At 45.4% G+C, this 144,179-nt stretch overlaps 1 protein-coding gene across 2 annotated transcripts; it reads right to left on the minus strand.

The window, feature by feature from the left end:
• Positions 1–6,747: 6,747 nt before the first annotated feature.
• Positions 6,748–113,092, minus strand: SLC9A3 (solute carrier family 9 member A3). 2 transcript variants are annotated; one of them, XM_077298740.1, is made up of 17 exons: positions 112,691–113,092; positions 59,275–59,577; positions 42,579–42,739; positions 41,859–41,937; positions 41,231–41,408; positions 39,900–40,120; positions 34,178–34,380; positions 32,732–32,821; positions 30,629–30,699; positions 28,808–28,937; positions 27,605–27,720; positions 21,527–21,656; positions 21,017–21,190; positions 18,255–18,315; positions 14,999–15,106; positions 11,088–11,331; positions 6,748–7,269 (listed from the first exon to the last, which is right to left on the minus strand). In XM_077298740.1, the coding sequence occupies exons 1-17, from the start codon at positions 112,896–112,898 to the stop codon at positions 7,266–7,268; spliced, it is 2,481 nt and encodes an 826-aa protein (XP_077154855.1). In that variant the 5' UTR covers positions 112,899–113,092; the 3' UTR covers positions 6,748–7,265. The 2 variants fall into 2 exon arrangements, with proteins under 2 accessions (XP_077154855.1, XP_077154856.1); XM_077298741.1 differs by lacking the exon at positions 6,748–7,269 and having other exon boundaries at positions 11,084–11,331.
• Between the last annotated feature and the right edge of the window lie 31,087 nt (positions 113,093–144,179).

The following is a 144,179-nucleotide window of genomic DNA, read 5'->3' on the forward strand; positions in this document are numbered from 1 at the left end:
AGGTACGTCCCCATGCGTCCCCTTACATCCCCAGCTTAACACAGACATAGCTTTCCAGTCAAGGACTGGGTTATGAGATTGCAGCCATGGCAATCCAAGCACCAACACATCATGTAGGTTATACAGCACAAGAAAGCGAATAATCTCCTGGTGATCCGGATTAATCCGCATAGTTACTTGTGTCCAGTATTGTGGTTTATTGCTAGCCAATGGAGTGGAGTCAATCCCCTTCAGGGGTATAGGAGTTTCAAGAGGCTCCAAATCATACCCACAGCGTTTGGCAAAGGACCAATCCATAAGACTCAAAGCGGCGCCAGAGTCGACATAGGCATCCGCGGTAATAGATGATAAAGAACAAATCAGGGTCACAGATAGAATAAACTTAGACTGTAAAGTGCCAATTGAAACAGACTTATCAAGCTTCTTAGTACGCTTAGAGCATGCTGATATAACATGAGTTGAATCACCGCAATAGAAGCACAACCCATTTTTTCGTCTAAAATTCTGCCGTTCACTTCTGGACAGAATTCTATCACATTGCATATTCTCTGGCGTCTTCTCAGTAGACACCGCCAAATGGTGCACAGGTTTGCGCTCCCGCAGACGCCTATCGATCTGGATAGCCATTGTCATGGACTCATTCAGAGCCGCAGGCACAGGGAACCCCACCATAACATCCTTAATGGCATCAGAGAGACCCTCTCTGAAATTCGCCGCCAGGGCGCACTCATTCCACTGAGTAAGCACAGCCCATTTACGGAATTTCTGGCAGTATATTTCAGCTTCGTCTTGCCCCTGAGATAGGGACATCAAGGCCTTTTCCGCATTAAGTTCTAACTGAGGTTCCTCATAAAGCAACCCCAAGGCCAGAAAAAACGCATCCACATTGAGCAACGCAGGATCCCCTGGAGCCAATGCAAAAGCCCAATCCTGAGGGTCGCCCCGGAGCAAAGAAATCACAATCCTGACCTGCTGAGCAGGATCTCCAGCAGAGCGAGATTTCAGGGACAAAAACAACTTGCAATTATTTTTGAAATTTTGAAAGCAAGATCTATTCCCCGAGAAAAATTCAGGCAAAGGAATTCTAGGTTCAGATATAGGAACATGAACAACAAAATCTTGTAAGTTTTGAACTTTCGTGGTGAGATTATTCAAATCTGCAGCTAAACTCTGAATATCCATTTTAAACAGGTGAACACAGAGCCATTCCAGGATTAGAAGGAGAGAGAGAGAGAAAGGCTGCAATATAGGCAGACTTGCAAGAGATTCAATTACAAGCACACTCAGGACTGAGAAAAAAAAAAAAAAAAAAAAAAATCTTCAGCAGACTTCTCTTTTCTCTCCTTTCTCTGTCAATTAATTTAACCCTTTTAGGCCGGTCAAACTGTTATGGTTCTCAATGGCAAGAGAACATAGCCCAGCAAACATACGAACTAGCTCTTGGAAGGATGGAAACTAAACTGACCATGAACTAAACCTGCCGCATAACTAACAGTAGCCGGGTAGCGTAGCCTGCGTTTTATCCCTAGACGCCCAGCGCCGGCCGGAGGACTAACTAATCCTGGCAGAGGAAAATATAGTCCTGGCTCACCTCTAGAGAAATTTCCCCGAAAGGCAGACAGAGGCCCCCACAAATATTGGCGGTGATTTTAGATGAAATGACAAACGTAGTATGAAAATAGGTTTAGCAAAATTGAGGTCCGCTTACTAGATAGCAGGAAGACAGAAAGGGCACTTTCATGGTCAGCTGAAAACCCTATCAAAATACCATCCTGAAATTACTTTAAGACTCTAGTATTAACTCATAACATCAGAGTGGCAATTTCAGATCACAAGAGCTTTCCAGACACAGAAACGAAACTACAGCTGTGAACTGGAACAAAATGCAAAAACAAACAAGGACTAAGTCCAACTTAGCTGGGAGTTGTCTAGCAGCAGGAACATGCACAGAAAGGCTTCTGATTACAATGTTGACCGGCATGGAAGTGACAGAGGAGCAAGGCTAAATAGCGACTCCCACATCCTGATGGAAACAGGTGAACAGAGAGGATGATGCACACCAGTTCAATTCCACCAGTGGCCACCGGGGGAGCCCAAAATCCAATTTCACAACATTCCTGTGTCTTTGTAGCTCACACATCCCCAATACATCAGCGATCCACCTCCATGCTTTACAGTAGGAATGGTGTTCCTTTCATCATAGGCTTTATTGACGTCTCTCCAAATGTAATGTTGTGGCCAAAAAGTTCAATTTTGGTCTCATCACTCCAAATTACCTTGTTCCAGAAGTTTTGAGGCTTGTCTCTGTGCTGTTTTGCGTATTGTAGGCGAGATACTTTGTGGCATTTGCACAGTAATGGTTTTCTTCTGGCGACTCGACCATGCAGCGCATTTTTTTTCAAGTGCCTCCTTATTGTGCATCTTGAAACATCCACACCACTAGTTTTCAGAGAGTCCTGTATTTCAGCTGATGCTATTTGTGGGCTTTTCTTTTCATCCCGAACAATTTTCCTGGCAGTTGTGGACGACATTTTTGTTGGTCTACCTGGCCGTGGTTTTGTTTTTACAGAGCCCCTGATATTCTATTTGTTAATCACAGTTTGGACGATGCTCACTAAAGGTAACATCCTCACCTGTGACCTGTTTGCTTGTAATCAGTGTGTGTGCATAAAAGCTGAGTGAGTTTCTGGGATCCAGACAGACTCTTGTATCTTTCATCCAGCCACTGATGTTTCTGGATTGTGAGTCATGGGGAAAGCAAAAGAATTGTCAACGGATCTACGGGAAAAGGTAGTTGAACTGTATAAAACAGGAAAGGGATACAAAAAGATATCCAAGGAATTGATAATGCCAGTCAGCAGCATTTACACTGTGATTAACAAATGGAAAATCAGGGGCTCTGTAAAAACAAAACTCTCTGAAAACTAGAGGTGTGGCTGTTTCAAGATGCACAATAAGGAGGCATTTGAAGAAAAATAGGCTGCATGGTTGAGTCGCCAGAAGAAAGCCATTACTGCACAAATGCCACAAAGTATCTTGCCTACAATTCGCCAAACAGCACAGAGACAAGCCTCAAAACTTCTGTAACAAGGTAATTTGGAGTGATGAGACCAAAATTGAACTTTTTGGCCACAACCATAAATGTTACATTGGAAAGAGGTCAACAAAGCCTATGATGAAAGAAACACCATTCCTACTGTAAAGCATGGAGGTGGATTGCTGATGTTTTGGGGATGTGTGAGCTACAAAGGCACAGGAAATTTAGTTAAAATTGAAGGAAAGATGAATGCAGCACGTTATCAGCAAATACTGGAATGAAATTTGCAATCATCAGCCTGGGAGCTGCGCATGTGATGTACTTGGATGTTCCAACATGACAATGATCCAAAACACAAGGTCAAGTCGACCTGCCATTGGCTACAGCAGAACAAAGTGAAGGTTCTGGAGTGGCCATCTCAGTCTCCTGACCTCAATATCATTGAGCCACTCTGGGGAGATCTCAAGCGCGCAGCTCATGCTAGACAGCCCAGGAATTTACAGGAACTGGAGGCTTTTTGCCAAGAAGAGAGGGCAGCTTTACCATCTGCGAAAACAAAGAACCTCATCCACAACTACCACAAAAGACTTCAAGCTGTCATTGATGTTAGAGGGGACAATACACGGTATTAAGAAATGGGGTATGTGAACTTTGGATCAGGGTCATTTGAATGTTTTGGGTTGTCATTATGATTTAAAAAAAGAAAACACAGTAGTCTGACAATAAATGGCTTCACCCAACCACTAACCATGAGTGGATCGTCAGGTCTCTAAAGGGTGGGGTTTGGTTTGGGGCTAAAATGTTTCCTAAAAAGTTATAATATATATGTTTACTGTTTACAGTAATGCAATTTCCATGTATTATCCTTATTGATCAATAAAAATTATCCGATTAAAAAAAAAAAAAAAACATGAGTGGAGAAAAAGATTTGGTATTAACATTCATATTCTCTGAAAAAAAGGCCAAGAAAGCAAAAATTCCACCGGGGTATGTAAACTTTTGAGCACAGCTGTATATATCCATCCAGCTGCTCCACATATATTGCAACCTAAACTCATAGTGTGGAGTCTGCACAAGGGTCTCTGCAGAATCTGTCAGTAACCTGAACAGAGCCACCTAGGAGACAAGGACATATCAGAGGCTGCGTCACTTTTGGATCTTGTCTGAGGTCTGATTTATTTTTGGGTCTCATTCATTTTGAGCCGTAATCCTTTAAAGAATTCATGCTAATTACATGTTATAGCCGGTATAGCCTTGCATGCAGCCTCTAAGTGTTCCAACTCTAAGCTCCTTCTAAAAGTTCTCCTTCCTAGCCTGATTGACAGCTCCTCAATGTCCCTCCTCTTTGCTGCTGCAAAATCTCTGCCCACCTAACCTTGGTGACTGCTCCTCAATGTCCCTCCTCCTTGCTGCTGCTGAATCTCCACCTATCTAACCTTGCTGACTGCTCCTCTGAGTCTGTCCTCCCTGCTGCTACTGAATCTTTACTAAACTAACCTTACTGACTGCTCCTCTGAGTCTGTCCTCCATGCTGCTGAATATCTACCCATCTAACCTTAATGACTGCTCCTCAATGTCCCTCCTCTTTGCTACTGATGAATTTCCATCCATCTAACCTCGATGAGAGCTCCTCAGAGTCCTTCCTCCTTGCTGCTGAGTCTCCACCTATCTAACCTTACTGACAGCTCATCAACATCCTTCCTCTCTGCTGCTGCTAAAACTCCACTCATCTAATCTTACTGACAGCTCCTCACTGTCTCTCTTCCCTGCTCCTGAATCTCAATACATCCAACCTTACTGACTGCTCCTCAGTGTCCTTCCTCTCTGCTGCTGAATTTCCACCCATCAAACCTTACTGGATGCTCCTCAGTGTCCCTCCTCCCTGCTGCTGCTTAATCTCCACCCATCTAACTTTACTGACTGCTCTTCAGTTTCTTACCTCCCTGTTACTGTTGAATCTCCACCCATCTAAACTTACTGTCAGATCCTCAATGTCCCTCCTCCCTTCTGCTGAATCTCCACTCATCTAGCCTTACTATCAGATCCTCGATGTGCCTCCTCCCTGCTGCTGAATCTCCACCCATCTAACCTTACTGACTGCTCCTCAGTGTACCTCCTCTCCGCTGCTGAATCTCCACTCATCTAACCTTACTGACTGATCTTCAGTGTCCCTCCTCCCTGCTGCTGAATCTCTACCCAGCTAACCTTACTGACTGCTCCTCAGTGTCCCTCCTCCCTGCTACTTTTGACACTCCACCCATCTAAACTTATTGTCAGATCCTCAATGTCCCTCCTCCCTTCTGCTGAATCTCCACTCATCTAGCCTTACTATCAGATCCTCAATGTGCCTCCTCTCTGCTGCTGAATCTCCAGCCATCTAACCTTAATGACTGCTCCTCAGTGTACCTCCTCTCTGCTGCTGATTCTCCACCATCTAACCTTACCGACTGCTCCTCAGTGTCCCTCCTCCCTGCTGCTGAATCTCCACCCATCTAACCTTACTGACTGCTCCTCAATGTCCTTCCTCTCTGCTGCTGAATCTCCACTCATCTAACCTTACTGACTGCTCCTCAGTGTACCTCCTCTCTGCTGCTGAATCTCCACTCATCTAACCTTACTGACTACTCCTCAGTGTACCTCCTCTCTGCTGCTGAATCTCCACCCATCTAACCTTACTGACTGCTCCTCAGTGTACCTCCTCCCTGCTGCTGAATCTCCACCCATCTAACCTTACTGACTGCTCCTCAGTGTACCTCCTCTCTGCTGCTGAATCTCCACTCATCTAACCTTACTGACTGCTCCTCAGTGTACCTCCTCCCTGCTGCTGAATCTCCACTCATCTAACCTTACTGACTGCTCCTCAGTGTACCTCCTCCCTGCTGCTGAATCTCCACTCATCTAACCTTACTGACTGCTCCTCAGTGTACCTCCTCTCTGCTGCTGAATCTCCACCCATCTAACCTTACTGACTGCTCCTCAGTGTACCTCCTCCCTGCTGCTGAATCTCCACCCATCTAACCTTACTGACTGCTCCTCAGTGTACCTCCTCTCTGCTGCTGAATCTCCACTCATCTAACCTTACTGACTGCTCCTCAGTGTACCTCCTCTCTGCTGCTGAATCTCCACTCATCTAACCTTACTGACTGATCCTCAGTGTACCTCCTCTCTGCTGCTGAATCTCCACTCATCTAACCTTACTTACTGATCTTCAGCGTCCCTCCTCTCTGCTGTTGTTGAAGCGCAATAAAAAGAATAATGTTTAGTGTTTACATTCTACAGTTTACTATTTCTGGATGTATTTAAAAACAGCCGATCAACATATTTTTACCTGTTTAATAAAAATAGAGAAGTAGAACCTTCCTCTGGATACAAAAGCTCAACCCACATGATCAGTTGTCCTCCAGCACTAACGGCGAGAAACCTCAGATCCTGGATGTTTAATCCTTTAATAATGGCAATGCTTGCAGATCAAGGAGGGGTGCTCCCTCTCACCTCACTGCCAGCCGCAACATTGTGACCTACAGTTTTACAATGTCACTAACACCAGTCCCTAAAGCTGTCGAGTATTAGTCCCTGTTATCCTACTGAAGCCTGCGCTTTTTACAAATAGAGATACAACATCCTAGTACAGTTGAAGAAGTTTTGGTAGAAAAATACTGATAGAAAAAAATGTTAAAAATAATAAAACAAAACAAAGCTACAATAGACATATAAATAAATGATTTTTATTGACTAAACGTTATCTTATATTAAAAACATAGACATATTAGGTGTCTCCAAACCCGGGGAGACATTTACAATAAAGTTATTTTGTCTATTATGATGAGGATGACATGGTAGAGGGAGGAAGAAGCTGCACGGAGCATTGCAGAACTGGACTAACTGGGCAGCAAATATATACAGGGGAGGGGAACTGGGAAGCAGCAGTGCTGTGCGCCCCTTTCCCTCCAGTCCTACCTCTGTGCCCCGGGTGCAATTTCTAGGGCACATTATATAAATACACCAGATAAACATTATTTATTGAGGTCAGGGGCAGAAAACGTTCCTATAGGGTGAAATATTATAACAGTCTTTTATCAGGAGTCTTAGGAACTTGGAGTTTATGGACAAATAAAATCCGATTTCACATTATTTTACAACTTTGGAGCAAGAATCCAGTCCCTTTTTTCTAGACAGTCCTCTTTCCTCTTTTATTCCAGTGTGATCACTTTGGATATTGGAGGTGAATTCACCTGTATGTAGAAAAAAATCATGTAAAAAAAAGATAAAAAATACATATATAATACAGAGACTGTAAAAAGAAAACTCTGGTACAATTGTTAAAGTTTCCATGGCACTGAAATCTCCGGAATGCTCATAGGAATGAATGGAGAGCGGCACATGTGCAGCCACCTTTCCGTTCTGCGTGGCCGGAATTTTCTGTTGCTTTATGAGGGTATGTGCACACGTCCGGAATGCATGCAGAATTTTCCTGAGATAAACCTGAGGTTTTCCGCAGGAATTCTGAATGCGTTTTTTTTTTGTGTTTTTTACACTTTTTTGCGCAGATTTGGCGCTTTTTTTTGCGTTTTTAACCCGGACACTCCAAAACAATGGGAAATCCGCAAAAAATCCGCAAAAAAAATGAACATGATGCTTCTTTTCCCGCAATGTGTTTTTTTTGTGGAAAAAAACGCATCATGTGCACAAAAAATGCGGAATGCATTCTAAATGATAGGATGCATATCTATGCGTTTTTATTGCGAAAAAGCGTGCAAAAAACGTGAAAATTCCTGAACGTGTGCACATACCCTGAGCGATCACTTTTGCACAAGGACTTGTAGTTTTTGTTGTTACCGCTCTGAAGTACATGAAACTTTTTGAATATTTTTAATTCCCTTTTTTTTTTAACATATCAACTTTGCCAGTTTTTGTCTACTTGGGATTTTTTTTTTGTTTTCCATAAACCTTATTTGATTTTCTTTTCCTTTTTATTTTTTGTTTGAACTAGGGAATTGATATTGTGATTGGTTCATTTGGATAAAACACTATAATGCTTGTACTGTATATCGCAGTGTATTATGCCTGTCACTGCTTTACTAGTTTACAAAAGACTAATGCGTCCTCTAATATGACCGATCTCTCGCTCTGGTGATTCCCCTGGTATCCCCCCTGTACTGCTCTGGTGTCTCACCAGGTATCCTCCCATACCACTCCAATGTCTCCCCCCAGTATATCCCCTGTACAGCTCCACTGTTTCCCTCGCAACCTCCCCGTACAGCTCCAGTGTATCCCCCTGTATTCCCTTGTATATCTACAGTGTGTCCTCCTGTACCCTCCCTGCACAGTTCCAGTATCTCCCCCAGTATCCTCCCAGTACCGCTCCAGTGTCCCTTGGTATTTCCCCCGAAGCGCTCCGGTGTCCCTCAGTACTTCCCCCCAGTACTGCTCTGGTGTCTCTCCCGGTATCTTCCCGTACCTCTCCATTGTCTCCCCTGGTATCCTCTCATACTGCTCCAGTGGTGAAACACCCGGTATATACCCAGCGCAGATCCAGTGTCTCCCCCTGTATATACCCAGCACAGATCCAGTGTCTCCCCCGTATCCTGCCTGTTCAGCTCCAGTGTCTCCCTCGTATCCTACCTGTACAGCTCTAGTACGTCCCCCAGTATAACTCCTGTAATGCTCCAGCGTCCCCTGGTACTCCACCCCTCTATGTCTCTGGAGTCTCACTTGGTATCCTCCTGCACGATCTCCCTCGGTGTTCCCCTTTTACATGCCTGGTGTCCCCGGTACTTCCCCCTGTATTACTTCAGTGTCTCACGCAGTATCCTCCCACATTGTCTTCTCCAGTGTTCCCCCTGTATCGCTCCGGTGTCCCCTTGCACTTCCCCTCTGTATCGCCCCGGTATCCTTCCACACTGTCTCCCCCAGTGTTCCCCCTGTACTGCTCCAGTATCCCCTTGCACTTCCCCTCTGTATCGCCCCAGTATCCTCCCACACTGTCTCCCCCGGTGTCCCCCCTGTATCGCTCCGGTGTCCCCTTGCACTTCCCCTCTGTATCGCCCCGGTATCCTTCCACACTGTCTCCCCCAGTGTTCCCCCTGTACTGCTCTAGTGTTCCCTTGTACTTCCCCTCTGTATCGCCCCGGTATGTTCCCGCACTGTCTCCCCCAGTGTTCTCCCTGTACTGCTTCGGTGTCCCCTTGTACTTCCCCTCTGTATCGCCCCGGTATCCTCCCACACTGTCTCCCCCGGTGTCCCCCCTGTACTGCTCCAGAGTCCCCTTGTACTTTCCCTCTGTATCGCCCCGGTATCCTCCCACACTGTCTCCCCCGGTGTCCTCCCTATATCGCTCCAGAGTCCCCTTGTACTTCCCCTCTGTATCGCCCCGGTATCCTCCCACACTGTCTCCCCCGGTGTCCTCCCTATATCGCTCCAGAGTCCCCTTGTACTTCCCCTCTGTATCGCCCTGGTATCCTCCAACACTGTCTCCCCCCGGTGTCCCCCCTATATCGCTCCGGTGTCCCCTTGTACTAACCCCTCTGTATCGCCCCGGTATCCTCCCACACTGTCTCCCCCGGTGTCCCCCCTGTCTCCCCCGGTGTCCTCTTGTACTACGCCCCAGTATCTCTCCGGTGTCTCACCCGGTATCCTCTCATACTGTTCCTATGTCTCCTCCGGTGTCCCTCATATACCACTCCAGTGTATCTCCCAATATCCACCTGTACCTCTCCGGTGTCTCGCCCAATAGCTAGTCCCCTGTAGGACATGGCAACGATTGGCATCCTGCACTTGTGTGTCAGGGGCACCAATAGTCTTAAGGTACCTTCACACGAAGCGACGCTGCGGCGATAGTGACAACGATGCCGATCGCTGCAGTGTCGCTGTTTGATCGCTGGAGAGCTGTCACACAGACCGCTCTCCAGCGACCAACGATGCCGAGGTCCCTGGGTAACCAGGGTAAACATCGGGTTACTAAGGGCAGGGCCGCGCTTAGTAACCCGATGTTTACCCTGGTTACAGCGTAAAATGTAAAAAAAACAAACAGTACATACTCACCTTCGCGTCCCCCGGCGTCCGCTTCCTGCACTGTGTGAGCGCCGGCCCTAACAGCAGAGCGGTGACGTCACCGCTGTGCTGTGCTTTCACTTTCACTTTACGGCGCTCAGTCAGTGTGGGAAGCGGACGCCGGGGGACGCGAAGGTGAGTATGTAGTGTTTGTTTTTTTTACATTTTACGCTGGTAACCAGGGTAAACATCGAGTTACTAAGCGCGGCCCTGCGCTTAGCAACCCGATGTTTACCCTGGTTACCAGTGTAAAACATCGCTGGTATTGTTGCTTTTGGTGTCAAACACGACGATACACGGCGATCTGACGACCAAATAAAGTTCTGAACTTTAATCAACGACCAGCGATATCACAGCAGGATCCTGATCGCTGCTGCGTGTCAAACTAAACGATATCGCTAGCCAGGACGCTGCAACGTCACGGATCGCTAGCAATATCGTTTAGTGTGAAGGTACCTTTACAGAGGGAGCTTCCTTTATCTGATAAACCACTAAAGCCCCACAGTCAGGATGAACTGTGGCATCTAAGGGGGTAAGTAGTATTATCAGCCCTGTGTATTAGGCAGACACAGCTCAGGACGCTTTCCCGTCCCCAGGCCGCACATCTACGACGCTATAAGAGAACTACATCCCTCAGTGCCGCCTGATATATGGGTGGTGTACTGCTGCAAATTCAGTTATCTTCTGCTTCCAAAAAGAAATGTAAAGATATATTAACAATACACTGGCCAGGGAATAGATTCATCAGTGACATTTGGCCCTTTTGGGGGTGAGTCCCGGCCTTTATTGAGGAGACCCAGGTGGTAAATGGAGACTTATTTACAGGAAATGCTTCATAGGAAAAAAAAGGATAAAGAGAAGAACTCATATCCATTATGTAATAATCCGTTTCAATTTTCGAGCATTTTTTGGCTTGATTTTTTTGTTTTCTTCTGAAGGAGGGTGAACGTGCACCTGCTCCTCATGGATTACAGACGTTTTATATAACAAACCTTCTTACATGTTTGTTGTTTCCGGCAGGAAGGCCCGAGGCCGCTCCTCTGAGCCATCATTTACCAGAAAGGAATCCACCGATCGGTTACTGATACGGAAAGAACTCAGCCTCTTAAAATTATCTGGAGAATAAGGGATCTGTATTCGAGCCCGTTGGGATGGGACAACAGCGTCTTCATTGCTCAGCCAGGGCGTACGATTTAACCCCACGTGCTTCTCCTCTTCATTTGAAAACACCGGGTTATCAATTCCTAAATTTACAAGTGATACAGGTGTTAGTTTTGCAAAAAGTTTCCGTAATTTGTCCGATCAGTGACAATGCATTTGTACTAAGATTAATAGAGGGGGAAGAGGTGAGCTGTGACATCACCTATTGAGAATGGTGGATCCTGTGTTATCTACTGTATATAGAGGTGTTATCAGTCACTGTACAGGAGGAGGAGGTGAGCTGTGGCATCACCTATTGTGAATGGTGGATCCTGTGTTATCTACTGTATATAGAGGTGTTATCAGTCATTGTACAGGAGGAGGAGGTGAGCTGTGACATCACCTATTGTGAATGGTGGATCCTGTGTTATCTACCGTATATAGAGGTGTTATCAGTCATTGTACAGGAGGAGGAGGTGAGCTGTGACATCATCTATTGTGAATGGTGGATCCTTTGTTATCTACTGTATATAGAGGTGTTATCAGTCATTGTACAGGAGGAGGAGGAGGTGAGCTGTGATATCACCTATTGTGAATGGTGGATCCTTTGTTATCTACTGTATATAGAGGTGTTATCAGTCATTGTACAGGAGGAGGAGGAGGTGAGCTGTGATATCACCTTTTGTGAATGGTGGATCCTTTGTTATCTACTGTATATAGAGGTGTTATCAGTCATTGTACAGGAGGAGGAGGTGAGCTGTGACATCACCTATTGTGAATGGTGGATCCTGTGTTATCTACTGTATATAGAGGTGATATCAGTCATTGTACAGGAGGAGGAGGAGGTAAGCTGTGACATCACCTATTGTGAATGGTGGATCCTGTGTTATCTCCTGTATATAGAGGTGTTATCAGTCATTGTACAGGAGGAGGAGGTGAGCTGTGACATCACCTATTGTGAATGGTGGATCCTGTGTTATCTCCTGTATATAGAGGTGTTATCAGTCATTGTACAGGAGGAGGAGGTGAGCTGTGACATCACCTATTGTGAATGGTGGATCCTGTGTTATCTCCTGTATATAGAGGTGTTATCAGTCATTGTACAGGAGGAGGAGGTGAGCTGTGACATCACCTATTGTGAATGGTGGATCCTGTGTTATCTACTGTATATAGAGGTGTTATCGGTCATTGTACAGGAGGAGGAGGTGAGCTGTGACATCATCTATTGTGAATGGTGGATCCAGTGTTATCTACTGTCTATAGAGGTTATTAGGTTCGTGAGCTAGAGGGGCCTAGTATGAAGTTACACCTTCTCCTTAACCCCCTTCCACACAGCATGGAAGTGATAAGTAGGCATGATAACACCACTAGATCGCACCTGCTGTCCATAACCTCAGCTCACACGCTGCACTGACAAATGCAGCGCAACAGGGGAATGGGGAGAGGTGAGTATTTTTTTATATTTTGGCAGTCATTATTTGTAGAGGCTGTCATACTGCATGGACAAAGGAGAAAGACCTGTGGGACCATCATACTGTAAGAAGGACTGTGGGGGAATCATACTGTCTGGAGGTCTGTGGAACCATCCTACTGTGTGGGTAACTGTGGGGGCATCATACTGTGTGATGGGGGTTCAGTGGGGATAAATTGTGTGGAAGAATTCACTGTGGAGTATTATATTGTGTGTGGGTGGTTATGGAGGGTTATGCAGGCCATCATACTGTTTGGAGGGCTGTGGGAGTCATCATACTGTATAGTTCCCGGATCCGTGCATTCCTTGACCATGAAACCACAAAAACACTAGTGCACGCCCTGATCATCTCCCGCCTTGACTACTGCAACCTTTTACTCTCTGAACTCCCCTCTAGCGCTCTGGAACCACTCCAATCCATCCTACACTCTGCTGCCCGACTAATCTACCTGTCTCCCAGCTATTACCCAGCCTCTCCTCTCTGCCAGGCCCTTCACTGGCTTCCTATCGTCCAGAGACCAGTTCAAAACCCTTACAATGACATACAAAGCCATCCACAACTTATCTCCTCCATACATCTGTGACATGGTCACCCGGTACTTACCTACATGCAACCTTCAATCCTCTCAAGACCTCCTTCTCTACTCCCCTCTTATCTCTTCTTCCCACAACTGCATCCAAGACTTCTCCCGTGCTTCCGCCATACTCTGGAACTCTCTACTCCAACACATCAGACTCTCGCCTACCATAGAAACCTTCAAAAAGAACCTGAAGACTCACCTCTTCCGACAAGCCTACAGCTTGCAGTGATCCTCAACCTACTGAACCACCGCACAACCAGCTCTACCCTCTCCTAGTATATCCTCACCCATCCCCTGCAGACTGTGAGCCCTCGTGGGCAGAGTCTTCTCTCTCCTTCTGTACCTGTTATGTATCTTACTGTATAATGGGCTATGGGATTATCATACTGTATGGAGGACTGTGAGGGCTATCATACTGTATAGGGTCCATCACACTTTATGGAGGGCTGTTGGGGCTATCATGCTGTAAAGGGGCCTGTAGGGGCCAACATACTGTATGGCAGTCCATTATACTGTGCGGGGGAATGTTGGAGCATCATACTGTATGGTGGGCTATGGAACCATTATACTGTATGGAGGGCTGTAGGGGCTATTATACTATATAGGGTCCTGTAGGGGCCATCATACCGTATGGAAGGCTATGGGACCATTATACTGTGTGGGGGACTGTGGGGGCATCATACTATGTGTGGGGGGAGTTCTGCAGGGATATACTGTGTGGAGGTTTTCACTCTGGGGTATCATATTGTGTGTAGGCATTTAGACTAACAAAAAGTAGTTGGAAAGTAAAGAGTATATGCAAAATCTAACATGAAAAAAAACTTGATAAAAAATATACATATACTTAATTGTACAACACAAATAAACGTTTCACTTAATACCCCAAAAACAACTGGCACACAGATCACAAGTGTCAATACACTATAAGATGTACATAACCAAGGAAATGAGGGCACACCAGGAGACGAGCACAACTCAAAATATAATATGGTGTGATATCCTTTCCCTGTGAGGATAGACCCTGCAAAATGCCCTACCTAGCTGCGGAGGTTGGCTCCCTAAAGAAAACAAGCAAGACAGGCGCTTCCGCTCCCAGATGACTATACCTGGGAAACCCTAGTGTACCCTAGTAGTCAAAAAATGTGAAAAGATAGACCTCATATGTGGGTACACATTCCATCAATCATAGGTATATATCTGCCACAAGCACCACTGGGGTCATCACCCCCAAGCCAGTTGTATAAAACCCATATAGCTACCAATCCGTAGTCTGACGCGTTTCGCCATACATGGTTCATCAGGAGGCTTTACTGATAGTCCATAAGTCCGGGTTCAGTTCAGTGATGCATTGATACCAGCGTGTGGGGGCATTTATCATACAATATGGGGGCTATGAAAGGGAGGGTGTTTGTGGGGGAAGGGGGTGTCCAATACATACTCTTGCTATGGGGCCCTATGAATTCTATGTACGCCTCTGCATAGCAGCTGTGTGAAAATAATATAACTTTTCACGGAATTTTTTTTAATATCTACAGTTCAAGAGTTGCATAGGAAAGTGAAAAAAATATTTAGTACATTAATATAAGCATTAAAAATAGGTCATTCACTGATGACAAATTCCCTTTAAATAGTTCTCTGCATGTTTTTTCCACTTTGGATGATCCCTACTTATTTGAGCTGGCCTCCAATAATAATGCATAGAAATAAAGAATATATTACCAAGTGCTGGTTCTGTTTTTCCTCTTTCTGTTATTTTTGCTAAAAATGTGATAGTGCCGTCAAGCTGGTTATCATACTCCGCAGTATCCTCCGGCCCTAGGTCCATTTCTGTAAAAGAAGAAATTTACAATAAACTTCAATTCCAGGGTTGTACAGTGTCACCCAGTGCTAGAATACATGAAGGATAGCTGCGGAGACACCATTACGTGTTTCTCAACGCAAGCAGTGAATAGCCAGGCCTTTCCCCGGGAAGGAACAACCACGGGAAGGGCAGCATCCAATAAAGGAAATCATCCAATACAGGAAAACCACCTATGCCAAGCATGGTATCCATCCACAGACAGCTGTTTCGGGGTGTTTGCCCCTCATCAGTGTGGAGTAGGAATCTGGCTATTAGGAGCAGTGCCAAGTAAAAGGCTGTAAGGGCACAGATGATTGGCCTCGGGGAGACCAAAACATCCAACACCGCGGAGACACCATCACGTGTTTCTCAACGCAGTGATCCAGAACACTGCCCCCATCCCTTATGGGAAATATGCAAATGCATGAAGGATAGCTGCGGAGACACCATCACGTGTTTCTCAACGCAAGCAGTGAATAGCCAGGCCTTTCCCCGGGAAGGAACAACCACGGGAAGGGCAGCATCCAATAAAGGAAAGCATCCAATACAGGAAAACCACCTATGCCAAGCATGGTATCCATCCACAGACAGCTGTTTCGGGGTGTTTGCCCCTCATCAGTGTGGAGTAGGAATCTGGCTATTAGGAGCAGTGCCTAGTAAAAGGCTGTAAGGGCACAGATGATTGGCCTCGGGGAGACCAAAACATCCAACACCGCGGAGACACCATCACGTGTTTCTCAACGCAGTGATCCAGAACACTGCCCCCATCCCTTATGGGAAATATGCAAATGCATGAAGGATAGCTGCGGAGACACCATCACGTGTTTCTCAACGCAAGCAGTGAATAGCCAGGCCTTTCCCCGGGAAGGAACAACCACGGGAAGGGCAGCATCCAATAAAGGAAATCATCCAATACAGGAAAACCACCTATGCCAAGCATGGTATCCATCCACAGACAGCTGTTTCGGGGTGTTTGCCCCTCATCAGTGTGGAGTAGGAATCTGGCTATTAGGAGCAGTGCCTAGTAAAAGGCTGTAAGGGCACAGATGATTGGCCTCGGGGAGACCAAAACATCCAACACCGCGGAGACACCATCACGTGTTTCTCAACGCAGTGATCCAGAACACTGGAAAACACGGGGAAAGGCCTGGCTATTCACTGCTTGCGTTGAGAAACACGTGATGGTGTCTCCGCAGCTATCCTTCATGCATTTGCATATTTCCCATAAGGGATGGGGGCAGTGTTCTGGTGTGTACTGATGAGGGGCAAACACCCCGAAACAGCTGTCTGTGGATGGATACCATGCTTGGCATAGGTGGTTTTCCTGTATTGGATGATTTCCTTTATTGGATGCTGCCCTTCCCGTGGTTGTTCCTTCCCGGGGAAAGGCCTGGCTATTCACTGCTTGCGTTGAGAAACACGTGATGGTGTCTCCGCAGCTATCCTTCATGCATTTGCATATTTCCCATAAGGGATGGGGGCAGTGTTCTGGATCACTGCGTTGAGAAACACGTGATGGTGTCTCCGCGGTGTTGGATGTTTTGGTCTCCCCGAGGCCAATCATCTGTGCCCTTACAGCCTTTTACTAGGCACTGCTCCTAATAGCCAGATTCCTACTCCACACTGATGAGGGGCAAACACCCCGAAACAGCTGTCTGTGGATGGATACCATGCTTGGCATAGGTGGTTTTCCTGTATTGGATTATTTCCTTTATTGGATGCTGCCCTTCCCGTGGTTGTTCCTTCCCGGGGAAAGGCCTGGCTATTCACTGCTTGCGTTGAGAAACACGTGATGGTGTCTCCGCAGCTATCCTTCGTGCATTTGCATATTTCCCATAAGGGATGGGGGCAGTGTTCTGGATCACTGCGTTGAGAAACACGTGATGGTGTCTCCGCGGTGTTGGATGTTTTGGTCTCCCCGAGGCCAATCATCTGTGCCCTTACAGCCTTTTACTAGGCACTGCTCCTAATAGCCAGATTCCTACTCCACACTGATGAGGGGCAAACACCCCGAAACAGCTGTCTGTGGATGGATACCATGCTTGGCATAGGTGGTTTTCCTGTATTGGATGATTTCCTTTATTGGATGCTGCCCTTTCCGTGGTTGTTCCTTCCCGGGGAAAGGCCTGGCTATTCACTGCTTGCGTTGAGAAACACGTGATGGTGTCTCCGCAGCTATCCTACGTGCATTTGCATATTTCCCATAAGGGATGGGGGCAGTGTTCTGGATCACTGCGTTGAGAAACACGTGATGGTGTCTCCGCGGTGTTGGATGTTTTGGTCTCCCCGAGGCCAATCATCTGTGCCCAGTGCTAGAATAGTCATATATGTTCTCACATCATACACTTGCAGGATAATAAATAGGAAATATTAAGGAAAAATGTTTTTCATACATTTATAGAAACTGCTGTTTTCTCTTTGCATAGGAGGAGGCTTAATTACTATGGTATCTGCGGGAAGGCAAAAGGTGGCACTTGTGAACGGAAGCAATTACCAGGCTGTATATGTGACTATAGCCCAGCGTTCATGGGGAGAACGCTCTGGGCAGAACTATGAATTGTGGCCAGTTCAGCTCTGCAAGAGATGCCCAGATGGGGCAGGCTGAGGTGGGAGTAGTCTCCAAGAGACCTACAGTGGTGATGTACTGTAGGACTAGCGAAAGATGTCAGCTACTTCAGATGTCATTTGTATAAGCATTACATTCAGCAATCATTATTAAAGGGGAATCCCGTTAACTACCCCTTACATACTATTAGTCTTTAACCCTGTCCTCACATAATGGAACATTTCCACATGAATTAAAATCTTTCACATATAAGTAGCATACGGAAAAGCTGTAGATCTGTTGCAGTTCAAGTTGCACATCATTATCAGGAATACATGGCTTTTAATTTTTGCCATAGATCTTGTAGTATAATACGTATCAAAATTGCAAAATGTAAATCTGACACGTGTGGACAAACTCTTAGCTGCAAATCCAAATAAACGCCATATTATGTGACCCTAGCCTCGGGAATTAAGAAAAGGAACCAATATTATTAAGTTACAGTATAATAATTAAATAAACTGTAGTAAAATAATTACTATCATGCAATATAACTGGAAAAATATGAAACAACATTTATCCATATTTACCATGTATGTGGTTTTCATGAGGAATACTCCCATTCTGTAGCATTGCCGTACTGCTGCTTCTCTAGAAAATGAATAAAGGTATAAAGTGTCTGTTGAATATGCTTAGAAGTTACAGATGGAAAATATGACGGTCATGCTAAATTGTGCTTTTATAATAAATAAATACTGTATAATAGATCATTCAATAAATATAATAGATGCTGTAGATGTAAAGCCTGTGTAACTCTATCACATAGCTGGCTGTCCTGCTGCTCCTGGCATGGATATGACATGACACTGTTCCTGGCTCTGTCTGCTTTCCACCCTACTTTCTCTTAGTGTTAGAGATAGCAGCAAGCAGGAAAGTAAGGTTGTGCAAAGCTGATCGAGTGTGTAGAGAGGGAGAAAGCCATCCAAGCCTTCAGGAAGGGAAGATTATATAGGCTCAAATATATCAGATTGTAGATAAAGAGGAAAATACATGAGGAAGAGGGAATAACACAGATTATGTCACTGCATCGGAAGTGAGGGGGAAACCAGACAATCATCTGTGTCCTCTGCATCTGTGTCTGACAGCACAAGAGAGAAGAGATCATTCCTGTACTGTGGAACAGAAAATCACTCCAGGAATGAAGCTGTGCATTTACATGAGAGCTAGTAAAAGTATCCTAGAGACACATAATCAGCCCCATGGGCGGACGATGACTGGAGATGCACAAATCAATTTGATGCACATCAAATGTGTCAAATTTTTAGAAATTCTCAGGAAGCGGCGAATTGAAACAATTTCCGATTTGATTTATATGAATCGCCAAATATATCCCCCAGCATTCTACTCAATGTGCAAAGAAGGATCATATGATCATGGTACAGCCAGGCAAGCTCCCCATAATGCCTTTCAGCTATCACATCATATTATATGGTATACACTATCATAGCTTGTATAAAAGCCAAGGCAAGGAATGCAGCAGCCAATTTGGGGAGAATACGGATAGTAAGAAGATGTCAAAGCTCACAGCTTAGCCAAAGCGATCACTGGCACCATCCATCTGGTCAGTCGCTCTTTTGTGGAATCCTACAACTAGTTCTAGCTTAACCTTTGGTCAGAAGTCAGGCCTTTTCCGGGGCCACTATTAGCACTTTTGACATTAATGCATGGCACATATCCGATATATAATCATGCAACCTCATGCACATCAGCTAACAGAGATCATCCAGCTGAACCGCTAAGTTCAGTCGTACCTAGTCTGTGTCCTTTCTCCGGCAGATACCGTGAGCCCCGATCCCATGTACTTTTTGGCTCAGCAGGCTGGACCAGTGGTGACAATTGGCCCAGTTTGCATATTGTTGTGTCCAGTCTCCAGTACAATGTTAGAGAGGGTCACCAATGCAGCCGGTGGCTTTGTCACACTAAGCAAACCAGATGGTCCTTTGAAAGTGTGGAGAACCTTATATTTGTCTAAATGATTCAGGCATGGATCAGTGCCAACTTTAACTCCCGTAATTCCTTTAATTCCTGACGCCAATGATTAGATCGTCCTCAGCATCTCCAGGGCGGCCATCGTTGGTCCTATTCAGAAAGACATGTCCATCTATATTCTGTGCAGTTTATTCTGCTGTCAGAGCGGGCCCTACACAGCCGGACAGCTCCTTTACTGTACATCTACCCCAGCTACACACATCTCCTGCCTCTCCATTGTGTTCAATATATATACTGTACTTCTGCTAGGAACTGTACCCTGTGTAGGTAAATAGACTCAAAACTTCTCCTTAAAAATCCATTGCTTTTTCATTTTCCAAACAGAAAATCTCTTGCTGTTCACAAAAAGGGATAATTTTTGGACAGTTTGTTAAAGAACTATTGATTCTACACTCAACGAACATCAAACCTATTGCTAATTCACAGACAGGGATAATTTTTGGACCACCACATGCCAAAAAGCTACAGCTTCTTCCATGTTCACCAGCTGTGTATCTATTATTTCAGGATTCACCTGATTTCCACAATTTGTTCCACTGACTTTTACAGTAACATAAGAGTTTCCGCATTAATATATATATGATTTTAAGAACCCCTTTATCCATAACCCCTTTTTGTTCCCTTTTTTTCCCTTTTTCTTCCCTTGTCTTTCTTTCCCTCTCTTTCTTATCCAATGTGTTTCTTCTACACAATATACGTGATACTTCCTTTCTTGAATACCTTGTTGGCGTTCGCCATATGGTTATAGTTATTGTCTACCATGGTATGTTTGACTTACTGTTAAAAGTGGTATTCTCATTTTGAATACTAGATATTTTCTATGATTCTATATATTATCATTTTTCATATAATATATATTTTTTTGTTTATAAAATGTTTAATAAAATAGATTATAAAGCTTTGTATCTGCCTCCAAAATTGGATAATTTTTGGACAATTTTTACATTTTAAATAGTCTGCTGGTGCAGCGTGGTATTAAGCAGGTTTTTGGCTACCATGAAATGCCAGCCATATACCCATATTTTGAGGTCACTTTGACATTACTAAGACTTTGTGTTACAGTTGTGTTACACACATCTTTTCAGGGCAATTGGAGGATTATGCAGTACTAATGCAGTGAATCAAATTTTGGAGAAAAATTTGACGACATTTTCAAATTTCCAATTTCAAAATATTTGCTCATCTCTAACAATCATTAAAGCTGGAATGTATCAGGCTGTAGATAGGGAGGAAAGCACTTGGGGAGAAAGGAGGGCTGTGGATCAGTGTAGAGAGGAGCGATCCTGTACTCAGCTCTACTTACCCTCTGTCCACGATCTCTTTTGTAGTTCTTATTTATATGTTTTGTTTGCTTGCGACCAAATTTCGTTGTCTTGAAGGATTCCAGACGCTTCTTCATTGTTCTCTGGAATATCTCCTTTGATTGGGCCTCGTCGTCATCTATTGTGACTTCATGACGGCTGTAGAGGTGCTTTTGCTGCCAAATACATAAGTATACATATATATCATACACACATGTGCACCTGTAAGGATGCGTCACGTAAAAGTTTTACTCTTTTCTGGACATTTTAAAGTAGATAAAGAAAATTATTGAGACAAGCAAAGTTAGAAAGATAAAGGTGCTAGAACTAAAACTTTTCGTTAAAAAAATCACTATGCTCTTAAAGGGGTTTTCCATCTAGTAAGGTGACTTTACAACCTGTCTCTAGAATATGGCATCACTGGGTACCTAAAACAAGGCTGCGAATGAAGTCCCCATAAGCCAAGCCGACGGTCACAACAAGGAGAAGCTTTGTGCTTCTCGTCCCCGTACCTGTTTCCTTGGTTTGTACAGATACTGCTGCAGAGTATGATGGCTCATCATGTCTTCCAGATCTCTGACGCTTTTCCGCCGTTGCTCCAGAGCCTGCATGTCCAGGCAGACGGCGCTAACGTTCTCTCTTCTGAAACACAAAAAAGAAGCCCTCGTAATCTTTCCCCAAACACCCGACCCCCGTCATGTTCATTTAAAAGCGACGCATTGCAGAACTTTTTATTTTGGGGGGGGGGGTTTGTTTTTGCAGGACAGGTTTTATTTTTATGTTTAACCATTTGGGTATAGATCAAAATATATGATTGACCCTTATTATTTTGGGGGAAAAAGTCATTCCACTCTTGTTTTGTGCATTCCTTTCCGGTTTTTCAGAATGTGCTCTTATTTTTTAACTTTTTTTTTTTTTTTAATTCGTTTATTAACAACAAAATAAGTTGAGTTACAAACAATATACATTGAGCACGTTGAACATGGCTTATAGTACATATCAAGTGTACAGTGTTAAACATGAAATAAAAGGTACTTTCTACTCTCGACCAGCGTTATGTTGTATTTGTTAGCCATCTGTAACATATGTATTACATAGGTAAGAAAAGAGAAAACCTGTAAAACTAAAACTCTCAAATTAAGACTGCTTCTACTCTAATTACTAACTAATTCGCCACATATCCTTGTGCCCATCCCCCCACGCTTATATTTTAATTTTCTCATAAATCCACAACAAAATTCACAGAATTTGGGGTCATGAAGCTTAAGGCTATGTGCACACGTTCAGGATTTCTTGCAGAAATTTCCTGAGAAAAAAACGGAAATTTTCTGCAAGAAATCTGCATGCGTTTTTTGCGCGTTTTTGGTGCGGTTTTTTTTGCTGATTTTTCCGGACATTTCCCAATGCATTATATAGTGGGAAATCGGCAAAAAATCAGCAAAATTAATGAACATGCTGCGTTTTTTTACCGCGATCATGTGCACAAAAATTGCGGAATGCATTCTAAATGATGGGATGCATGTGCAGCGCCCCAGAGTCCTGGTCGTTGCAGTGCTGTGGCTTCGCCGCTAAGGGGAGCCATGGTACGTTCGATGGCACTGAAGGAGTTCCTCCAATCAGGTATCACAGACACCAATATGTTTCACAGCTGGGCCTCCGGGGGGAGCTAAGGGTGCTATTCATTAGGCCACTCCCCACCATAGTGGGTAAACTGGGGGTCAGGCAGGAAGTTAGAGAGAACGCTGACGGGATTGAACGGAGCAACACCCTGTGGCAGAGGGTGTTGTGAAGGGAGAGACTGTAGGGTCTCTGCCAGGGGTGGGATCCTGGCAGAGGCTTGGCATTGAAAGAACGTAACGGGTCCGCGCAGGCTCCTGGAAGCGGCGGGACTCAAGAAAGGACTAGAAGCGAGATAGATTGTGCTGAGTGAGAAACGAGATCAAGCAGAAGGAGAATACCAGCAGGGGTTGTGCTGAAAGAGGCAGCACCTTGCTGAGGCGCAATACCGGTGGCCGGAATGCCGAGGGAGTGGATTAGAATACAGCTTTAAGCCATACTCCAAACAGCGGCAGGACAGTCGGTCTCAGGCGGGCTGTCTACCACATATCACCTATGAAGTCTTGGGGGGCAATTGCGGGAGAGGGGCGTCTCTAGGGTCCCGGAAGAACTCCAGGCCTACCTGACAAACGGGTGCCATTCCAACCTGAATACAGGGAAGGGGTGGATTACAGAGGAACATCAAATCGAGTTGTGAGGGAACTTAAGAAACAGACACAACCGTTGTGGGGTCACTTTCCGTGAGCACAGCAGGGAAGGACTACAACACATAGCGCTAAGAAGGAAGGCACAGATTTCCACCTGAGAGGAGAACTCTGGAGGTGCCATTGGACCGGCCGGACTTGCGTAGCCTGGTGAACCGTATTCTGGACTGAGGACTCAGAGATCTCCAGTAAAGAGGTAAAGAGACTGCAACCTGGTGTCCTCATTATTTACCGCGACTTACACCCCACAACCGCACCGCTACATCGCTACCATTACTACCACCTATTACACCGGACGTCCCCCACTGACGGACAGGGCCACGGACCGGGTCTAGCCACCGTGACAACCCCGAGACTGAGACCCAGAGGCCCGGCTCCGGGTACCCCTCGGCCCTGCGGCGGTGTGGGGGCGCTCCAACTTGGCGTCACGAACAGGATCTACTTAAGCCTGAAGAATCAGGTCATGTGTGCCTAGAGACTGTGATTTGTTGTGCTTGGACTGTACTTTATTGTAAGACTGTGCTGCGCCATTAGCCGCCAAAAGTTCCCGCCAAAAGGCGCCGCCATTGCTACACCCAAGGAGAAGGAGGGCGTGTTATGGGCGGAGACTCCCAGTGTGGCGCGATAAATGGCTACCGCCCCCTGCACTTCTGGCTGCAGAGGAATGACCTGCCCCAAAGCAGAAGAGAAACACCCCTTGATATGCAACGGCGAGAGGCTGGTGACGGAGAAGCCCGACCTCAGAGAAATGGCGGAGTTAGGTGCATGCACTGCCAGCGACTATCAGGCAGCGATGATGAACGGCGAGTGCCTGAGCGAGGAAGAAGTGGTTCCGGCCTGTCCTTCTTCACCGGAGACGGACCGGAAGCCTGCGGATCCGATAGCAGAGCTATGTCCACCAATCCCGACCTTGGAGTTAGAGGAGGAGGAACCACTGCAAGCGGAGCGGAATCCGAGCATCCTATTGGCGGGGCCCCGGTCCGGGCTGCAGCCGATTCCAGCGTCCTTGTTAACGGACCGGAGCGACACCGATGGAACCACATTAGGCGCAGGTATGGCCGACGCCCCTGCTCCCCTTCACGAGCCCGCTTCCATGGCCCACCTCCATCGCAGTAGGGAGCGACTTATCTCGGCAGGGCTGATGGTGCTATCCCCCGACGACCTGGGGAGGATGGTGCCACCGCTGTCGACTGGAGTGGGGGAGCCTGTAGATGTGAGCTTAGATGGAGTGGTTCTTCGGTGGGATACCCCTTGGTTTAGAGCAGATGGATCCCGGGAGAACGGGTCCACTCTTGCGGTGCTTACATGGGAACAATATAGACAGTGCTTGATTCTGCAGTGGAAAGGACGGAGAGGAGCTGAGTCGATGGGCCCACCGAAAGCACAACAACCCCCCCTGGCATGGGATGACAGAGACGCGGTAAGGCGAGGCACTGTGTTGGCCTACCATGTAAAAAGGGGGTGGGGCCTCATACACGAGCCGGGACTGGATACTGATGTTTTCGTTGCGCATTGTAACGTGAGGGCTCCTTGTTGTGGCCGAAGCAGAGAACCGTTACAAAAGGGGGATCCAGTGACCTACAGCCGCCACTTGAACCCGCTGGGGTGGTATGCACGGAATGTTCGGCGGTGTATGTCTGGGCCTGCGGCACCTGCAGCCCCAGACCTGGTCCCGGGAGCGCCTGAACTTGTCACCATCGCAACGGTACGCCTAGTGGCAGCCCCGGAGTTGGCTAGTCGAGTCCATCTGCATGTTCGAACTGAGGACACTGGTGCTGCAGTGGCCGGGGGCCGGGAGCCCCAGCCACCGGAAGAAGAATAAACCTCGATACCATGAAAATGTAAATAGTTTTCCTTTAACTGTTCCTGTTGCTGCTAAACCCGCCCAGGGTTAATGGATCCCTCTGTTGACCCGGGATCCCCCTTTGTTTGTTTTCCTTTTTCTGAAGTTTTTGCACAAAGTTATACAAACTGCAGAAATCATGGACTGTGCATGATTCGAACTTCCTTTGTAAATAGTTTGCACCTTCTTAAAGGTGCTCCCTACTGGTTTTAGCCAAAGACACTTTGCGAAGATATTTGCCCTATTGGTTTGAGACAAAGACACTTTGTGAAGATACCTTTCCTACCGGTTCTAGTTAAAGACACTTTGCGAAGATACCATACCGGAACCTTTGCATGGACTGGTAGGCTGAGAGAACGAGCTACCTCAGAGAGACTTGGTCCCCTCTTAAAGGGGATGTGAGAAACTGAACTTGAGAGAGATACTATTGCAGAACAGTAATGCCATAATGATGCCTTGAAAAGAAATGTAATTGTTTTACATGCTAAGTTAAATGTGTTCAATTTGTTTGAAATGTGAAATCTGAATAATGTTTTGCAGAAAGAAAAGATGCAGAGAGCCCGTAGGGGTAGATATAGAGATCTGCATAGTTGAAAGTAAAAGAAGTAATGATGAAGGTGAGGATAGAAGGTAAACCCTGCGTCCCCATAGAAAGTTACTTTGTTGCTAAGGACAGAAAGCGAACCCGTAGGGGTTAGAGAGTGAGTCCTTAAAGGAGCCGAGTAGAGCTGGCTCAGAGTTCTTTAAATGAAAGGAATGTTATGTCTATACTATGTATAGTAGCGAAAGGCAGTAGGCCCTGGCTGAACGGGGCGGTCCTGTAAAAGAAAGGAGAGGCAGTAGGTCTGGTGCCATAGGGACAGGCGGTCCTGCAGGTTCAAAGTAGGAGAATGTGAAGTTACCTTACCCTGTAATGTGATTATAGGAAGGCCTTTGGTAAACTAAGAGTGTATGTTTCTTAAAGGCAATGTTAATTTATTGTTCCAGTATTTGCACTAAGTAGAATACCCGGTTGGGTAACAGGAGTTATGTATAGCCTGTAATTTATAAAGTTGACTATGTTTGTAACGTTAAAAGTGTCCTCACCTCCCATAAAGGGAAGCCTGTTCAAGTATGCTTATTGTTTTGCACTCAACAAAATTGTATGTCTTTTTGCTAATCTGTATTGTTGTTTTTCTTCCCAGTCCCGGAGTACTGTGTTTAACCAGGGGGGAGTGCAGCGCCCCAGAGTCCTGGTCGTTGCAGTGCTGTGGCTTCGCCGCTAAGGGGAGCCATGGTACGTTCGATGGCACCGAAGGAGTTCCTCCAATCAGGTATCACAGACACCAATATGTTTCACAGCTGGGCCTCCGGGGGGAGCTAAGGGTGCTATTCATTAGGCCACTCCCCACCATAGTGGGTAAACTGGGGGTCAGGCAGGAAGTTAGAGAGAACGCTGACGGGATTGAACGGAGCAACACCCTGTGGCAGGGGGTGTTGTGAAGGGAGAGACTGTAGGGTCTCTGCCAGGGGTGGGATCCTGGCAGAGGCTTGGCATTGAAAGAACGTAACGGGTCCGCGCAGGCTCCTGGAAGCGGCGGGACTCAAGGAAAGGACTAGAAGCGAGACAGATTGTGCTGAGTGAGAAACGAGATCAAGCAGAAGGAGAATACCAGCAGGGGTTGTGCTGAAAGAGGCAGCACCTTGCTGAGGCGCAATACCGGTGGCCGGAACGCCGAGGGAGTGGATTAGAATACAGCTTTAAGCCATACTCCAAACAGCGGCAGGACAGTCGGTCTCAGGCGGGCTGTCTACCACATATCACCTATGAAGTCTTGGGGGGCAATTGCGGGAGAGGGGCGTCTCTAGGGTCCCGGAAGAACTCCAGGCCTACCTGACAAACGGGTGCCATTCCAACCTGAATACAGGGAAGGGGTGGATTACAGAGGAACATCAAATCGAGTTGTGAGGGAACTTAAGAAACAGACACAACCGTTGTGGGGTCACTTTCCGTGAGCACAGCAGGGAAGGACTACAACACATAGCGCTAAGAAGGAAGGCACAGATTTCCACCTGAGAGGAGAACTCTGGAGGTGCCATTGGACCGGCCGGACTTGCGTAGCCTGGTGAACCGTATTCTGGACTGAGGACTCAGAGATCTCCAGTAAAGAGGTAAAGAGACTGCAACCTGGTGTCCTCATTATTTACCGCGACTTACACCCCACAACCGCACCGCTCCATCGCTACCATTACTACCACCTATTACACCGGACGTCCCCCACTGACGGACAGGGCCACGGACCGGGTCTAGCCACCGTGACAACCCCGAGACTGAGACCCAGAGGCCCGGCTCCGGGTACCCCTCGGCCCTGCGGCGGTGTGGGGGCGCTCCACATGTGTATGCAGTTTTTATAGCGTTTTTATAGCGAAAAAACGCAAAAAAAAAACCTAAAAATCTGCAACATGTGCCCACAGCCTAAAAGTGGAAAATCAAGGAGGCAACTTACAAGAAGAAGGAAACGGAGGGTTCGGACACAGAGGGACGAGGGCTGCTAAAATCAACATTCGCCATGTTCTCCATGCTCGGTGAGCGGATAAAAGCCAATGAGCCTCTTCGTTCTCCCTGCGGAATAAAATCAGGATTAAACCCTTATTTTTTTTTTTACTTAAAGCACTATCCCCCCCCCAAATAAAATCAAGTTGTTATAGTCATAGCATAAGGAATTATTTGATGATCGCTGGGGGTCTCGAGATCTAAGGCTCTGAAACCCTGAGAATTTGGCTCCGCGGCTCTGTCCTGAATGGAGCAGAAGGGCACCTGCTCCACCTCCGATCTATTCATTATCTATGGGACTGCGGGAAATACTCGCGCGCTGTACTCAGCAGACCCATAGATGATGAATGGAGCAGACGCTGAGCATGCGCACCCCCACTCCAATCAGGACAGGGCTGCAGAGCCCCATTCTCCGGCTCCCAGAGCCTCAATATCATGCCATTATAGGGGACGACTGCTCTTCTTCCCCTTCACAAAATAAAGGGGTGTCAATTTGTGCCATAGCGGGATTAAATAATAGCGTAAAAATATAATTCAATAAAAAAAATTCTAAAACTTTGAATTAACCCTTTAATCTCAGTTCAGAAATAAAATAAAGGGATATTATAAAAATAAGCATAGTTGGTATTGCCATGTTTGTAAAAGTCCAACTTATAAAAATATAAAACAGCCGTAAAGAGAAAAAAAATCGTAAGGACAAAATTGCTGTTTTTTGATGCAAAGCGTTCAAGGCCCCAAAATGGTCGCTCGTCACCCCCCAAAAATATAAATATATATATATATATTCATGTGGCTAAAGAATTCTGAACTTTGAAAACCATTTTTTCCCTATTTTTCGAGATCCATAACTTTTTTTATTTTGATGGAGGTGTGTAAGAACTTGTTTTTTGGGTGACGAGTATAGAATTTTGGGACCTTGAACACTTTCTATTGAGGCTATCAAAAATATATATATACATTAATCTATACAAGTTTGCTATCGCCGGCTGTGAGTGGAGAGATGATGGTGCACCCGCAGGATGCGTCACACCAAACAGACGGTATCATGCGCAATGGGGAATCCAAGGACCTGATTTTCTGAGATTTTGCTGTGGGTAGTCAGGTTCTTGATCAGAAAAGAAGCCAAAAACGGCAGTGATGGCGAGCGGTCCTGTACCTCGGCCACGTAACTTATAGCATCCTTGATGTTCAGCTCATGGAAGACGTTGAGGATTCGGTCCTGGGTTTTTTGGGCTGATTTTCTCATAAATATTTTGCTCATAAATTTTGCATCAAACTTTGCAATCCTAGAAGAAAGCAGATGACAAGGAGTTAGAGGTCGCTGATCGTTTACTGCGCGGGTATCATACATTCATAGGGATAAAGATCCGGTGTAATTTATTCTGCATCCTATAGAAATGCCAGAAATATCTCATAGATGAATATCCCTTTACGCCATGTTCTGACTTGTAAAAACGCTGCTTTTTCCCCACTGCGTTTTTTTCTGCACCAAAACGCGTCACCTGCTCTGGTTATTGTGGATTTTTTGCTGCATTTTTGGTTCAGATTTGAAGCCGCATTTTTCCATACAGCTGGAATTCTGCACTGATAACCGCAATTGTTTTCGCATGCCCATAGAAGTCTGTAGGGAAAATCACGCACCAAAAACTCCGCGTCTCATCAGCGCCTGTGACTGGAGGTTGGGCAGAAGTTTATGAACGGTAAAAGACAGCGGCAAAAATGCAGCATTTACGCAGCGTGGGAACACGGCCTTCGAGGGGCGCTCTTCATTACACTAATTCTTTGTTTTCCGCTTTTTTTATTTCTTTATTGTTTGGGATACATAAGAAGTAATTTTTTTGGCTGCAATTAATTTTTTTTTTAATAGTATTGTTATATTAACTTTATTCCGTTATTTAATCTGTGGGTTTTTGCCATTATAACACTACCAAACTGATATCATTTTCTTTTTTTTTTTACTCTTTATGACTTTCCTAAACTTCTTCATTAACCCCTTCACGACTTTTGACATACACGTATGACAAAAGTCATGTCCCTGACTTCAATGCAAGCTCACACGCTGAGCCTGCATCTTTCCCCACACATGATGGTTGATTTAATCAGCCATCATGTGCCTTTATCAGCAGAGCTCCGTCCACGGCTGTTAACCTGTTAAATGGTATCAGTAAAAACATCAGCTCGGGGTGCAAAAAATAAGCCCCCACCCAGCCCCAGATCCGGAAAATAACAATATTACGGGCCTTGGAAAATGGTGGCAAAAGCAAAATATTTTTTATTTTCAAATTTCCGTGGTTTTTTTTCGCCATTAATTAAAAAAAAAAAAAAAAACTATGCATGCTTGGTATCTGCGTACTCGTACTGACCTGGGGAATCATATTACCAGGTTAGTTTTACCATATAGTGAACCTGGTGAATAAAAAAATTACAAAACTTTTGTGGAATTGCACTTTTTTTTTTTGCAATTTCAACGCACTTGGAATTTTTTCCCGCTTTCCAATGCATCAGATTATAAAATGAATGATGTCATTTAAAAAATTCAACTAATCTTGCAAAAAAAAAAACAAGCCCTCGGATGGCTATGGGGATGGAAAAATTAAAAAAGTTATTGCTGTTGGAAAAAGGGGAGGAAAAAAAACAAATTTAAAAAAAAAACAAGGAAAATTGCCCCAGGGGTGGAAGGGGTTAAATGACAAACTTCTCCAAAAACAGGAGGAACAGTTCCTGAATTTCTCTGCCTAAAAAAATTTGCCGCAAATTTGTTTCACTGGGTACGAAGTGTATAGCTGCAGCACCATAAATGTACAGCAGGTGGCGCCAAAGTGGTAACATTGTGTCAATCAATATCCATTACTGGGAATGAAGAACAGTCTCCAGCTGCTGAGAAACTACAACTCCCAGCATGCCTTGACAGATGATTGCTGATCCCTCTAGGCAAACAATATTAATAGATTAGAAATATTGTGGATATTTTTCTTACTTATCTCTCATGTAATTGTGTCCAATCTGCCCAGAAACGTCTTCGATGGCCGAGCAAATGTGATCGAATGCCTTCCGGAAACACAGAAAATCACTTTTTATTGCATTTTTTAGAAAACGATTTGATCTATCAGAGATATGTCAGAAATTTTGATCAGTGGGGATGAGGATGCGTTCACGCTGAGCCTTTATGCTAAGTTTTTGGAGCAGAAACTCTCCAAAATCCACGGAGAGTTAAGAAACCACACGCTATGATTGAAGAGTTTCTGCTCTGAAATCTCGGAGTGCACGCACCGCACCCTTTGGCTTTGTTCACAGTTTTTTTCAAGAGTGGGTTTTTTTTAGCTGAAACTCTCCAAAATCCTCCTCAAAAACGGCATAAAATGACTTCCTTCATTTCTAGGACAAACCTATGACGCGCTTTTTGAAGCTTTTTTTTCCTAAAAAGGTTTTGGGAATAATCCTCGTGGATAAAAAGAAAGTGCAGTCACTTCTATGAAGTGGATCCTGAAGGAAACCTCTCCAAACTGAGCAGCGCCCAATCAAAAGGCTGCAAAAACTAAGCCAAAAACTCAGCCAAAAACTCCCCCCAAGACGGAGCGTTCCCTGAGGCAGGTTCTGCTTGAAATCTTGTAGTTTCTGATCTCTTTTGTGAACCTGTACGGATGGATTCTTTTTGTTTTGGCGAAATTGGACAGTTCCATCCTCATTTGCATACATTTTCCCATGGAGCATTGCTTGTACACAAGTGGCCATGTACCCGCTAGGCAGGAGCGTACCACCCATAGCGGCAGCGCAGGCTCGGGGACCCTCATACTGACTGGGGGGAATTGTAGGGACCTCCATACAGAGGGGAGGCTGACACTGAAGACCCTCATACTGAGTGGGGTCCTCATACTGAGTGGGGTCCTCATACTGAGTGGGGTCCTCATACTGAGTGGGGGTCCTTATGCTTAGTGGGTTGCTGGCATTGGCGGCCCTCATACTCCGTGGGGGTCCTCATACTGAGTGGGGGTCCTCATGCTTAGTGGGTTGCTGGCATTGGGGACCCTCACATTGAGTGGGGGTCCTCATACTGAGTGGGGGTCCTCATGCTTAGTGGGTTGCTGGCATTGGTGGCCCTCATACTGAGTGGGGGTCCTCATACTGAGTGGGGGTCCTCATGCTTAGTGGGTTGCTGGCATTGGGGACCCTCATACTGAGAGGGGGTCCTCATACTGAGAGGTGGTCCTCATGCTTAGTGGGTTGCTGGCACTGGGGACCCTCATACTGAGTGGGGGGCTGTTGTACCATCATAATGAGGGGCCATCATATTATGTAGGGGGCTGTGAGGACCATGATACTGTGTGTAATGGGGGTGCTGTGAGGTATCATACTGAGGGGGTAATCATATGGAGTGTGGGTTATGGGGACCCTCATACTGAGGGGGCTGGCATTGGGGGCCATCATACTAAGTGGTGGGCTGTGGGGCCCCTCACACTGACTGATGGCTGTAGGGGCGTCATACTGGCAGGTGTTGGAGCATTTTTGGGAGCATCATACTCTGTAATGTCCATGAAGAGGAATGGTGGGTGAGGACACTGAGGGGCTTCAGTAGGGGCATCATTACTGTGTTCTGTGTCCTTCTCCCTGTTTATAAAAGCGAAGGGGACAATCACAAGTTTAGCTATGGGGCCCCATGGATTTTATGTTCTCATTTATGAGAAGGTTGAATAATATTTTTTTTTTGCAGTCCTCCTTGCTATAGATGATCCTCTCCTGAGATCCAGACTCGGTCACAAACTGGGAAACATTAATGATAGCCGCCCCCGCAGCCGCCCTGTCCTGGGAACAGGGATTCATTCATGTCTATGAGAACTCCAATAATTGTGAAGTAACGCCGGTCAGGACACGGCGCCGGTCCAGAATCTGATTATGGGTGCTGATTATTTTGTCTGGGACTCTTTAGGAGTTCAGAAGGCTCGTCCAGCAGTCGACCTCCCCTTTAACAATAAAGGATACTTAGGGCTTTTCCAATACTGTGGTTCACTTGTGGCTCCTCAGGAAATCATCCTGCAAGCTCAGCAAAAAATAAAAAATAAAAATTGCCAAAAAAATCCCTTACCCTTCCGTGCAATTTTTCGTTCAGCTTCCGTTCGTGATGCTCGCTCCTCTTCACTTTTAGCCACTGAACCAGCGGTTTAATCGTTAATCCCTGTGTGATAAAGAGACCATTATATTAAGGTTTCTCATATTGAGGGCTACAAAACATGCAAAAATGAAGGGCGACAATCCAAACAAAAGGCGGGAAAATTGAGAAAATGACAAAAATGCTCAGGGCCCGGGTCCTTCTCACATTTGCACCTACTTGTGTTTATTTTTTCCTGTTTTTTTTTTTTTGCTTTGCTTTGGTTTCGAGTCTTTTACGTTTTGCCTATTTTGAAGTCTATTTTCTCCTTTATGTTTTTTTCTTAATTCGCCATTGTTCGAGTGGTTTTTACAATCCAAATGTTTGTGGCCGATTCGTTTTTTGCAACTTTTTAAAAAGTTTTGTAAAATGTTTTGCGTAAGTGCAAATCATGAATCGAGACCAGAAAAATATGTATCAATATAATATTATTAGGAGAAGTGACCTGAGGCTGGATTTGTCCATGTGTTAGGGTATGTTTCCACTGTCAGGATGGCCGGCGGTATCGCCGCAGCGGCGAAGCCGCTCGGCGCTAAGCCCCGCCCCTTTCTGGGACGCGATCATGCCGGATGTGTTAACTTTTCACATCCGGGATGATCGCTCTCTCCCATAGCGCCCTGTGATATGCCTTGCGGGGACGCTGCGTCCCCGCAAGGTGTACAGACATGCTGCGATCTGAAAAGACGCGCAGCATGTCCGTAGTCGCAGGGCCGCCGCGTGCGTGTTTCCACGCATAGTGGAGACGGGATTTCATCAAATCCCCTCCACTATGCTGGAACATCTGGACGCTGCTTGTTTGACGCTGCAGCTCTGCGCAGCGTCAAACAAGCAGCGTTTCCTTACCGTGGAAACATACCCTTAATGTAGCGTAAAATATGTTCCACAAGTCTGTGGCCAAAATTTTCAAGGTAAAAAAAAAGAGCTTCATTGATCCATTAAAAAGATACAAAAAACGCACAGGTTCAAAAAGAGGACATCCTGCCGAAAAATCCTACGCGCTTCGAATCATACATATTTCTAGGATTTTTTGTTGCAGGATGTCCTGTTTTTAACTTTGTCTGTTTTTTCAATTTTTTTTAAATGGATCATTAAAGCTTTTTTTTTACATTAAAAATTTGGAGATTGAGTGTTGTACCGTTTTGTTCCCATGATTTTACACGATTCATTGAAAAAGGTGAAATCGGCAGGAAAAGTCCTCTCCATAGTTTGATATGATGCAGACATCATGGATCAATATCAGATTCCGGGTGAATCGTGGGGATAAGATTTGATAACTTCTCATCCACTTTGCAGGCATTTCTGCGCCTGGAAATCAGCCTCGTCTCAGCCGTGTTCTATTCGTACGGGGAAACAACTCAATTGTCGCCCAGAAATCTTACGCACCTGAAATATGACTGTGAAATATACGACTACGATGGTTGTGCTGACAAACAAGTTCTTCTCTTTCACTTTATTAGCATCTAGTAGAGCAACCAAAGCGAAGGCGACGGCACCTCTCAATCCTCCATACGACATCACCACCTGATCTATGATTTCCAGTTGCACCATCCTGTAGCGGTTCAGAATCCACGTTTGCACGACCACACCTGAGAACGGAAGAAAGGTGAGATAATTCTGTATATATAGGGGCTGGAAGACAAGGGGCAGCCAGGACACGTCCACTTTTAGCCAAAAATTCCCTTTAGGGATCCTGAACCTCCAGTCATTTGTTGTAGAAGAGCTTAATGCAAATTGTAGAACTGGGGGTCTTCCTTAGGCCCCCTGATTGTAATGATAATCCATCTACATCCCGCGGCTTGTTAACGAACCACTCTTCTCTCGGTATCGGTATACACTGGTTGTGACCTGGCTACCTGACTATTCCTGCCAGTTAGCTCAACCGGCCATCAGATAATCCAAGGACTCAACCAAAGTTCACTGTATCAAACAAATTCCTGCATAGGGGGTAAAGGGTGGAGAACAGGGCCTCCCTGGGATCTGAGAGCTAGAGTAGCCAGTCAAGCTGGCCAGCAGCTACTCCATGGACTCAACCCAGGTTCACTTTATAAGTCCAAATCCATGTACAGAAGTTTAAGGGTGAATGCAAGGGCTCCCCTGGGATCTGATAGAGTAGCCAGTCAAATTGGCCAGCAGCTACTCCGTGGACTCAACCCAGGCTCACGGGTATAAGTCCAAATCCATGTACAGAAGTTTAAGGGTGAAGGCCAATGCTCCCATCACGCTGCAGCACTGCAGGTAAATGCAAACTCCACTAGAAGGCAGCAGAGTGGAGATAGCAAGCGGAACTCCAGCTCAGAGCAGACCAGCAGAACTGCAGCGAGACTACCACCAGGTGGCAGCAGAATAGTTAGACAAGCCAGGTTGATACCAGAGAGTAGCGTAGGACCAAGGGGAATCCTAAAGACAGAGTCAGAGGAGCGCCAAAAGGTCAGTAACAATTCATAGCAGAAGAACCAGAAGGAAGAGGCAGAATCAGGTCAGAGCCAAAGCAGAGTCAAGTACTGGGGATCCAAACACACAGGGACACACAGAGCCAGGGTGGGAGGAGAGGGATGAACAGACATTGGCACAAACAGCTAAATGCAGCAGGACAAATCGAGGTTTCACCAGAGCCAGCTACACACGCCGTAGGCAGGAAATATAACTGGCACTGCCTGCAGGATGCAGCACAGAGAAATAGCAGACCCGACACCGGAACGAGGCACAAAAAGTTAACCCTTGACATGAGCAGACTGGGAAAGGACAAGACCCAAAACCCGGTCTGGATCATGACAGCTCCCCTGTGATATGATAGTTAAAGTAACCAGCTCAACCACCCAACAGCTGCTCCATGGACTCAACCAGGTTCACTATATAAGTCCACATCCCTGTACAGGAGTTAAAGGGTGAAGGCTAAGGCTCCCCTGGGACCTGATAGAGTAGCCAACTCCACCGGCCAGCAGCTACTCCATGGACAAAACCCAGGTTCACTGCATATATCCAAATTCCTGTACAGGAGTTAAATGGTGAAGAGTAGACCAGGGATTCCCTGGGATCTGATATTTAGAGTACCCAGCCAGCAGATACTCCATGGACCGAATCCAGGTCCACTATATAAATCCAAATGCCTGTACAGGAGTTAGAGGGTGAAGGCCAGGGCTCTCCTGGAACCTGATAGATTAGCCATCTCAATCAGCCAGTAGCTACTCCATGGACTCAACCCAATATCACAGTATAAGTCTAAATCCCTGTACAGGGGTTAAAGCGAAAAGACTAGGACTCCCCTGGGATCTAATAGAGTAGCAAGCTCAACTGACTAGCAGCTACTCTATGGACAAAACCCACATTCACTGTGTACTTGCAAATCCCTGAAAGGGATTAAAGGGAGAAGGCCAGGGCTAGCTTAACCAGCCAGCAGCTACTCCAAGGACTGAACCCAGGTATACTGTATACATACAAATCCATGAAAGGGGTTAAAGAGAGAAGGCCAGGGCTCCTCTGGGATCTAATAGAGTAGAGAGCTCAACCAGCCAGCAGCTACTCCATGGACTCAACCCAGGTTCTCTGTATATGTCCAAATCACTATACAGGTGTTAAAGGGAGAAGGCCAGGGCTAGCTTAACCAGCCAGCAGCTACTCCAAGGACTGAACCCAGGTATACTGTATACATACAAATCCATGAAAGGGGTTAAAGAGAGAAGGCCAGGGCTCCTCTGGGATCTAATAGAGTAGAGAGCTCAACCAGCCAGCAGCTACTCCATGGACTCAACCCAGGTTCTCTGTTTACGTCCAAATCACTATACAGGTGTTAAAGGGAGAAGGTCAGGGCTAGCACAAAATCCTGTAGCTAGCACAAAACCTATCTACAAAACCCCATTTAAAGCTGCCAGGCAACCACGGAAAGAGTCACTTTACCGATGGGCATCTACAGTAAAATATTGGAGTAACACAACCCAAGGGTCCGCATAGGTATCCATGCAGTAAACTAAGATTGAAGAGCAGCAAAATGGATAAAAGGAGCATTCACAAACACATGTAAAGTAGAGGCCAATAACATATAGACCGTATGACGTAGTTATTCAACTTTAGACTCAAGAAGAAAACTATAACCATGGCCATGACTTTACAAAATACAGGAAAAAGAAATCAATAAAAGTACAATGCTCCGCTAACTGCCATTCATTGTACCATCTCGTGTTGACTCTGTGCAGATATGCGCCGCTCATAATGGAATAACCAGACGCCACATATTTGTGTTGGCAGGACACAATACAGATTGTCGGACCGTCGTCATACTTTGACCTCGGCCTTGTGCAAGGTTGCTCTGGGAGTTCGCAGTAACTTCCACCTTCCTGTAATGTTTCCTAGCGTGGCATCGTAAATGGCTGGCAGCCGGGACAGGGAATTGTTTAGATTTTTCTCCCGCAGGAGCGTAAATTTGGGGAAGAAGATATCAAATCCTTGTGTTCCGGGATTTGCTCTGAAATATCGTGTTGGCGGAGACCAATGACTCAAATTTTCCTGGCACCGCGTGCAGGAGCCGGCGCTACACTAACACTAATTACTATGTGCAAGTTCAATGACCATTAAAGCCATCAGTTACATTAATCTGACAAAAATGCTGTAAATGTGTCATCGGATTATTATTACGTATTATTAAGAGGTCTCCGTCGTTTCAACAAACTTTTCATAAATCAACAGTACAAGTGACTACAGTAGAAGAAACTTTTTAATATATCATATCAGAAAAAAAAAAAGCCTTTTCTCCACTTATGAGTCATTTCCCCCCCACCTACCTTATTCGTATACTGAAATCATCATTCACTCTGAAAAACTGCTAAAATCCATCCTGCTTGCAAAAGGATCAGATTACAGCTGCCTACTGAAGTCTATGGAAATGGTGAGAGTGAGAAAGACATGCACAGAGCTGTACTGTTGCTTTCTAGTGTTTTATGTCACCTCAATGCTGCATTCAAAGCTACACTGCCAACTACTGCTATATAATGTCTTTACTGGTCCTTCTTTCTAGTAAGTGTTTTATATTCTGGATTCACAGAGACAATGCTCACTAATGTTAGAAAACCTCCTCCCTGCTCATGCTTTATAGTAAGTATATTTTCTCATCCCAGTGCTGGATTCACATCTACACGGCTCATTACTGCTGTATATTGTCCTCATATTCTCAGCTTGTTAGCAAGTGTCTTATTTCATCACAGTGCTGAGATATATTGCTCACTACTGATGTATAATGACCTAATTTTTTCATGCTTTCTATTAAGTGTTTTATCTCACCCCTGTGCTGGATTCATAGCTACACTGATCACTTCTGCTATATCATTTCCTCCCTTCTCCTGCTTTCTAGCAAATATTTTATCTCATCCCAGTGCTGGATTCCTATCTTCATTGCTCACAGCTGATCTACAATGTCCCACCTTTTCGTGTTTTCTAATAAAGTGTCTTACCTAACCCCAATGCTGCATTCAAAGGTTCATTGCTAACTACTACTAACTATATAATGTCTTCAGTGGTCTCACTTTCTAGTAAGTGTTTTATGTCACCCAATCCTGCTCACTACTGCTGTATAATGTCATACCTGCTCCTGCAATCTAGTATTTTGTCTCATTCCAGAGCTGGATTCACACCTACACTGCTCACTACTGCTATATAATGCCAACCCCCCTCTTCCTGCCTTCTAGTAAGTGTCTAATGGTGGTTAAAGGAAATCTGTTAGCAGGTTTTTGCTATATCATCTTAGACCACCATGATGAAGGGGAAGAGAGCCTGATTCCACTTACGTGTCACTTACTGGGTTGTGTGTTGCTGTTTCAATACAATCAGTCTTTTATCATCAGGAGATTATCACTACAGGACTTGGTGTCTCTTGCCTTGTAGTCGATTTTTGCCTCACCACTGGTTAGCAGTTCTTTCTCACAATACAATGCATACAGAAAGCTGCCAATCAGTGATGTGGACGGGATTATACACAGCTCAGCATTCTGAGCTCTGCTGGATCTGCAGCAGAGAAAACTGTGACTTTATCATATCTGATACACAAAGTAAACTACGTGATACATTGCTGGAATCAGGGAATTCAGCCATTACATCACGCTGCTGTCAGATGACGTGACAAAAACCTGCTGACAGATTCCCTTTAAAGTGTATAGAATTGTACAGGCCCACCTATTAATTCTGAGCCAATATTGTCTGCTCTGCAGCGCTCAGTTGATCGCTATAGCTGTAAAGCGATAACTGAGCGTTTGCGACCAGCAAAAAGTGACTGCAGACTTGAACTCCAAGCCTGGCAAACTCCAAGCCTGGCAAACCCAGATCAAACCTCCATCCAGATTTTTAACTAAACTCAGACCTCAAAAGAAATCCAAACCCCGGAATAAACCACAAAAATTAACTAAGGTCCCAAAGCACTAAATAACTACAGACAACAGACCAGACCCCCAAATAAATCCAGACACCAGAATAGACCCCACAAATATCTATGACCCCAGGGACACAAGCCTAAAATTAATTAAAAAAAAACACAAAACAAACTTTAGAATCAATTCAGACCCCCAAATGCTGCACATTAACACCTCTAATAAGACCCCACAATTAATTCAGATCTCAGACCCCTAAATAACTTTCCAGAACCCACAGGCCCCAAAACTAAAGCAAACCCCAGAACACACCCTAAAATGACATAAGGCTCCAGAGCTCTAAATAAAATCAGGCTAAAAAATAGACCACCCAATTAATGAAGACCCCAGACACAGTACAAAACATTAACTCTGACCCTAAAATTAAATAAGACCCTCCATATATATATATACAGACCCCAGAACAGATTCTAACTTTAATCTAGATTCTAAATTAGACCCCCAAATTTATTGAGACCCTCAGAAATAATCCAGATCCTAGACCAGACCACCAAATGAATTGAGACCCCTAAATTTTGAGAACATTGAATGTATGCCAATAGTCATTTTGCTATATGTTCAGCAGGATATGCTTCGGCGTCACTTTCCACTGTGCTGTGCTTTACGCGTCACCTTCCATTATAGAAGATCAAATAAAAAGTGTATAAAACAATCCTCTATATAAAAGCATGCAAAAGAAACACAAAACCTCTCACCAATAATCCTATACACAGAAATGAAGAGCACGGTCAGGAGTATGAATGCCGTGTTCCACACCCAGATATGGGGATCCACAGCTGAGATTCCCAAAAACATGAAGACGATCGTTTCAGCCCCACTCGCCAACATTTTCATTGTGTATCTCACTGTAGTTGCAGACTGTTCGGAAATATTTGCCTTTACGTATTTTTGGCAGAATATTCCACAAAATGTGATGCTAGGAAAGTAAAAGTAAATAATTAATTTAAAAAAAAAAAAGGTTCATTTGTCAATCACAAAAACTTGAAAAAAAAACCAAAAAATGCAAAAATAAAAATATAATATTGGATTTTTATTCTATAATTCTTGAAAATTAATGTATGCATTCTAAAATGAAATAATATTAAAAAACACTACACTGATGTCCCATCTTAGCGGGATACCAACTATCCGCAGGAGAGATGTGATAACTTGCTGATAGCTGGGGATCGGGCTGGACCATATACAATGGAGCGGTGGCCACTCATGCGCACCCATGCTTTAGTCATTGGCCATGGGACTGCAGGAGATAGCCACACAAGGACATGGCTATCTCTGCCAGGACCGTAGACATCAAATCAGCGGTGTGCATCCAAGCATGGCCACTGTTCTATCCTAATCGGGCTTTTCACAGTCACATTCTTGAGAACTGTTGGGGTCCCAGCGAACAGACCCCCGCAATCAGTAAGTGATCACCTATCTACCTGCTAAGATTCAACTAACCCTGGTATGGAATCCCACCCTAGTGGGAGATTTCAAAGCCCAATTCTCAGGATCGGGCCCCTAGTGATCAGTACATCACATTTCTTGGCCACAAAAAAGAAATTTAAGAGGGTAGCTAGAGTACTGATTAAACATATTCTACAGTTCTCTATGCGCTTCTATAGTAACAGACTAAAAACCCAGAGATAATACTACCTCTTCGACCCTTCTGGATAACTTGCCAATTTAGCAAGAAGAAAAGGAAGAAAGGAAAGGAGTGTCAGACTACATACAGTTTGTTTGTAGTCTGTTACCATGGAGACATATAGAGCTGTAGGCACAAAGTGGAAATTTTTAAGCAATGGTATTTGCAATGTTGCTTTATTTTTCATTTGCACATGAAGAATTTGAAGGTTAGTAGCCTTTAATAATAGTAGAACCAGAATTTTGATATAGAGCGTGAAAATATTTGTCAACATTGTCATTTTTAAGTTTTTCATCTATGGAAATGTTGCATTTTCTATCATTACAGATATTAAATTGCAGACAATTAGACGTGCATTATGTTTTTGGGACTTTTTTGTTTACTTTAGTGCAGAATACTTACGCCAGAATGGCCGATAAAGAAAGCATCTCGGATGTAAGGTAGGACAGGTAGGAAATAATAAAAATAAATCCCGGCTCAATTATGCTCACATGTTTGGTAAACCGAGTAACCAAGCTAAGGAGGTATGCAAACGCTATGCCAACCAACGTTCCTCCGATGCTCACCACGAAAAAAGACACTGAAAGGAGGGGAAAGAAAACTGTAAGTAATATCCAAATCCATGGGTGGAAAAAGTTGTAACAAATACTTGAGAGGCGCACAAGAACTTCTACTATCGGCTAGGGAAGGGAGTGGCTTCCAGCCTGGGCAATGGTCTCTGGGAAAAGAGTATGCAAATTAGTTCAAAAGAAAGGCAAACCTTTTACTAATAAATCAACTCCCCTTTATACATCATAACAGGGAGGAAAACAAAGCAGCAAGGTGGGCTTTTAGTGGACCTCCCGGTGAAGAATTGGGCAAGTTGTCAGATCCTACTGTTCCCCCCGGGAGATAAGCTGCCACCAAAGGGGCACGGAGAGGGCAGAGGTGTCTGGCATTTCTGAGGCTTTGTGAGTAGTGTAAAACCTGCAAAATTTTGTTGTTTCTTTTTAGACATTTTAAAGTTAAAAATTAATTTCAGCATACGTACCAACACCTTTGACACAATCCACACCAGTTACATTTTCGCCACCAATGGAAACGAAAGAATCAAACACATTATATAATACCTGAAATAAAACATGCAGATACAATTAGTTATAAAAAAAAGTTCATATTAATTTGAAAAGTCAAAGGAGCGGAGATAGTGGGGAGAAGAGTCAGGCGGTCCATGCCCAAAACGCACCCAAAATGGCTTAAATGAAAGGTACGACCTTTCAAGCCCATCCATAATCCGGCACTTGCTGAGTTGTCTTCAATTTCCAGTTCTTGTGCAAAGAGAAGATGTGGGCCTTTTAATTGGGTGCTACTTTTTATGGGCTTTGCAATGGGGTGTGACTCACAGCCTAAATACACGCCCCAGAGGATCCAATTAGCCACGCCCCCTTGTAAAGACCATAAAAATTAGCACTAAATAAAAAGGTCTGTATCTGTGAAACTGTATGGTGGAATTTAACAAAATAAAAAATGGATTACTTTGGGTATTACCGGGAATAAAATAATAGTGAAAACTGGCCACTTTTGAACTGGTGACAGGTCCCTTTAAATACTTTTGTAATGTTTTTCATTGTGCAGATAGTGTGTGCGGCAAATATTCCAGCAGTGCTCCTCATACATAAATCATTTCCCCACAGCTGGAGAGCAGAGCTATAAAGAGTGGCCACGACCCATGTCTATAAGCAGTGCATATATAGCAGTAAAATGTATTTACCACTGTGACGGCGTCGTTCAGGAGAGACTCGCCAAAAACTATGATAAATAAGACGTCGTTCACATGGACTTCTTCAAAAACCGCAAGAACAGCAACGGGGTCAACGGCAGCAATGAGGCTTCCAAAAAGAAGAAACTCCAACACGTTGATCTGCAGATCTCCTGGAGAAGAAGCAAGAAAATAAGAGTAGAATCCCACATCTATAAATCCATACAAGACGCGTAAAATACAGGGGCCACGTGAATCATTTCTTACCTAGGTTTCCTTGCTCCCAGTTATTTTGGCTGGTGGTTCGGTTACACAATTGTTTGGACTTTCCACGATATGATTGATTTTTTTTTTTAGTAAAAAACATTTGCATCATTGATGTCAGGACTGGTTAAAAAATCTAACCCCTTTACAACCAGCCTGTTTGGGCCATTAAGGATCCAGTAGAGATGAGCGTATTGATTCGCGGGACTCCGGTCCAGTGTCCAGGTCAGTGGTACCACCGGGGACGCCGGAAGGTAAGAGATTCACAGACCTCCCAGCTAGATGCCAAGACTCCGGTCCAGTGTCCAGGTCAGTGGTACCAGCGGGGACGCCGGAAGGTAAGAGATTCACAGACCTCCCATCTAGACGCCAAGACTCCGGTCCAGTGTCCAGGTCAGTGGTACCACCGGGGACGCCGGAAGGTAAGAGATTCACTGACCTCCCAGCTGGATGCCAAGACTCCGATCCAGTGTCCAGGTCCGTGGTACCACCGGGGACGCCGGAAGGTAAGAGATTCACGGACCTCCCATCTAGACGCCAAGAATCCAGTCCAGTGTCCAGGTCAGTGGTACCACCGGGGACGCCGGAAGGTAAGAGATTCACAGACCTCCCATCTAGATGCCAAGACTCCGATCCAGTGTCCAGGTCAGTGGTACCACCGGGGACGCCGGAAGGTAAGAGATTCACTGACCTCCAAGCTAGATGCCAAGACTCCGATCCAGTGTCCAGGTCAGTGGTACCACCGGGGACGCCGGAAGGTAAGAGATTCACGGACCTCCCATCTAGACGCCAAGACTCCGGTCCAGTGTCCAGGTCAGTGGTATCGCCGGGGATGCCGGAAAGTAAGAGATTCATGGACCTCCCATCTAGATGCCAAGACTCCGGTCCAGTGTCCAGGTCAGTGGTACCACCGGGGACGCCGGAAGGTAAGAGATTCACCGACCTCCCATCTAGACGCCAAGACTCCGGTCCAGTGTCCAGGTCAGTGGTACCACCGGGGACGCTGGAAGGTAAGAGATTCACCGACCTCCCGTCTAGCCGCTGATACCACTGACCCGGACACTGCACCAGAATCCCGTGAATCGTTCCACTCATCTCTAGGATCCAGCAATTCTTTTTGCTTTTTCCTTTTCATACTCCAAGTGCCATAACATTTTTTTTCTTTCCATTGGCACAGTCTTATTAAGTTTTTTTTATTTTACAGTATGAGTATTTTACACCGTCACCTGTCAATTCTTGTTTTCATTTGAATCTACTTGAATAAAAGTATGTTAATACTGCGCTTTTTCCCACAGTCAAAAACGTTTGTTGTATAAGTAGAAGTATCTTTTTTAGCATTTTTGCTCATTTCCTGGGGATTTTTTAACGTTATGTTTTTCAGTCTGAGTTTTTGCGTGTGTGTGTGTGGGGGGGGGGAAGTAGCGTTCTGTGGGGCATCGTTTCACTGTTGTCTTCTTTCCTTTTTTTCATTTAATCCAAAACTGAAAACTGACAAAATGATCAAAAAGACATGTTATATAGCCTTCACATTGACTTATAATGTGAAGTATTGAGTGCCTTCCTAGACTAAAATGCCTGAAGAACGGACATGTTACTTCTTCGAAATGCTTGGAATTTTGGAAAATCTGAACACATGAGCAGAAAGTTGTTTTCGCACACAAATTAATAAGATGGTTCTAGACACAGTGTGAACAGACCTTTATACTGTTCTCCACAACACTCTACCAGAGAATGTTCAAACATAGCATCTAGATACATTCTTTGAGTGGTCTCGTTTCCAATATGGGGTCACTTGTGGGGGGTTTCCACTGTTTAGGTACATCAGGGGCAGGGCCAGTTTTAGGCAAAGTGGGGCCCTAGGCAAAGTTTAAAATGGGGCCCCAAATGCTAACATATTGCACATCATAGAGAAGCATTTCTGCTGTATTTACATGCGCTGATCTCAGGCCGCTAAACGAGTGTGATCGACAATACTGAAGTTGTTGGACGCTTGTTTCCCGGCCTCTTTCCACCATTTGAGAAAGAATGAAGGGGACAGAACGATCACTAATAGATCACTAACAGATCACCATACAGTATCATGTTATCAGCAGCACATCTACAGTTTACACCGGCGATGTGCTGCTGAGAACAAGGATTTTTATTCCGGCATAAACAATCCAATCACCCAATGAATATGCAGCATTTTGCTTGTTTAGTATAATACACCCCATAGTCAGTCCTCCATATATTATAATGTGCACCACAGTCCTCCATATTGTAAAATGCACACCCCATAGTCCTCCATATAATATAATGTGCCCCATAGTCCATACTATATGGAGGACTATGAGGAGTGTATTATTCTATATGTATAATACACTCCTCATAGTCCTCCATATAGTATTATACACTTCTCATAGTCCTCCATATAGTATAATACACTCCTCATAGTCCTCCATATATTAAAATATACTCCTCAGTCCTCCATATAGCATAATACACTCCTCACAGTGCTCCATATAGTATAATGCACCGCCATAGTCATCCATGTAGTACAATTCACTTCCCATAGTATAATGCACCCCATAGTCCTTCATATAGTATAATGTATTCCCCATAGTCCTCGATACAGTATAATTCAGCCCACATATAGTATAATTCAGCCACCACCCCACAGAGTATAATGCAGCCACCCCACAGTGTATAATGCAGCCACCCCAGAGTATAATGTAACCCCCCCACAGAGTATAATGTAACCTCCCCATAGAATATAATGCAGCCCCCATATAGTATAATGTAGCCCCCCTCATAGAGTATGATGCAATCACCCCTCATAGAATATAAATATAATACAGCCCCACCTAGAATATAATGTAGCCCCAAACAAGATATAATACAGCCCACCTCCGCATAGAATATAATGTAGCCCCATCAAAGGGTATGATGCAATCATCCCTCATAAAATCTAATAAAGCCCCCCACAGAATATAATACAGCCCCCTCCATAGAATATAATGTATAGTGTACCCCCCAAATATATAACACAGCCACATAGTATATAACACAGCCTCCCCCATAGAATATAATATACCCCCATAGTATATAGCACAGCCCACATAGTAGTATATAGCACAGCCACGTAGTATATAGCACAGCCCACACAGTAGTATACAGCACAGCACACACAGTAGCATACAACACTGCCCACAGTAGTATACAGCACTGCCCACAGTAGTATACAGCACTGCCCACAGTAGTATACAGCACTGCCCACAGTAGTATACAACACTGCCCACAGTAGTATACAGCACAGCCCACAGTATTATACAGCACTGCACACAGTAGTATACAGCACAGCCCCCAGTAGTATACAGCACTGCACACAGTAATATACAGCACTTCCCACAGTAGTATACAGCACTGCCCACAGTAGTATAAAGCACTGCCCACAGTAGTATACAGCACAGTCCACAGTAGTATACAACACAGCCCACAGTAGTATACAGCACTGCTGCCCATACAGTAGCATACAGCACAGCCCACAGTAGTATACAGCACTGCCCACAGTAGTATACAGCACTGCCCACAGTAGTATACAGCACAGCCCACAGTAGTATACAGCACTGCCCACAGTAGTATACAGCACAGCCCACAGTAGTATACAGCACAGCCCACAGTAGTATACAGCACAGCCCACAGTAGTATACAGCACAGCCCACAGTAGTATACAGCACAGCCCACAGTAGTATACAGCACAGCCCACAGTAGTATACAGCACAGTCCACAGTAGTATACAGCACTGCCCACGGTAGTATACAGCACAGCCCACAGTAGTATACAGCACAGCCCACAGTAGTATACAGCACTGCCCACAGTAGTATACAGCACTGCCCACAGTAGTATACAGCATAGCCCACAGTAGTATACAACACAGCCCACAGTAGTATACAGCACAGCCCACAGTAGTATACAGCACTGCCCACAGTAGTATACAGCACTGCCCACAGTAGTATACAGCATAGCCCACAGTAGTATACAGCACAGCCCACAGTAGTATACAGCGCAGCTCACATCCCCCCTTCCCTCCCTGCCTCTCTCCTCCAGAGAATGGCCGCACAGTCCAGTAATAAAAATAAACACAAGCTCCTCACCTCTCCCCGAGCCCGCGCTGCTCCCTGCTCCTGTCTCTGCTGCTGCCGCTGCACTGCCTGGGACACAGTGAGTACACGATGACACGCACCTGCTGTCTCAGAGGCAGAACGGGGAAAGATGGGAGAGGGAGCGTCAGGTGATGCTCTCTCCTCCATCATTGCATTGAACTGTACCGGCAGACGCCGGTACAGTTCAATGCGGTTGGAGAGTCGGTGTTGGCGGCAGGCGGGCCCCCCTGCCTCACAGGGGCCCCATAGCGGCTGCGTGACTTGCGGGAGTGGGGGCCCCAGGCAGCTGCCTGGTCTGCCTGCCCCTAACGCCGGCCCTGATCAGGGGTTCTCCAAACGCGACATGGTGTCCGCTAATGATTCCAGCTAGTTTTGTGCTCCAAAGATCAAATGGCGCTCCTTCCCTTCCAAGTTGTACCGTGCGCCCAAACAGTGGTGACCCCCCACATACAAAAGGGGTATCAGCGTACTCAGGAGAAATTACACAACAAATTTAATGGTGCATTTTATCCTGTTACCCTTGTAAAAATGCAAAGTTAAAGTAATATTGTTTGTTGGAAATACTAACATTTTATTTTTTCCTTCCATATCGTTTTAATTCCTGTGAAACACCTGAAGGGTTAATAAACTTCTTGAATGTGGTTTTGAGCAGCTTGAGGGATGCAGTTTTTAGAATGGTGTCACACTTGGTTATTTTCTATCATATAGACCCCTCAAAATGACTTCAAATGAGATGTGGTCCCTAAAAAAAAATCGTGTTGTAAAAATGAGGGTATGTGCACACGTTGCGGATTCTGCTGCGGATTTTTCCGCAGCGGATTTGGAAAATCCGCAGTGCAAAACCACTGCGGTTTTCACTGAGGATTTCATCGCGGTTTCTTCTGCGGATTCCTCTGCGGGTTTTCAACTGCACTTTCCTATTGGTGCTTGTTGAAAACCGCTGCGGAATCCGCAGAAAGAATTGACATGCTGCGGAAAATAATCCGCTACGTTTCTGCGCGGATTTTTCCGCAGCATGTGCACAGCGTTTTTTTTTCCCATAGGTTTACATGGTACTGTAAACTTTGGGAAAACTGCTGCGGATCCGCAGCGTCAAATCCTCTGCGGATCCGCAGCAAAATCCGCAGCGTGTGCACATACCCTCATTTTTACAACACGATTTTTTTTTAGGGACCACATCTCATTTGAAGTCATTTTGAGGGGTCTATATGATAGAAAATAACCCTGAGAAATTGCTGGTCAACTTTTAACCCTTATAACTCCCTAACAAAAATAAAATTGGTTCCAAAATTGTGCTGATGTAAAGTAGACATGTGGGAAATGTTACTTATTACCGTAAGTATTTTGTGTGACATATCTCTGTGATTTAAGGGCATGAAAATTCAAAGTTCGAAAATTGCGAAATTTAAATTTTTTCACCAAATTTCCGTTTTTTTCACAAAGAAAACGCAAATCATATCACAGAAATTTTACCACTATCATGAAGTACAATATGTCACGAGAAGTGTTCCAGAGTTATAACCTCATAAAGGGACAGTGGTCAGAATTGTAAAAATTGGCCTGGTCATTAACATGCAAACCAGCCTTGGGGGTAAGGGGGTTAAATGCTAAAACTGACCAGCTATTAAGATTCCACAGGTCATTACGAGTTCATAGACACCACACATGTCTAGGTTCTTTTTTATTTTAAGTGGTGAAAAAAAATCCAAAGTTTGTAAAAAATAAAAAAAAGTCTCCATTTTCCAAGACCCACAGCGTCTCCATTTTTCAGGATCTGGGGCTGGGTGAGGGCTTATTTGTTACGCTTAGAGCTGACATTTTTATTTATACCATTTTTGGTAAATACGAAGTTTTGAGTGTGACTTATTGCACTTTATTGCAAATCTGGCTTTTTAATATTTTTTTTTCATTATGCCATTTACCGAACTACAAATTTCCTTAATATTTTGATAGATCGGACATTTCTGAACTCAGAAATTATTATTTTATTATTACTATTATACATATTTATAGTGCCATTTATTCCATGGCGCTTTACATGTGAATACGGGGCAAATATAGACAAATACATTAAACATGAGCAAAAAACAAGGTACATAGGTACATAAGGAGGGAGGACCCTGCCCACGAGGGCTCACAGTCTACAAGTGATGGGTGTGGATACACTAGGAGAGGGTAAAGCTGGTTGTGTGGCGGTTCAGTAGGTTGAGGATCACTGCAGGTTGTAGGCTTGTCGGAAGAGGTGAGCCTTCAGGTTCTTTTTGAAGGTTTCCACGGTAGGCGAGAGTCTGATGTGTTGGGGTAGAGAGTTCCAGAGTATGGGGGAAGCACGGGAGAAGTCTTGGATGCGGTTGTGGGAAGAAGAGATGAGAGGGGAGTAGAGAAGGAGGTCTTGAGAGGATCGAAGGTTGCGTGTAGGTAAGTACCAGGAGACCATGTCACAGATGTATGGAGGAGATAGGTTGTGGATGGCTTTGTAGGTCATTGTGAGGGTTTTGAACTGGAGTCTCTGGGCGATAGGAAGCCAGTGAAGGGCTTGGCATAGGGGAGAGGCCGGGGAATAGCGGGGAGACAGGTAGATTAGTCGGGCAGCAGAGTGTAGGATGGATTAGAGTGGTGCCAGAGTGCTAGAGGGGAGGCCAGAGAGTAGGAGGTTGCAGTAGTCAAGCAGGAGATGATAAGGGCATGCACTAGTGTTTTTGTGGTGTCGCGGTCAAGGAATTAGCAGATCCGGGAAATATTTTTGAGTTTGAGGTGGCAGGAGGAGGCAAGGGCTTGAATATTTGCCTTGAAAGAGAGGGCAGAGTCGAGGATCACCCAGAGGTGCAGGCATGTGGGACTGGGGAAAGGGAGCAGCCATTGACATTTTTGGATAGGTCTGGTGGAGGGGTAGAGTGAGATGGGGGAAAGATGATGAATTCTGTTTTGTCCATGTTCAGTTTTAGAAAGCGAGCAGAAAAGAAGGCCGAGATAGCAGGCAGACAGTGTGGGATTTTGTTAAGTAAGGAGGTGAGGTCAGGTCTGGATAGGTAGATCTGCGTGTCATCGGCGTAGAGATGATACTGCATACCGTGGGATACTATGAGCTGTCTCAAGCCGAAGGTGTAGCTGGAGAAGAGTAGGGGTCCTAGAACAGAGCCTTGAGGAACACCGACTGACAAGGGGCGAAGTGAGGAGGTGGTGTGGGGGAGGGAGACACTGAATGTTCGGTCTGTCAGATATGACGAGATCCAGGAAAGGGCCAAGTCTGTGATGCCAAGAGATGAGAGAATCTGTAGCAGAAGGGAGTGGTCCACAGTGTCAAAGGCAGAAGACAGGTCCAGTAGAAGGAGGACAGAGTAGTGTCGCTTGCTCTTGGGAGTTAGTAGGTCATTGGTGACTTTAGTTAGGGCAGTTTCAGTTGAGTGATGGGGTCGGAAGCCAGATTGTAACAAAGGGAGCAGGAGGAGAGGTGGGAGGACAGTTCAAGATGGACGTGTTGTTCAAGTAATTTTGAGGAATAAGGGAGAAGAAATATTGGGCAATAGCTAGACAAAGAGGATGGGTCGAGGGAGGGCTTTTTGAGAATGGGTGTGATCTCGGCATGTTTGAAGGCTGAGGGGAAGACACCTGTTGTGAGTGAGAGGTTGAAGAGGTGTGTTAGGGTTGGGATGAAGACCGTGGCAAGGTTAGGGATGAGGTGGGACGGGAGCGGGTCAAGCGTGCAGGTGGTGAGGTGTGATATTGACTGGAGGGTGAAGAGCTGATCTTCTATCATGGTGGAGAAGCTGATTTTGGAGGAACAGGGTTGAGCAGCTAAGAGGGGCGTTGGGCGCTGTGGGACAAAGCTTTCTCTGATCGTATCGATCTTCTGTTTAAAGGAGGCAAAGTCTTCAGCAGAAATGAGAGGGGAGGGAGAGGGTGCAGGGGGACGGCGTAGAGAATTGAAAGGGTTGAAAAGCTGTTTAGTGTTGTTTTGCAGGAAGGATATGAGAGATGAGAAGTAAGTTTGTTTTGTGGCAGTGCTTCCATCTCCGCTCAGCAACCCTGGAAGCCTGTCTCAGTTCTTTGGTCAGGCTGCTCAGCCAGGGCTACCTGTTGAGTGTACGAGTTTTGCTATGCATGAGCGGGGTGGCCGAATTGAGTATTGCTGTTATTGTGGTGTTATAAAAACTGGCAGCAGCATCTGTGTCACGAAGGGAGGCTATGTCTGTAAGAGGGAGAAGGGACTCAGAGAGTGATTGTAAGTTGAGGTGTTTGAAATGTCTGCGAGGGTGAGTGAGTTTGTGGAGTGGGGGTTGCACACTAGGAGAGGAGAGGGAAGAAAATGTCAGTAGGTTGTGGTCAGACAGGGGGAGGGGTGAGTTAGTGAGATTAGTAAGGGAGCAGAGGCGGGTGAAGATGAGGTCCAGCGTGTGGCCACCTTTGTGAGTGGCCTCAGAGGACAATTGAGTGAGGCCGAAGGAGGCAGTGAGTGATAAAAGTTTAGAGGCAGCTGAGGTGGAAGTGTCAATAGGGATGTTGAAGTCACCCATGATCATAGTGGGGTTGTCAGCAGAAAGGAAATTAAGTAGCCAGGTGGTGAAGTGGTCGAGAAAGGTGGAGATGGCTAGTTCTGGGGGGCGGCAGATGACAGCCAGCTGGAGGTTGGAGGGGGAATAGATGCGGACGGAGTGCACCTCAAACGAGGGAAGAGTAGCAGAGGGTAGTAGCGGGATTGGAGTAAAGGAGCAGGTTTTCAGACCGGAGCAAGCCAACCCCTCCACCACATTTGTTGCTGGGTCGAGGGCAGTGGCGTAGGAAGGGTGGGGCGGGGGGGGGGGGCGGTCCGCCCCGGGCGGCACAATGCGGGGGGCGGCGCTGCAGCTGTTTTAAGGCTTGTTTCCATTTGCGAGAAACACGTCCGTGTCTCGCATGTGGAAACCAAGCTGTGGCGCCGGCACTGTGGAGCGGAGCGTGCGGCCGCATAGGAACACATGGAGCTGCACAGCTCCGCTCCAAAGTGCCGGCACCACAGCTTGGTTTCCACATGCGAGATACGGACGTGTTTCTCGCAAGTGGAAAGGGGCCCTCGCTATTGACGTGCGGGCCCGAGCCCGCACGTCAATAGTTAACAGCCGCCAGCCAATCTGAGGCTGGCAGCTGACGTCAGTCCCAGCGTGCATGTCGCCGGCGTTTGACGTCATTGTCAGTCGCTGGCGAGTGCACGCTTCAGCTGCATGAAGATCAGGAACGCGGCAGGTAAACAGAACTTGTTTTTTTTTTTTTAATTGAGAGCGGCAATAGGGGGGACCCAGGGCAGAAAGCTGGACACTGGGGGGCAGAAAGCTGGACACTGGGGGGCAGAAAGCTGGACACTGGGGGGCAGAAAGCTGGACACAGAGGGGCAGAAAGCTGGACACAGAGGGGGCAGTATGCTGGACACAGAGGGGGCAGTATGCTGGACACAGAGGGGGCAATATGCTGGACACAGAGGGGGCAGTATGCTGGACACGGGGGCAGAAAGCTGGACACAGAGGGGGCAGTATGCTGGACACAGAGGGGGCAGTATGCTGGACACAGAGGTGGCAGTATGCTGGACACAGAGGGGGCAGTATGCTGGACACAGAGGGGGCAGAAAGCTGGACACAGAGGGGCAGAAAGCTGGACACAGAGGGGCAGAAAGCTGGACACAGAGGGGGCAGTATGCTGGACACAGGGGGCAGTATGCTGGACACTGGGGGGGGCAGTATGCTGGACACTGGGGGGGGCAGTATGCTGGACACTGGGGGGGCAGTATGCTGGATACTGGGGGGGCAGTATGCTGGACACTGGGGGGCAGTATGCTGGACACAGAGGGGGCAGAAAGCTGGACACAGAGGGGGCAGAAAGCTGGACACTGGGGGCAGAAAGCTGGACACAGAGGGGGCATTATGCTGGACACAGAGGGGGCAGTATGCTGGACACAGAGGGGGCAGTATGCTGGACACAGAGGGGGCAGTATGCTGGACACAGAGGGGGCAGTATGCTGGACACAGAGGGGGCAGTATGCTGGACACAGAGGGGGCAATATGCTGGACACAGAGGGGGCAGTATGCTGGACACGGGGGCAGAAAGCTGGACACAGAGGGGGCAGTATGCTGGACACAGAGGGGGCAGTATACTGGACACAGAGGGGGCAGTATGCTGGACACAGAGGGGGCAGTATGCTGGACACAGAGGGGGCAGTATGCTGGACACAGAGGGGGCAGTATGCTGGACACGGGGGCAGAAAGCTGGACACAGAGGGGGCAGTATGCTGGACACAGAGGGGGCAGTATACTGGACACAGAGGGGGAAGTATGCTGGACACAGAGGGGGCAGTATGCTGGACACAGAGGGGGCAGTATGCTGGACACAGAGGGGGGAAGTATGCTGGACACAGAGGGGGCAATATGCTGGACACAGAGGGGGCAGTATGCTGGACACGGGGGCAGAAAGCTGGACACAGAGGGGGCAGTATGCTGGACACAGAGGGGGCAGTATGCTGGACACAGAGGTGGCAGTATGCTGGACACAGAGGTGGCAGTATGCTGGACACAGAGGGGGCAGTATGCTGGACACAGAGGGGGCAGAAAGCTGGACACAGAGGGGCAGAAAGCTGGACACTGGGGGGCAGAAAGCTGGACACAGAGGGGGCAGTATGCTGGACACAGGGGGCAGTATGCTGGACACTGGGGGGGCAGTATGCTGGACACTGGGGGGGGAGTATGCTGGACACTGGGAGGGCAGTATGCTGGACACTGGGGGGGCAGTATGCTGGACACTGGGGGGGCAGTATGCTGGACACTGGGGGGGAGTATGCTGGACACTGGGGGGGCAGTATGCTGGACACTGGGGCGGCAGTATGCTGGACACTGGGGGGCAGTATGCTGGACACTGGGGCAGGATGACAGACATGGCAGCATGACTGGAGACAGATGGGGCAGGATTGGAAACAGATGGGGCAGGATTGAGACACAGGGGGCATGATTGGAGACGGGGCAGAATGGTGATACAGGCATGATTGGAGACACTGGAGGCAGGATTGGAGACAGATGGGGCAGGCTCATGGGGCAGGATGGATACGATGGAGACAGATGGGGCAGGATGGGGAGATCATATGGGGCAGGATGGATACTCATGAGGGCAGGATGGGAGAATATATGGCTGACGCCAGGAATGAGACACACGGGGCCAGGGTGGGGAATATTATTACCATAGGGGCTAATTAAGGGATATTATTACTGCAGTGATGTATTTATTTTATTTTTTGAGTATACTGTTTTAAATGGATGGGTGGTCCTATTACTGTGTACTGTAGAGTGACACTATGTCGCCTTCTTCATGTGGTGTAATGTAGAAGTTGGGAAAATTATGTAATGTGTTATGCAAGTGGAACTCGAGATAACTGTGTTATTTCCTGCAGAGACGAGTCCTGGCTGGATGAAGTGATGGCGGTCTGTGCGGGATGAAAGATGAAGGGCTTCACCTAGAGACGTCACTGGTGAGTCAGTGTGTTACCTATACACTGACACTATACACTGTATACTGTATACAGAGCTCCTGTGTATAATTTCACTAGTGATCACTGTATTACCTATACACTATATACAGAGCTCCTGTGTATAATGTCACTGGTGATCACTGTATTACCCGTACAGACACCGCATACTAAGTACAGATCTCCTGTGTATAATGGCACTTATGGTGATAGTATTGTGGTTTTTTTTTATTATCAGTATTGTAGTATTCAGTCACTATGTGGTGGTAATATGTGGTCTGGTCATGATGTTGTGGTATTTGTTCCTTGTATTTGATATTATTTGATCACTGTGGTGGTAATATGTCATCTGGTTATGGTGTGGCGGTATTTGTGCCTTGTAGATAGTATTATAGGTCACTGTGGTGATATGATGTCTGGTCATGGTGCTGTGGTATTTGTTCCTTGTATGTGGTATTATAGGTCATTTTAAAAATTGAAAAATAAATAAAAATATACCTAAATTGTACTGCATATTTTAACAAATATTTAATAGGTTACAGTAGAGTAGGGCCCGGCCAAAAGAGTCTACCTTGTCATTTTGGTGGCTTAAAAAAATCTTTTGAGCCGGGGGGGGGGCGCCAAACTCGGGAACAGCCCCGGGCGGCAAAAGCTCTAGCTACGCCTCTGGTCGAGGGGTGTGAGAGGTGGAATCCACCATAGGAAAGCGCAGCTGGAGAGGCTGAGTCAGAGGGAGTAAGCCAGGTTTCAGTGATGCAGAGGAAGGAGAGTTTGTTGGTGATGAAGAGGTCACGGAGCATGCGTTCCATAATGCACCAGGTAGGGGGGCCGGGGGAGAGGGGGCTGGATGGATGGGTATGAGGTTATCATAGTTGGGAAAACGTGTAGAGGGTCGTGGCAGTGGGTTAGAAAGGAGTGTGGGGATGTGTTGAGGAGGGCCAGGATTTGAGGATACGTCACCAGAGATGAGGAGTAGCAGACAGAGCGTTAGAAGATGGGAGCAGGATAGGACATGATGCGGCCGTGTGTGTCTGGAGAAAAAGGAATGTATGTGGAGGAACAGTTCTGAGGAGAAGGTGAGATGGCTGGGGAGGATGGAGGGAGAAATGACTAGTTCTTTACTAGGTGGAGGGATTGCAGGAGATTGTAAGAAGGAAAGTAGTATGGGGGTGAAAGAGAAAAGAAACCGAAACATTGTAGTGGTTTGGTATTCTGTTACCTTCCAGTCCAATTCAGTCTAATTCAAAGTAATTAAAAATCTGTAATTTAAAAGATGGAAGTGAAAGATGCATGGATCAGACTACGTCTGGGTCAGACTCCTGGATCTGAATATATCCCCAGCTAAGGGCAATCAGGTGTGAAGGAGGAGGTGGCTGGGTATGGGAGACCAGATGTAGAGAGTTAAGCAAAGGTCATAAAGAGAGGGAGTTGTTGGACTGACCACTCAAAGATATGCCAGAATAACATAATGAGAGACATGAAACACATGAGATACCAAATGTGTAATTTTTATTGTTTTATTTTTAATGAGGAAAAAGAGCTTGATCAGATCAGCTGTCATGTGCCGGGAAAGATGCGGGCTCAGCACCGGAGCCCGCATCAAAGTGGGAGACGTGACCGATCAGTATAATACTATTTGATACATTTACAAAAGTATTGGTGGCTGCGACACGTTTTAGAATCTAGCCTTAGCCTGTTCTTTACTGTTTATTATAATACCGGATAAGCAGCTCTCTTACAGTGACACTATATGTTTATCAATATTAGAGAAAACTTTATTTTTCTAATAATAATATTTCTTTTTAATATATATATATATATATATATATATATATATATATATATATATATATATATATATATATATACACACTCACCGGCCACTTTATTAGGTACACCATGCTAGTAACGGGTTGGACCCCCTTTTGCCTTCAGAACTGCCTCAATTCTTCGTGGCATAGATTCAACAAGGTGCTGGAAGCATTCCTCAGAGATTTTGGTCCATATTGACATGATGGCATCACACAGTTGCCGCAGATTTGTCGGCTGCACATCCCAAAGATGCTCCATACAAGGCAGGATGGATCCATGCTTTCATGTTGTTTACGCCAAATTCTGACCCTACCATCCGAATGTCGCAGCAGAAATCGAGACTCATCAGACCAAGCAACGTTTTTCCAATCTTCTACTGTCCAATTTCGATGAGCTTGTACAAATTGTAGCCTCAGTTTCCTGTTCTTAGCTGAAAGGAGTGGTACCCGGTGTGGTCTTCTGCTGCTGTAGCCCATCTGCCTCAAAGTTCGACGCACTGTGCGTTCAGAGATGCTCTTAGGCCTACCTTGGTTGTAACGGGTGGCGATTTGAGTCACTGTTGCCTTTCTATCAGCTCGAACCAGTCTGCCCATTCTCCTCTGACCTCTGGCATCAACAAGGCATTTCCGCCCACAGAACTGCCGCTCACTGGATTTTTTTCTTTTTCGGACCATTCTCTGTAAACCCTAGAGATGGTTGTGCGTGAAAATCCCAGTAGATCAGCAGTTTCTGAAATACTCAGACCAGCCCTTCTGGCACCAACAACCATGCCACGTTCAAAGGCACTCAAATCACCTTTCTTCCCCATACTGATGCTCGGTTTGAACTGCAGGAGATTGTCTTGACCATGTCTACATGCCTAAATGCACTGAGTTGCCGCCATGTGATTGGCTGATTAGAAATTAAGTGTTAACAAGAAGTTGGACAGGTGTACCTAATAAAGTGGCCGGTGAGTGTATATATATATATATATATATATACATATATTTTCTAATAATAATATTTAATTTTATTTATATCTTTTTCTAATAATATTTATTTTTATAGATTTATAGATTTTTTCTAATATTTAGTTTCATATAGATTTCTAACAATATTTATTTGTATATATTTATATCTTTTTCTAATAATAATATTTATTTTTATATATTTTTCTGATAATAGTATTTATTTTTATACTGTTTTCTAATAATATTTATTTTTATATATTTTTCTGATAATAGTATTTATTTTTATAATGTTTTCTAATAATATTTATTTTTATATATTTAAATATTTTTATAACAACGATTTTTATTGTTAGATATTTTCCTAACAATAATATTTGTTTTTATTTATATATATATATATATATATATATATATATATATATATATATATATATATATATATATCTCTTTTTTCAGATAATATTTATTTTTGTATAGTATACTAACAATAATATTTATTTCTATATATTTATGTTTTTATGTCTAATAATATTTATTTTTATAATTTTTTTCAATAATATGTATTTTTAGATGTTTATTAGTGATGAGCGAGTGTACTCGTTGCTTGGGTTTTCTCGAGCACGCTCGGGTGGTCTCCGAGTATTTGTTAGTGTTTGGAGATTTAGTTTTCATCACGGCAACTGAATGATTTACATCTGTTAGCCAGGCTGAGTGTGGGGGTTGCTTGGTTGCTAGGAAATCCCCACATGTAATCAAGCTGGCTAATAGCTGTAAATCATTCAGCTCAGCTGCCCCGATGAAAACTAAATCTCCGAGCAGTCATAAATACTCGGAGGACACCCGAGCAACGAGTATACTCTCTCATCACTAATGTTTATATTTTTACTAAAAATATTTATTTTTATATATTTACAGCTTTTTTCTGATAATATTTATTTATATTTATAGCTTTTTCTAATAACAATATATACAGTATTTGTATATATTTTTCTAATAATAATATTTATTTTTATATGTTTATGTATTTACTAATATAATTTATTTTTATATATTTATTTATGTTTTAAATAATATATATATATATATATATATATATATATATATATATATATATGTATATATACAAGTGTATGTGTGTATGTGTATGTGTATCGACGATAATGTCATAATGGATGCCATGGCGATGATGATGTCATAATAGGTTGCAATGGTGACGGTGATGTCAAAATAGGATGTAATGGTGACGGTTGTGTCATAATGGTTGCCATGGTGACGATGATGTCATAATAAGTTTCCATGGCGACGGTGATGTCAGAATAGTTGCCATGGCGAAGATAAAGTCATAATGGGTATATGGACATGGAACTATGGGATGAGGATGTGTGATAGGTATATGGGCACGGGACTATGGTATGGAGTAAATGTATGATGGGTATATGGGCACGGGACTATGGAATGGAGGTTTTGTGATGGTATATGGGCACGGGACTATGGGATGGCAGATATGTATTATGGGTTTATGGGCACGGGACTATGGGATGGAGTAAATGTATGATGGGTATATGGACACGGGACTATGGAATGGAGGTTGTGTGATGGTATATGGGCACGGGACTATGGGATGGCAGATATGTATGATGGGTATATGGGCACGGGACTATGGGATGGAGTAAATGTCTGATGGGCATATGGGCACGGGACTATGGGATGGAAGTTATGTGTGATGGATATATGGGCACGGGACTATGGGATGGAGGATAATCATTATAATTTGTTATAACTAACCACAGTTAATTACTATGCCCGGGCAATGCCGGGCTCTTCAGCTAGTATTTTTAAATTAATTTTAAATGTAAAATATTTCTGCAACCGTTTTGGATTATTGTAGGAGAGCAATTTTGTATGCTGTATTTTTCACCTACATCATGGATCCATAAACTGCGCCTTTTTTATAAGAATAGTCCCCCAAATTATCTAGAGGTTGTTTTAAGCGACAGTAAACTTAGATTATTTCAACGAGCATTTTGTTTTAGTAAGTTCGTACATATAATAGGACTCACCCATGACTCCGGTTAGGTAAACTCCATAAAGGGATAGACCAGTCGTGGCCGCGTTCCATACTGTCCCGATAACGGCGTACAGGAGAATGGTACCCAGATTTCCAAAAAACAGCCGGTTCGGCATAAAATAGCCGGCATCAAGGACAATAGGCGGCAATAGGTAAAAGAAGAATACCGTCGGCGTTAAGGTGAAGGAAGCGATGTGATCGGCCGCCCATACGATGCCACCCAGAAGAAGGCCGAGCACAATGAGAAGGCAGCTCTCCGGCACCACCGTCGTCACTTTGTGCGATATATGGAATACTGAAAAAAGGAAAAGAAGGAGGCTTAGTCAAAGGTGGAAATTTACAGATACATTGTGCAAGGTACAATTTACTATTTGGTATGATTCAATTTTAAGGTACAAATTTTGAACTGGGGGAAGAATACTGATCACTAAACAAACTCACCCCATCATTAGCTGGATGATAGCCCCATAGACATGCACTCTCAGGTCTGCTATGCATGCTTGTGTTTTCAATGGGAAATGGTTGCAGAATTCAAAAAATGCCCAATTAGTCTTTCAGTAGCCTTAGATGAATACTGTAGCCAATTAGTGACTGAGTCAGAAGAAAGAGTGTCCAATTATTTTTTTTTCAGCTCTGATGGAATGTAACCTGCTGCAACTGATCAGTGACTGACAGTAGTGGTCACCTGCCAGGAGACCAGCGGCTGACACCAGCTGCAGTATAGAGGATCATTGGGGACTGATTGTTGAGTATGTGTGTGATGACACAGCATTTATTTTTAATTAGTCCAGACGTATTTTTCTTCAGTGGGTCAAGAGACATTGTTTATGTGAACCTTAACGTTGATGCTTAAATTGATGTGCTTTTCTTCTGTGGGTCAAGAAACATAGCCATTGTTCATATGAGCCTAAATGTTGACTCCTGCATTGACTATTGTGTTGCTATCCTTGGAGGACAAGGACGCAGGGTCATTGAACAATCGATATTTGCTAATATGTTGATTACCCATTGTATAAGTCCATGTAACTTGTTGATCTGTAAACAGTAAAGGAAAAACTATACAGATTGATTAAACACTCAAACAATGAGAGTTGACCCACTTTCCCTGTGACCTATGGCCAGAAGGGCAGATGTGGGTATAAAAAGGGACCTTTATCCTTCTGAAAAGAGACTCTACAGAACAGCAGCCAGGACACCACAGTTCCAACCGGAGGGATACAGATTTGAGACACTCTACATGAAGTCATCTTAAGGCACCCTGGCCTCAGCTGGAGGATACAGATCTATCTATTGACCATCACTGAGCCCATGGAGACATTGGGCGAAGCTAGGTTGGGACAATCAGGTCACCGGCCATGTATCTCAATAGACTGTCAGCTTCCTAAACTTGTCGTAACCTCCTCTCTGTGCCAACCAAAAGCGGGGTGCCACTGATGGGGGTAGTTGGCCCTGGAAGCTCCAAAGTCGTAGATGCTCCAATCCCAGCTAGCCAGCTGAAAGGTGAGACTCTGTAATTTGCGCCATCTTGGGTATTTTTCTAAAACTGTTCTATGTGTTATTGTCTGTTAGGGGTTCAATAAATTATTGCCACCCTGTTTTACCCCCACCCTGTGTTGTCTGATTAGTATTATGCACACGGGGAACGTGATTGGGCGCTCAGTGGAATGAGCCCTGGTCCGTGCAATCTTCCTAAAGACAGCTTGGCCAGTGGACGAGAGCAATCAAGTCTCCACAATGTGGATTTTCTAATTTTAGGACCATGAGATGCCCATATTTGAAGGGAAGATATAATCTGAAAAGAACATATTGGTTAATTCAGTTTTTTTATGTTACATATAATTTTTTTAAAACTTTTTGCCAATTTTTTTTAAATCACGATCTTTATTAACCCCCATCCAACATGGCCAATTTCCATTTTGACATTTTCGTTTTTCCTTCCCCCTTCTTCCAAAAGACATAATTTTTAAATTTTTCCGCCCATATAAACGTATGGGAGCTTGTTTTTTGTGGGACGAGTTGTACTTTTTGAATGACACCATTAATTTTATCACATAGTGTTCTAAAAAACAGGAAAAAAAAATCCAATTTTTTTGTCAAATTGTGGGGAAAAAAGCAATTCTGACATTGTTTTTTGCAAGCTGTTTTTACTGCTTTCATTGTGTGGAAAAAATGAATTGGTAATAAGATTCTCCTGGCCAGTACGATTACGGCGATACCAAACTTGTCCCATTTTTTTATTATTTTAATTGTGAAAAAAACAAACAAAATTTATTATACCAGTTTGGGATAGATATGACATTTTAAATCGCTTCTTACTGCATTTTTTTTTTAGTTACCAAAAACTGCATTTTACACATTTACATTCTTTTTAACAGTGTTTCCCAATCAGGTTGATTAATTTTATATTTTAATAGATCAAAATTCTATGTCATACCACATATGTATATATTTTTTCATATATTTATTTTTAATGGGAGAATAGGAGTGATTAAAATGTTTGCTTTTTTTTTTCAGATTTTTTAAACTCTCTTTTTTTACTTTTAACTTTATTAGTCCCCTAAGGGGACTTGAAGCTACAATCATCTCTTTGCTTATACTTTATACTGCAATACCACAGTATTGCTGTATATAGTAAAAATTATGGAGTCCCTTGAAGCCCACTCATTGACTGGATTTTAATGGAGCTTCACGATGGCAGTAAATAATTATGGTAGTAAACTAATAAAATGTAGCGAAAAACTCCAAAAAAGTGAAATCTATGATGAAAATCCACTGTAGTTTCAGTAGTGAAATTATCCTGCTTGTTTCCCTTGAAAGAGGACCCGTCACTAGGTCAGAAGTGTCCAGTTTTTGCTCTAATATTATTTCCGCTGCTCCCCTGAGTATTCTGGTTTTTGTTTTAAATCCAGTATATCAGACCTGGGCAAACTGTGGCCTGCAGGTCACATCTGGCCCTCTGGCTGTTCCAGTTTGGCCTGTGGACTGAGACATCCGAAGGGCTGAAACAGTGGCCGACGGTCCGCATCTTGCATTTCCCCACCCGCCATCCATCCGCAGCCCCTGCCCACTGTCACCGCTATCTGCATTCTAGGGATGTAGACAGCGGTGAATAAGTAGATGGAGGACATGGTCACCGGCTCCATCTTCCACCAATCAGCGTGTGACACAGCAGACGCGATAGTGTCATTTCATTGCTCTTCTGCTGACACTTATATATATGTATACAGGAGCAGAGTGCCATGAGAATGGGAGCGAGGTGAGTATGTGTTGCTGTTTTTTTCATGTGTATGGGATATTTGTATATAGGAGGCTATGTGAGGGCTCACGCTGTATATATGGAGGCTATGTAGGGGCTCATACTGTATATATGAAGGTTTTTTGGGTATATATATATATATATATCTCTATATATATAATTGTCTAAGGGTTTTTCTGTCTGTCTGTCCTGGAAATCCCGCGTCTCTGATTGGTCGAGGCCGCCAGGCCTCGACCAATCAGCGACGGGCACAGCATGGCGACGATGATGTCATAAAGGTTGCCTCGACCAATCAGCAACGGGCACAGTCTGCTGCTAATTCGCCTCGACCAATCAGCGACGGGCACAGTATCGACGTAGATGTCATAATGGTTGCCATGGCGACGATGATGTCATAAAGGTTGCCTCGACCAATCAGCGACAGGCACAGTCTGCCGCGAATTCTGGAATCATCATTGTCCATATACTACGGGGACATGCATATTCTAGAATACCCGATGCATTAGAATTAGGCCACAATCTAGTATATATATAAAGGTTATGTGGGGTTCACACTGTATATATGAAGGCTATGTGGGTCTCACAGTGTATATATATGGAGGCTATGTGGAGCTCACACAATATATAATGGGGCTATGTGGGGATCACATTGTATATGGAGGCTATATGGAGCTAACACTATATATAACGGGGCTATGTGGGGATCACATTGTATATGGAGGCTATGTGGAGCTCACACTATATATAATGGGGCTATGTGGGGTTCACACTGTATATATGAAGGCTATGTGGGTCTCACAGTGTATATATGGAGGCTATGTGGAGCTCACACTATATATAATGGGGCTATGTGGGGATCACACTGTATATGGAGGCTATGTGGGGCTCTCACTGTATATGGAGGCTATGTGGAGCTCACACTATATATAATGGGGCTATGTGGGGATCACACTGTATATGGAGGCTATGTGGGGCTCTCACAGTATATGTGGAGGCGATGAGGGGATCATACTGTATATATGGAGGCTATGTGGGGCTCACACTGTATATGGAGGCTATGTGGGGCTCACAGTGTATATATGGATGCTATGTGATGCTCACAGTATATGTATGGAGGCTATCTGGGGCTCACAATATATATATGCAGGTTATGTGGGGCTCACAGTGTATATGTATATGGAGGCTATGTGGGAGCTCACAGTATTACCGCATATGAAGGCTATGTGGAGCTCACACTACATATATGGCGGCTATGTGGAGGGTTCATACTGTTTGTAGTTGTCTATGTGGGGGCTCATACTGTATATAGGAAGCTATGTAGGGGCTCATGCTGAAAGTAGGAGGCTATGTGGGGGTTGATACTGTATCTATGAGGCTAGGTGGTGCCTCATATTGCATATAGGAGGCGATGTGGGGTCTCATTCTGTATATAGGGGCTGTGTGTGGGCTCTTATGGTATATATGGGGGCTGTGTGGGCTCATACGGTATATAGGCAGGCTGTGTACGAGCTCATACGATATATAGGAGGCTGCCATTATACTTAATTATGCTCAATATTAAATGATACAATTTATATTAATATAGAGAATTGTAATGAATGTTAATATTAATATTTAGTAGAATTAATGTCAGCCCTCCAAAACTGTCACTTGTATCTCATGTGGCCCCTTGGGGAAATAAATTGCCCACCCTTGCACTATACAATTCCAGAAACATGGACTTTTTTTAGTCTTGAAAAAGAGGGTGGTGCTCACAGGATAATTATGCAGAGCAGCCTAAAGACACACCCCAGAGGATCCTGCAAGTCACGTTTCCTAGGTAAAGACCTTAAAATTAGCACTAAATATAAAATATCTCTGGACCCTTATGGCAGAATTTACAAAAAACTAAAAAAACGGAATACTCAGGGAAGCGGATGGAACAAAATAAGAGCTAAAACTGCCAACTTTTGGCCTGGTAACATGTCCTCTTTAAGGTTCACATTGCTCAAAGTTGGCTCAAGTGCCAGTTTTGTTGGCTGGTCACAGCCAGTGAATGAGATGCTTGCCACTGTTTTCTGCTGTGGATTTTCCACATGTAAATCCAGACTACAATCCACAGCATTTCTATTTTGGGAGGCCTTCTTTCCCATCACCGACAGTTCAGATCATGTTCCCACACATCGCTGTGGATTTCATTGTGGAAGCACAGCGGTTATGCCATGCCACCCTTTGCCAAGGATGAAACCAGTGACATCTGCAGCTTCAACACTGAGCAGTTTACACTCAGGATTTTCTCTGCTGTGTGCACATGAGATTCCCTGGTATGCTTTCATACACAGTGGATTTTCTGCATGCACAGCCACAATGAATTTTCTGCATGCACAGCCACAGTGGATTTTCTGCATGCACAGCCACAGTGGATTTTCTGCATGCACAGCCACAGTGGATTTTCTGCATGCACAGCCACAGTGGATTTTCTGCATGCGCAGCCACAGTGGATTTTCTGCATGCGCAGCCACAGTGGATTTTCTGCATGCGCAGCCACAGTGGATTTTCTGCATGCGCAGCCACAGTGGATTTTCTGCATGCACAGCCACAGTGGATTTTCTGCATGCACAGCCACAGTAGATTTTCTGCATGCACAGCCACAGTGGATTTTCTGCATGAACAGCCACAATGGAAATTCCACTGCTTCTTCTCTACACTTATTAGTTGTAAATCTAATGATGCCTGCACATCTTTGATATTCTTCATCCGATGCTCAGAGAGTATTTTCTCCCAAACCGTGCCCCCCATATACATGTATGTTTGAATTAGCTGAGCATGCATGTGTTCTCAGGGTCTCCCCTCAGAATAAAAAGATTGAACAGTAAATTTCAACATGCCTGATCCTTAGCTTCCATGAGATCATATGTTAGGGTAAAATCAGGAGACCCTTAAACACATAAGATAGTTGTCCAGTCCCACGAAAATTGGTAGGGTTGGCCCACGTTTCTCAATAAGGGCTCTTAAAGGATCCTCTCAGGTCCACTTTACTACTGAATCTAGCACTGTGGCTGTATAGCTCGCAGCATAACAAGAAAAATGATACCAGTCTTGTATTAATCTGATGTGGCACGGCTGAGAAATCGAGCTTTGAAGCCACAAGAAAATTAGCCAGGAAGTGCACTAGGGGGCGTGTCCCTGTCCACAGGTGTATAGACACGCCCATAATGATTTTGCATGTAGCTTCAAAGCTCAGTTTCTCAGCGCTCGCACTTCGGATTACTACAAGACAAGTATCATTTTTATTGTTGCACTAGGAGCTATACAGCCGTACCACTAGTTTCAGCAGAAAAATCCTCCTGATAAGGCCCCTTTAAGCCTTATTGTTTTCCAGCAGAATGAGTTTACTATATATTGTGTTGGAAGTTTGTGATCGTCTGTGTTTTTTTTCCAAGTTCACTGTGTTACTATGTATTCATGAGTCGTTTTGAGACGTGATGGCCATTGTTTTGCTAGTAATTGCTGTACTTTTCTTTATTGTGACTATTGCTGATTGCAGAAAATCCTCACCTAAAACTCCATCCTAATAAAAGGGCTCAGAATCTGATCGCCGTCATTGTGTTTCCTCTTTGTCTGACAAACAAGGGAGAGTGGTTTCTGTGTGAAGAGTTTATTGGCTCGTGTGCTCCCTTTGTCTGGGCGCCTGATAGCACTTCTGATGAATGCCCCTTGTTTGAGTTTGCGTCTCCGTTACCCTAATTGCACTATTCCTGTATATTGCATGGGTTTAATGCAAGGTTAAGCCATTTACCAACAGACGAGATTGCATTGCAAACATGAACCCATGTAGGGGAGCAGATCCGCAGCGCTCAGTGCCGGTGGGCGGCCGGGTTATAGATTTAGTGGATTTGTTTCATGCACACAGACAGCTGATACTAGATATATGATACAAGACATGTCCCAACTTGGTATTATGCTTCTTAATGTGCCCAAACTCCTTTATTAGCTGTCAATCGCAGACAAATTCACTTTCTCCCAATCGCTAACTATACACATAAAAACTCAGTAAGGCCCCTTCCAAAAGTCAGGGTTTCCAGTATGTGTGGTTAGTTTTCACCCATCCTGGAGACACTAACAGATGCACACCTATTATAATCTATGGGGCTGTGCACATGTCCGATTTTTTCAGGGAGTACAGATATCAATATGTCCCGCACACATGAAGTGTGAAATACGTGCACAACATCCGTGTGACACCTACTGGTAAAGAATGCAGAATAGAAATGACAGATGTTAAGGTGTTAGATATCAAAAGACAGATCGATATGGTGTAGATAGATAGGAATAAAGATGTCTGTGAGATTTAGAATTAATGCTGTGCGTGTGTAGTTTACTGTACACGTATTTAGCTAAAACAATAATAGCTAATACATTATTTAGCTAATAAATGAAAAAAAACAACAACGTGGGGTCCCCCCCTATTTTTGATAACCAGTAAAGGTAAAGCAGAGAAGTACTCCAGCTGTCTGCTTTACCTTTACTGGTTATCAAAAATAGGGGGGACCCCACGTTGTTGTTTTTTTTTTGTTATTGGTCCCTTCCTAGCCTAAAATTACCAGCCCACAGCCACCCCGGAAGTCGCACATTACATTAGATGCACCAGCTTTACCTTCGTTCTTCACCGGGTAGTGAAGACAATGCTCATCAGAGCTGCTGGGGCTTGCTGAGCACAGCGTGAGCCAGCGACATAGATGAGCCTTGTCGTCCTTACCTGGCGCCTGTGAATAGCAGGAACTTTACGGCTATTCACAGACGCCGGAGCCGGATTCAGGGAACGTGGACTACATCGTTTACAAATTTACAAATAAATTGGTGAATGAGGGACAGTCTCTAGCTTTTATTTCTCTCATTTTATGTTTTTCCAGTTTCCATTTGTAGGCTACATCGGATTTGGTGGATTACGGCGGACCTACATGGGATTTTTTTCTTTAATAAATTGGTGAATTAGGGAAAGTGTGGGGGAGACTTTATTCAAGTAAAGTTTTTTGTGTGTGGTTGTTTTGATTACTGGGTTAGTAATGGGGGTGAGTGATTGTTACCTTTTTATGCACTGCACTTTATATTGCTAAATTGTTTTTTTCATATTTCACTTTCTATTTCCCGATATATAATTACTGATAGGGGTGTTTAATCTTATCTGACTATGCACTATATGCTGTATTTATCCAACAACTCTTGTGCTGTAATTTTGCTGTATATGTTGTCTCAATTCCTCCTTTTAATTAATTGTTATTTATTTTATCATGTTTTGTAATTTTTGTGTTTTTTAATCAGTTTTGTCAACTCTGGCGTCTCTAATAAAATTTCATTATATGAATTTATTTTGATTGCTTATATTATTGTTCAAGTAGTTTTCCTTTTCATGTTTTGTGCTGTCTGTTTGAACGGTGCTTAGTACAACACATACTTGTATATAATATTTGGGGATTTATTTCATTCTTATTCAGGTCTAAACTTCTCCATTATTAACCCCAGAGATTGATGGCAACTGTGATTTTTGACAAATCGCAGCTGACATGAACCCCATATTTTATCCCGATTGCCACCAGGGCAATCAGGAAGAGCCATTCAAAGAGCCAGAATTGCCGCATCTAATGTGATGCTCCACTTCTGGGGTGACTGCGTGCTTGTATTTTTAGACTGGGAAGGGGACAATAACCAGGGACCTTCTCAATCGGATAATATCAGCCCCCAGCTGTCTGCTTTACCTTCGCTGGTTATGAAAAATAGGGGTGAACCCATGTAGTTTTTTTTAAATAATTTAATTATTTATTAGGTTAATACATGTACAGTAAACTACACACACAGCACTTATATATATATATATATATATATATATATATATATATATATATATATATATATACAGTACAGACCAAAAGTTTGGACACATCTTCTCATTTAAAGATTTTTCTGTATTTTCATGACTATGAAAATTGTACATTCACACTGAAGGCATCAAAACTATGAATTAACACATGTTGAATTATGTACTTAACAAAAAAGTGTGAAACAACTGAAGAAATGTCTTATATTCTAGGTTCTTCAAAGTAGTCACCTTTTGCTTTGATGACTGATTTGCACACTCTTGGCATTCTCTTGATGAGCTTCAAGAGGTAGTCACCGGGAATGGTTTTCACTTCACGGGTGTGCCCTGTCAGGTTTAGTAAGTGGGATTTCTTGCCTTATAAATGGGGTTGGGACCATCAGTTGTGTTGTGCAGAAGTCTGGTGGATACACAGCTGATAGTCCTACTGAATAGACTGTTAGAATTTGTATTATGGCGAGAAAAAAGCAGCTAAGTAAAGAAAAACGAGTGGCTATTTCCACTTTAAGAAATGAAGGTCAGTCAGTCCGAAAAATTGGGAAAACTTTGAAAGCGTCCCCAAGTGCAGTGGCAAAAACCATCAAGTGCTACAAAGAAACTGGCTCACATGAGGACCGCCCCAGGAAAGGAAGACCAAGAGTCATCTCTGCTTCTGAGTAGAGTTGAGCGACTTTTACAGGAAAACACCTACAGTGCCTATTTTAATGCCAAAAACATCAATTCTTATTACTTAAGCTTGTCAATCTTAATTTACCTTATAATAATAGTTAGGCATTGAAAACTGGGGGTCATTTGGCTAAAGTTGTGGGGGGTAGGGCTGGCTCAAGATTTTCGTGGGCCCAGGAAACGCGGAATACGTCACGGCGGTGGAGCAGGGATAGGTAAGTATTTCAACTTTGCAAGTGCTGTGATCCTGAGCAAGCAGGGGGGGCCCACTCATTGGCACTGGCACAGGGCCCCTCTGTTATGAACTGGTGGCCTAGGAGCAGCATGGACGAGCTCTGGAGTAGGTGGCCTCTATACTGACCGCAGACCCTGAACTTAACACATCAACTAGAAGTAGCCGTGGGATGTTCCTGTCACTCCCTAGACACCTCGTCACGGCCGGAGGACTAATTACACCTAAAGAAAGAAACAGGAATAATATCTTGCCTCAGAGAAAATTCCCAAAGGAAAGGCAGCCCCCCACAAATATTGACTGTGAGAGGAGAGGGAAATTACAAACGCAGACTGAAAACAGAATTTAGCAAAGGAGGCCACGCTACCTAGAAAGAAAAGACAGGAAAGAGTACTGTGCGGTCAGTATAAAAAATACTACAAAATCCACCACAGAGAATACAAAAAATCTCCACACCTAACTAAAGGCATGGAGGGTAACTCTGTGACTCAAGATTTATTCAGCCAAGTTGGAAGCTCTGAACACAGACAAAGCTGGACAAGAAAAAACATAGCAATTCATAGAACTATTAAGTCCACCGCATGTGGACTGCAAAAACAGAGCCAGGACTTATCTTTGATGATTTGGACAATCCAGAAGGAGAAACCAAGCAGAAATGTGGATCCCTAGAAAACAATGGACAACTGGCACTCACTAAAGGAAGGAGCCAGACTAAATAGCCCCGTCCAAAGTGGAAGCAGCTGATGACTGTTGTGAAGGACAGACAGCAGCACTACCACTTATAACCACCGGAGGGAGCCTAAGAGCAGAACCCACAACAGAATTCACAACAGTACCCCCCCCTTGAGGAGGGGTCACCGAACCCTCACCAGAGCCCCCAGGCCGATCCGGACGAGCCAAATGGAAAAATGGAAGGCACGAACCAAATCGTCAGCATGAACATCGGAGGCAACAACCCAAGAATTATCCTCCTGGCCATAACCCTTCCACTTGACAAGATACTGAAGCCTCCGTCTAGAAAAACGAGAATCTAAGATCTTCTCCACAACATACTCCAACTCCCCATCAATCAACACCGGGGCAGGAGGATCAACAGAGGGAACCACGGGCACCACATATTTCCGCAACAAAGATCTATGAAAAACATTATGGATGGAAAAAGAGGCTGGAAGGGCCAAACGAAAAGACACTGGATTGATAATCTCAGAAATCCTATAAGGACCAATAAACCGAGGCTTGAACTTCGGGGAAGAAACCTTCATAGGAACATGACGAGAAGACAACCAGACCAAATCCCCAACCCGAAGCCGGGAACCCACACGCCGACGACGGCTGGCAAAACGCTGAGCCTCCTCCTGAGACAACACCAAATTGTCCACAACATGAGCCCAAATCTGCTGCAACCTATCAACCACAGAGTCCACCCCAGGACAATCAGAAGACTCAACCTGCCCTGAAGAAAAACGAGGATGAAACCCAGAATTACAAAAGAATGGTGACACCAAGGTAGCAGAACTAGCCCGATTATTAAGGGCAAACTCGGCCAATGGCAAGAAAGCCACCCAATCATCCTGATCGGCAGACACAAAGCATCTCAAATAAGTTTCCAAAGTCTGGTTAGTTCGCTCGGTTTGGCCGTTTGTCTGAGGATGAAATGCGGAAGAAAAAGACAAATCAATGCCCAGCTTAGCACAAAAGGACTGCCAAAACCTATAAACAAACTGGGAACCTCTATCGGTCACAATATTCTCCGGAAAGCCATGCAAACGAACCACATGCTGAAAAAACAACGGAACCAACTCAGAAGAGGAAGGCAACTTAGGCAAAGGTACCAAATGAACCATCTTAGAAAACCGGTCACAGACCACCCAGATAACAGACATCCTCTGGGAAACAGGAAGATCCGAAATAAAATCCATAGAAATATGCGTCCAAGGCCTCTCAGGGACCGGCAAAGGCAAAAGCAACCCACTGGCGCGGGAGCAGCAAGGTTTGGCCCGCGCACAAGTCCCACAGGACTGCACAAAAGAACGCACATCCCGTGACAAAGAAGGCCACCAAAAGGACCTACTAACCAAATCTCTGGTACCAAAAATCCCAGGATGGCCAGCCAACACAGAACAGTGAACCTCAGAAATCACTTTACTAGTCCATCTGTCAGGAACAAACAGTTTCCCCGCTGGACAGCGATCAGGTTTATCAGCCTGAAACTCCTGAAGAGCCCGTCGCAAATCAGGGGAGATGGCAGAAAGAATCACCCCCTCCTTAAGAATACCAACCGGCTCAAGAATCCCAGGGGAATCAGGCAAGAAACTCCTAGAGAGGGCATCAGCCTTAACATTCTTAGAACCTGGAAGATACGAGACAACAAAATCAAAACGGGAGAAAAACAGGGACCATCGGGCCTGTCTAGGATTCAGCCGTTTGGCAGACTCGAGGTAAATCAGATTCTTATGATCGGTCAAGACCACAATACGGTGCTTGGCCCCCTCAAGCCAATGTCGCCACTCCTCAAATGCCCACTTCATAGCCAACAACTCACGATTGCCGACATCATAAATGCGTTCCGCAGGCGAAAACTTTCGAGAAAAGAAGGCACACGGTTTCATCAAGGAACCATCAGAATTCCTCTGAGACAAAACGGCCCCTGCCCCAATCTCAGAAGCGTCAACCTCAACCTGAAAAGGAAGAGAAACATCCGGCTGACGCAACACAGGGGCAGAAGTAAATCGGCGCTTAAGCTCCTGAAAGGCAGAAACGGCCTCAGAGGACCAATTAGCTACATCAGCGCCCTTCCTCGTCAAATCAGTCAGAGGATTAACCACACTGGAGAAGTTGGCAATGAAACGGCGATAAAAATTAGCAAAGCCCAAAAATTTCTGAAGGCTCTTCACGGATGTGGGCTGGATCCAATCATGAATGGCCTGAACCTTAGCCGGATCCATTTCTATAGATGATGGAGAAAAAATGAAGCCCAAAAAAGAAACCTTCTGTACTCTAAAGAGGCACTTAGACCCCTTCACAAACAAGGCATTGTCACGAAGGACCTGAAATACCATCCTAACTTGTTTCACATGAGACTCCCAATCATCTGAAAAAATCTAAATATCATCCAAATATACAATCATGAATTTATCAAGATAATTCCGAAAAATATCATACATGAAGGACTGAAACACAGATGGGGCATTAGAGAGTCCGAATGGCATCACAAGATACTCAAAATGGCCCTCGGGCGTATTAAACGCAGTTTTCCATTCGTCACCCTGCTTAATACGAACCAGATTATATGCCCCTCGAAGGTCAATCTTAGTAAACCAACTAGCCCCCTTAATTCTGGCAAACAAATCAGAAAGCAAAGGCAAAGGGTATTGGAATTTGACCGTGATCTTATTCAAGAGGCGATAATCAATACAGGGTCTCAAGGAGCCATCCTTCTTGGCAACAAAAAAACCCCCTGCTCCTAATGGAGAAGAAGATGGCCGAATATGCCCCTTCTCCAAAGACACCTTTACATAGCTCCGCATGGCGGCATGTGCAGGCACAGACAGGTTGAAAAGTCGGCCCTTAGGAAACTTACAGCCTGGAATCAAATCAATAGCACAATCACAGTCCCTATGCGGTGGAAGGGAACTGGACTTGGGCTCATCAAAAACATCCTGGAAATCTGACAGAAAGTCAGGAATTTCAGAAGAGGGGGAGGAGGAAATTGACATCAGAGGAACGTCATCGTGAACCCCCTGACAACCCCAACTAGTCACAGACATAGATTTCCAATCCAACACCGGATTATGTACCTGTAACCATGGAAACCCCAGCACAACAGCATCATGCAAATTATGTAACACCAGGAAGCGACAATCTTCCTGATGGGCTGGCGCCATGCACATGGTTAACTGTGTCCAAAACTGAGGTTTATTTTTAGCCAATGGTGTAGCATCAATACCCCTCAAAGGGATAGGACTCCGCAAAGGCTGTAAGGAAAAACCACAACGTCTGGCAAATTCTAAGTCCATTAAATTTAAAGCGGCGCCTGAATCCACAAATGCCATGACAGAAAATGACAATAATGAGCAGATCAGGGTCACAGATAACAGAAATTTACGTTGTACAGTACTGATGGTAACGGAATTAGCGATTCTCTTGGCACGCTTAGGGCAATCAGAAATAACATGAGCAGAATCGCCGCAGTAAAAACACAACCTATTCTGACGTCTGAATCCTTGGCGTTCCGCTCTAGACACAATCCTATCACACTGCATAGGCTCAGGACTCCGCTCGGAAGACAACGCCATAGTGTGCACAACTCTGCGCTCACGCAAGCGCCGATCAATTTGAATGGCCAGAGACATAGAATCACTCAGACCTGCAGGCGTGGGGAACCCCACCATAACATCTTTAACAGATTCAGAAAGACCCTTTCTGAAAATTGCCGCCAAAGCATCCTCATTCCACTTAGTAAGCACAGACCATTTTCTGAATTTCTGGCAATATGACTCTGCCGCTTCTTGACCCTGACACAGGGCCAAAAGTGTTTTCTGTTGTGAATTTGCTTTTTGCTCCCTCTAGTGGTTACTAGTTTTTTGACTCTGGTTTTTCTGTCATTCCTTTTATCCGCACCTGGGTCGTTAGTTAGGGGTGTTGCTATATAAGCTCCCTGGACCTTCAGTTCAATGCCTGGCAACGTAGTTATCAGAGCTAGTCTGCTGTGCTCTTGTCTACTTATCCTGGTTCCAGTTATATCAGCTAAGTCTGCCTTTTGCTTTTTGCTATTTGTTTTGGTTTTGTATTTTTGTCCAGCTTGTTCCAAATCTATATCCTGACCTTTGCTGGAAGCTCTAGGGGGCTGGTGTTCTCCCCCCGGACCGTTAGACGGTTCGGGGGTTCTTGAATTTCCAGTGTGGATTTTGATAGGGTTTTTGTTGACCATATAAGTTACCTTTCTTTATTCTGCTATCAGTAAGCGGGCCTCTCTGTGCTAAACCTGGTTCATTTCTGTGTTTGTCATTTCCTCTTACCTCACCGTCATTATTTGTGGGGGGCTTCTATCCAGCTTTGGGGTCCCCTTCTCTGGAGGCAAGAAAGGTCTTTGTTTTCCTCTACTAGGGGTAGCTAGATTCTCCGGCTGGCGCGTGTCATCTAGAATCAACGTAGGAATGATCCCCGGCTACTTCTAGTGTTGGCGTTAGGAGTAGATATATGGTCAACCCAGTTACCACTGCCCTATGAGCTGGATTTTTGTATTCTGCAGACTTCCACGTTCCTCTGAGACCCTCGCCATTGGGGTCATAACAGTGCAACCAGGGCCTCTCTGCGACAAAACGGCCCCTGCCCCAATCTCTGAAGCATCTACCTCAACCTGAAAGGGAAGTGAGACGTCAGGCTGGCACAAAACAGGCGCCGAAGTAAACCGGCGTTTCAACTCCTGGAAAGCCTCCACGGCAGCAGGAGCCCAGTTAGCTACATCGGAGCCCTTCTTGGTCATATCCGTCAAAGGTTTCACAATGCTAGAAAAATTAGCGATAAAACGACGGTAGAAGTTAGCGAAGCCCAAGAACTTCTGAAGACTCTTAACTGACGAGGGCTGAGTCCAATCAAGAATAGCTCGGACCTTGACTGGGTCCATCTCCACAGCAGAAGGGGAAAAAATGAACCCCAAAAAGGGAACCTTCTGTACACCAAAGAGACACTTTGAGCCCTTGACAAACAAAGAATTTTCACGCAAAATTTTAAAGACCAACCTGACCTGCTCCACATGCGAATCCCAATTATCAGAAAAAAACAAAATATCATCCAGATAAACAATCAAAAATTTATCCAGATACTTCCGGAAAATGTCATGCATAAAGGACTGAAAAACTGAAGGCGCATTGGAGAGCCCAAAAGGCATCACCAAGTACTCAAAATGACCTTCGGGCGTATTGAATGCGGTTTTCCATTCATCACCTTGCTTAATGCGCACAAGGTTGTACGCACCACGAAGGTCTATCTTGGTGAACCACTTGGCACCCTTAATCCGGGCAAACAAGTCAGACAACAGCGGTAAAGGATACTGAAATTTGACAGTGATCTTATTTAAAAGCCGATAATCAATACAAGGTCTCAAAGATCCGTCCTTTTTTGCCACAAAAAAGAATCCCGCACCAAGAGGGGAAGAAGACGGACGAATATGTCCTTTTTCCAGAGACTCCTTGATATATGAACGCATAGCGGTATGTTCAGGTACCGACAGATTAAACAGTCTTCCCTTAGGAAATTTACTGCCTGGGATCAAATCTATAGCACAGTCACAGTCCCTATGAGGAGGCAGTGCACTGGACTCAGACTCACTGAAGACATCCTGATAATCAGACAAATACTCCGGAACTTCCGAAGGCGTAGAAGAAGCAATAGACACAGGCAGGGAATCCTCATGAATACCACGACAGCCCCAACTTGAGACTGACATAGCCTTCCAGTCCAGGACTGGATTATGGGTCTGTAACCATGGCAGCCCTAAAACGACCAAATCATGCATTTTATGTAAAACCAGGAAACGTATCACCTCGCGGTGTTCAGGAGTCATGCACATGGTAACCTGAGTCCAATACTGCGGTTTATTTGCTGCCAGTGGTGTAGCATCAATACCCCTAAGAGGAATAGGATTTTCTAATGGTTCAAGAGTAAATCCACAGCGCTTAGCAAATGAGAGATCCATGAGACTCAGGGCAGCACCTGAATCTACAAACGCCATGACAGGATAAGATGACAGTGAGCAAATCAAAGTTACAGACAGAATAAATTTAGGTTGCAAATTACCAACGGTGACAGGACTAACAACCTTAGCTATACGTTTAGAGCATGCTGAGATAACATGTGTAGAATCACCACAGTAGTAGCACAAGCCATTCCGGCGTCTATGAATTTTCCGCTCATTTCTAGTCAGGATTCTATCACATTGCATTAAATCAGGTGTCTGTTCAGACAACACCATGAGGGAATTTGCGGTTTTTCTATCACATTGCACCGAATTAGGTGTCTGTTCAGACAACACCATGAGGGAATTTGCGGTTTTGCGCTCCCGCAACCGCCGGTCAATTTGAATAGCCAGTGCCATAGTATCATTCAGACCTGTGGGAATGGGAAAACCCACCATAACATTCTTAATGGCTTCAGAAAGGCCATTTCTAAAATTAGCGGCCAGTGCACACTCGTTCCAATGTGTCAGCACAGACCATTTCCGAAATTTTGGGCAATACACTTCAGCCTCGTCCTGCCCCTGAGACATAGACAGCAAGGCCTTTTCTGCCTGAATCTCAAGATTGGGTTCCTCATAAAGTAAACCGAGCGCCAGAAAAAACGCATCAAGATCAGCCAATGCCGGATCTCCTGGCGCCAGCGAAAAAGCCCAATCCTGAGGGTCGTCCCGTAAGAATGACATAACAATTTTTACTTGCTGAGCAGAATCTCGAGATGAACAGGGTCTCAGGGACAAAAACAATTTACAATTATTCACGAAATTCCTAAACTTAAACCTGTCTCCGGAAAACAGTTCAGGAATCGGTATTTTAGGTTCTGACCTAGGATTTCTGATAACATAGTCTTGTATGCCCTGCACACGAGTAGCCAGCTGGTCCACACTTGTAATCAAGGTCTGGACATTCATGTCTGCAGCAAGCATAGCCACTCTGAGGTAAAGGGGAAGGAGGAAAAAAAAAAAAAAAAAAACTCAGAATCTTCTTTCTTATAATCCCTCTTCTGCAATGCATTAAACATTTAATACTGGCCTGGCAAACTGTTATGACCCCAATGGCGAGGGTCTCAGAGGAACGTGGAAGTCTGCAGAATACAAAAATCCAGCTCATAGGGCAGTGGTAACTGGGTTGACCATATATCTACTCCTAACGCCAACACTAGAAGTAGCCGGGGATCATTCCTACGTTGATTCTAGATGACACGCGCCAGCCGGAGAATCTAGCTACCCCTAGTAGAGGAAAACAAAGACCTTTCTTGCCTCCAGAGAAGGGGACCCCAAAGCTGGATAGAAGCCCCCCACAAATAATGACGGTGAGGTAAGAGGAAATGACAAACACAGAAATGAACCAGGTTTAGCACAGAGAGGCCCGCTTACTGATAGCAGAATAAAGAAAGGTAACTTATATGGTCAACAAAAACCCTATCAAAATCCACACTGGAAATTCAAGAACCCCCGAACCGTCTAACGGTCCGGGGGGAGAACACCAGCCCCCTAGAGCTTCCAGCAAAGGTCAGGATATAGATTTGGAACAAGCTGGACAAAAATACAAAACCAAAACAAATAGCAAAAAGCAAAAGGCAGACTTAGCTGATATAACTGGAACCAGGATAAGTAGACAAGAGCACAGCAGACTAGCTCTGATAACTACGTTGCCAGGCATTGAACTGAAGGTCCAGGGAGCTTATATAGCAACACCCCTAACTAACGACCCAGGTGCGGATAAAAGGAATGACAGAAAAACCAGAGTCAAAAAACTAGTAACCACTAGAGGGAGCAAAAAGCAAATTCACAACAGTTTTCTCAGCATGCTCTACAGAGTTAGGTTCATCATACAATAACCCAAGCGCCTGAAAAAAGGTGTCTACATTAAGCAAGGCCGGATTCCCAGATTCCAGGGAAAATGCCCAATCCTGCGGGTCACCACGCAACAGAGAAATGACAATTTTTACCTGCTGGATGGGATCACCAGAGGAACGGGGCTTAAGAGCAAAAAACAGTTTACAATTATTTTTAAAGCTCAAAAATTTGGACCTGTCCCCGAAGAACAGATCGGGGGTAGGAATTCTAGGCTCTAAAACAGGAGTCTGCACGATATAATCAGAAATACCCTGTACTCTAGCAGCAAGTTGATCCACCCGAGAAGCAAGCCACTGAACATCCATGTCAACGCCTAACTCCTGAGCCACCCAGAGATAAAGAGGGAAGAAAAAACACAACAGAGTACAGAAAAAAAAAATGGCTCAGCACTTTCTTTCCCTTCTTTTGAGATGCAGTTAACTCATTGTTGGCCAGTTGTACTGTTATGAACTGGTGGCCTAGGAGCAGCATGGACGAGCTCTGGAGTAGGTGGCCTCTATACTGACCGCAGACCCTGAACTTAACACATCAACTAGAAGTAGCCGTGGGATGTTCCTGTTACTCACTAGACACCTCGTCACGGCCGGAGGACTAATTACACCTAAAGAAAGAAACAGGAATACTATCTTGCCTCAGAGAAAATTCCCAAAGGAAAGGCAGCCCCCCACATATATTGACTGTGAGAGGAGAGGGAAATTACAAACGCAGACTGAAAACAGAATTTAGCAAAGGAGGCCACGCTACCTAGAAAGAAAAGACAGGAAAGAGTACTGTGCGGTCAGTATAAAAAATACTACAAAATCCACCACAGAGAATACAAAAAATCTCCACACCTAACTAAAGGCATGGAGGGTAACTCTGTGACTCCAGAGCTTCCAACTTGGCTGAATAAATCTTAACACAGACAAAGCTGGACAAGAAAAAACAGCAATTCACAGAACTATTAAGTCCACCGCATGTGGACTGCAAAAACAGAGCCAGGACTTATCTTTGATGATTTGGACAATCCAGAAGGAGAAACCAAGCAGAAATGTGGATCCCTAGAAAACAATGGACAACTGGCACTCACTAAAGGAAGGAGCCAGACTAAATAGCCCCGTCCAAAGTGGAAGCAGCTGATGACTGTTGTGAAGGACAGACAGCAGCACTACCACTTATAACCACCGGAGGGAGCCTAAGAGCAGAACCCACAACAGAATTCACAACACCCCTCATAGTACGGTGGTGTGTTTGACGGCGGGTGGCGCTTCCCACTGGCAGAGACACTTTTGCATGCTATGAGGGGCCCTGTGCCAGTGACGTCGCCAACGAGTATGCCCCCCTACCTGATGAAGGAACCTGCACTTTCATCTGCACCTTCCTCTTTGTCCCCGTGTAAGGTGGTATAGTATGCGGGAAGGGGAACCTGACTTTCAGGAGGGTCAGATTCTGGCTGTGTAGAGTGCAAGGGGAATGTAGCGGTCTGGGTCAATGTACCAGCAGACTCATCTAGCAGTGGTTGGGCAGTGGGCAGGATGAGGAGGAAACACAGATATAGGCCCAAAGAATAAAGTAGGCTAAATGCAGTTCAAATGTGGTAACAGGACTAAACTGGTGGCATTGCTTTATTCAGTGGAGGAAAACTGTAATGAGTGGCAGACACAGTTAGGAGGCCCAAATAATAAAGTAAGCTAAATGCAGTTCAAATGTGGTAACAGGACTAAACAGGCGGCTTTGCTTTATTCAGTGGAGGAAAACTGTAATGAGTGGCAGACACAGTAGGCCCAAATTATAAAGTAGGCTAAATGTCTGCCAAAAAATTGTTCTTAAATAACCAGGTGGCATAGCTAGGTACAGGGGTGTCTGCTAAGTAGCAGACAGTGGTAGTAGGCGCAAAGTATTAACTGGTCTAAATGGAGGCCAGGGCCCCTGTATATTTTAACTATCATCTATCATTTCAACAAATTTGTATTGGCAGTGCCATTGAAGGATTTAACAGCACAGACTACACAGTGTTGGAGCAGGAAGAGGTAATTATAGCAAGTGGTAGAGCACTGTTCGAGCTGGCGGGGAACACTCTCTCGTGGGCGGCGGTACTGGCACAGGGCCCCTCATATTACGACGGTGTGTCTGACGTTGGTTGTGCACCACCACCGTCAGAGACACTTCATTGTACTATGAGGGACCCTGTGCCAGTGCCATCGCCCAAGAGTGGGCCCACCCACCTTTCCAGGCAAACGGCACTCGCACGGGTGCTTGCGCCAGGTGGTGACCACGGCCCTGTGGGGGGAGTCAGCCCATTTAGGGAGGTATAAAAAAGGCCTATGGTGGACATTCAGCAGCTGCAAATGGAGGAATTGAAGAAGTCAGTAAGAGGAGGCCAAAAGCAAGATATTTTTCAGGCAAGCTACATGTCAGCAGGGGAAGGTGGGGCAAAATAATTTGAAATCCATGATTGGTTCATTTTAATGAAGGTTAGATCATCAACATTTTGTGTAGCCAGACGATGACGCTGGCTTAACACCTCCAGCCTTAGGTGCTATTGTGCTTTTGCCACTACCACGAGATGCACCACCACTATCAGTACCAGCTGGCAACCACCGCCCATGGGCTCTTCCACCAGACTTCCTCATTTTTTGGAAAATCTAACCAAAATAACAACCGTTATATGGTACTGTAAAACAAGGTAGAAGGTGTATATAAACTTGTTAAGAATTTAAATCTCCCCTTTTTTGGGGAGTGTGAGGTACCAAGGGGAGAAGTACTAGAAAACAGATATGTTTCTCCCCGTTTCATTTCCTATGTTTCCAGGTATTAATTGTGAAGCTGTTTTTTCAATGTAATCCAGGCCTGGTTTCTTTAGTGATTAGCGTGAAAAGGACTGGTGCCTCCCCTCCACACATACAATCCAGGTTTTGACTCCTGACTGTTTTCAGCTGATATAATCAGGAGCTGCTGGGATCTCAAGGTACCTTCACACTAAACGATATCGCTAGCGATCCGTGACATTGCAGCGTCCTGGATAGCGATATCGTTTAGTTTGACACGCAGCAGCGATCAGGATCCTGCTGTGATATCGCTGGTCGTTGAACAAAGTTCAGAACTTTATTTGGTCGTCAGACCGGCGTGTATCGTCGTGTTTGACACCAAAAGCAACGATACCAGCGATGTTTTACACTGGTAACCAGGGTAAACATCGGGTTACTAAGTGCAGGGCCGCGCTTAGTAACCCGATGTTTACCCTGGTTACCAGTGTAAAATGTAAAAAAACAAACAGTACATACTCACCTTCGCGTCCCCCGGCGTCCGCTTCCCACACTGACTGAGCTCCGGACGGCCGTAAAGTGAAAGCGAAAGTACAGCACAGCGGTGACGTCACCGCTCTGCTGTTAGGGCCGGCACTCACACAGTGCAGGAAGCGGACGCCGGGGGACGCGAATGTAAGTATGTACTGTTTGTTTTCTTTACATTTTACGCTGGTAACCAGGGTAAACATCGGGTTACTAAGCGCGGCCCTGCGCTTAGTAACCCGATGTTTACCCTGGTTACCCGGGGACCTCGGCATCGTTGGTCGCTGGAGAGCGGTCTGTGTGACAGCTCTCCAGCGATCAAACAGCGACGCTGCAGCGATCGGCATCGTTGTCGCTATCGCTGCAGCGTCGCTTAATGTGAAGGTACCTTCAGTCTCATCTGCTGGTCTGGGAGAGCTGACACAGTAAGACTGCATGAACTTCTTTGTTATTTGTAGGTTTATTTTGTAGTTAGAATCTTGTTGTTAGTTAGTGGCCAGACGGCCTTAGACATTTTATTTCATGTTTGATAAGTGCAACATTGTATGACAAGTGTTCACAAGAAATACGCCTGGCTCATACCTGTGTGGAACTCGCCAACCTGCTATTGTCCATTGTGACTCCATAGCCACCTGCTTGGGCTGAAGCAAAGATCCCTGCTGAATCCTATTCCCACAAATGGTGGAGAATGCGGGCATAGTGGCTGTTGGACTGTGATTGCAGAGAAAGCGCTCTGTGTATGTCCTGGCTGAAAGCTCCGGTGCTTTTGAAGAGCCAAGAGTCCAGTAATATGGAGGAACTAGTGAAACAGTTACTGCAGGCAAATGTTCAACAACAGCAGACCAATACTTACTTCCAGCAAGCCCTGGACCAGCAAAACCGGATTCAGCAAGAGCAGTTGAATGCAATAAAGCAGGCTTTGGTTCGGCAACCCCGAGATGAGGAAGACCGTACTAGACTGTTGCTAGTGCGCGGAAAGCCGTACAAAAGACTCTGCTTAAAATGACTGCTGACGATGATGTGGAAGCGTATCTCACCGTATTTGAACGTATTGCAGAACGTGAGCATTTACCGGTGGACAGATGGGCTGAAGTGGTTGCTCCATTTCTGAGTGGAGATCCACAAAAGGTCTATTACGATCTAAGTGGAGTGGATGCTATGGATCAGAGGTGTCAAACTGCATTCCTCGAGGGCCGCCAACAGGTCATGTTTTCAGGATTTCCTTAGCATTCCACAAGGTGCTGGAATCATTCTGTGCAGGTGATTAAATTATCACCTGTGCAATACAAGGAAATCCTGAAAACGTGACCTGTTGGCGGCCCTCGAGGAATGCAGTTTGACACCTCTGCTATGGATTATACCAAACTAAAAGGCGAAATCCTGGCAAGGCTGGGAGTAAACACATATGTACGAGCACAGAGGGTACATTTGTGGACTTTTGTGGAGCATCAGATAGCCCGCTCACAAATGCATGATCTCATCCATTTAGTAAAAAAATGGCTACAACCAGAGACTTTGACATCCGCACAGATGGTGGAACGTGTTGTTCTAGACAAGTACCTACGGTCCTTACCTGCTAAGATACAAAGGTGGGTTGGACAGGGGGACCCATCTACAGTGGACCAGTTGGTGAATATGGTCGAACGCTACAATGCTTCTGAAAGCCTACTCCAAGGAACGTTATCACCTCGCTGGGCTCCCAAGAAATCGCCAGAAAATCCTGCGAAACCTACTTCATCTTCAAAAGAAGAGAACATTGCAATGAAGGGTAGCCGACCCACAAAGGACTATGGAGGCGGTGCGGTCTCACAGCAAGCCAGCAGACCCTATCTGGGGTCCCCAGCGAGGAGGCAAGGACCTATACAGTGTTGGCGATGTCGCGGGCTTGGCCATGTAGCAGCTAACTGTCCAATGACTACAGAGCCAATGGACTGTAATGCTATGAGGCGTCTTTCGTTATATGTACAGTCGGTCTGTGTTGCAGAGGTCCTTACAGGAAACGAACGACACGTGTGTTGCCTTGAAGTCGACGGCCATAGTGTGAATCTTGGATTCCGGCAGTCAAGTAACTCTGGTACATGCCAGTTTGGTGGACCCTAGAGCCCTAACAAACTTAACCGTGGGCATTATTTGCATCCATGGAGATACTAAAAACTACCCCACTGCCTGGGTCACCCTTGCCACGCCAGTGGGAACCAAAAGACATCAAGCGGCAGTCCTAAAGTCTATGGGACATGATGTAATATTGGGGAGAGACTTTCCCTTATTTTGGGACTTGTGGAGCCTTAAAAATGGCATGAACACTCTAGTTGAAGACGGTGCCGTGGGGCTACCCCCTGACCCATTGCAGCAAGATGAAAGGGGGCCCATCTCAGAGGAAACTCCAGAATCTGTAGACTCTCCTCTGGCTGTATATGCAGGCGAGGCAGATGAACTAGACGAGGCTATAGAAATGCCAGGCCTTGAGCTGACCCGTGGTAAGTTCGGGACCGCTCAACACCAGGATCCTACTCTGGCAAGGGCATGGGAAAATGTAAAGGTCTCTGAGGGAAGACCATTGTACCCAGGGGCTCAAAATGAGTTCCCACATGTGGCGGTGCAACAGGGTATGCTGTATCACATAGACAAAGTGCGAGGAGTGGTGGTAGAGCAACTAGTGGTGCCCAAGTCCTTCTGCCAGGTAGTTTTGGGTCTGGCACATAAACATCCCTTGGGGGGACACCTGGCCGGAGAAAAAACAAAACACTGTATTCTGCAATGTTTCTTTTGGCCGTGTCTAGGGGGAGACGTGACCCAGTATTGTCAGTCCTGTCCTATGTGTCAATTGATTGCACCCATGTCACATTTTAGAAGCCCCCTTGTGCCCTTACCAATAATAGAAGTGCCCTTCGAGAGGATAGCAATGGATATAGTTGGTCCATTAGTTAAATCTGCCAGGGGTCATCAGTACATTTTGGTAGTACTAGATTATGCCACTCGTTATCCTGAAGCAGTACCCCTGCGGAATGCCAATGCGAAAGCAATTTCAAAGGAAATTGTTAATATGTTTTCTCGCACCGGCATTCCGAGGGAAATACTAACGGATCAGGGGACCCCCTTTATGTCTCGTATACTTAAGGACTTATGTAAACTATTAAAAATCACCCACTTGCGTACTTCAGTATATCACCCTCAGACTGACAGATTGGTGGAGCGATTTAATAAAACCCTGAAGGGAATGTTGAAAAGGGTGGTAGACAAGGACGGGAGGGATTGGGATGCTCTCCTACCATATCTCCTGTTCGCTATACGTGAGGTACCCCAATCCTCCACAGGCTTTTCACCTTTTGAGTTAGTTTATGGGCGATGTTCTAGAGGCCTGTTAGACATTGCCAAAGAGACTTGGGAACAAGAGGTGACTCCTTATCGTAGTGTAATTGAACACGTAATGTTTATGCAAGATAGAATTGAGGCAGTCATGACAATAGTTAAGGAATGTTTAGAACGTGCACAACATGCCCAAAGCACGGTATACAACCGAGCGGCTAAAACACGAGTCTTTCAACCCAGAGACAGGGTGTTAGTATTAGTACCTACTGTAGAAAATAATTTTTTTGCGAAGTGGCAGGGCCCATACGAGGTCTTGGACAGAATAGGTGAAGTGAATTATAAGATACACCAACCAGATAAGACGAAAACCGAACAAATCTACCACATAAACTTGCTTAAGGCCTGGCGGGACAGGGAGAGCCTAATGGCAGGAGTGGGTATTGCAGAGACACTATCCGAAAGTCAAAAACGAGAGACCAAGGAATTCATAAAGAGAAACGCAGAGGTTTTCTCAGAACTTCCTGGCCGTACTCACTTAATTAAACATGACATTGTTACTGATCCACAGGCGCGGGTACAGCTAAAACCATATCGAATTCCAGAGGCTCGGAGACAAGCCATTGCCCAGGAAGTCGAGAAAATGTTAGAGCTAGGGGTCATTGAGGAGTCCCGGAGCGGTTGGGCTAGCCCAATCGTACTGGTGCCCAAACCCGATGGGACAATTCGATTTTGTAATGATTTTCGGAAATGAAATGAGATATCGAAATTTGATGCCTACCCGATGCCAAGAGTTGATGAACTTATAGAGAGACTGGGTTCGGCCAGGTACATATCTACTATTGACTTAACAAAAGGTTATTGGCAGATTCCCCTCACGGATTCAGCCAAGGAGAAAACTGCCTTTGTCACGCCCCAGGGACTGTTCCAATACCGTGATATGCCATTTGGGTTGCACGGTGCCGCAGCCACCTTCCAACGTCTAATGGATATTGTCCTAAAACCCCATGTCCAGTATGCGTCCGCATAATTGGACGATATCATTGTCTTTAGTGATGACTGGGACACACATTTGTCAAAAATACAAGCCGTCTTGGACTCGCTAAAAACGGCTGGGTTGACTGCCAATCCCAAGAAATGTACTTTGGGATTGGAAGAGGCTCGCTATCTGGGATATAGCATAGGGCGAGGAGTCGTAAAGCCACAGTCCAATAAAGTGGACGCTATTCAGAATTGGCCACGACCGGTCACCAAAAAACAAGTTGGTGCTTTTTTAGGGATCGTTGGTTATTATAGGCGCTTCATCAAACATTTTGCCACCATCGCTGCCCCTCTCACAGATCTTACCAAGGGGTCGAAATCTGTTACAGTAAAGTGGAACGCAGAAGCAGAGTGGGCCTTTCAGCATTTGAAAACGGTCCTCTGTGACCAACCAGTGTTGGTTGCCCCTGACTTTAAACGGGAGTTTGTTGTCCAAACGGACGCCTCTGGTGTTGGCCTCGGTGCGGTGTTGTCACAGGAAGTGAATAGCGAGGAACACCCAGTGGGCTATCTAAGCAGAAAACTTACGAGGGCAGAAAAGAATTACAGCGTGGTTGAGCGGGAAGCCCTGGCTGTGAAATGGGCCCTATATACCCTACGCTATTATTTACTAGGTCGCCAGTTTAGGCTAGTGACGGACCATTCACCCCTAACGTGGATGTCCAGGGCAAAAGAGGGCAATGCGAGGATGACACGCTGGTTCTTAGCATTGCAAGGTTTTAAATTTTCCATTGAGCACAGGGCAGGCGCAGCGCACGGGAATGCAGATGCGTTGTCTAGAACGCACTGCTTAGTGACTCGTCGTGTCCGACCCTACGGGCTCGAACAGAGGAAGGGGGTGTGTGAGGTACCAAGGGGAGAAGTACTAGAAAACAGATATGTTTCTCCCCGTTTCATTTCCTATGTTTCCAGGTATTAATTGTGAAGCTGTTTTTTCAATGTAATCAGGTCCTGGTTTCTTTAGTGATCAGTGTGAAAAGGACTGGTGCCTCCCCTCCACACATACAATCCAGGTTTTGACTCCTGACTGTTTTCAGCTGATATAATCAGGAGCTGCTGGGATCTGTCTCATCTGCTGGTCTGGGAGAGCTGACACAGTAAGGGTATGTTTCCACGGTCAGGAAACGCTGCTTGTTTGACGCTGCGCAGAGCTGCAGCGTCAAACAAGCAGCGTCCAGATGTTCCAGCATAGTGGAGGGGATTTTATGAAATCCCGTCTCCACTATGCGTGGAAACCCGCACGCGGCGGCCCTGCGACTCCGGACATGCTGCGCGTCTTTTCAGACCGCAGCATGTCCGTACACCTTGCGGGGACACAGCGTCCCCGCAAGGCATATCACAGGGCCCTATGGGACAGAGCGATCATCCCGGATGTGAAGAGTTAACACATCCGGCATGATCGTGCGGAACGCCCCCACACCGCCGCAGGGCCGAGGGGTACCCGGAGCCGGGCCTCTGGGATCTCAGTCCTGGGGTTGTCACGGTGGCTAGACCCGGTCCGTGGCCCTGTCTGTCAGTGGGGGACGTCCATTGCAAATAGGTGCTGTTAACGGTGGTATAGCGGTGCAGTTGTGGGGTGCAGGTCGCGGTAAATAACGAGGACACCAGGTTGCAGTCTCTTTACCTCTTTACTGGAGATCTCTCGGTCCTCAGTCCAGAATCCGGTCCACCAGGCTGCACAAGTCCGGCCGGTCCAATGGCACTTCCAGAGTTCTCCTCACAGGTGGAAATCAGTGCCTTCCTTCTTAGCGCTTTGTGTTGTAGTCCTTCCCTGCTGTGCTTACGGAAAGTACCCCACAACTGTTGTGTCTGTTTCTTAAGTTCCCTCACAACTCGATTAACTGATCTTCTGCTAATCTTCCGTCCCTTCCTGATGTTACAGTAAGAACGGCACCCGTTTGTCAGGTAGGCCTGGAGTTCTTCCGGGACCCTAGAGACGCCCCTCTCCCGCAATTGCCCCCCAAGACTTCATAGGTGATATGTGGTAGACAGCCCGCCTGAGACTGACTGTCCTGCCGCTGTTTGGAGTATGGCTTAAAGCTGTATATTATTCCACTCCCTCGGCGTTCCGGCCACCGGTAATGCGCCTCAGCAAGGTGCTGCCTCTTTCAACAAAACCCCTGCTGGTATTCTCCTTCTGCTTGATTTCGTTTCTCACTCAGCACAATCTATCTCGCTTCTAATCCTTTCTTAGGGCACCGCCGCTATTCTGAGCAGGCACGGTCCCGTTACGTTCTTTCAATGCCAAGCCTCTGCCAGGATCCCACCCCTGGCAGAGACCCTACTGTCTCTTCCTCCACAACACCCTCTCTCACTAGGTGTTGCTTCGTTCGATCCAGTCAGCTTTCTCTACTAACTTCCTGCCTGACCCCCAGTTTACCCACTATGGTGGGGAGTGGCCTAATGAATAGCACCCTTAGCTCCCCCCGGAGGCCCAGCTGTGAAACATATTGGTGTCTGTGATACCTGATTGGAGGAACTCCTTCAGTGCCATCGAACGCACCATGGCTCCGCTTAGTGGCGGAGCCACAGTACTGCAACGACCAGGACTCTGGGGCGCTGCAATCGCGTCCCAGAAAGGGGGCAGGGCTTAGCGCCGAGCCATCCTGAACGTGGAGACATAGCCTAAGACTGCATGAACTTCTTTGTTTTTTTTAGGTTTATTTTGTAGTTAGAATCTTGTTGTTAGTTAGTGGCCAGACGGCCTTAGACATTTTATTTCATGTTTGATAAGTGCAACATTGTATGACAAGTGTTCACAATAAATACGCCTGGCTCATACCTGTGTGGAACTCGCCAACCTGCTATTGTCCATTGTGACTCCATAGCCACCTGCTTGGGCCAAAGCAAAGATCCCTGCTGAATCCTATTCCCACAGGGGACTGAACCAAAACTCAGGCCCTGTGCATAAAACAACACAATGTAAGTGGCAGAAAGTGGCTGGAAGATATATGAAAAAATCCAAGGACTGTAGTACAATTTCAATCTCCCTACAATGATCTCAGGACAAGTAAGGCAGCAATAAAAAGGACTGCTGCACACAAAAGTGTGGACAAATAAACAAGATAACTGCAGAAAGGGGCAACAGGAGTTTTGCTTTTAAAAAAGCAGTTGGTTTGCACAGCAGCGTGCAAACAGCAATGCAGCTATCAGGGAGCCTTATAAGGCAGCCTAATAAGCTACAGAGCTGATGCACAAAAATATAGCTTACACTGTCCCTGCAAAAAAAGGTGGTGTTGGACAGTGGAAATCGCTACAGCACAAGCAGTTTGGGGGTTAATCTTCCCTCCCTAACTATATCCCTTCTTCTGATGAAGCTGCAGCAACCTCTCCCTATGGTCAGATCAGCAGCAGTAAGATGGCGGTCGGCGGGAACGCCCCTTTATAGCCCCTGTGACGCCGCAGAAAGCAAGCCAATCACTGTCATGCCCTTCTCTAAGATGGTGGGGACCGAGACCTATGTCATCACGCTGCCCACACTCTGCGTCCTCCTTCATTGGCTGAAAAATGGCGCTGAACGCGTCATATGAAATGTGACTTTTGCGCAAAGATCGCCGACCGCATGGCCGATCCCACACTAGGATCGGGTCGGGTTTCATGAAACCCGACTTTGCCGAAAGTCGGCGATTTTTGAATTTGTCCGATCCGTTTCGCTCAACCCTACTTCTGAGGATAAGTTTATCCGAGTCACCAGCCTCAGTAATCGCAGGTTAACAGGAGCTCAGATTAGAGACCAGGTCAATGCCACACAGACACATCTCTACAACAACTGTTAAGAGGAGACTTTGTGCAGCAGGCCTTCATGGTAAAACAGCTGCTAGGAAACCACTGCTAAGGACAGGCAACAAGCAGAAGAGACTTGTTTGGGCTAAAGAACACAAGGAATGGACATTAGACCAGTGGAAATCTGTGCTTTGGTCTGATGAGTCACGATTTGAGATCTTTGGTTCCAACCACCGTGTCTTTGTGCAACGCAGAAAAGGTGAACGGATGGACTCTACATGCCTGGTTCCCACCGTGAAGCATGGAGGAGGTGTGATGTGTGAAGGCATACTGAACCAGCATGGCTACCACAGCATCTTGCAGTGGCATGCTATTCCATCTGGTTTGCGTTTAGTTGGACAATCATTTATTTTTCAACAGGACAATAACCCCAAACACACCTCCTCTGTGTAAGGGCTATTTGACCAAGAAGGAGAGTGATGGGGTGCTACGCCAGATGACCTGGCCTCCACAGTCACCAGACCCGAACCCAATCGAGATGGTTTGGGGTGAGCTGGACCGCAGAGTGAAGGCAAATTGGCCAACAAGTCTAAGAATCTCTGGGAACTCCCTCAAGATTGTTGGAAGACCATTCCCGGTGACTGCCTCTTCAAGCTCATCAAGAGAATGCCAAGAGTGTGCAAAGCAGTCATCAAAGCAAAAGGTAGCTACTTTGAAGAACCTAGAATATAAGACATAATTTCAGTTGTTTCACACTTTTTGTTAAGTATATAATTCCACATGTGTTAATTCATAGTTTTGATGCCTTCAGTGTGAATGTACAATTTTCATAGTCATGAAAATACAGAAAAATCTTTAAATGAGAAGGTGTGTCCAAACTTTTGGTCTGTACTGTATATATATAATGGATATCTATTGCCCTATCCTCTATCTTTACCCATCTTTAACACCCGTAAACATCTGTAATTTCTATTATGCATTCTATTGCACTACGTCTCACACAGATGGCACATGGATGCCACACACGGACACAGATAGCACTGGTATTGTTTTTTCCAGTACCAGAAACATCAGGGCGTGTGAACAAGAGGGGAGTAATAGGCCCCACATGTCTTAGATGGCTGTCAGCCAAACACTTGTTCAGCTTTGAGCAATCTCGACTGCCCATGCACATGCACCCTTGTTTGACGTGAGTGTGCATGTGTTTTGCATAGGGACTAAATCACAACCAATATGAGAAAAAAAATATTCGCCTTTGAAATTCATCATTTCTAATATTATAATATTATTATAATAATATTAATATTATTATTATAATAATATAAAAATATTGATGGGGTCTCTACTTGTCTGGTGTCTGTATTACTTTAAGGGTTCTGGTCTGTTGTCTATTGTATTAGTAGTTCTGGTCTGGGGTCCATGTTATTACTGAGCCCTAGCACTCACCCAGGGTAGAACAAACCAGGGGAGATGTTAAACTAGAACACAACACGTTCCTATGCAGACTAGAAAAATCCCTAACCTGACCCTGATTTGTCCCTGCCTGACCACGGAGGTTGGTACCCTGAGATAACACAATGGCTCCCCCACTCAACATTGACTGATCCTGAGTGTCCTTAAGTGCACCCTCAACTCTACACAGAGTGTAACTCAAAACCACGCCAACAGAATGTGGAACACACAGACAGAAAGTGAGACACTGTGCTAAAGACGTGTTCACACAGTCATACATGAAAGACGGAAGGAAAGGAAGCCAAAAAGACCATCAGTATACTTTAAAAACCCCAGACCCTAAATGTAACAAAATGGGAAGAGTGCCGAGAAGGGGAACATGCAAACAAACCACAGGAGAAGCAATAGGTAAAACCTCAGCAAGATAATCATTGACTGGGGAGCTGAGACTCCAAACATCCATATAACTTGGAATATACACTGATGAGCAAAAGGGTAACAATGTTTTGTACTTTTGACTTTCAGGCTCCATATCTCACCATCCACTACTGGTTGGAACCTGAGACTACCATAATTTTATAGACAATCATCTTGGACTTCTCATACATAAATTTGACTTGCAGATATTTAGCATATGATTAGTAATGCAGATTCTTGTCATGTCATTGCATTTTTACTGTTTTTCTTCTAATATCAAAATTTTTATCCTTCTAGGCATGCTCTCGAACAGATTTAAGCATCTGTTTCACGTCTCTTCTACATGTTTCCCATGTTGGTGCATACTGGTCGCCTTACTTTGGTCTGTGTACAGCTGTTTCTTCAACTCTGCCCACAAGTGTTAATTGGGTTGAGGTCTGGGGACTGTGGGGACCATTTCAGCACCTCTACTTCATTGTCATTGAACCATTTCTCCACCAATCTCAGCGTATGCTTTGGATCGTTGTCCTGCTTTAACGCTATGTTGTCCTTTTCATACCCATAGTACTCAAGTGTACGAAGTAACTCGTCTTGTAGGATACTCATATATACCTCAGTATTGAGACCACCATCGATCCTGGTCAAGGATCCAACACCTTTGGCTGTGAAACAACCGCATATCATCAGGCTTCCTCCAGCGAATTTAACATTTCCTTCAATTTCTCGATCTGTTAGCCCCTTTTTCCCTTGTTTCTTTCAGACCCATTGGTACCCATCAGAACTGCCTATTGATTTTCATCTCATCGTTCCAAATAACCCTCATTCCAATCTTCTCCTTTACTTTTTTTGCAAACTCGAGCCGATGCTTCTCATGACGATATTGAAGTTGAGGTTTCTTCACCTTTTTTCAGGCTTATGATGCTTGCATGGATGTCTGTGATCTCACTATTACTAAGCATACAAGCTTCCTCCACTGCCGTGTTTGTTGCCCAGAACTGATAGACCTTGGGATGAGCTGATTTGTTGACTCCGATATTTTGTCTGGACGTCCACCTCTTGGCTTCTGAAAGGATGGACTGACTTCATATCATAATCTTCCAATTATCATGGTGCTCACATGATGCAGTTTGGCAATTTTCTTGGCCGAGAGACCGCCATTGATGAGCTGGATGATGCTGTTTCTCTTTTCATGAGAAATCGTCTTCATGGCTGCTCGTCAGGTTGAACCAATGACCTCTCACTTGGGAATCAGCCTTATAACACACTGAGCTATTAGGGAATGTGAGAACAGGTTGTGATTTGTAGCTTTCAGTATAAAAAGATTTCCACCACCAGGAGCAAAACAGTAACAATGCAGTGACATGATGAGAATCTGCATAACTAATCATATGCTAAATAGGCACAAGTCACATTTATGTATGAGATAGAAAAGATGATTGTCTATAAAATGCTGGCAGTCTCTGGTTCGAAGCAGTAGTGGATGTTAGATATGGAACCTGGAAGTCACAAGTACAAATCAATTTTACCCTTTTGCTCATCAGTGTAGCCAGCAAAGACTGCATGTGCCAGGAGAGTGTAAATAGTCCCTTCCAAGATATGATGGAACAAACCAGATGAGGAAATGAAAACACCTGCACAGAAGCAACACAGAAAAGTAAAAGAAAGACAAGAGCAGTATCAGCAGTTGGACAGAGACAACACAGGCTGTGGTCCAACAGAGAGGGAAACTGATCCACAGCCAGAGATCACCGGACTGAGCCATGACAGTCCATATTAGTTTAGGTGTCTTTTTCTGGGCTCGGTATTAGTTTAGTAATTATGGTCTTGGGTTTATATTAGTTAACAGTGTCTTGTTTGGGATCTGCATTATTTTAGTGGTTCTGGTCCTAGGTCTGTATATGTTTTGGGTTTTTTTAGTCTGTATTATTTTAGAGGGTCTAGTCTGGGGCCTGTATTATTTTAGGGAGTGTGGTCTGGAGTCTGTATTAGTTTACCGTATCTGGGCTGGGGGTCTATATTATTTTATTGCATCTGGTTTGGGAGTCTGTATTGTTCTAGGGGTTCTGGACTGTTGTCTATTATTTTAGTGGTTCTGGTTTGGAATCGTAATAGTTTAGGAGTTCTATTCTTTGGTCTTTATTTTAGGGGCTCTTGTCTGGGGTCTGTATTATTTTAGGGGTCCTTGTCTGGGGTCTGTATTATTTTAGGGAGTGTGGTCTGGAGTCTGTATTAGTTTACCGTATCTGGGCTGGGGGTCTATATTATTTTATTGCTTCTGCTTTGGGGGTCTGTATTGTTCCAGGGGTTCTGGACTGTTGTCTATTATTTTAGTGGTTCTGGTTTGGAATCGTAATAGTTTAGGAGCTCTTTTCTTTGGTCTTTATTCTAGGGGGTCTTGTCTGGGGTCTGATTCTGGTCTTGATTCTGTATTAATTGGAAGTCTGGTCATATGTCTGTAAGAGTTTAGGCATCCTAGACTAGGGTCTGTTAGTTTACAGGCTCTTACTTGCGGTCTGTATTATTTTAGGGGCTCTAGACTGAGATCTGTATTTTTATGAGTTTTGGTCTGGGGTCTGTTTTATTTTAGCAAGTTCTGGTCTGGGGTCTGTTAGTTTACAGGCCCTGGTTTGAGGTCTGTATTATTTTAGGCGCTCTAGACTGGGGTTTATATTTTTGTGAGTTTTGATCTGGGGTATGTATTATTTTAGGGTCTGGGGTCTGTTAGTTTACAGGTTCTGGTTTAGAATCTGGATTATTTTAAAGGATTTGTCCCATTATTTTATGGGTCCGTGTTTAGGGGCTCTGGACAGGAGTGTGTATATTTTATGAGTTTTGGTCTGGAATCTGTATTATTTTAGGGGTTCTGTATTTAATTTGTGCGTGTTACCTTGGGCCTGTATTTAGGGACTGGGATTTGTATTATTTTAGTGGTCTGGTTGAACATCGGTATTTATTTAAGGGATGTTTTGGGGGGTCTATACTGGCATCTGTTCATGTTTCAGGGCTTCTGGTCTGGGGTCTGTATTTTGGGTGTTTGTATTTAGAGGGTCTAGAATAGGATTTGTAGTAGTTCAATGGTCTAGTTGAACATTTTTATTTATTTATTTAAGGTGGGTGTCTTTTCTGGCATCGTTTTTTGTTTCAGGGGGTCTACTCTGGGATCAGTATTTGTTTAGAGGGATGCATTTACTTTTGGGTCTGTCACTCATGAAAGCAGCTGTTGAGGCAGCTGACAATAACACCTTATGACATAACGTATAAGCATCCATTTATACTGGGTGGTTAGAGTACGTAGAGCAGTAGATGAGGGATAGTGAGTTTTAGATGGGGGGCACCAGGGAATACAGAATACGCTATATATAAGCCCTCTAGTTACAGTATCGATATACAAGAATGAGAATTTCTCCCTCATCTTATATACACAGAAGTACGTTACTCGACTGCAGGAATGAGCAAACACTTACTGCTAATGATATCTAGTGCAAATGTAATTATACACCTGACCTGACCGTCACTTTACAAGAAGCCGTTCCTGTACTAGTTCCTTACGAGCAAGCGTCTGTCACGGCTATTAACCTTGACTGGAAAATGACCAAACTTTATATCTTCCAATGTCATTTATTTGCTGCACATTTGCTAACTATAGTTTTACGTGGTCTTTAAAGACCGGTTTACGTTCTGTTCTTTCCAGCTTTTCAAGGCTAAATGAGTAGGAAATTAGCACTTAAAATGCGCAGAACCTCGTAACGAGTTCTCTTAACGACTCGCTGTTCTCACCTGTACATTTACTGTTACATTTAGAAAGACGTATAACTTTAAAAGGGGCTGCAAAGTTTTATACAACGGTCTCATAACTTTCTTTGTTGGTCCCGTTAGCAAACAAACGATTATTACAGATTTATGTAATTGCCGAGAGTCATCTGATCAGTGGCAATCTAAGGGAATGTGCACAGAGGAAACATACGCAGCAGATTTTGCATCCAAATATTACAGACAGCTACATATTACAGTATTACAGAAAAAAATCTGTAGACTGTCCGTTTATTTTGCAGATTTTGACCAAGATTTCCCATTTTGCATTGTAAATCTTCTGCATTTATGCAGCATAAAGACATGTTCCTACATAGCTTGTTTTTTATGCTAGATTTTTTGTACAGGAAAATCTGCTGGGTTCATGAATACTTATGCCCACTGTGCGTTTTAAGAACTATGCACTTTTTGATGCTTAGTTTTTCTGAAACAAAAATAAATTAATGGCTTGTACAGAATCCCAGTGTTTCTGCACTAAAACAAAAGCATAAAAAAAGCTAATTGGAGCAATCAAAATGCAACTAAAAACTTCAATAATAAGATCAGACTGCTCTTGAGTATTTTGGCAAAGAAAAAAAAAAGCAGGTTCAGTTTACTCTCTGCCCTCTAGACCCCTCTATCCCCTCAAGGGCCAAAATCAATCTGCCACAAAGGCTCCTACAGCTTTTGCAGCAAATGCATGACCCACATTCTCTTCAGATTCAGCTCGTGGACAGAGGTTCGGACATTTTCCTTTAGAATTTGCGGATAAAATTTAGGATTCATTTTTTCATCAATGATGGCAGCCACCCTGACCCAAATGCAGCAAAACAAGCCCAACTCTTGATTTTACCACCACCGTGTGTCAAAGACGTATGAGGTTTTTATGCTGTAGTGCAGTGTTTTTCTTTCTCCAAACATACGCTTCTCATTTAAACCAAAAAGCTCTAGTTTGGTCTCGTCCATCCACAAAACATTGTTCAAAAAGCCTTTTGGGTGATCTTAAGCATTGTTGTTCAGCGTCCTCCTGATGGTGGAGTCATTAACATTAGTTAATGTGAGAGAGGCCTTTAGTTGCTTAGTGGTAACCTTGAGTCCCTTTGTGGACTTGCTCATGGAGTGGTCTTTGTTGGTCATTCGTTCCTGGGGAGGGTGATAATGGCCTTGCATATCCTCCATTTGTACAAAATCTGACTGTGGATTGGTGAGATATCTTTAAAGGTTGTTTTTTAACCTTTTCCAGCCTGATGAGCATCAGCAACTCCTCTTCTGAGGCCCTCAGAAATCTCCTTTGTTCACTGTACTGATACACTTCTACAAACATTGTGTAGATCATAAATTGATAGAACCTTGTTATTCTATATAAAAAAAGGTCGCGCACTCACACCTAATTGTCATTCTATTGATAGAAAACACCTGACTCTAATTTCACGTTCAAATTTTATCCTAATCCTAAAGGTGATATTGGATCATTTTCCTTGTTTGAAACATTAGAAAAGTGTAATATTTTTGACTCATTGGTTTGATTTGGTTCTATTTGCTTTGAGGATTTGAGTGAAAATCTTATGTGGTTTTAGATTAAATTTACGTAAAAATATAGAACATTTTGGAGAGTTCACAAACTTTCAAGTATCACTTTATATTGCACAATAAGCATAGTAAAAAAAATGGACATAAAATATGTCAGAATTGCTGTTTTTTGGTTACCTTGTCTCCCCAAAACATAGAATAATACAAACAATGAAAACATAGTATTTACCCCAAAGAAGTACAAATATAAAGTACAACATGTCCCCTAAAGAAACAGGCTTCATTGATGGGGCACTTAAAAAAGTCAAGGGTCTCAGAATATGGTGACATAACCGAAATTTTCAATTTTGTAAAGTACTTAATAAATTTTTAAAAAAAAGTTACCAGTGAACGCCATTCCATTATACAAAGACGTTTTCCTGCTATTGTCCATTATCTGGTAAATGAAAAGGCGCCATCACAGCACTCATACGTTATGTAAACAAAAGAGTGAAAAAGGTTATTGTCCTTGGGAGATGTAGATTAAAAAAAAACTTAAATGGAGGCAATTAGTTGTTTCACCATTTTTTTCCAGGCATTCCCAAAATTGTTTCTTGCAGGATTTAAAAACAGCATGAAAAAATGCTGTTAACCCAGAGCATCATGTGTTTTCAAAAAAAGTCATGGACCAGAAAAAAAAAGCAAAAAAAAACCATTAAGATGCCATAAAAAAAGCACTGTAAGTAGTGCGTGTCACTGGTACATTACGAGCTCATTACAAGCTTACTCAGCCTATCGAAATCCCATTTTTCTAACTGCAGGTCAAAAAAATAAGATATGTAATAAAAACACGCAATAAACTGTAATCATTGACAAAACACTGCAATTATTTCCACATCATTAAGAATAAACGACTTCAATTACAAGACTTTGTATTAAGAGTTTAAAGCGGGCCAAAATCAGCGTGCGTAACCAACCTTAATGAAATCAGTAGAATATTTAGTTAAACATTTCCAGAGAGCCCCGAGCTCCTGTGGGACATCTTCCCCTAGAATCAGTGCCTGGTAGGTTACAAAATGTCGGTGAACAGTGCAAAAGAATGCAACCGAAGTGCACAGAAAATGGTAAATGACAAGGTTGTTATTTGAACAAGTCCAGATCCCTCTCTGTCCCCTCCACATTCCTTTGTCTTCTTCAGAATCCTTTATTTCCTTCACACCCCTCTGTTGCCTCCAGACCCTTCTGTCCCCTCCAGATTCCTACTCCAAATTCCATTGTCATCTTCAGACATTGTCACCACAAAACCCCTCTATCTTCTCCAGACACCTCTGCGATCTACAAAGCCCTTTGTCTTCTCCAAGCTCCTTTGTTTCTAAGGGTACCGTCACACAGTACCATTTTGATCGCTACGACGGTACGATTCGTGACGTTCTAGCGATATCGTTACGATATCGTAGTGTCTGACACGCAGCAGCGATCAGGGATCCTGCTGAGAATCGTACGTCGTAGCAGATCGTATGGAACTTTCTTTCGTCGCTTGATCACCCGCTGACATCGCTGGATCGTTGTGTGTGACAGCGATCCAGCGATGTGTTCGCTTGTAACCAGGGTAAACATCGGGTAACTAAGTGCAGGGCCGCGCTTAATAACCCGATGTTTACCGTGGTTACCAGCGTAAACGTAAAAAAAACAAACAGTACATACTCACATTCCGGTGTCTGTCCCCGGCGTCTCAGCTTCTCTGCACTGTGTGAGCGTCTGCCAGCCGGAAAGCAAGCACAGCGGTGACGTCTGACGTCACCGCTGTGCTTTCCGGCTATGGCGCTTACACAGTGGAGAGAAGCAGAACGCCGGGGACAGACACCGGAATGTGAGTATGTACTGTTTGTTTTTTTTACGTTTACGCTGGTAACCAGGGTAAACATCGGGTTACTAAGCGCGGCCCTGCGCTTAGTTACCCGATGTTTACCCTGGTTACCGGGGACTTCGGCATCGCTCCAGCGCCGTGATTGCAACGTGTGACCGCAGTCTACGACGCTGGAGCGATAATCATACGATCGCTGCGACGTCACGGATCGTGCCGTCGTAGCGATTAAAATGGTACTGTGTGACGGTACCCTTACAGATTCCTCTGTCTCCTCTGGACTTCCCTGTCTACTTCAGATTCCTCTGCCATCTGTAAACTCCTCTGTCCCCTCTTGATGCTTTAATTTCCTCTAGATCCCTCCACACTCTTTTGTCTTCCCCAAACCTCTGTGTGCCCCTTCAGATTCACCTGACTCCTGTCTCCTCTAGATTCCTCTGTCCACTACAGACATCTATTTTACATGTCTCTGTCCCCTTTAGACCTCTCTATCCTCTTCCAGACTTTGCTGTCATTTCCAGATTCATCCGTCCCCTCCAGACCCCTCTGTCCTCATCTCTGTGTCTGATTCAAACCCCTTTAAACCCTCATCACCATTCTCGATCCTCCAAACCGTTCTATGCCCCTCCAGTCTACTCTCCGCCCTCCAGACCCCTCAAGAAACCTCTAAACTCCTCTGTCCTCTACAAATTCATGTGTAGCCATTCAAACTCCTTTGTTCCATCCAACCCCTCTGCCTTTTTCCAGACATTTCTGCCACCTCTGTCCAATTGAAACACTTGATTTTTTAAACTCCTTTGTTCCCTATAGACTCCTCTATCTCCTTTAGACTCCTCTGCCCTCTTTCTTCAGATTCATCTGTTCCTTCTAGACGCTTGTGTTTCCTCTAGACTTTCTGACCCTTCCACCCCCTTTGTCCCCACCAAACACCTGTGTGCCTCACTAGACTCCTCTGTCATCTCTAGACCCATCAGTCACCCTCAAGATACCCATGTCCTCTCAAACCCCTTTGTCTCTTTCAGACTCCTCCGTCTTTGTCAGACTCCTCAGTATTCTTATGACTTTTCCATTCCCTACAAATTCCTTTGTCAACTAAAGACATCTCTGTCTCTTCACTGTATCATCCAGATTACTATCCAAGCATCTTTGTTCCTACAGTTCCTCCACTCCAGATGACTCTGTCCTCTCTAGACCCCTTGGCTCCCGGACCATTCTAATTCCTCCCATACCCTCTATCATCTTCAGACATCTTGTTTCCTCTATATCCCCTAAACCAATCTGTCTCCTCCTTTGTTCCCTTAGTATTTTTCATTTTCCTCCAAAACTGTCTGCCTTCTCCATAACCCTATGTACTTTCTGCACCTCTGTTCCAACCATACTCCTATATCACCTCTAGACTGTCTTTTCAAGATGCCTCTGTACCTGAAAGACTCCTCTGTCCCCTCCAGAGTTCTTCATCCCCTCCAGACACTCCTATCCCCTAATCTACTATCCTCTCCATGCCCTTCTGCCCATTCCAAAACCTCCTGTGCCCCTTAAGACTCCTTTGTTCCTCTTCAAACCCATCTTTCCACCTCAAAAAATCTCTGACCCCTAAAGACTCACCAGGCCCCAATCCCTCTATACCCTACTTATGTGCCTGCAACATCCACACCCATCTGACCGAGAAATCTATGTCCCTCTCTAGAAACGTCTGTCTGTTTCATATTCCTCTGTCCACTAGAGACATCCCTGTCTCAATTAGATTCCTATGCCTCATCCTCATCATCTGGCCTCTCTAGATTCCCGTGTTCACTTCCAGGCCTCTCAGCATCCTCCAGTGCCTCTGGTCTTTCCATATTTTTCATCTCCAGGCCCCTCAGCTCCCTTCCAGACTTCTCAGTCTCCCTTCAGACCTCTTTGACCCCTCCAAACCACTCTTTTCCCTTCAGATCACTCTGCTTTCCTGGTTCAGGTCTCTCTGCCCCTTCCACACTCATCTGCCCTCACCAAACCCCGATATCTTCTCCAGACAGCTCATTATCATCCAGACTCCTATCTCCTCCAGACTTCCCTGTTCCCTCGAGTTTCTTCTACCCTCGCCAATCCCCTCTGTCCTCTTCAGACTTTTAAGTTCAATTAGATTCTACTGTCCCCTTCATCCCTCTATCTTCTTCAGATTACTGCATCCTCCATACATCTCTGTTGTCGTCAAACTCCTCTGTCCCTTCCAGACTCATTTGTCCTCTTCTGACTCCTCTGTCACTTTCTGATTCCTCTGTCAGTTTCATACTTCTCTGTCCCTTGTAGACCGCATTATTCACACGAGAACCTCCCCCCAGACACATCGGTCCCTTCTGGATTCTCCTTTACCGTTCAAACACCTCTGTCCAATCTACAACCCCAAAGTGCCCGCCACACCCCTCTGTCCCCTTCAAGCCCATCTGTCACGTTCAAGAAACCTGTCCACCCTATATTTCTATCTCCTCCAGACTTTTCCGTCCCTTCTAGACAGTTCTACCCTCGAGACATCTCCATGCCATCCAATTTCCTATGTCTCTGTCAAACACTCCTGTTCATCTCAAGACCCCTCTGTCTCCACCAGCCCTGTATCCTATCTAGACCCCTCTTTCTTCAGACATTCTATCACATCTAAATACCCCTGGAAGCTGTAAGAATAAAATAAATGCTGAAACAATACAGGCCCAAGCTTTCTATTCCCCAATATCTGCCTCTGGGGTGGGGGAGGAGGATGACCCACACAAACTAGATGGTCAGTAATTCACACTTGTCCATGATCTGGGTTTTATTTTGCCGTTCAAATCAAAAATATAACTTAGGAACGAGATGGTGGTTTGGACTCCCCTCTATTAGCCAGAAAAAAAAAAGACTAAGGACATGACATGTTGATAAAGGATTTTTAAACACACTGCATTTTTTGGGGAGTTTTCTTTTACTCTAAATTATTATTATTTTTTTATTTTTTATTTTTATTTTTTTTAAACTTTCAGCACGCTCTAGGTATGGCATCTTTTATGCCGTTTTTGGCATTTTTTCTCTCACAGACCTCTATTGGATGTTGTCCTCTGCTTTTTGGAAATTTATTTTTTCAATATTTCAAATAATGTGATTTTGAGTCGTACTTATGGATTGGGGTGCAGATGTCGAGGGTCATGTCTGGATAATGTCAAATGAAGAAAAAAAAATGCATCCAAAAAAATATTACTTTTAACTCCTTCACGACATCCGCCTTTCAAAAACAGTGAAAAGTAAAAGAAAAAAAAAGTTAATTAAAAAATGTGAAAAAAAAATACATTAAAAGTTCAAATCACCCCCCTTTTCCTCCATTGAAAATAAAGATATTACAAAAATGTAAAAATGTACACATTTGTGGTATTGCTGTGCTCAGAAATGTCCGATCTTTACCTTTCATCCCCATAACTCTCCAAAGTTGTTCTTCCCCCAGTTATAAAACGAACGTTGACTTTCTTTTTATGTTCTGTTCTGTTTTGCAACATTCATAAATAAAGAATTTATACAAAAAAAAGAAATGTCCGATCAAAATATTAAAACAGTTAACTTGATTAGTAAACACCATAAACGAAAAAAATTCAAGAACGCCAAAATTATGTTTTATTCGTCACCGCAGTTCCACAAAAAAGGCTGTAACAAGCGATCAAAAAGTCACAAAAAAAACGTCATCCCAACCCCCAAAAAATAAGAAAAAATAAAAATGTTACAGGTCTCGGAAAACCCTAAAAAAAAATTCTTTGCAAACTTCTGATTTTTTTTTCATCGCTAAAATAATAATAAAAAACCTGGACATGTTGGGTATCGCCATAATCCTATTGATGAGGAGAATCATATTACCAGGTAATTGTTACCACAAAATGTACATTGTAAAAACAATTCTGAAAAAAACAATGTCAGAACTGTGTTATTTTTTTTCACAATTTCACAGCACTTGCATTTTTTCCTGTTCTCCGGTACACTATGTGGTAAAACGAATGGTGTCATTCAAAAGTACAACTCGTCCTGCAAAAAACAAGCGCTCGTATGTCTATGTGTCACAGTTATGGCTCTGGGAAGAAGAGGAGGAAAAAGTGGAAACGCAAAAATGAAAATTGACTGCGGCGTGAAGGGGTTAAATGCTCGTTGTGACTTTTCGATGCCAGTTAGTGTACAGTAACTTCCAAAGTCTGTTATCTGCAAAAATAACACCCCCAGCACTGAAATTTGGGGTACAACACAGGCTTTCTAAACCTTTAGGGCCTAGTGCCTATAAGAAAACCCTCGTTACCCTTAGCAACCAATCACAGTACAGCTTTCAATTTTAAACAGCAATATAAGAAATGAAAGCTGCGCTATGATTGGTTGCTACGGACAATAGAGACGGTTTCTTAAATCTTCCCCTTAGACACTAATTTATCAGACATCATTGCGCTGTCCAAAAGAAAAGGGGGAGAGATTTATCACAACTATATAAACTACCATGAATTGAAACAAAAAGAAGAGAAAAAAACCCTCTTTGTTGCCTATAGCAACCAATCAGATCGCAGCTTACATTTTCCTAGAGCAGCTTAAGAAATGAAAGCTGATCTCTGATTGGTTGCTATGGACAACAAAGACCTTTCTCATAAATGAGGCCTATGTCCACAGTCGGCCCTCTGTCCAGGGGTCTATTTCACATATTCGTTATTTGGTGTGAATTTTCTTCATGTATAATCTGCAGTATTTTTAAATAACAGCAAAGTTTGGCTTTTTATTTCAATACTAGCTGTACTACCCGGCTTCGCCCGGGTTAATGACTGCTGTTAGCAAAATAGAATGTGTTAACAAAAATTTATTCTGCACACAAAGACCACAAAACAAATAGATAGAAATGTAATTATTAAAAGGCAAAAACTAAGCTAATAGAAGCATTTCACAACATATATTAGCTTTGTTATACTGAGAATGTCTTTGTTGCCTATATTAACCAATCAGAGCTCAGGTTAATTAACTGTAGCAAAATAGAAGCTGAGCTGTGATTGGTTGCTATTGGCAGCCTGATAAATCCCCAGCCAACAGGAAGCCCTCCCCCCTGTCAGTATATATTAGCTCACACATAATAGACAGGTCATGTGACTGACAGCTGCCGTATTTCCTATATGGTACATTTGTTGCTCTTGTAGTTTGTCTGCTTATTAATCAGATTTTTATTTTTGAAGGACAATACCAGACTTGTGTGTGTTTTAGGGCGAGTTTCATGTGTCAAGTTGTGTGTGTTGAGTTGCGTGTGGCGACATGCATGTAGCGACTTTTGTGAGATGAGTTTTGTGTGGCGACATGCGTGTAGCAACATTTTGTGTGTCAAGTTGCATGTGACAGGTTAGTGTAGCAAGTTGTGTGCAGCAAGATTTGTGCATGGCGAGTTTTGCGCATGGCAAGTTTTATGTGTGGTGCGTTTTGAGTATGTGCAAGTTTTGTGTGAGGCAACTTTAGCATGTGTTGCAACTTTTGTGCATGTGGCAATTTTTCTGTGTGTGCAAGTTTTGCATGAGGTGAGTTTTCCATGAGGTGAGTTTTGCACGTGTGGCGAGTTTTGCGTGAGCCTGGTTTTGCATATGGCGAGTTTTGCATGTAGCGAGTTTTGCATGTGGCGAGTTTTGAGTGGTGACTTTTGTGTTTCGACTTTTATGTGGCGAGGTTGGTGTGTGTGTGGTGAAATGTGTGCTGAGGGTCGTATATGTGTTCAAGCACGTGGTAGTGTGTGGCGCATTTTGTGTGTGTGTTCATATCCCCGTGGTGGTGTGGTGAGTATCCCATGTCGGGGCCCCACCTTAGCAACTGTACGGTATATACTCTTTGGCGCCATCGCTCTCATTCTTTAAGTCCCCATTGTTCACATCTGGCAGCTGTCAATTTTCCTCCAACACTTTTCTCTTCACTTTTTCCCCATTATGTAGATAGGGGCAAAATTGTTTGGTGAATTGGAATGCGCAGGGTTAAAATTTCACCTCACAACATAGCCTATGACGCTCTCAGGGTCCAGACGTGTGACTGTGCAAAATTTTGTGGCTGTAGCTGCGACGGTGCAGATGCCAATCCCGGACATACACACATACATACATACACACATTCAGCTTTATATATTAGATATACCTGTATGTAATCTCCTGTATATAGTATATGCCTGTGTGTCATCTCACCTATATATAGTATATATCTGTGTGTCATCTCCTCCTGTATATAGTATATACCTGTATGTCATCTCCTGCTATACATAGCATATACCTGTATGTCATCTCCTCCTGTATATACTATATACCTGTAGGTAATCTGCTCCTGTATATAGTATATACCTGTGTGTCATCTCCTCCTGTATATAGTATATACCTGTATGTCATCTCCTCCTGTATGTAGTATGTACCTGTATGTCATCTCCTCCTCTATATAGTATATACCTGTGTGTCATCTCTCCTGTATATAGTATATATCTGTGTGTCATCTCCTCCTGTATATAGTATATACCTGTGTGTCATCTCCCCTGTAAATAGTATATACCTGTGTGTCATCTCCTCCTGTATATAGTATATATCTGTATGTCATCTCCTCCTGTATTAGACCTCGTTCACACGTTATTTGGTCAGTATTTTTACCACAGTATTTGTAAGCTAAATTGGCAGCCTGATAAATCCCCAGCCAACAGTAAGCCCACCCCCTGGCAGTATATATTAGCTCACACATACACATAATAGACTGGTCATGTGACTGACAGCTGCCGGATTCCTATATGGTACATTTGTTGCTCTTGTAGTTTGTCTGCTTATTAATCAGATTTTTATTTTTGAAGGATAATACCAGACTTGTGTGTGTTTTAGGGCGAGTTTCGTGTGTCAAGTTGTGTGTGTTGAGTTGCGTGTGGCGACATGCATGTAGCGACTTTTGTGAGATGAGTTTTGTGTGGCGACATGCGTGTAGCAACTTTTTGTGTGTCGAGTTGCATGTGACAGGTTAGTGTAGCAAGTTGTGTGCAGCAAATTTTGCGCATGGCGAGTTTTGCGCGTGGCGAGTTTTATGTGTGGTGCCTTTTGAGTATGTGCAAGTTTTGTGTGAGGCAACTTTTGCATGTGTTGCAACTTTTGTGCATGTGGCAATTTTTCTGCGTGTGCAAGTTTTGCGTGTGGCGAGTTTTCCATGAGGTGAGTTTTGCACGTGTGGCGAGTTTTGCATGTGGAGAGTTTTGCGCATGGCGAGTTTTGAGCGGCGACTTTTGTGTTTCGACTTTTATGTGGCGATATTGGTGTATATGTGGTGAAATGTGTGCTGAGGGTGATATATGTGTTCGAGCACGTGGTAGTGTGTGGCGCATTTTGTGTTTGTGTTCATATCCCTGTGGTGGTGTGGTGATTATCCCATGTCGGGGCCCCACCTTAGCAACTGTACAGTATATACTCTTTGGCGCCATCGCTCTCATTCTTTAAGTCCCCCTTGTTCACATCTGGCAGCTGTTAATTTGCCTCCAACACTTTTCCTTTCATTTTTTCCCCATTATGTAGATAGGGGCAAAATTGTTTGGTGAATTGGAACGCGCGGGGTTAAAATTTCGCCTCACAACATAGCCTATGACGCTCTCGGGGTCCAGACGTGTGACTGTGCAAAATTTTGTGGCTGTAGCTGCGACGGTTCAGATGCCAATCCCGGACATACACACACACATGCATACATACACACATTCAGCTTTATATATTAGATGCAGCATATCAATTTCTGTTACAGAAACCCACCTTGTCGGTGCAGATTTCCCATTTATTTCAATGGGGACCCTACATTTACAGGTTAAAATGTTGGGGCCCGTAACCTAAGGGGGCCCAAAAGAAATATTTGGCATATTCGAGAAGATCAATACTAATAAAAACCCATGATATTTGGGTCCCTGGTGAAGACTTTTGCATTGGGTCCCCAAGCTGGGGTGCCAGTTGTTGCACCCACACCAGTTTATCATGTTATTGTGTATACCAGCCATAATTTGTTTACACTGGATCATCCCTGTTTTTCCGTCCACTTTTCCACACTTTTTGGGGGGCTGAGAACACTGCGGGAATAAAAGGAATGCTGAAGAAACATATTATAAACATTGTGATTTTTGTAGTTTTTTTTCTTTTCCCCCCAACTTTAGTAACAGTCCTGCACCTTTTAATAAATTTCATGCAATCCACTTCAGCTCTCTTTTTTTTCAGACTTTTTTTCTTAAGTTTTAGTAAAAAAAAATAATCACGATTTGAAAGACTCGATATCTTGCAGAGTGTGAGGCACCAGCAGGGCCGGCTCCATTCTCAGTGGGCATATACCATGATTCATAAGGAACAGATAAGAAATATAGGTATAGTACAATGCCAAAGATTTCACTTCTTACGTTACATGAGTGATATACAGTATATTGTAAATTCTACAATAGCTCAGAAACTGACAAATTCTTGCAGCGCACAGCACACAGAGTGACTGCAGACTTATCATTTTACACTGGACAGTATAGTCCTCCATACAGTATTATGGGCACTACATAGTCCTCCATGCAGTATTATGGCACCACATAGTCTTCCATACAATATTAAGGGCACCGCATAGTCCTCCATACAGTATTATGGGCACCACATAGTCCTCCATGCAGTATTATGGCACCACATAGTCTTCCATACAATATTAAGGGCACCGCATAGTCCTCCATACAGTATTATGGGCACCACATAGTCCTCCATACAGTATTATGGGCTCCTCATAGTCCTCCATACAGTATTATGGGCACAACATAGTCCTCCATACAGTATTATGGGCACCACATAGTCCTCCATACAGTATTATGGGCTCCTCATAGTCCTCCATACAGTATTATGGGCATCACATAGTCCTCCATACAGTATTATGGGCACCACATAGTCCTCCATGCAGTATTATGGCACCACATAGTCCTTCATACACTATTATGGGCACCACATAGTCCTCCATACAGTATTAAGGGTATAACAAAGTGCTCCATACAGTATTATGGGCACCACATAGTCCTCCATACAGTATTATGGGCACCACATAGTCCTCCATACAGTATTAAGGGCATAACATAGTGCTCCATACAGTATTATGGGCACCACATAGTCCTCCATACAGTATTATGGGCACCACATAGTCCTCCATGCAGTATTATGGCACCACATAGTCTTCCATACAGTATTATGGGCACCACATAGTCCTCCATACAGTATTAAGGGCATCACATAGTCCGCCATACAGTATTATGGGCACCACATAGTCCTCCATGCAGTATTATGGCACCACATGGTCTTCCATAAAGTATTATGTGCACCACATAGTCCTCCATACAGTATTATGGCATCACATAGTCCTCCATACAGTATTATGGGCACCACATAGTCCTCCATACAGTATTAAGGGCATCATATAGTGCTCCATACAGTATTATGGGCACCACATAGTCCTCCATACAGTATTATGGGCTCCTCATAGTCCTCCATACAGTATTATGGGCATCACATAGTCCTCCATACAGTATTATGGGCACCACATAGTCCTCCATGCAGTATTATGGCACCACATAGTCCTTCATACAGTATTATGGGCACCACATAGTCCTCCATACAGTATTAAGGGCATCACAAAGTGCTCCATACAGTATTATGGGCACCACATAGTCCTCCATACAGTATTATGGGCACCACATAGTCCTCCATACAGTATTAAGGGCATCACATAGTGCTCCATACAGTATTATGGGCACCACATAGTCCTCCACACAGTATTATGGGCACCACATAGTCCTCCACACAGTATTATGGGCACCACATAGTCCTCCATACAGTATTATGGGCACCACATAGTCCTCCATACAGTATTATGGGCATCACATAGTCCTCCATACAGTATTATGGTATCACATAGTCCTCCATACAGTATTATGGGCACCACATAGTTCGCCATACAGTATTATGGGCACCACATAGTGCGTCATACAGTATTATGGGCTCCTGATAGTCCTCCATACAGTATAATGGGCATCACATAGTCCTCCATACAGTATTATGTGCACCACATAGTCCTCCATGCAGTATTATGGCACCACATAGTCCTCCATACAGTATTATGGGCACCACATAGTCCTCCATACAGTATTAAGGGCATCACATAGTGCTCCATACAGTATTATGGGCACCACATAGCCCTCCATACAGTATTATGGGCACCACATAGTCCTCCATACAGTATTAAGGGCATCACATAGTGCTCCATACAGTATTATGGGCACCACATAGCCCTCCATACAGTATTATGGGCACCACATAGTCCTCCATACAGTAGTAAGGGCATCACATAGTGCTCCATACAGTATTATGGGCACCACATAGTCCTCTATACAGTATTAGAGCACCACATAGTCCTCCATACAGTATTATGGGCACCACATAGTTCTCCATACAGTATAATGGCATCACATAGTCCTCCATACAGTATTATGGGCACCACATAGTCCTCCATACAGTATTAAGGGCATCACATAGTGCTCCATACAGTATTATGGGCACCACATAGTCCTCCATACAGTATTATGGGCACCACATAGTCCTCCATACAGTATAATGGGCACCACATAGTCTTCCATACAGTATTATGGGCACCACATAGTCCTCCATACAGTATTAAGGGCATCACATAGTGCTCCATACAGTATTATGGGCACCACATAGTCCTCCATACAGTATTATGGCATCAAATAGTCCTCCATGCAGTATTATGGCACCACATAGTCCTCCATACAGTATTATGGGCACCACATAGTCCTCCATACAGTATTATGGCATCACATAGTCCTCCATACAGTATTATGGGCACCACATAGTCCTCCATACAGTATTAAGGGCATCACATAGTGCTCCATACAGTATTATGGGCACCACATAGTTCTCCATACAGTATTATGGGCACCACATAGTCCTCCATACAGTATTAAGGGCATCACATAGTGCTCCATACAGTATTATGGGCACCACATAGTCCTCCATACAGTATTATGGGCATCACATAGTCCTCCACACAGTATTATGGCCATCACATAGTCTTCCATACAGTATTATGGGCACCACATAGTTTTCCATACAGTATTATGGGCACCACATAGTCTTCCATACAGTATTATGGGCACCACATAGTCCAGCATACAGTATAATTGGCACCACATAGTCCGCCAAACAATATTATGGGCACCACATAGTCCTCCACACAGTATTATGGGCACCACATAGTCCTCCATACAGCATTATGAATGCCACATAGTCTTCTATAGAATATTATGGGCACCACATAGTCCTCCATTCAGTCTAATGGACCCCATATATTGCTCCATACAGTATAATGAGCCCAATATATTGCTCCATACAGAATAATAGACCCCTTATAATGCTCCATACAGAATAATGAACCCCATATATTGCTCCATTCAGAATGGGCCCCATATAATGCTCTATACAGAATAATGGACCCATATAATAATCTATACAGAATGGGCCACAATGCCCCATATAAAACTCCATACAGAATGCGCCCTATATAATGCTCCATACAGAATGGGCCCCATATATTGCTCCATACAGAATGGGCCCCATATACTGTAGTGGTCCATACATAAACAATAAATAATCAAATACCCCCTCGCCTTGTTCCCCACTGCTCCGGTCTCCTCTGCATCTTCTGACTCTGCAGTGCTCAGCACAGAGGATGCTCTGCAGTGACATCATCGCGCCCTCTACCCTGAGACGTCACAGAGTCAGAAGACGTGGAAGAGACCGGAGCTGCGGAGGAACAGGGAGAGGTGAGTATCTCAAACAGTTTAAAGCACAATGGGGCAGGCCCGGTGGCAGCGTCCATGCTGACACTGGGCCCCCCATATAACGGGCCCCATAGCATACTAGTGTCCCTGATCCCGAGTGGACCCCCACACTTGCTCAGGGCCCTGGCACTTGACCGGGTGCACTGGGTGGTGACGCTGGCCCTGGGCATCAGAGTACAAACAACGGCATGGAAGGGATTTATATGGGTTTCGGGGAAGGAACACCAAGTAACACTGGGCTGCAGCACATCGAAAGATGATCACAATTAAAGTTATTTATTTAAGAAAAAAAGGTCCTGATAACGGTATGTACATAGATCAAAAGCCAAGAAAACGATTTGTCTGGTGACCTTCTTATATTCAGAGCAGTAAATATAAGAAGGGAGAGTCCACTATGTCCACAAACGGGATTTCTTTACTGTAAGTGCCAAATGTGTCCATGAATCTGTGTCCACTGCAGAAGCGCCCCCTGTACATGTATGGAACTGAACTTTTGTTCTAGACTTTTCTATGGTGAAAAATCATCAGCAGCAAATTCTTAAAGATCCGGCAGATTTTAGTGCAGATTACCTTGTGGATTTTCTGCTGCTGAGAATAAAAAATTCATTATAACTCATTCACTTTGTTGCAACTATATTCCAAAAATTCTGCCAAAAAATCCAATGCATGTGAACATATGCCCTTAGGCTATGTTAACTCTTTAAGAGTTTTCTCCACAGGTAAAATCTGCTCTCTTGGCAGTAAAAAAAAGCAGCTTTCAAGTAGCAGGTTTTGCTGACTTCTTGCTGTGTTATTTGCTGAGGTTTTGCTGCGTTTTTTGCTGCTTTTTATTGCTGCGTTTGTTGTCTCTTCTGCATGTTGATGAAGTGTAGTGGCCCAAAAACAGGACAATTTAATTTCCTTAGGCTTTTGCACCAAAAACACAGCAAAAACTGATACCTGAGCTTTTTGCTGCGTTTTTGCATTGTTTCCTATGGGTGAAAAAATTCTGCAAATACACAGGAAAAAAAAAACACTGAAAGAAAAGACATTCTACAGTTTTAAGAAATGCAGCAGTTTTGGAAATCAGTCCGGAAAATAAAATCAATGTATGTGCATAAGATTTCTGAAATTTGATAGACTTTGCTGGTACTGTGAAATGCAGCATAAAATTTGCATAAAAAAGCTGCAAAAACGAAACTTGTGAACATAGCCTCAGGGTGCGTTCACACAGAGTTTTTTTTACATCATCTGCTCTAAAATCTGCATCCAAAACTTCATATTATACATCTAGGTTGTGTTCACATCATTGAATAGTTTTGCTTTGTTTTTGGAGCAGGAACTCTCCATAATCCTCCTCGATAAGTTGGAGTTTCTGCTTCAAAAACTCAGCAAAAAGACTGTGTGATCATAGTCCTATAGTGCTGTTTTTTTCACCATGTTTTTCAGCTTGGAAAAAGGTGCTTCATATCAATTCTTGAATATTTTATGCTTGACAAATACTCTAAGCTTAACTAAAAAAATAACTAAAAAAACCACATCTGAAAATGCTCCCCAAAAACTTTATTTATGTGTGTTTTAGTTCAAAGCACCCAATGTGTTTTTGTTTTGTTTTTTCTATGTAAAATAAAGTGTGAAAAATTATGAAAATCCGCAAGGTAATTCTGCATTTTTTGGCGTGGTTTTGTGCTTTATTGCATTTTTACTAAGGCCCCTTTCACACATCAGTATTTTGCTATCAGTCGCAATCCGTCGAATTTTGAAAAAAAAAGGATCCGGCGGCATCAGTTTTTTTCTCATAGACTTGTATTAGCGACGGAGGGCCTCACGTTTCATCTGTCGTTCGCCAGAGCTGTAGAAAATTGTTCGTCCTGCGGCCGGAGACAACGGACAAAGTAATGTTTTTTGTGTCCGCCGAAAAAACGGACATCGACGGACGTCGCTTACTCAAATGGAAGCCTATGGGTGCCGGATCCATCAAATGACGGCGACGGATTCCGTTTTTTTTAACTGAGCATGCTTCGATTTATTTAGGATCCAAATAGTCAGATCCGCTATTCAGAGCTGTCGAAAAAATGATTGTGAAAAACTGATGCGACGGATCCATCGAGCCAACGGATTGTGACTGACGGCCAAAAACTGATGTGTGAAAGGGGCTTTAGTCTTTCATGCAGTTTTTCTTTTGCTGGTCCTTATTCATCCTGTGACATCATAACAATTTCATGTAGGAAGCTCCGGTGTTTCTTATGGCATAAATTAAAGCACCGAAAAAAACACCAACATAATATCTACATGAGATTTCAAAACTTTTACTTAGTATACTGTCACTGAATTCTCATGGTATTTTTTTTTTACATGCAATAAAAACATGGGGAAAAATTTGCAAACAAAAATACATTGCGTGTATTGAAACCTTAAAGTTAACGATAATCGACAACTGTAAAATTCTTTGGATCGTTAATTATGATGTCCAGTTTTTGGGACTACATCAAAGCATTAGACGCAGGGATTATCAGATGGATTTAAGCTGCTGCCTCATCCCAACAATACGTGAAAATCTTAAAAGTTCTTGAAAAGTTTAAAGAAGGAAATTCCACTCACCGATTTTAGCCAAGCTTGCCACCAGGATCCACAAGGCGATGATGTACGGTTCTTGAACATGGTGCCATTTGAAGGTGACAATCTGCAGACCGTCAGGTGTCTCTGAACCGTGCCCACCGCCCTCGCTTTTGGGGTCTTTGTCTTGAACGGTTGCGCTGATCAATGGATACGAAAAAATGAATGCCAAAAATATGGCAATGTTTCCCATGGCTGTGATACGGACTGTGAAGATCTAACGCCTGATCCACTTATGGCCAGCGGTCATTGACCTTCTTAGGACTGTACGGAGCTTCCTCCAGCCAGTCAGTCACTCATACGGGCTCCTTATCAGTCCTGCTCGTCTCAGGTATTGATTCTCAAGTGCCTAGTGCGAAGATCCATTACATAAGGAATAAGGTGTACGGGTGTGGACTGGCAGAGGAACCCTCCTTTTATGATACACAGGACCAAGGACGGTTCCTCCTCTCCCCTCCCAGTGAGCAGGTGTTACAAAAAGCTGGAAACTGTTCTCCCCTACCTTGTGAAATAAAACACCTAGCAGGTTTACACAAGAGGAGAATAGGAAAAGTACCGTCCTACTGTGCATCCTGCATTTACCAAAGCCTTTTCCAATTATTTAGGGCACGTGCTCAAAGTTTACAGAAGTTGCTCAGACCCCATGAGTGTGCGCCTTGTTCAGAGTGAAGACAGAAAATATTTTGTGTTTTTTAATTATTACTAAAGATAAAGAAAAGAAAACTCCAAGTTAAAAAATCATTGTTTTTTCCATTACAAAATGTTCTTTTTAATGGAAAAAAGGTTGTTATGGATGCATCCATGCCAGATATAATCAATTTATTTTCTTTTTCCATAAAAAAAAAGTATTTTGTGAAGGAAAAAAACAATGATTTTATAACTTGGAGTTTTCTTTTCAAGAAAAATGAAAGGACTTTTTGACTCTATAGTTTAGTGTTAGGAGGGAACGTGACCATGTGATGGCTTGTGTGCTTACAGAATACCCTGCACTACCTATACAGAACAGTCTATTATGTCTGCCGGTACAAGGGCGCGCTCACATCTACGGAAACAAAATCGCTCCGATGTTGATCCAGAAAAGAAGGAAGAGTGAAATCCACATGGTGTTCCATATGTCAGGCATCTTCTACATTCTATAAAGCTCTATGAGGCTTAAAGCTAGTTTACAAAACTAATTATGCAATCCAATATACAGATATAGTTAGATAGATCATAGATAGATAATAGATAGATAGATAGATAGATAGATAGATAGATAGATAGATAGATAGATAGATAGATATAATAGATAGATAATAGATAGATAGATAGATAGATAGATAGATAATAGATAGATAGATATAATAGATAGATAATAGATAGATAGATAGATAATAGATAGATAGATGGATAGATAGATATAATAGATAGATAGATAGATAGATAGATAGATAGATAATAGATAGATAATAGATAGATAGATATAGATAGATGATAGATAATAGAGATAGATGGATAATAGATAGATAGATAGATAATAGATAGATAGATAATAGATAGATAGATAATAGATAGATGATTGATAGATAGATATAGATAAATACATAGATAGAACATCGATCGATAGGTAAGTAATAGATAGATAAATACATACATAGATTACAGATAAATAGATAATAGAAAAATAGATAGATAGACCAAATAGATAGATAATAGATAGATGATTGATAGACAGATAGATAGATAGATAGATAGATAGATAGATAGATAGATAATTATCATAATAGATAGATATAATATATAGTGATGAGTGAATATACTCGTTACTCGAGATTTCTCGAGCATGCTCGGGGGTCCTCCGAGTATTTTTTAGTGCTCAGAGATTTAGTTTTTATTGCTGCAGCTGAATGATTTACATCTGTTAGCAGCATAAGTACATGTGGGGGTTGCCTGGTTGCTAGGGAATCCCCACATGTAATTATGCTGCTAACAGATGTAAATCATTCAGCTGTAGCAATAAAAACTAAATCTCCGAGCACTAAAAAATACTCGGAGGACCCCCGAGCATGCTCAGGAAATCTCGAGTAACGAGTATATTCACTCATCACTAATAATATATGATATAATAGATAGCTATAATAGATTCTCTATTATCTATCTATTGTCTATCTACTAACTATCTATCTACCTCTCTGACCTTTCCCGGCCCCTGTGCACTGCAGTACTTTGCTCTGCCCTCAACAGGGCAAATCAGTACGCCTGCGCAGGAGCCGCGACAGAAGCAAAGTAGAGGAACGTCATCGCATGAAGATAGGAGGCGCCGGACTCGGACCTGCGACGCCCATCGGACCCGGACCGCCCCTGGGTGAGTATAATCTAACCTCTTTTGCTCATCTGTCAGGTTACATCGGGGGCTTACATTACAGAATGCTGTAGATAAGCCCCTGATGGCAGTGGCCGCAGCTTATAGGCCAAAAATGGGGTGACAGATTCCCTTTAAATGTCCAGGTTCCTCCAATCTCTGTCTTTAGAGTGTGGCTGTCATTAGATTGGGTGTTTTTTTGTATTGTTTTGGGGTCAGGAGCTCAAAATCCAGCACCCTGTAGACATTGAGTAAATGACAAAAAATACAAAAACACCAAAAAGCTGCACCATCTTACACACTCGGCCCCTAGCCTCGGCCAGTCTGACAACACTCAAGACCATCCAGCTTCTCTTAGTTTACATTCATAGGACACCAGTGAACCCCATACACATGCAGGACCCTCGCATCAAAACAAAAAAAAACAAACTAAAATGCCAACAGGACCACCATAAACACAAAGGTAACACTCACAAAAAATGTACCCTACAGAACTCCTAAACACAGCTCCCAAAATAAATAATACATAGAAACCCAACAAATCTCCCCTAAAAAACATAGGACCCACAAGATCCCACCTGGACCATACTCAACAGACCTCCATAGACCGAAGACCAACAGAAGCCTCCAAAGAACACACACTTTCGACCCTATAAAGCCCCTCCCTTAAACATGCATGAACAGACCACCCCACTGAGTCCCACCTCTCCAAGCCATCAGCCCCCAAAACAGCAAAAATGCAATTCTCAAATTCCTCCTAAAACCCACTCAAAGGGCCCCCTATGACACCCAAAAAATCAATCATACACGTCTCCTGTTTTACCTTTCCTCTTGACTTGAGATATCTTGAGAGGAGTGGCGCGAGATGAGCAGCTCTGAAAGACAAAAGCATGACAAGTGATACTCTGTTGGGAGTCGCTTATGCTATATGCGTCTATATGTGGCCATCCAGTGATGGTGATGGGAATTGCTTTGCAGGCTCTGAGTTTGTGAAAAATTTGAGCCCTTAAGTAAATCTGCAGAAAAATAAATGTGGATTTGTGGGTGGTTTTCTTCAGGACCACCCATCCAATACTCTTCTCCTCTACTTTCTGACCACAGTCCACTCCGCCATGTGGATCTATCATTCACTGTTATAATAAACGTGTCCCTGGATCGGATCTTCACCAGGACAATACATCATAATAGCACAATGAGTTTATTAAAGGGGCAGGTCACATGAAAGCGTTCAATTGGTGGGCGAGGCCGTGGCTCGTTATCAGTGAGTAAACGAGAGGAACATTAAAATGACATTATACTCACAAGGTTACTACTGTACCTAAAACACGTCAATAAAACACATAAAGCTCTCATCCATCTCTCCATAAATCTTAAAGGTCACAGGTATATGTCGATTAAACATCCGCAACAAACCTTTGCATCCACGGAAACCACAGCTGTGCTACGAGGACACACTGGGCCTCATTTACCAAAAGTGCACCATTACAATATCACTATATGGGGCAGTAATACTATATGGAGGCACACAGGGGGCACTGTTACTATGTGGATTCACAGAGGGGCGCTAATACTATATGGAGGTGGAGCGCCCCCACTGCCGCAGGGCCGAGGGGTACCCGGTACCGGGCCTCTGAGTCTCTGCTCTGGGGTTGTCACGGTGGCTAGACCCGGCCCGTGACCCTGCTGAGGGGCGCCCAATGAAAGGTGTGGATGGTGGTGGTAGTGCGGTGCAGTACTGGTCACAGTAAATAACGAGGACACCAGGTTGCAGTCTCTTTGCCTCTTTACTGAAGGTCTCGAGGTGTCCACTCCAGGGCACTGTTAACCGGGCTGTCTGAGCCCGGCCGGTCTGAAGGCACATCAGGAGTCCCCTTAACAGGTGGGAATCAGCGTCTACCTTCTAGCGCCTGTGTGTTGTAGTCCTTCCCTGCTGAGCACCCCGGGATAGTCCTCACAACTGATTCTGTCTGTCTCTGATGCTCGTTCTCTCCGTCCCCCAGATGATATGGCTAGGACGCACCCGTATGACGGGTAGGCCTGGAGTTCTTCCGGGACTCTAGAGTCGCCCCTCTCCCACAGCTGCCTCCGTTGTCTGCTTAGGTGTTTAAGTGAGGCAGCCAACCTATAATTGGCTGCCCTGCCGTGGTTTGTAGTAATACCTAAAGTCTCTTACTTTCTCGGCGTTCCGGCCACCGACTGTTTGCGCCTCAGAAGGATGTTGCCTCGGTCTTACAGCACAACTCCTTCTGGTCCTATTGCCTCTTTGCTGTATTCCTGCTTTTCTCACTCAGCACAATAAACCTCACTTCTTGTCCTTTCTTAGAAATCTGTCAGGATCCCATCCCTGACAGGTCCTCTCTCTAGCTCTTCCCAGTTACTTCTCTCTGTCTTCCTGTCCAACCCCCAGTTTTACCAGAGTGTGAGGAGTGGCCTACTAGATAGAACCACTCCCCCTGGTGGCCGGAGTGTGAAGTGTAGTGTGAGTGTTACCTGGTCAGGTGAACTCCTTTAGTGCAGTCAGACGTAACATCACTCCCCTTAGTGGCAGAGCGACATTACTGCAACGACCAGGACTCTGGGGCGCTGCACTCCCCCCCGGTTAAATCCAGTACTCCCGGACTGGGAAAACAAGAACAACAATACATGTTAACAGGAAACACACAACAATTTGAAATATCATGAACAATTAAACATAACAGTGCTTCCCTTTATGGGAGGTGAGGACTTCTTGAACATTGCGAAGGTTAGGTCATGCACAGTTTATGACTCTCAGTTCAGTGGTTGAAACAGCGGGGACCCCGGGTAAACAAAGGGGTCCCCTTTTAGAAGTTTTTGGAGCAATTCACTGTCCATTACTCCGTTGTCCATTTTTAAAACCTGTAACAGAAGATATGCACACAAACATTTTCAACTAAATAGCAGCCCTCATTAATACCTCCAAGTTTTGTAGCGGAGGGGAGTTTGATTCTGAGTGCTGCGTGTGGACCTTCGCAGCGCAGTGGTCGCTATTGACCTAGCAGGGCCCACCATGCTTGCTACCGCTGGTGTAGTGCACTGTCTTCTGGCTACACTTCTAGTGAGTCTGGGTAGCACTGGCAGGCTAGAGCTCTCAGGGCTGCTGCTACCAACAGTGGGTACGACAGATTCGCCGATAGCAGAGGGAGGACTTGCCGGTTCAACGGTTGGCATGGCATCTTCAGGTCGGATCTGCTGAGCTTGCTGAGGCTGCGGGGCCAGATGATCTGGTACCACCCTTGTTTCTGGTGGGTTCGGCTGGGGGAACGTTAGAACAGGTACCACGATGGCCTGATTTATCTGAGTCCAGGACTGGGGAAAGTCACCAAGGACAGTGTGGATCATCTTCTCCTTTTCTACAGGTGGGGAGATTCCTGGAGCCGTTTCCCTCTCTCTCAACTTATCAGGGCAGACCTTAAGGTGATCCCTGGATATCGCCGTTGAGGTCTCCCCTCCGTCCTTGCTGATGAGACAGACCTTCGTGTTGTCGAAATCGGACGGCAGGATGGTATACGGCTCCGCTTCCCATTGGTCATCGAGCTTGTGTAGTCTCCTCTTTCGTTTCAGTACTTGCTCACCAGGTGACAGGGGAATCGCAGGAGCGTGCTGGTTGTAGTCCCTTTCTTGTTTCTGCCTAGCCTGGGCGAGACTTCTCTCCACGCACTCCTGTACTTTGCGGTACCTTCGCTGCCTTTCTGCATCCCAATCTGCATCCAGCGAGGTATCTTCGGGGACTAGGACCCCCATGTCCAGATCAACGGGTAACTGGCTAGACCTTCCTCGTATCAGGTACGCCGGAGTGCAGTTGGTAGAATTTACTGGGATGTGATTGTATATATCCACCAAGTCAGGCAACTTTGTCGGCCACAGGTTCCGTTCCTCTACCGGCAAGGTCTTCAATAAGTCGATCACCACTTGGTTCATCTTTTCGCACATCCCATTGGTTTGAGGATGGTACGGTGTGGTTCTGATCTTCTTACACCCGTACAGTTGGCAGAACTCTTGGAACACTTCTGCTTCGAATGCTGGTCCCTGATCGGTCAGTACCTTCTCCGGGTAGCCATGGGGCCTACAAAAGTACTGCTGGAAGGCCTTGGCGGCAGTCCTGGCCGTTAGATCCTTGACAGGTACGACCACCAAAAATCTGGAGTAGTGATATACGATGGTAAGAGCGTAAGTATAGCCTGACGGGCTAGGTGTCAGCTTCACATGATCCAGCGCGACCAGTTCGAGCGGCCGTTTGGTGATGATAGGCCGCAGGGGAGCCCGTTGGCTACCACGGTCCTTCCTGCGTAGGCTACATGGACCGCACTCCCGACACCACTTCTCAATGGCTCTCTTCATGCCAATCCAATAGAACCTCCCTCGGAGTAGCCTCTCTAGCTTCCTCCACCCGAAGTGTCCGGCTCCATCGTGGTAGGCTCCCAGAACGATGGGCGCATCTCGCCTTGGCACCACTATCTGCCACACCAATTCATGAATACGTGGGTCGATGCTCCTCCGGCACAGCTTGCCGTCATGGATAAACAGTTTGCTTCTCCCCTTTCACAGCTGTTGGGTCTCCTGTAGATCATCCGGGCCGGGATGCAACCCTGCCTGCGTCAAGAGCTCTTTCACCCGACGGACCGCGGGGTCACCATCCTGAGTTTCCGCCCATCCGTGATGGGGCAGGGGATTCAGCGTGGCATCTGGTTGGTTCTTGTGCCTGTTCCTCACATGGTGGGAGTTCTGAGTGGCTTTGGGGCGATGGAATGCAGGCAGCTCCACCTCTTCAAGTGCCTCCGGGTCTTCCCGTTTCTGGCAAATTTGGCATTCGAGACAAGGCATCGGCATTTGCATTCTTGCGTCCTGCCCGGTACTTGATGGTGAAGTCGTAGTTGGACAGCCAGGCCATCCACCGCTGTTCCAAGGCCCCGAGTTTGGCGGTATCCAGATGCGTTAGCGGATTGTTATCCGTGAAGACGGTGAATTTCGCGGAGGCCAGGTAGTGTTTGAACCTCTCTGTCACTGCCCAGACGATGGCAAGGAATTCCAGCTTAAAGGAGCTGTAGTTGTCAGGGTTCCTTTCTGTGGGACGAAGTTTCCTGCTGGCGTAAGCGATTACCCTCTCCTTGCCTTTCTGGACCTGGGACAGCACGGCTCCCAATCCTACATTGCTGGCGTCTGTGTACAGCACAAACGGTTGGTCGTATTCAGGGTAGGCCAGTACCTCTTCTCCCGTCAGTGCCGACTTCAAGCAAGTGAAGGATCCTTCCAGACCCTCGTTCCAATCAAATGGGGTGTTCTTCCCCTTGGTCTTCTTTGATTGGCCCACCAACAGGTCTTGCAAGGGCGCTGCCTTCTTGGTGAAGTCCTTAATGAACCTCCGGTAGTAGCCTACCAGCCCGAGGAACTGCCGGACTTCGTGGAGATTGCTGAGCTTCGGCCAGTCCTGGATCACCGTGACCTTGTCGGGGTCTGGGGCCACTCTTTCAGCACTCACCACATGGCCCAGGTACTGCACTGTGGGTTTCAGCAGATGACATTTGGACGGTTTCACCTTTAAGCCAAAGTTGGACAGGGCTTCAAACACCTCAGCCAGGTGTTTCAGATGGTCTTCGTAGGTCTTAGAGAAGACAATGACATCATCCAAATACAGCAGTACGGTCTCAAAGTTCTTGTGCCCCAGACAGCACTCCATCATTCTCTGGAACGTCCCCGGGGCATTGCACAATCCGAAGGGCATGTAGTTGAACTCGCAGAGACCCATCGGTGTCGTGAAGGCCGTCTTCTCTTTGTCCGCCTCCGCCACGGGAACCTGCCAATACCCACTGGTGAGATCTAAGGTAGAGAAATAGTTAGCAGACTTTAGGGCAGCCAGAGACTCCTCTATCCTGGGCAGTGGGTATGCATCCTTATGTGTAATGCGATTCAACTGCCTGTAATCAACGCACATCCTCATGGTGCCATCTTTCTTTTTAACAAGGACTAACGGAGCTGCCCAGGGGCTACAGCTGTCTCTCACCACCCCAGCCTCCTTCATTTCCCGCAACATGTCCTTAGCGCACTGGTAATGAGCTGGGGGTACAGGGCGGTATCTCTCTTTTATGGGCCGGTGATCTCCCGTGGGGATATGGTGTTGGATCCCTTTCACCTGTCCAAAATCTAAGGGGTGTTTGCTAAATACCCGCTCGTACTCGTGAACCACCCTGTAGGCCCCCTGTTTCTGATGGGATGGGGTGGAGTCAGTGCCCACATGCAATTCCCGACACCAATCTTTCGAGGGCCCTGCAGAACCGTTGTCCCCCCGCCAGATTAGATGGGGCCAAGGGTCCAGGGGTCTGTATCACACTATTATTGACGGTGAACAGTTTGGCGAGTGTGGCATACTTGGTGAGATGGACCTCTTCCTCCCCGCAATTAAGGACACGTACTGGCACCCTCCCCTGACGGACGTCGACCACCCCCCTGGCTGTTAGGAGCGTAGGTCTATTGTCTGAATAGACGGGTTCTACCAGGGCCTGGTAGTCCTTTCCCCTGAGGCCTATGGCTGCCCGACACCATATTAACATCTCACTCCTGGGGAGTATCGCGATGGGGTTTGAATCACTCACAGTGACACGACCAATCTCACCACCAGTCAGCTCTACCTGCTGTCTTTGCATCAGAGCTCTGATTTCTTTTTGCAGGGCGCGTTGTTCACTGTGGCCAGCGGTTTCTGCTACCTGTTGCAACAGAACAATCACTTCTGCAAGACAATTTTCTATAACATTAGTACCGATAGTCATCATGGGATTACAATCTCGGCGGTCAATATCAACAATTACAATCCCCTGGGCTTTCAATTCCACCCGCCCCACCTTGATGGTGGCCTCTTTATACCCCACTTGTGGCAATGGCTGACCATTACTGGCTATTATGGTGAAATCGTCATCGGGGCCACGCGTAATATCGGTGTCCTCCCAATACCGTTTATAAAGCACGTAAGGCATAGTCGTCACCTGAGAACCAGTGTCCAGCAATGCGTTCATGGGGATACCGTCAACCACTACAGGAAGGACTGGTCGCCCTCCAACGTATTTGGCTCTCCAATGTTGCGGGCCTGATCGTCCTACTCCTGGGGGTTGGCCCTTTGCCCCAGGGGTTGCTCGTTTAAAGGACAGTACCTTGCAAGGTGGCCCACCTGATGACAGCGGCGGCAGATGGGTCGTCCGTCCTGATGGGAGCGATCGTTGTCCCGGCCTCTGGTCGGCGGAGTCCTCCTCCGTCGTATCCAAGGGACATCCTCTGGTCTGGAGGCCAGCTGGGTCTTCTCCTTGGGGGCCTCCTGTAGGGACTGCACCGTCCGGGCCAGGGCAGCAACGCTCTTGGTCAGCTCCTGCATCTGGAGGCGGAGTCCTGCAGGGGAGTCGTGCTCTAGGCTCTGGGCATCGGCCTCGGCGGCAACTGGGGCATCTGACGCCACCTCCTGGTGGTACGTGAGAGCGGGACGCCTGGGTGGTATTGCGCGGCTGGGTTGTCGCTCCTGCAGCGCCTGGATAGCTTTATCCTTGAATTGCGCAAAAGTCAAGTCTGGATTCTGCATGGCCAGGAAGTGTAATTGGCCCCTTTGGTGACTGCACAGGAGCCCCTCAATGAACCGCTCTTTCAGGAGTTTATCCTCATCTTGCATGCTGCCGGGGTCACTCTGCTTAATGGCCCGCAGCGCCTCCTGGAGATTTAGGGCATAGTCCCGTAAGCTATCCTGCGGCCTCTGTTTGCATCCATAGAAAGTCAATTTAATTTCTGTAGCAGTACGGGTATCGAAGATGGCTTTAAGCTTTGCAAAAACCTGCTGTGCAGTTCCCTTATCCGCGGCGGGCCAGGACTTCACTTCTCTCAAAGCCGCCCCAAAGAGTTGGCCGATTATCATGTGAACCTTCTGAGGCTCTGTCAGGGGATAGAACTCAAGCAGGCTGCAGATCCCTTCTTTAAAGTCAGTGAACGTATGCGACTCCCCGGAGTATCGCGGGAGCCAGGCCGCTCCGGGCAGGTACGGCATAGAGAAGGGCATTATGGCCTTTGTGGTAGCGGCAGTGTCCGACTGGCTGATGGGGGCAGCAGGTTCTGCGGTACTTGGTGGTGGTATTAGGGCCGCGGCTACGTCCGCTGCGGGGACCGGAGCTGCCCCCGTGTCCACGGCTGCGACCGCCGCCTCCGCTCCTCCCGACTCGGACATGGCTGTCCCTTCCTCCCACTAACCTGCTGGAGGTCGGGGTTCCTCTTCCGGGGTTGGCGCTTTGCCGCGTTTTCTCGTTCCGCGCTTCTTTTGACCAGTTCCGCCCACGAAACTAAGGCTCCTCCCTCCGTGCGCGGCGATGGCGAATTGTGGCGGGAACTCTTGGCGGCAATAGTAATGCACAGTCTTTTCAATAAGTCAAAGTCCAAGCACAACAAATCACAGTTCCAAGGCACACATGACCTGATTCTTCAGGCTTAAGTAGATCCTGTTCGTGACGCCAAAATGGAGCGTCCCCACTGCCGCAGGGCCGAGGGGTACCCGGTACCGGGCCTCTGAGTCTCTGCTCTGGGGTTGTCACGGTGGCTAGACCCGGCCCGTGACCCTGCTGAGGGGCGCCCAATGAAAGGTGTGGATGGTGGTGGTAGTGCGGTGCAGTACTGGTCACAGTAAATAACGAGGACACCAGGTTGCAGTCTCTTTGCCTCTTTACTGAAGGTCTCGAGGTGTCCACTCCAGGGCACTGTTAACCGGGCTGTCTGAGACCAGCCGGTCTGAAGGCACATCAGGAGTCCCCTTAACAGGTGGGAATCAGCGTCTACCTTCTAGCGCCTGTGTGTTGTAGTCCTTCCCTGCTGAGCACCCCGGGATAGTCCTCACAACTGATTCTGTCTGTCTCTGATGCTCGTTCTCTCCGTCCCCCAGATGATATGGCTAGGACGCACCCGTATGACGGGTAGGCCTGGAGTTCTTCCGGGACTCTAGAGTCGCCCCTCTCCCACAGCTGCCTCCGTTGTCTGCTTAGGTGTTTAAGTGAGGCAGCCAACCTATAATTGGCTGCCCTGCCGTGGTTTGTAGTAATACCTAAAGTCTCTTACTTTCTCGGCGTTCCGGCCACCGACTGTTTGCGCCTCAGAAGGATGTTGCCTCGGTCTTACAGCACAACTCCTTCTGGTCCTATTGCCTCTTTGCTGTATTCCTGCTTTTCTCACTCAGCACAATAAACCTCACTTCTTGTCATTTCTTAGGAATCTGTCAGGATCCCAACCCTGACAGGTCCTCTCTCTAGCTCTTCCCAGTTACTTCTCTCTGTCTTCCTGTCCAACCCCCAGTTTTACCAGAGTGTGAGGAGTGGCCTACTAGACAGAACCACTCCCCCTGGTGGCCGGAGTGTGAAGTGTAGTGTGAGTGTTACCTGGTCAGGTGAACTCCTTTAGTGCAGTCAGACGTAACATCACTCCCCTTAGTGGCAGAGCGACATTACTGCAACGACCAGGACTCTGGGGCGCGGCAGAGGCACACAAGGGGCACTGTTACTATGTGGATGCACAGAGAAGTACTAATACTATATGGAGGCACACAAGGGGCACTGTTACTATGTGGATGCACAGAGGGGCGCTAATACTATATGGAGGCACACAGGGGGCACTGTTACTATGTGGATGCACAGAGGGGCACTAATACTATATGGAGGCACACAAGGGGCACTGTTACTATGTGGATGCACAGAGAAGCACTAACACTATATGGAGGCACACAGGGGGCACAGTTACTATGTGGATGCACAGAGGGGCACTAATACTATATGGAGGCACACAGGGGGCACTGTTATTATGTGGATGCACAGAGAAGCACTAATACTATATGGAGGCACACAGGTGGCACTGTTACTATGTGGATGCACAGAGGGGCACTAATACTATATGGAGGCACACAGGGGGCACTGTCACTTTGTGGATGCACAGAGGGGCACTAATACTATATGGAGGAACACAGCGGGCACTGTTACTAAGTGGATGCACAGAGAAGCACTAATACTAAAAGGAGGCACACAAGGGGCACTGTTACTATGTGGATGCACAGAGGGGCGCTAATACTATATGGAGGCACACAGGGGGAACTGTTACTATGTGGATGCACAGAGGGGCGCTAATACTATATGGAGGCACACAGCGGGCACTGTTACTATGTGGATGCACAGAGAAGAACTAATACTATATGGAGGCACACAGCGGGCACTGTTACTATGTGGATGCACAGAGAAGCACTAATACTAAAAGGAGGCACACAGGGGGCACTGTTACTATGTGGATGCACAGAGGGGCACTAATACTATATGGAGGCTCACAGGGGGCACTGTTACTATGTGGATGCACAGAGGGTCTCTAATACTATATGGAGGCACACAGGGGGCACTGTTACTATGTGGATGCACAGAGGGGCGCTAATACTATATGGGGGCGCAGAGGGGGCACTATTACTATATGGGGGCACTGTTATTATGTGGTGGCACAGAGAAGACACTATTACTATAATACTACACTGCTCAAAAAATAAAGGGAACACTAAAATCCCACATCCTAGATAGATATCACTGAATGAAATATTCCAGGTGTAAATCTTTATTCATTACATAGCAGAATGTGTTGAGAACAACAAAAACCTAAAAATGATCAACGTAAATCACAACTAATATCCCACGGAGGTCTGGAGTTGGAATGATGCTCAAAATCAAAGTGGAAAATGAAGTTACATGCGTGCTATTTTGCACACATGAGGCATTTAGGATGGCTTCCTGTCACAGTATGTGGATAATTGCTTTATCTTTCTCAGACACAGAGCTTACACCTGTGGGGACGCCCACATTCCAGGGTCCATGGTATGTGCACTCAGCCTACTATATTGACTTAATTGATTGTTATTTTATTATTTACAGCTGGATTGTTATGACCTTATGATAACTTTTTGGGTGTTTACATTATTCATGCATATTGCACTTCCATTACGAGCGCCTATGTTGCTACGGTATCATGTCCTAGGGTCACATAGATGTATTATTGTACATGGATGGGGGTGTTATCATTGTTGTTTTTAAATGTTTTTAATCATGTTTGTGCTTTGGTGACAATAAAGTAGTTTTTGATATTATCTGTTCCTCGGGTGTGCACTTTCTAAATAAGCATTAGTCTTTCCTCCAGTTATTAGTCTGTGGTGCAACGTGACGTTGGTGGATGGAGCGAGACATGATGTTCCAGATTTGCTCAATCGGATTCAGGTCTGGGAACGGGCGGGCCAGTCCATAGCTTCAATGCCTTCATCTTACAGGAACTGATGACACACTCCAGCCACATGAGGTCTGGCATTGTCCTGCATTAGGAGGAACCCAGGGCCAACCGCACCAGCATATGGTCTCACAAGGGGTCTGAGGATCTCATCTCGGTACCTAATGGCAGTCAGGCTACCTCTGGCGAGCACATGGAGGGCTGTGTGGCCCCTCCAAAGAAATGCCACCCCACACCATTACTGACCCACTGCCAAACCAGTCATGCTGAAGGATGTTGCAGGTAGCAGATCGCTCTCCACGGCGTCTCCAGACTCTGTCACATCTGTCACATGTGCTCAGTGTGAACCTGCTTTCATCTGTGAAGAGCACAGGGTGCCAGTGGCGAATTTGCCAATCCTGGTGTTCTGTGGCAAATGCCAAATGTCCTGCACGGTGTTGGGCTGTGAGTACAACCCTCATCTGTGGACGTCGGGCACTCAGACCATCCTCATGGAGTCGGTTTCTAACCGTTTGTGCAGACACATGCACATTTGTGGCCTGCTGGAGGTAATTTTGCAAGGCCCTGGCAGTGTTCCTCCTTGCACAAAGGCTGAGGTAGCGGTCCTGCTGCTGGGTTGTTGCCCTCCTACGGCCCCCTCCACATGTCCTGGGGTACTGGCCTGTCTCCTGGTAGCGCCTCCAGCCTCTGGACGCTACACTGACAGACACAGCAAACCTTCTTGCCACAGCTCGCATTGATGTGCCATCCTGGATGAGCTGCACTACCTGAGCCACTTGTGTGGGTTGCAGAGTCCGTCTCATGCTACCACAAGTGTGAAAGCACAACCAACACTCAAAAGTAACCAAAACATCAGCCAGAAAGCATTAGTACTCAGATGTGGTCTGTGGTCCCCACCTGCAGAACCACTCCTTTATTGAGGGTGTCTTGATAATTGCCAATAATTTCCATCTGTTGTCTATTACATTTGCACAACAGCATGTGAAATTGATTGTCAATCAGTGTTGCTTCCTAAGTGGACAGTTTGATTTCACAGAAGTTTGATTTACTTGGAGTTAGATTCTGTTGTTTAAGAGTTCCCTTTATTTTTTTGAGCAGTGTAAATGGGGGCCCACAGGGGGCACTGTTACTATGTGGAGGCACAGAGGGCACTATTACTATATGGGGGATATGGGGGCACAAAGGGCCACTGATACCATATGGAGGCACCGAGGGGCACTATTACTATATGGAGGCACAGAGGGGCACTATTACTATATGGAGGCACAGAGGGGCACTATTACTATATGGAGGCACAGAGATCACTATTACTATATGGAGACACAGAGGGGCACTATTAATATGCGGAGACACAGAGGGGCACTATTACTATATGGAGGCACAGAGAGCATTATTACTATATGGAGACACAGAGGGGCACTATTAATATGCGGAGGTACGAAGGGGAAAGACACTATTATTGTATGGTGACACAGAGGGGGGAACTGTTGCTTTGTGGAGGCTCAGAGGGAGCACTGATATTATATGCAAGCATAAAAGGGGCAATGATGCTATATGGAGGCACAGAGGGCAATATTACTATATGGATGCATAGAGGGGCACTATCAATGTGTGGGGTACCGTTACTGTGTATGAAAACCATCATACTATTATAGCACTCTGGTTTGTGTAGAGGTTGGGGGAATCTGAAGGCGGTTCTGGAAAAGTGATGAACCAAAGATGTCTGATCCTGTCGCCAGGTTTTTAGACCCCAGACTAAGGTCAGCTAAGTAAAGTCCCTGTAATGATGATGACGCCTATAACTTTGTTCTGTAAGTCTGTGCTTCCATTTTTCAGATATCAATTGGCAAATTTTCATGCATGAGAGCCGCAAATGCACCTGTGGCTCTCCTGCCTGTCTTCCTCTTTCTCTGCCCACCGCCAGCCTCCTGTCATTGATTGACAGGTCACTCTTCTTTGTGACATTGTTCCTCACCTGAGATTAGTTATTCCCAGGGGTGGCCCATGCACAGTAAGGTCCTCATGATATTCCAGAGCCGGACTATCAATCTACGCATACGCAAGATCTTGGGTGGAAAAGCAGGTCACAGAGAAGAGTGACCTGTCAGTCACTGACAGGAGGCCGGCAGTGGGCGGTGAAACAGGGAGAGAGGCTGGAGAGCTGTAAGTCCAGGGCCAAAACATCATCGACATCACAGGGACGTTACAAACATTATGTTACATTGGGGTCTAAGAACCTGCTGACAAGTTTCCTTTAAGTTTTGCAGAGATGCATCGTGGATGGGGAAAAGTTGTTATGACGGTCTCGGCCAAACAGAGAAGAAAATCTAAACTGTACAACTGTCCAGATAAATGGTCACGGAGGAGTCGCTGCTTAGTTTTTGTGGTGTGGGTTGGCAAGTTCATTGGTACAATTTTTGGGTAATATACATTTTTGATAACTTTTTATTTCATTTTTTTGAAAGCGGATAAACGAAAAATAGCATTTCTGGCATGTTTTTCTCTAAGTGTTGGCTGTACAGGTTACAGTATGCGACATGATAGAGTGTATTTGTATTTGGGGTCTTTTGTACCATACAGGCTTCCATGGAATCCAAGATCTCTCTTAGCCGCGCCCCCAAGGAGCAGCACTAATTTTTGTAGTATCCAGGCTTCCGTAGAACTCAGGATCTATCTATACCAAGGTGTCCTCATCTATAGAGAGTTTCGTAATTTCTATGTACAGTGATGTTGTGACCTTAAAGACGACTTCTAGAGAGACAGATGAGAGTTTTATAACTTTCAATTGACTTATTTTAGATACACTTGTAACCGTGTGACGCTGATGTTGATTTAATGCTCCGTTCTCTCACTCGCTGATAACGAGCCCCGGCCCTGTCCACCTAATGACTTCATGAATGCTATCATTTGTCATCCCCCCTTTTATAAACTTACTGGTTTCCTTGTGCTGTTACTGTGTCCTGTTCTGATGAAGAGATCGATCTGATGCCGAAACGCATTGCTGTTAGATAACGGTATAACCATGCATAAAAAGTTACTTTCTGGATCCACTTGATTCCCTCTACGCAGCCTGATGAAAACCTTTTTGTGCGGATTCCACCTGTGGATTCCTATTATGGAGCAGGTGTAAACCGCTGCGGAATCCGCACAAAGAATTGACATGCTGCGGAATAAACAACGCTACGTTTCCGTGCATTTTTTTCCGCAGCATGTGTGCAGCGCCCCAGAGTCCTGGTCGTTGCAGTACTGTGGCTCCGCCACTATGGGGAGCTATGGTGCGTCTGATGGCACTGAAGGAGTTCATCTGATCAGGTATCACAGACACCAATACATTTCACAGTCGGGCCTCCGGGGGGAGCTAAGGGTGCTATTCATTAGGCCACTCCCCACCATAGTGGGTAAACTGGGGGTCAGGCAGGAAGTTAGATCAGAAAGCTGACTGGGTTGGAACCAGGCAACACCTTGTGGCAGAGGGTGTTGTGGGGGAAGATACAGTAGGGTCTCTGTCAGGGGTGGGATCCTGACAGAGGCTTGGCAATTTGAACGAACGTAACGGGACCGTGCCTGCTCCGGGTAGCGGCGGTGCCCAAGGAAGGATTAGAAGCTAAATAGATTGTGCTGAGTGAGAAACGAGATCACGCAAAAGGAGAATACCAGTAGGAGTCGTGCTGTAAGACTGAAGCAACATCCTACTGAGGCGCACTACCGGTGGCCTGAACGCCGAGGGAGTATCATAACATTCAGCTTCAAGCAATACTCCAAACAGCAGCAGGACAGTCAGTTTAAGGCGGGCTGTCTACCTTAAATCACCTATGCAGTCTTGGGGGGCAACCTGTGGAGAGGGGCGACTCTAGGGTCCCGGAAGAGCTCCGAGCCTACCCGTCAAACGGGTGCCGTTCCAACCAGAACATCAGGGAGGGACGGAGGATTAGCAGAACATCATCTAATCGAGTTGTGAGGGAACTTAAGAAACAGACACAACAGTTGTGGGGACTTTCTGTAAGCACAGCAGGGAAGGACCACAACACATAGCGCTAGAAGGAAGGCACCGATTTCCACCTGTGAAGAGAGCTCTGGAGGTGCCATTGGACCGGCCGGACTTGCGCAGCCTGGTGAACCGTATTCTGGACTGAGGACCCAGAGATCTTCAGTAAAGAGGTAAAGAGACTGCAACCTGGTGTCCTCGTTATTTACTGCACCGCACCACTACCATCATCCATATCTATTATTCACTGTACGCCCCACGGCAGGGTCACGGACCGGGGCCTAGCCACCGTGACAACCCCAGAGCAAGAGGCTCACAGGCCCGGTACCGGGTACCCCTCGGCCCTGCGGCAGTGGAGGCGCTCCAACTTGGCGTCACGAACAGGATCTACTTAAGCCTGAAGAGTCAGGTCATGTGTGCCTTGGAACTGTGATTTATTGTGCTTGGACTGTACTTTATTGAGAGACTGTGTACTACCACTTACCGCCAAAAGTTCCCGCCAAAAACCGCCGCCATTGCTGCGCCAGAAAAGGAGGGCGTGCCATGGGAGGGGACTACCAAAGTGGCGCCAGGAGCGGCGACCGCCCCCTGCGTCTCTTGTTGCAAAGCGATGACCTGCCTCAAAGCAGAGGACCACCCCCTGATTTGCAACGGCGGGAACGAGGTGAAGAAAGAGCCCGACCTCGGAGAAATGGCAGAGCCAGGTGCATGCGTTGCCGCCGAATGCCCGACAGCGACGATGAGCAGCAAGTGCCCGAGCCACAGCGAGGTGATCCTGGCCTGCCCCTGCCCATCAGAGACGGACTTGCGTCCACCGCCGGTGAAGGACCTGAATCCCTTGGAGCCGCCGGTGGAGGAACCGAGCTTACCTATCCCAGCCACGGAACCATGGAGGGCGGAGCCACATCCAGAGACCACTCCGGAGGAGCCGTGGTCCGGGCTGCAGCCGATTCCAGTGTCCTTGTCAATGGACCGGAGCGGCATCGATGGAATCACATCAGGCGCAGGTATGGACGGCGCCCCTACTCCCCTGGCCGATTCTGCTCTCCCGACCGATCCCGCTCCTGTGACCGCTCCTCACCCCAGTAGTGATCGTTCTTTCTTGGTGGAGCGGGTCATCCTCACCTCTAACGCGATGGGAAAGCTAGTGCCTCCGTTACCAACCAAGATGGGAGAACCCATAGATGTGGGCCTAGACGGGGTGATCCTCCGGTGGGACACTCCCTGGACCGGGCCGGATGGGACCCGGGAGGATGGCCTCACCCTTGCGGTACTTACCTGGGAACAGTATAAGCAATGCCTAATACAACACTGGAAGGGTCGAGACGAGACCGGACAATATGATACACGGCGTAAGAAGTCTGCGCCCGGCAGGAAAGACGTGGTAAAGCGGGGAACTGTGCTGGCCTACCACCCGAAGAGGGGATGGGGCTCCATACAGGAACCGGGGCTACCAACTGATGTCTTTGTTACTAGCTATAACGTGAAAACCCCCTGCTGCAGTTGAAATGGTGACCCATTGCAAAGGGGGGATCAGGTGACTTACACCCGTCATCGGAATGCACAAGGATGGTGTGTCCGGAATGTTCGGCGATGTGAATCTGAGGGGGCGCCCCCTGTTGGCCCGATCATGAATGATCCCGATTTGCCAGACCTTGTTCCTATCACCACTGTACGCCTTGTAGCGGCTACCGAACTTGCAAGCAGGATTAGCCTTCAAATCCAGACACCGGCTGATCTGATGGCATCTGAGAGACCAACTACCAGTACGGATGCTGCGTTGGCCGGGGAACAAAGGTCACCTCCAGATTTAGAAGGATAAACCTCGAAACCCTGAGTATGTAAATAGTTATGGTTTTATTGTTTGCTGCTAAACCCGTTCAGGGTTAACTCTTAAGGGGATCCTTTTTGTTGACCCGGGATCCCTATTGTTTGTTTTTTGTTTTTCCAAAGTTTTTGCACAAGTTTCCCGTTGAAAAGAACTGCTGAAATCATGAACAGTGCATGATACGAACTTTTTGTACATAGTTTGCACCTTATTAAAGGTGCTCCCTACTGGTTTTACTTCAACAAGGACTCTTTGTGAAGATACCACAATGGAACCTTTGCTGAGTACGGACTGGTAGCTTGGGAAGATATGCTACCTCATAGAGACTTGTTCCCCTCTTAAAGGGGATGTTCATTTGTTGCACGTAAATGGTGATATTGCTTTAAGACAGATAGCAATAATGTTTGATGAAAGAAAGTGATGATAATGTTTACATGAGTACGTTATATGTATTTAACTAGTTAATTGTGAAGAAATGCTGATGATGTTCTCTGAAAAGAAAAAGTGAAAGATAGCAGAAGGATGCAGTGGGCCCGTAGGAGTAGACGTGGTGTCCATCATGCATGATAGTAAGAAAGATAATGAGAAGGCTTAATGTTTAATAGAAAATGTTTTTGATAATGTTGATAGATAATTAGGATAGAAGGTAAACCCTGAGTCCTCCTAGGAGTCATGTAGAGATGGCTCAGTGCTCTTAACTGAAAGTAATGTTATGTTCTATACTGTGTATAGTAGTTTAAAAGGCAGTAGGCCCGGGCTGAACGGGGCGGTCCTGCATAGAAAGGAGAGGCAGTAGGTCTGGTGCCGTTAGGACAGGCGGTCCTGCAGATTTTAAGAAGGAGAATGAAAAAGTTAAATTGCCTTATAATGTGATTATAAGAAGGTCTTTAGTGGATTCCGAGTGTATGTCCTTAAAGGCAATGTTAAATTATTGTTCCACAATTTTGCACTTAGTAGAATACCCGGTTGGGTAAGAAAAGTTAATTATAGCATGTTGCTATGATATCTAACCATGTTTGTAACGTTCAAGTGTCCTCACCTCCCATAAAGGGAAGCTTTGTTTAAGTATACTTATTGTTATTGCACTCAACAAAACTGTATGTCTTTTTGCTAACTTGTATCGTTGTTTTCTTCCCAGTCCCGGAGTACTGTGTTTAACCAGGGGGGAGTGCAGCGATCCAGAGTCCTGGTCGTTGCAGTACTGTGGCTCCGCCACTATGGGGAGCTATGGTGCGTCTGATGGCACTGAAGGAGTTCATCTGATCAGGTATCACAGACACCAATACATTTCACAGTCGGGCCTCCCGGGGGAGCTAAGGGTTCTATTCACTAGGCCACTCCCCACCATAGTGGGTAAACTGGGGGTCAGGCAGGAAGTTAGATCAGAAAGCTGACTGGGTTGGAACCAGGCAACACCTTGTGGCAGAGGGTGTTGTGGGGGAAGATACAGTAGGGTCTCTGTCAGGGGTGGGATCCTGACAGAGGCTTGGCAATTTGAACGAACGTAACGGGACCGTGCCTGCTCAGGATAGCGGCGGTGCCCAAGGAAGGATTAGAAGCGAGATAGATTGTGCTGAGTGAGAAACGAGATCAAAGCAACAAGGAGAATACCAGTAAGAGTCGTGCTGTAAGACTGAAGCAACATCCTACTGAGGCGCACTACCGGTGGCCGGAACGCCGAGGGAGTATCATAACATTCAGCTTCAAGCAATACTCCAAACAGCGGCAGGACAGTCAGTTTAAGGCGGGCTGTCTACCTTAAATCACCTATGCAGTCTTGGGGGGCAACCTGTGGAGAGGGGCGACTCTAGGGTCCCGGAAGAGCTCCGAGCCTACCCGTCAAACGGGTGCCGTTCCAACCAGAACATCAGGGAGGGACGGAGGATTAGCAGAACATCATCTAATCGAGTTGTGAGGGAACTTAAGAAACAGACACAACAGTTGTGGGGGACTTTCTGTAAGCACAGCAGGGAAGGACCACAACACATAGCGCTAGAAGGAAGGCACAGATTTCCACCTGTGAAGAGAACTCTGGAGGTGCCATTGGACCGGCCGGACTTGCGCAGCCTGGTGAACCGTATTCTGGACTGAGGACCCAGAGATCTTCAGTAAAGAGGTAAAGAGACTGCAACCTGGTGTCCTCGTTATTTACTGCACCGCACCACTACCATCATCCATATCTATTATTCACTGTACGCCCCACGGCAGGGTCACGGACCGGGGCCTAGCCAGCGTGACAACCCCAGAGCAAGAGGCTCACAGGCCCGGTACCGGGTACCCCTCGGCCCTGCGGCAGTGGGGGCGCTCCATGTGCACTGCGGATTTTGTTTTCCATAGGTTTACATGGAACTCATGGAATTTAGCTGCAGATCCGCAGCAAAATCTGCAGCGTGTGCACATAACCTTATAAATTCCGGCTGCGCAGACGAGAGTTCATAGGTGTAATTATGTCGGCCATTGTCCAACGAACGGGCAAAATGCTGCTCATTCATCTGGTGATTCGATTGTTTGTCCTGGATGAAAAATCATTGTTCTCGGCAGCACATCGCCCGATGCAAACTGCAGAATTGCCGCTGACAACATGATACTGTATGGGGACACATTGATCTATTAACGATTGTTCCATCCCGTTACACAAGTCTGGAATGGTGACTCGAGAAAAGACACAGAAGCCTCAACTTCAATATCCTCATAAGAAGTGTTTGGTCGAGTTTGCAAAAAAGTACGAAAAGTGGAAAGTAGAAGATTGGAAGCGGGTGATTGGGAGTGATGAGATGAAAGTCAATAGACTTTCGAGGGGGTATATGGCCGGTTTCTGTATAGAGATATAGGATGCACTTGGTTGGGGGGGCACATGTTGCGAATTTCTATATTGGGGTATGTGGCTGCACTGTACATGAAGGGTATAGGTGAAAGGACTCTATATGGGGGGTCTTTGCGAATAATCCTATATGTGGACCTTGTAGGTTACTTTCTTGTCAAATGTGGGGTTGAAGGATACAACAAAAGGATTTCAGAGGGAAAAATGCAGAAATTGAAGGTTTAAATTTGGTCATCTCCTGTGTGTGATCGCGGGAACCCTCGGTACCTGTCCTCTGGTTTCACAATGGTGAAGTTTCTCCGTTTATTGGGCAGGAAGCCTCATTTGCACACAGTGGTTCTCAGGAGCGAGGTGACAATTGTTAACATTGAAAGGAATGCTGAATTTGATCTGATTTCCAAGTGATTAGGATTAAGCAGAGAGATTACATACAATCCCAGTACAGTCTGGGGTTTACATCCCTCCTCAAACATCGGCCTGCAGTTTGCAGAGTTTTCAGTGACATCCTATTGCGTATAAGTTTTCACACCCTGAGAACATTGATGTGTAAACACAGGCGAGGACATCGAAGGGGATGAATTATATTTCCACTTGTATTTCCGTGCCAGAATTCCGAGTCCGACCCCGGATTTCTGCCATAGATCTGCAGTAATCTAATCTATAGTGTATGCACATGAAACAGAATTTTCTCCCAAAATTCATCATCCAGCCTGAGCCACTGTGAAAAATCTAACTTTAATGTCTAAATATACAACGCACCTGTCCGTTCAGGATAGACTGTCATTTGTGCATAGAAGAAGAATAACACTATTTCTAGAAATGATATGGCATTATTCCAGCATTTTTCACCAGTTTCCTCCTCCGTAATCTGTACTCTCTCTAATTTTCAGTTGTCTCTGAGCTGGTGTGTGGAGACTGGATGATCTGATGTCTCCTATACACACCACACACAAACATGAGAGATTCCTTCTCTTCTGTCTTTGTAGCACATGTTCAGAAGCAGCAGCAGCATGGAGGATATTATATAGCAATACTGAGCAGTGCAGCTGTGAATCCAGCACTGGGAAGAGATAAAAACACATGCTAGGAAGCAGAAGCATAGAGGATATTATACAGTAGTACAGAGCAGTGTAGCTGTGAATTGAGTACTGAGATTACAAATAATACTTACTATAAAGCAGGAGCATGGATGATATTATACAGTAATACTGAGCAGTGTAGCTGTAAATCAAGTACCAAGATTACACAAAATGCTTACTAGAAACCAGGAGCATGGATGATATTATACAGTAATACTGAGCCATGCAGCTGTGATTCCAGTACTGAGATTACACAAAACACTTACCAGAAAGCAGTTACATGAATAACCGTATAAAGCAACACTGAGCAGTGCAGAAGTGAATCCAGCACTGGGATGATATAAAACACTAGAAAGCAGCATGGAGTACATTATATGGCAGTACTGAGCCAAATAGCTGTGAATCTAGCACTGGGATAAGCTAAAACACTAACTAGAAAGCAACAGCACTGTTTATGTTTTTCTTTCATTCTGCTCCTCCCTCCCCTCTCCATAGGCGTTAAGACCGTTGTAATTTAATCCCTCAATTACCAATAACCGGATTTCTACTATTATGACTGAGAAGATTTTAGAAGCTTTAAAGAGTGAATGATGAGTTATAAGGCCGGGGCAATAGAAGTGGCTCATGTGGAGAAAGAGGCATAGATGACAAAATTTACACTGTTCATTCATGCAATGTTTCTTAAAAAGGCAAAGATCATTAAACCCCTTCCCAACATTTGCAGTATATATGCATCATGGCCGGGAAGTACTTCCCGACCGATGCAGTATATATATATATATACAGTGGGGCAAAAAAGTATTTAGTCAGTCAGCAATAGTGCAAGTTCCACCACTTAAAAAGATGAGAGGCGTCTGTAATTTACATCATAGGTAGACCTCAACTATGGGAGACAAACTGAGAAATAAAAATCCAGAAAATCACATTGTCTGTTTTTTTATCATTTTATTTGCATATTATGGTGGAAAATAAGTATTTGGTCAGAAACAAACAATCAAGATTTCTGGCTCTCACAGACCTGTAACTTCTTCTTGAAGAGTCTCCTCTTTCCTCCACTCATTACCTGTAGTAATGGCACCTGTTTAAACTTGTTATCAGTATAAAAAGACACCTGTGCACACCCTCAAACAGTCTGACTCCAAACTCCACTATGGTGAAGACCAAAGAGCTGTCAAAGGACACCAGAAACAAAATTGTAGCCCTGCACCAGGCTGGGAAGACTGAATCTGCAATAGCCAACCAGCTTGGAGTGAAGAAATCAACAGTGGGAGCAATAATTAGAAAATGGAAGACATTCAAGACCACTGGTAATCTCCCTCGATCTGGGGCTCCACGCAAAATCCCACCCCGTGGGGTCAGAATGATCACAAGAACGGTGAGCAAAAATCCCAGAACCACGCGGGGGGACCTAGTGAATGAACTGCAGAGAGCTGGGACCAATGTAACAAGGCCTACCATAAGTAACACACTACGCCACCATGGACTCAGATCCTGCAGTGCCAGATGTGTCCCACTGCTTAAGCCAGTACATGTCCGGGCCCGTCTGAAGTTTGCTAGAGAGCATTTGGATGATCCAGAGGAGTTTTGGGAGAATGTCCTATGGTCTGATGAAACCAAACTGGAACTGTTTGGTAGAAACATAACTTGTTGTGTTTGGAGGAAAAAGAATACTGAGTTGCATCCATCAAACACCATACCTACTGTAAAGCATGGTGGTGGAAACATCATGCTTTGGGGCTGTTTCTCTGCAAAGGGGCCAGGACGACTGATCCGGGTACATGAAAGAATGAATGGGGCCATGTATCGTGAGATTTTGAGTGCAAACCTCCTTCCATCAGCAAGGGCATTGAAGATGAAACGTGGCTGGGTCTTTCAACATGACAATGATCCAAAGCACACCGCCAGGGCAACGAAGGAGTGGCTTCGTAAGAAGCATTTCAAGGTCCTGGAGTGGCCTAGCCAGTCTCCAGATCTCAACCCTATAGAAAACCTTTGGAGGGAGTTGAAAGTCCGTGTTGCCCAGCGAGAGGCCCAAAACATCACTGCTCTAGAGGAGATCTGCATGGAGGAATGGGCCAAAATACCAACAACAGTGTGTGGCAACCTTGTGAAGACTTACAGAAAACGTTTGACCTCTGTCATTGCCAACAAAGGATATATTACAAAGTATTGAGATGAAATTTTGTTTCTGACCAAATACTTATTTTCCACCATAATATGCAAATAAAATGATAAAAAAACAGACAATGTGATTTTCTGGATTTTTTTTTCTCAGTTTGTCTCCCATAGTTGAGGTCTACCTATGATGTAAATTACAGACGCCTCTCATCTTTTTAAGTGGTGGAACTTGCACTATTGCTGAATGACTAAATACTTTTTTGCCCCACTGTATATATATATATATATATATATATATATATATATATATATATTAGCTATTGAACCCGTTCTACGCCCGGGTGGCGAGCATTTATATTGGTATATGGTCTCCATCCTGGTATGTGCTGCCCCCATCTTGCTCTCCCATCCTGTCATGTGCTGCTCCATCCTGCGCCCCCATCCTGTCATGTGCTGCTCCATCCTGCGCCCCCATCCTATCATGTGCTGCTCCATCCTGCACCCCCATCCTGTCATATGCTTCTCCATCCTACACCCCCATCCTGTCATGTGTGTGCCCCCATTCTGTCATGTGCTGCTCCCATCCTGTCATGTGCTCCCATCCTGCGCCCCATCCTGTCATGTGCTCCCATCCTGCACCCCCATCCTGTCATGTGTGCGCCCCCATTCTGTCATGTGCTGCTCCCATCCCGCGCCCCCATTCTGTTATGTGCTGCTCCCATCCTGCACCCCCATTCTGCTGTCATGTGCTGCACCCATTCTGCCTGTTCCTGTTTCCATTCTGCCATATGTTGCTGCCATCTTTCTCTCTCCGGCTCTACTGCCTGAGTGCGGCTGTGCTGAGTGCGGGCGGCTGTGCGTGGCTGTGCTGAGTGCGGGCGGGTGTGCGTGGCTGTGGTGAGTGCGGGTGGCTGTGCGTGGCTGTGGTGAGTGCGGGCGGGCGGCTGTGGTGAGTGCGGGCGGCTGTGTGTGGCTGTGGTGAGTGCGGGCGGCTGTGCGTGGCTGTGCTGAGTGTGCGCAGCTGTGCGTGGCTGTGCTGGGCGCCGAGTGCTGGGGGCCTGAGCAGGCGGGGACACCGGTGCGCTATGGGGGTCAGGTGCCGGAGTCGCCGCTAGCTCAGGCCCCTGGAACTTGCTATATTTACCTGTCCTCCGTTCCATCGATGCGCGCTGCTCCATCCACCACATCCTCTGGCTGTGACTGTTCAGTCCGAGGGCGGCGCGCATTAAGCGCGTCATCGTGTCCTCTGAACTGAACGTCACAGGCAGAGGATGTGGAGGACAGAGCGGCGGGCATCGATGGAATGGAGGACAGGTAAATATAGCATACTCACCCTCCTGGCTTGTCCCTGCTTCTCCGTTGGAGATCGCGGTGTGCGTTCGGTGCTTACGCATACCGCGATCTCCTGGGAGCGTCACTCTGTGGGGTCCAGACTGCGCCGGCGCTTGCACTTGTGCAGTCTATAAAGGCTTCGGACAGAGTGACGCTCCCAGCGTTATATTATATGTATATGTATATATATATACAGTGGGGCAAAAAAGTATTTAGTCATTCAGCAATAGTGCAAGTTCCACCACTTAAAAAGATGAGAGGCGTCTGTAATTTACATCATAGGTAGACCTCAACTATGGGAGACAAACTGAGAAAAAAAAATCCAGAAAATCACATTGTCTGTTTTTTTATCATTTTATTTGCATATTATGGTGGAAAATAAGTATTTGGTCAGAAACAAAATTTCATCTCAATACTTTGTAATATATCCTTTGTTGGCAATGACAGAGGTCAAACGTTTTCTGTAAGTCTTCACAAGGTTGCCACACACTGTTGTTGGTATTTTGGCCCATTCCTCCATGCAGATCTCCTCTAGAGCAGTGATGTTTTGGGCTTTTCGCTTGGCAACACGGACTTTCAACTCCCTCCAAAGGTTTTCTATAGGGTTGAGATCTGGAGACTGGCTAGGCCACTCCAGGACCTTGAAATGCTTCTTACGAAGCCACTCCTTCGTTGCCCTGGCGGTGTGCTTTGGATCATTGTCATGTTGAAAGACCCAGCCACGTTTCATCTTCAATGCCCTTGCTGATGGAAGGAGGTTTGCACTCAAAATCTCACGATACGTGGCCCCATTCATTCTTTCATGTACCCGGATCAGTCGTCCTGGCCCCTTTGCAGAGAAACAGCCCCAAAGCATGATGTTTCCACCACCATGCTTTACAGTAGGTATGGTGTTTGATGGATGCAACTCAGTATTCTTTTTCCTCCAAACACAACAAGTTATGTTTCTACCAAACAGTTCCAGTTTGGTTTCATCAGACCATAGGACATTCTCCCAAAACTCCTCTGGATCATCCAAATGCTCTCTAGCAAACTTCAGACGGGCCCGGACATGTACTGGCTTAAGCAGTGGGACACGTCTGGCACTGCAGGATCTGAGTCCATGGTGGCGTAGTGTGTTACTTATGGTAGGCCTTGTTACATTGGTCCCAGCTCTCTGCAGTTCATTCACTAGGTCCCACCGCGTGGTTCTGGGATTTTTGCTCACCGTTCTTGTGATCATTCTGACGCCACGGGGTGGGATTTTGCGTGGAGCCCCAGATCGAGGGAGATTACCAGTGGTCTTGAATGTCTTCCATTTTCTAATTATTGCTCCCACTGTTGATTTCTTCACTCCAAGCTGGTTGGATATTGCAGATTCAGTCTTCCCAGCCTGGTGCAGGGCTACAATTTTGTTTCTGGTGTCCTTTGACAGCTCTTTGGTCTTCACCATAGTGGAGTTTGGAGTCAGACTGTTTGAGGGTGTGCACAGGCGTCTTTTTATACTGATAACAAGTCTAAACAGGTGCCATTACTACAGGTAATGAGTGGAGGAAAGAGGAGACTCTTAAAGAAGAAGTTACAGGTCTGTGAGAGCCAGAAATCTTGATTGTTTGTTTCTGACCAAATACTTATTTTCCACCATAATATGCAAATAAAATGATAAAAAAACAGACAATGTGATTTTCTGGATTTTTATTTCTCAGTTTGTCTCCCATAGTTGAGGTCTACCTATGATGTAAATTACAGACGCCTCTCATCTTTTTAAGTGGTGGAACTTGCACTATTGCTGACTGACTAAATACTTTTTTGCCCCACTGTATATATATATATATATATATATATATATATATATATATATATACACGTCATGGTGATTTCCCGCGCACAGGAGGCTCCGGGCGTCAGCTGATTCTGACACTCGGCACTCAGTGCCAGGAGCAGAGCGATATCGATCGCAGCATTTAGCAGGCATGCAGAAGGAGGGCGCTCCCCCTGCTCTCTGATCGGCGCCGCTGCAACATCATCACGAGGGGCCGATTGTTGCCATGGTGACCCGATGATGACATCTGGATCACCAGAGCTACCAAACTTGCTAGATCATGCTCAGAGCATGATATAGCAGATCTGTCTGTCAATGCAGCACTGACAGGTTGTAAAACATATGAATGCTCCTGCTTTGCTGTGCTTTACAAGTGATCAAAACGTGAAAGTACCATAGTGAAACAAAGTTAAAAAAAGGGAATTTAAAAAAAGTATATATAAAAAAAATCGCTAAATAACTATAATATATATATATATATATATATATATATATATATATATATATACACATACATGTATATATATATATATATACTACAACTATAACTATATATATATACTGTATATATATATATATATATATAGTTATCTCTTGGAATCAGTGAGTGGCCGGTATATAGGGCTACAGATACTCACTGTGCTGATGGTGACATGGTGTGTATCATACTCAACATGGACCAGAGGAAGCGAAGGAAAGAGTCATCCCAGGAGATTAGAGAGAAAATTATAGACAAACATGTTACAGGTAAAAGTTATAAGACCATCTCCAAGCACCGTGATGTTCCTGTGACTACAGCTGCACATATTATTCAGAAATGTAAGATCCATGGACTGTAGCCAACCTCCCTGTACGTGGCCGCAGGAGGAACATTGATGATGCAGCGCCCCAGAGTCCTGGTCGTTGCAGTACTGTGGCTCCGCCACTATGGGGAGCTATGGTATGTCTGATTGAACAAAAGGAGTTTCTCTGACCAGGTAACACTCACACTACACTTCACACTCCGGCCACCAGGGGGGGGGGGTCCTATCTAGTAGGCCACTCCTCACACTCTGGTAAAACTGGGGGTTGGACAGGAAGACAGAGAGAGAAGTAGCTGGGAAGAGCTAGTGAGAGGACCTGTCAGGGATGGGATCCTGGCAGACTCCTCAGAGCAGAACTAACCAGTGCACAACGGGAATACAGTAAAGAGGAATTAGGACCAGAAGGAGTCGTGCTGTTAGACCGAGGCAACATCCTTCTGAGGCGCAAACAGTCGGTGGCCGGAACGCCGAGCAAGTAAGAGACTCTAAGTACTACTGCAAACCACGGCCGGACAGCCAATTAAAGGTTGGCTGTCTCACTTAACACCTAAGCAGACAACGGAGGCAGCTGTGGGAGAGGGGCGACTCTAGGGTCCCGGAAGAACTCCAGGCCTACCCCGTCATACGGGTGCGTCCTACCATATCATCTGGGGGACAGAGAGAACGAACATCAGAGACAGACAGAAGCAGTTGTGAGGACTATTCCCGGGAGCTCAGCAGGGAAGGACTACAACACACAGCGCTAGAAGGTAGACACTGATTCCCACCTGTAAAGAGAACTCCTGATGTGCCTTTGGACCGGCCGGTCTCAGACAGCCCTGTTGACAGCGCTCTGGACTGAGGACTCTAAAACCTTCAGTAAAGAGGTAAAGAGACTGCAACCTGGTGTCCTCATTATTTACCACTACAGCACCACCACCACCATCATCCATCATATCTATCACTGTGCGCCCCTCGGCAGGGTCACGGACCGGGTCTAGCCACCGTGACAACCCCAGAGCAGAGACTCAGAGGCCCGGTACCGGGTACCCCTCGGCCCTGCGGCAGTGGGGGCGCTACAACTTGGCGTCACGAACAGGATCTACTTAAGCCTGAAGAATCAGGTCATGTGTGCCTTGGAACTGTGATTTATTGTGCTTGGACTGTGTACTGCCATTTACCGCCAAAATTCGCCATTGCCGCGCACGGAGGGAGGAGCCTTAGCTTCGTGGGCGGAACCGGCCAAAAGAAGCGCGGAACGGAAAGCGCGGTAAGGCGCCAATCCCGGAAGAGGAACTCCGACCTCCAGCAGGTTAGTGGGAGGAAGGGACAGCCATGTCCGAGTCGGGAGGAGAGGAGGTGGCGGCCGCAGCCGCGGACGCAGGGGCAGCTCCGGTCCCCGCAGCGAGCGAAGCCGTGGCCCTAATACCACCACCGGTAGCCGCAGAACCCGCTGTTCCCCTCAGCCAGTCGGACACTGCCGCTAACACAAAAGCCATAATGCCCTTCTCCATGCCGTACCTGCCCGGAGCGGCCTGGCTCCCACGATACTCTGGGGAGTCGCATACATTCACTGACTTTAAGGAAGGGCTCTGCAGCCTGCTCGAGTTCTATCCCCTGACAGAGCCTCAGAAGGTTCATATGATAACTGGCCAACTCTTTGGGGCGGCTCTGAGAGAATTGAAGTCCTGGCCCGCCGAGGATAAGGGAACTGCACAACAGATATTTGCAAAGCTTAAAGCCACCTTCGATACTCGCACTGCTACAGAAATTAAACTGACTTTCTATGGATGCAAACAGAGGCCGCAGGATAGCTTACGGGACTATGCCCTTAATCTCCAGGAGGCGATGCGGGCCATTAAGCAGAGTGACCCCGGCAGCATGCAGGATGAGGATAAACTTCTGAAGGAGCGGTTCATTGAGGGGCTCCTGTGCAGTCACCAGCGGGGCCAATTGCACTTCCTGGCCATGCAAAATCCAGACTTGACTTTTGCTCAATTCAAAGATAAAGCTATCCAGGCATTGCAGGAGCAACAGCCCAGCCGTGCAACACCTCCCCGGCGTCCCACTCTCACATACCACCAGGAGGTGGCGTCGGATGCCCCAGTCGCCG

This window comes from Ranitomeya variabilis, chromosome 3 (assembly GCF_051348905.1).
Source record: "Ranitomeya variabilis isolate aRanVar5 chromosome 3, aRanVar5.hap1, whole genome shotgun sequence".
Lineage (NCBI taxonomy): Eukaryota > Metazoa > Chordata > Amphibia > Anura > Dendrobatidae > Ranitomeya > Ranitomeya variabilis.

Bases quoted from the DNA above. Each gene is read 5' to 3' on its own strand.
- SLC9A3 (XM_077298740.1), bottom strand. From the start codon at position 112,898: ATGGGAAACATTGCCATATTTTTGGCATTCATTTTTTCGTATCCATTG. The intron at 40,121-41,230 runs GTAAGTATTCTG...TTACTTTCCTAG, and splicing joins TCTTTATCGGCCATTCTGGC to CATCACATTTTGTGGAATAT. The intron at 21,191-21,526 runs GTACGGGGACGA...TGTATTTGGCAG, and splicing joins TGTACAAACCAAGGAAACAG to CAAAAGCACCTCTACAGCCG.